The 144,179-nt window shown below is 44.7% G+C and overlaps 1 protein-coding gene across 2 annotated transcripts; it reads right to left on the reverse strand.

Moving 5' to 3' along the window:
* Positions 1-3,924: 3,924 nt before the first annotated feature.
* Positions 3,925-116,081, reverse strand: LOC147883615 (uncharacterized). Of its 2 annotated transcripts, XM_087399787.1 has the most exons (13): positions 116,012-116,073; positions 110,902-111,011; positions 102,288-102,381; positions 101,953-102,178; positions 88,407-88,543; positions 60,288-60,413; positions 60,069-60,097; positions 59,611-59,740; positions 41,520-41,650; positions 29,015-29,108; positions 16,687-16,764; positions 4,295-4,428; positions 3,925-4,163 (listed from the first exon to the last, which is right to left on the reverse strand). In XM_087399787.1, the coding sequence occupies exons 1-13, from the start codon at positions 116,054-116,056 to the stop codon at positions 4,040-4,042; spliced, it is 1,458 nt and encodes a 485-aa protein (XP_087255913.1). In that variant the 5' UTR covers positions 116,057-116,073; the 3' UTR covers positions 3,925-4,039. The 2 variants fall into 2 exon arrangements, with proteins under 2 accessions (XP_087255913.1, XP_087255914.1); XM_087399788.1 differs by lacking the exon at positions 110,902-111,011 and having other exon boundaries at positions 3,926-4,163; positions 116,012-116,081.
* Positions 116,082-144,179: the final 28,098 nt, after the last annotated feature.

Below are 144,179 nucleotides of genomic sequence, written 5' to 3' on the forward strand. Positions count from 1 at the left end.
AAAGAGATGGAGAAAGAGGTAGATTATTTATGTTTTTCCTTTCAATTTGTGGTTTGTTTACTCCTTTTTTCTATACCCCTCCCATTCTCTTTGTATTTTATATAAGTATAAGGTTGTGAAGGCAAATGGAAGCAATGGAAATGGAGAAGGTGGAAGAAAATGAGTTGAAACTATATGGCTATAATGAATTGCAGGAATGAATGAAAATTACAAAGTACAAACAATATAATGAAACCCTAGGATAGGGTGTCCAAGTAGTACCTAGTGTACTAAGTGGCACATGCCATAACTGCCCTAACTATCCTAATTGCCTATATCTAGGCCTACAAGAAGGCACATACCAGGGAATAGAAGGCACCAATGGATAGCCCATGGGATGGCATGCAAATCCCCCTCTATGGTATGGGCTGAAGTATCCTAGGCACATCTTAGAATACCTGAAGGACTAATGTCATGGTTGCACATGTTCATCTTGTATGGGTATAGCAACTTATGATTGTACAGAGCATAATAGATAAAGTTACAAAAGGTACTAAGTTCAAAGATTGCCAAAAAGCTTCATACTTAGGTCGAGGAAGAGCTTTCATAAAGAGATCTGCCAAGTTGTCTTCACAGTGGGAATATAAGACAATTGAATATCACCTGCTGACAATATCTCTCTAACATAGTTATAATGAACCTCAATTTGCTTTGTGCGGGCATGGAAAACTAGATTCCATGTAATAGCCAAAGCACTCTGACTATCAGTGAAGATGATGGTTGGAGATCTGCAAGTAACTTGCAGAGCCAAACACACTCCACTATAGCTATAAAAGCTTCTTTGTACTCAGTGTCAAAGCTGGAAGTAGCACAACTATAATCTGCTTCTTGCTAAACCAAGAGATGCATGAAGTATCAAGCGTAAAATAGCTACCACTATGTGACACACATGTGTCAAAATAGGAAGACCAATCACTATCAGTGAATCCATGCATGACAAGTGAAGAATTAGCCTTATAGAGAAGGCAAAATGCCTTGGAAGTGGGGGCAAAAGTTTCTTCAAAGTCAATGCCTTGTTGTTGTGCATAACCTTTTGCAACAAGACGAGCTTTGTAGTCCACTAAACCATCATCTTTTCATTTGACCTTATATACCCACTTAGTTCCAATGGCATTCTTGCCAGGAGGCAAATCACACAATTTCCAAGTGCCATTCTGATGTATTAAATCCAATTCAACTTTGCATGGCCAACAACCAATAATCATTTTCAAAGGTATCCATATGGCATAGTGGCTCTTCATTGCATGCTGTAGCAACCAATACAGAAGCAACCAAATTACCATGTTCTTTTTCAACAGTTGCTATAGTATAGGCTAGAAGAGGAGCCTCTTGTTTGCTATCTTTAAGAGTGTCAAATAGCCAACGGGGAAATCTTTTGGGCTCCTGAATTTCAGCTCTCTCTTGGTCAATTACCATGTGCATAATATCCTAATTAATCAGAGGTATATCAGGCTATAATGTTGTTGATTTTCAAACTATACAAGTGGTTGTAAATGACCATTTAAAGGAGGAGGAGGAACCTCATATGTAGCATCAACATGGGGGTTTGGCTGAAACAAAGGCATCAAGCTATCAAAAATATCTAATGCATCAACTGTGGGATTTTTGACAATCCAACAAAGACATGGTTGATGACACATAAGAAGCATCTCTACTAACAAAAAATTTTCCTGTGCAAGGTTGGTAGAGCTTGTAGCCCTTGCTTTCTGAGTTGTACCCAATAAAAATGCATTTGACAAATTTGTCATCGTCCATGTCTGGGAAGGCACATGTGCATATGCCAAAGCAACCAAAAGTCCTCACATGAGAAATCATGGGCTTATGTCCTATCCAAGCCTCATAAGGTGTGATTGTTTTCAATGCCTTGCTTGGGCATGTATTCACAATATAAATTGCACACATGACTACATCTAACCACAATTTATTAGGCAAGTGCTTCCCTTTGAGCATACACCTGGCCATCTCCATGACTGATCTATTTTTCCTTTTAGCCATAGGATTCTGCTAAGGAGTGTAAGGCACGGTGCATTGATGATGTATGCCACATGAGTTAAATAATTGGCAAATTCTTTTGACACGTATTCACCCACCCTGTCTGTATGGATGTTGGCAATTTTCAGCCCACTTTCTTTTCCTCCCAAAGCAATAAAATGCCTAAAGCATGTGAAGACCTAGGATTTGGACTTTAGAGCAAAAATCTAGATGTACCTGGTGAAATCATCAATGAAAGTCACAAAATAGTAATATCCACCTATGGTTGCAACTCTCATAGGGCCACAAATATCATTGTGAACCAAGTACAACTTGTGGGGTGCACCAACTCTCCCATCCTTGTGGGGTACACCAATTCTCTAGTTTAGAAGGATGGATAAGAGGAATGACCAGCATGTGTATGAGTGGGCTTACTAGCTAAAACTTTCCCCTTGCCCTTGTTTCTATGTTGAGTGGCAAATGCTTCATCACTAACCATAGAATCACTTCTATTCACATGGCTTTGTTCTTCCTATAACAAAAGTTCAACCAAATGGTCAAAAGTGTAGTGGCTGGCATTACCCATGGCAACCAACCGCAAAGTAGTGACAAAGCCCTAGTATGAATCAAGCAATCCATCAAGTGTCATGGATACAAGCTGAGAATCTAGGACTACCTCATCAATATTTGCCAATTGCTCTTTCAAATCTTTAACACTAGTAAGATATGCATCCATGTTGCCACCCTCTTCAAGCTTTAAGTCCTTCAATTGCTTACAGAGATAGGCCAGTCTAGTCTCATTCCGCACATGATATAACGAGGCAAGTTGATCACATACTTGTTTAGTTGTCTTACTTGAACTGATAATAACCCTTTCTACAAAAATCAAGGCATGTGTCTTTGCATCACGTCCATCCCACTAAATTTGTTCCTGAGTAGGAAACAAAGCAGCTGTAGTGAAGAAGGAGCTATAGTGGAAGAAGCATTAGACCCATCATCAGATGAACCAATGTGATAGTGCTAGATGTACCAGAGGTATTAGGTCTAGTGGGTTTGGCCTCGGTACCTGCAACAATGTTCCAAATATTCTTGGCAACCAATACATGACCCATCATATATGCCCACATGCGGTAATTTGTGCCATCAAGTTTGTCCTCAGATCCAAGCATCCCAAACAAGTCATTCTTTTAGCCAGCCATAGTGCCAAAATGCAAGGCCACTATCGCATGCCTCCTATTGAGATGTCATCCATGGGCACTCCACATCATTCCATCATAGATAGGAAGAGAGGACGACTAGGACGTACGGAGAGGGCACTTGTTGTAGAGGGGCCATTGAGGTTCTTGAGACTTACATGTCAATCACCACAATACACAACCAAAGACTTTCAAGTCCTTGAGCCTTGCATGTCGGTAACCACAATACATAGCCAGCTAGTAGGATGGCCATGCCACGAGTGAGACATTCACGCACCCCCACCCCATTGCCTAGGTTGGGATCGTCTCTCTATGTGGCCCTATGATTGTCATGCATCGTGACCTCAGGAGGAGCGTCATGCACTACAACCGTAGGAGCAATCCTAAAGCCATTAATCACACTGACTCTAGTTCCAAGGATACCATTTTGTACACCTTCACATGGGGGTCCAATGTATTCCATGACTAAAATGAGATAGATCATAGAGGATCTCCTATCACTTCATGGATGCAACAAATCATAAGCATTGTATTTGACTAGGATATATTAAAAGATTGGAGAAAGAAGCCATTTGATAAGAAGGACTATGTCATAGATGTGCTCCATGGAAAGCTCCTTATGCCTAAGCGATTAGATTTTGATAGGAAGTGGGCGCTAGACCACAAACAAGTAGTGAAGACCCAACACAAATGAAAGACTTGAGACGCGTTGAAAAATAGACTAGCGTGCCCACTGTATGTATGTCACAAGAGTCAATACTAGGAAAAGTATGAGCATAGGAGTTCAGGAATGCCACATCTTTCTCCCAAGAGTTAAAAGACTAGATCTACAATCACCGAGGAAGTAATGTATTCAAATTTGCAATCGAGTATATCCACACAGCCATAGCAGCAGCACACTCTTGCAATTGTTCAGGGGACAATTTGTCAATGGTATCTGCTTCTGTGTGATGATACCTGCAGAATGTTAAGAATGTGCAGTTTTCATATGAGATCTCCTGTTGAAGACATTAATTTCTAAAGAAGCTAGACCCTGAAAATGTGTAATTGTACTAGAAATCTCTTGCTTCAACCATATATTGACTCACCAAAAATAAGCGCTCATTCCAACGTCTGGCTGTGGTAATGGTGGATGGCTGAACCCCAAGCAAGGGTTATTACTGTACTCACCTACTCTTGGATCCAGTGTCTTCAAGCTTGCGCATGGGACCCCTTGCTCGCACTGTCAAAATAAAATCTTATCACATCCACTCTCAATCTCTTTTGAAAAGAATGTACAATACTAATGCAAAATCGCTGTTCTTTTTGTGTTTATTCATTCACCTATAGCACGGAAACTAATTCCAATGAAGCTGCAGTAATAAAGCAACACAAGATAGTAGGGACTTTGCTGACATGTGAGGGCAGTATAAGCTGGGTGCTAGTTCACCATGTAATCATCATTGGAACTCTCATCTGACGAAGTCCTCAAGGAAAAGCCAAAATCCAACTGCAGCTGCTCCCTGTCACTCCCCCTCCCTCCCAGTGGCCCCTGCTTTGTTCCTCTCCCTGCCCCTCCCTCTGCCCCCCTGCTGCCTCTCCCTCTCCCCCCTTACCCACTGCCTCTCCCCCGCCCTCTCCTTCCTTCTCCTCCGCTACCTGCGCCTCCCCGTCTGTCTCTCCATCCACCACTGCCTGCCCCTCCACCACTCTCTCCTTCCCTCGCTGCCCCTCTCTCTTCCACTGCCCCTCAGCCCCTCTTCCTCCCTCTCAGCCTGTCTTGCCATCTCTTTAGACCATCCCCTCATCCATCTCCCTCTCAGACCCTCCCTTCCCTCCTCTCTCTCCTTTCAGCCCCTCCCTTCATGTTTCTGTCCCCTCTTTTCTTTCTCTTAAGCAACAGACGGATTCTCAGTTTGAGTTGGCCATCCACCCCCGATTGATGAATGGCTACCCATACAACCAATCCTCAACCACTTCCGGCCGCCAGCCACGAGAACTTGCACATTCTAAAGAGAGGAGTTGTCGCAGCTTCAAAAAGATGTGGAGTTTGAGAGCTAACCCACCCTCTTTGCACACATCCACGGTGATGGGATAAAATTGGTATCTTGTTTTTTTTAGCAAACCATGTAGGTGGGTAGGCACAAAAGATACATCTACATGTACATAGGTGGGGGGGTCTCATCTTAGTAGTTGTGTTTTTTTCCTTTGATGGCTACATGACCATGGGTGGATCCAAATTTTCAACCTTGAATATATGTTTCTTATGCAGGGACTCTGAAGGAAGCGATCGACAATATGGGTGCACTAGGTTCTCAGAGCAAAGGGGTATCCATTGTGACGTGATTGACATGGTTGAAGTCACTTGTGTATTGTTGTCTTTTTTTATGTGTAGAGCTTAGGGGTGTGAAAGTAAATGCGCCATGGTGTTATTTTATGTGTGCATGAAGAGTGGTAAAATGCAAGGTAACTACGTGGCTGGAATGTGGAAAATTCAAGCATATGTGGAGATTGCATGCTAGGTGGCAACATAACCTTAAGAATGGCATGCTTCTAGACTACGTGCATGGAGATAGTTCTGGGGAGCTCCCATCAGGTGGCTGGACACGTCATGAAGTCTCTGGGTGTGGGAGAGCGTATGAAAAAACTCTGGAGCTGGGCTGCGATTCGAGGAGATAGTTGCAGAAGTCGATTCCCGGAAGTTGGATGCACGCAGGGAAGAGAGTCTTTAGAGACAGAGAATAAGCTGTTTTTCATGAAGGCATGCGTCATTTGGGAACTGGATGCTCCCTAATCAGAGAGCGATCGATTGTAATTGACTTCAGAAGACTGCACGTTGCCGTTCTTTCTGATAGACACAGATAGAGTGCCTAAATCGCATGCTAGTGGGTGCTGGCCTATGAGAGGGGAGAAGGTCGTCCTGAATGTCGTCACGCATGCTAATTTCCTTGGGAGAAAGCAGATGTGGTTTTGATCGTGGCCTATTCCTGGATAGACATGGAAGGCTTCCGCTTACATTGATAGTTGTGGGATTTGAAAGCCTTGTCTAGCCAGATGTTTTCTCTGAAGCTGTTGTGGGAGTATTCCGATCTGAAGAAGTTTTCCTCCATGGATGTTGTGAATCGTGATTACTGTGTGTCTGTGTGTTTGCTTCCTGTCAGCTGTTGTGGGAACTAGACAGGGGTGTCGTGGTGGATACTCTGCTCTAGGCTGGTGTACAAAGCTCTTTTCTTGGGCACCCACAGAGTCGTTTTCTAATCCTTCAGGAGTTCCATCTACGGGTAGTTACCAAGAATGGTTACACAGGGTTCTCCCTGCTGAAGAGGATCTTATTTGAATAGAGGATTGTGTTTTCTTGGTGTATATAACTGGTTCTTGAGTATTCCATCTTACTGTCCTCTTTTTTTTTCCCCCATCAATGGGTCCCACCCTGCCAAGTCACATGTTAGGGACTAGATGCTTGCTATCTTACCTTCAAACATTACCCCTTTCCTTTCTGATGCTCGATTATTGGGATGAAGTTTCTTTGGTTCTCCTGGAGCCACGAGCATAGTGCTCAAGGGTAGCACCTTGGTGCTTGGTTCCCGAAAGACCTTTTTCAAACCCTTCTCTTTAGGTTTCGACCCTGTAGAGGAGGACAGACATGTCACTTCAAATTTCATATGGACAGATTTCTTGATCTGCCTTAGGTTTATCAATGGCTGCCATGTTTGAAGCTCCCTCCCTCCCGCTTTTACCCTCTTCCACAATAGAGGCGATCAAGTCTGATGGGGTTCCCAAAGTTAGGATCATCGCGTCAAGTTTATCAATGGATGCCACATTTGGAGCTCCCTCCCTCCCTCTTTTTCCCTCTTCCACAATAGAGGTGATCAGGTCTGATGGGGTTCCCAAAGTCATCGTGTAACATTTTTTATGACCGAATTATACTCCAGCGTTCAAATGGCTCTCGATTTCGGCAAAGAGTTGGGGTCGTAGGCAAGCAGGATTAGTATTGGCTTTGCAAGTCCTTTAGGCATCTCGCTAGAGATAGCCAAAGAAGAACAAAAGTCCCAAGAAGTCTTAGTGTGGTCCCTCCTTTCAAAGCATTCCATTGGCATCTCCTACAAGTCCCACACTTACTGTGTGTCCCGCACTTGCTATGCATATTGGGTTGTACTTAAGGTTAGTGTTCCTCCCCCATCTCTGGATCAAGAATCCCGTTCTCTTGTCTGTGACCCAGCTCTTGTCACACGGGTGGTGATTGATGTTCCTTTCAATCCATCACCAAATCCTGGCCTTCCTTCTCTTCCGAGCATCCCCCTTGGAGAATACTATGGAGGATTGGGCTTTCTCAAGAGTTGAGGCGCTTGTGTCCTCATAGGGATGGGATTCAGCCTTGGCACTTATGCATTGGACGCGATAGCTGGCTGTCTATCCTCTCGAATGACCTGGTTGGTGTGAGGCCCGATCGGGTTTTTAATCTCCTCCGATGCAAGCTTTTGAAAATTTGTTTGGAAGAGCAGCCTTTATCTGTAAAGGCTCTTTGTCTTGCTCTAGTCTCCCATTTAGCCAGTTTCCTATGATCATTAAGTTTAAGACAATGTCTAGCTTGGCATAGTGTTGTTTGCTCATGCAGGGACAATGAATGAAGATGGCTTAGTTCAGCGACGTCCTGACAAGTGAATTTGGCCTGAGCAATAGTTTCCCTCAGAGTTTTCATGTAAGACTTGCCATAACCTCTAATCACAACTTGCATTTTGGAAACAAAAGAATACCATGCATCATCAATATGAGTATGGCTGCAAGAAGACAGAGAATGAGATGCTTCACTAACCATGGCCTTGAAAACAACATGTTGCAAATAGCTATTGTTTACAATCAGATGTCGCCTTTGTGGCAATCTATCATCTGGCATATCATGAAAGGATAACCGCAACCATAGAGGTGCATGATCTGAATGCACAAAGGCATAGTCAATCCACATTTTGCATGTAACATCACCATTTTGTTGCGGAGCTACACTATACCATCGATCCAAACGTGCCAAATAAGAAGAAAGGGCATTATGTTGGAAGGTGTATCCAAGTGACAAAGGCTGCCATTCCTTCCAAAGGTCAACCAAATCAAGATGCATTAGTAATTGAGACCATGCATGCCTTTCAGGGGTGAACATATGAGTATGTCTGGAGGTATTGTCACCCTGTTGTGGAGCATTATTGAAATCCCCACATATAAAGGCATGATATCTCCATGGATATTTTTGCATGGCATCCCAAATTGCAGTTCTTTCTCTAGAGGATTGAGGTGCATAAACAGAAGAAAATTCAAACACCTCTCCTCGAATGATGCATTGAAGACCAAGCCATTTGCCTTTGTTGTCATTTAAAGCAATAACTGGTTGAAGCTCATGTTTGATCAGAAAGACTACCCCTAAGAAAGAGTTCTCCCCAACATAGAAAATATCATAGCCACAGTAGTGTCCTGTCTTTCCTACATAGACATGTTGGTTGTGTTCTTGTAATGCCACCATGTCAGGCTGAAATCTATTGATATACAGCCACACAGATTTCCATTTCCTACTGTCACACATCCCCTGGACATTGAGTGTAAAACATTTGATATGAACAGTCATATTTACAGATATTTATAGTAAAATAAACACTATGTACAACAGCAAACTTCATGATGTCAGCCCTGCATTTCTATCTCACGGTCAAGGCCTCTCCCCTAAGAAGAAATATCCACCTGAGGAGTAGACAGCAAAGCAGCAACCTCTTCTTCAGGAAAGAGTGTTCTGCTAGCTGTCACTGCAGCCCATGTGATCCCAATGCATGTTCAGCTTCGAATTGTCCAATCCATTGTTTTAGCTTATGTCCAGTTTTACCTACCTTTACTACATTGGTCATCTCGAGATCTCTCTTCTTTTATGTCTCAAGCCATGGAGATTTTTTGGAAAACTAAGCTTCATAAAAAAGCTTTGAGGTTGCTCAAAATGGACCTGCTTTGCTCTCCAAGAATGCATGGAGGTTTGAATATTCTAAACATCAAATTCCATGTGTTGGCAAGGTCACTGTGCTCAAGGTTTTTTTTCAGCAAGAGCAGCCATGGTCTATTATGTTGGCATTTTTGTGTGACCAGATGCGCACAAATGCTTATGGGCATTGGCTCGTTGATCCATGGGAAGCAGTACTTGGCAAGTTTCAAGGTAAAATACATGGTTGTCCATTTTCTACTGCCTTGATTCAGGATTGGAAGCAGGTGCTCTCTCGCACCAAATGGTCTTCCCATCCTGCTTCTATAGCTTCATCTCTTCGACTAGAAAGCCTTCATTGGAGTGCTGTTTTTTACTCTCCTCTTGCTGTACAACAACCAATTAGAGCTTACAATCTCATGAAGTTGGGCATCCGGTTCATTGATGATGTGGTAGATTCTCAGGGGCCCATTCTCTCTTTTCTGGTAGCTTGTCAACAATACAATCTTGGGATGCATCATAGACCCATATGGAAAGTTATTGCAGATCTCTTACTCCCTTTTGTTCCGATTCCATCATTGGAAGTAAGAGACAAGTTTCAAGATTGGCATCTTCAGTCTTCAAGTCTAGGCTTATGCTCTCAGCCTTTGCATTTATTGACTTCCATGCAGGCTTATCAATTGAATTTACCTCCCCCATGGATTGCTCATCATGCAAATTCTCTTTAGCATCTGAATAAGTCTTTATCTTGGTGGAAAGGAAAATTGAAATTGATATGGAAGTTGAAAATGCCATTAAAACAGAGACTCTTTTTCTGGAGATGTATTGTTGGTATTTCTCCAGTAGGTGAAATTGGCTCAAAGAATGATTGCCTCTCCTCTTTATCCAAGATGTCATCATACTCCTGAGAGTATTCAGCACTTATTGTGGTTTTGTTCATATTGAAGAGACCTTCTGGACAAGATCTCCTATTTTATATCTCTCGGATTTCCAGCACATAGGTTCTCGAGGTCTTTCTGAATGTTTGGCAGATTATCAACTTCTTTGTCCCAGTATTGTCTTTTCTTTCATTAGATCAGATAATGGGCCTTATGAACCCTCTGGCTTCAGCAAAATCATGCATTTCTGAATTCATCTCTTCAGCACCCTTATGAGTTCTTCTGGGCCTCCTTGCAGCAGTCCTTACATGATGCCTTGCATGAGGAGGATTTGGATGTTTCTTGCATTCAACTTTTCTTTTACTGTTTCTAATAGATAGGGCATTGGCTCTTTTCTCAAGCACTGCCCTGTTGTAAAATGGATGTTTCATAATATAATGTTCTTAGTTTCACACACAAAAAAAAGTGCGTGCGTGTGTGTGTGTGTGTGTGGTATGTATGTATTTGGTGGTAGTGGTGCGTGAGAGAGAGAGAGAGAGAGAGAGAGAGGACCTGCAGCCCTTGCTCCAGCCCTCCCTTCAGCTCCCTAGCTTCTTCAGACCAGCCCGTCTGCCTCAGCTATCTGCTGCGCCATACCAGTGTCCAAAAAACGGTGTTTTGGGGCATTAATTACCTGCTGTACAGCCCACCATAGCTCCGTACAGTTCCGTACGAGTGTACAGACCTGTATGGCCTTGTCCGCCTTCTTCAGGCTGCTGCTGCCGGCTCCTTTCTTGCTCCTGGGTCGCTGTTTGTACCGGGTTTACTTACGGGCTGCCTCTAACCGCTGGCTCTGAGGGTTTTCTCTTCCTCCTTTCTCCCCTTTTTGGTTCCTGGGTATTGTGTACTCTTTCCATCGCTAGAACCTCTCCTATTTCTCTGATTTCTAGTTCATCTTGGTTCCTTTTCTGGTTTTTTCTCTTTTCCTTCTCCAAAACTTGTATTCTCTTCTCTCTAAATCCTTAAATATCTCTCTCCTCTTCTTCTCCTTGCAAATACACTATTTTCCTCTTCTTTGTGGGTTGTTCTTTCAGCACGGGTGATGATGCTCGTTTCAGTAGCTCCACCCTTACTGTGATTTGTATTAGGTTTTCTTTCAGTCTCATAGACCCATCGGTCTTCCAAAGACTCTAATAAAATTTCTTTCTTTCTTTTCTTTCTCCTATCGCTTTATAGGTACCCCTTTTTTGGGTTTCCATCCTCTTCAAAAGACATGGCTGAATACTCTTATGAAAAAACTTTTCAAAAGGGTCAATCAACTCAATGCAAAAAGCAAAAGCAGGCTGAGGGTCACCATGACCCAGTACATGATTCTGTTGAAGCACAACTGGTTTATAATGTCATGCACAAAGGATTTGCAGACACAAGGAAAGAGTGGAAAGACTCTGTTCCTTTGATTGGTCTCATGGTTGAAGTGGATGAAATTGTGGATCTAGTTAGAGAATATGCCAAAAATGCAGTTATTTTATTTTTCCAGGTCGGATGCCACCTGCTGTAGAGGTAGGCCACTAGTTGACCCGCACACTAGCTCGCTCGTTTGTTCATAAGGTACACTATGCAGCCAGAGGCTTTTTTGAGGTCATTATGGTAGATGAGATTCACAGGCAAATGATTTTGGATCGTTTGCCACTCTTTTTTGGGCAGCAAATGGTGCACGTTTTGCCATGGTCCCCCACAAGGGATTATCAAGCTCTGATTCGACATCGATGTCCGGTCTGGGTTGAAGATGTAGACTTCCCGCAATGCATGGCTTCACTCTTGCCTAAAATTGCAGCAACTTTAGGCAGAGTGTTTGCCCACCGCGGCCTAACAGCAACTCTAATCGATTTTGCATTCTCTGGGATACTGATAATCCCACACCGGAGTCTTATTCAGTCACGGTGAACAATGTGGACATGGGAAGTGCATTTTATAAATTGAAATGGGGATTATTTGCAAGGGCTTGTTTTGAATGTAAAAAATTTGGGCACATGGCTTTGCAGTGCCCAATGAGTCAGCATAAAATGCCTCCTGCTACTTTGCCAGCTCAGATGCCCAATAAGGATGCTCCTGCCACTATTGGAAATAAAAATAAAGGTAATAGACAGTTTTTGGGGAATCAGGATATAGGCAAAGCCCCAGTTGGCTCAAATGGGAGTGCTTCTTTCCCCTTTCTTCCTGCTATTCAACCCTCAGCAAAATGCCCAAAAACTCCAATTGATGGATGGCAAAGCCCAAGAAAAGTTATTTCTGCTCGACGACCTCCACCCCCTCGCACTTGGAATGGTGCATCCTCTAGTGGAAATTCTCCAGAGGTCAACTCAGGAATTGGAATCACATAGGCTGCAGTGACAGCCAACAGAACTCTCTTCCCTGAAGAAGAGGTTGCTGCATTGCTGTCCAATCCTCAGGCAGATGTTTCTTCTCAGGGAAGATGCCCTAACCCTGAGGTAGAAATGCATGGTTGACATCCTGAAGTTTGCTACTGTACATACATGTTTTTTTCCTATAAATATCTGTAAATATGCTTGCTCGTAGCAAATGCCTTACCTTAAATGTTCAGGGGATGTGTGACAGTAAGAAATGGAAATCTGTGTGGTTGTATATCAATCGATTTCAGCCTGATATAGTGGCATTACAAGAACACAATCAGCATGTCTATGCAAGAAAGACAAGTCATTACTACAGCTATGATATCTTTTATATTGGGGAGCACTCTTTCTCAGGTGTATTCATTCTGATTAAGCGTGAGCTTAAGCCAGTCATTGCTTTAAATGACAATCAAGGCAGATGGATTATTATTCAATGCATCATTCAAGGTGAGGTGTTTGAATTTGCTTCTGTATATGCACCTCAATCTTCAAGGAATAGAAGTGTAATTTGGGATGCCATGCAACGATATCCATGGAGATATCATGCCTTTATATGTGGGGATTTCAATAATGCTCCACAACAGGGTGACAATACATCAGGAAATACTCATATGTTAATCTCTGAAAGGCATGCATGGTCTCAATTACTGATTCATCTTCATTTGGTTGATCTTTGGAAGGAATTGCAACCTTTGTCACCTAGATACACTTTTCAACATAATGCCCTTTCTTCTTACCAGGCTTGTCTAGATCGCTGGTATAGTGTAGCTCCGCAACAAAATGATGATTTTACATGCAAAATGTGGGTTGACTATGCCTTTGTGCATTCAGATCATGCACCGTTATGGTTGAGGCTATCTTTTCATAATATGTCAGATGACAGACTGCCTCAAAGGCGACACCTGATTGTGAACAATAGTTATTTGTAGCATGTTGCTTTCAAGGAACTGGTTACTGAAGCCTATCAATCTCTGTCTTCTCAGAGCCACTTTGATATTGATAATGCATGGGATTCTTTTGTTTCCAAAATGCAAGTTGTAATTAGAGGTTATGGCAAGTCTTACATGAAGACTCTGAGAGAAACAGTTGCTTAGGGGTTGACTATGCCCTTTGTGCATTCAAATCATGCACCGTTATGGTTGAGGCTATCTTTTCATGATATGTCAGATAACAGACTGCCTCTAACGCAAAACCTGATTGTGAACAATAGTTATTTGTAGCATGTTGCTTTCAAGGCACTGGTTACTGAAGCCTATCAATCTCTGTCTTCTCAGAGCCACTTTGGTATTGATAATGCATGGGATTCTTTTGTTTCCAAAATGCAAGTTGTAATTAGAGGTTATGGCAATTCTTACATGAAGACTCTGAGAGAAACTGTTGCTCAGGCTAAATTGACTTGCAAGACCTCACTGAACTCAGTCATCTTCGTCCTTTGTTCTTGCATGAGCAAACAACACTATGCCAAGCTAAACATTGTCTCCAAATCAATGATCACAGGAAACTTGCTAAATGGGAGACCAGAGCAAGACAAAGAGCTTTCACAGATAAAGGTTGTTCTTCCAAACAATTTTTCAAAAGCTTGCATCAAAAGAGATTACAAACAAACATTTGCAGGGTGCTTAGGCCTGATGGTTCACGGACTACATCATGGTCACAGCTTGCCTCTGTCTGTGTACATCATTTTTCTCAGCAGTTTGGTCATGCAGCTCCTCCCTCGCAGCAGGTTTTATGTGCAAGAAATTTACTTTTACAGCATGTTTCTCCTATTATCTCCACTACTCAAGCTTTGGAATTGGAGGAACCTTTTAGTGAAAGAGAATCGTCAGATGTAATCAAATCCTATGATAGATGGAAATCTCCATAGATGGGATGGTCTTACAGTTGAGTTTTTTTTAGATTATTGGCCGATTTGCACAAAAATGCAGTAAATTATCAATTGGCTATATCAAGATAGTAAAGTTGCTTGCATACTTTCAGGGGATATTTCTACAACATGGACTCTTGGTTGTTCTGTTCGGCAAGGCTGTCCCCTCAGTGCTTTACTGTTTGCCATATCCACTCATCCAATGCTTCAATATATGGACCACCTTTTGGACACTGGCATGTTGCATGGATTGGAAATTCCTGGCAGCCATAGCATGATCGCTCAAGCATATGCAGATGATTCTTTCTTTACCTCGAAAAATACTCGGAGTGATCTCTCTGTGATTATGCAGGCTCTTTCCACATATGGCTTAGTTGCTGGTTTTCATGTGAATTTTCAGAAATCCAAGTTATTGCCGCTGCATGCTAAAGACTGGCATAGTCTTTTGTGGCCCGAGGAAATTGTTTCACCTTCTCAATTGATTCGACATCTTGGCTATCCTCTAGGTTGGGGACTCACTCGTTCTCAACAAACTGATTGGGTGCTCACAAAGCTGAGGAAAAAACTTGAATATTGGAAGCTTGCAACTTGGCCATTACATGTTCGCTTGCGAATAACACAATCCATTTTGATAGCATACATACTCTCATCATATTTACTAAGGCAGATTTGGTTTCCTTTATGTCTACTATCATGGAGATTTTTTGGTATTCGAAAAATGGCAAGAAAAGTCTCAAATTACTCTCTATGCATTGTCTATGTTCTCCAAAGATGCACAGGGGTTTGACCATACTCAATATTCAAATGCATATAATTGCTCACAGGGGGAAAATGATGTTGCAGTTTATGCAAGGGGATCAGCCTTGGGCTTTCATGATCCGCTCTCTTTTGTTGCATATCGATACTTCTGCTTTTGGGCATTGGCAGCCCACACAGTGGGATTTTCTATTTGGCTCTATTCAAGGCAAGATCAGAGGCTGCCCTTTTGTGTCTCGTTTGCTTCTTGATTGGAAGCATATTTTATCCCACTTGGAATGGAATGGCAGGGATTCTTTGTTGGGAAATTCCTTGAGGCCTAAGAATATTTATTGGTCCAAAGTATTCCACCCTCCTTTGGCTATACAAGAACGCAGGCATTCTTATTTTATATCTTTCAAAGGTATTGCTACTGTGGCGGATGTACTTCAGGATGATGGCACTCTTTTATCCATTTCTGTGGTTGCTAGCAACTATGGTTTGGGAGCTCATTATCATCCTTTATGGCACAAAATTTCAGAAATGCTTCAACCTTTCTTGCCGGTACCTTGTTTGGAACTTCAGGATAGGCTTGAGGATTGGACTCTCCATTCTTCCTCTTCTTCAGCCCGTCCTTTGAAGCTATCACATATCACAGTGTCTTCTATGTATAAAGTGTTGTTACCTCCGCCTTGGGTTTCTAACAGAGCCAATTCTGTTTGGCATATGGATCGTCCATCAAAGTGGTGGAGAAAGCGGCTGCATCTCGTTTAGCACTATAAAGTCCCTCTTCAACAACAACTTTTCCTCTGGCAAGTTCTACTTGGCATTTTCCCATCTGGGCAGTTACTTGCGCATAGACATATTGCCCTAGCTGTTTGCCATAGATGCCTACATTCTGTTGAATCTGTGCTTCACATTTTCTGACACTGTCCACATACTTGTGATTTCCTCGCTCTCATTCGTCAGGAGCTTCGAGCGAGATTTCCTACTGTTACTTTTGGCAAGTTCTTCTGGTTATTTGGTTTTCATCCCGCTAGACAGGGTTTTGATCTATTTTTTCTTTGGGTGCGCTACTGGGCACTTTGGACCCTATGGATGGACAAAAATCATAGAGTTTTTGGTGATCCTACCTTTCCATCTTTCATTTTTTTCAAACGGTCTCTACGGCAATCGTTTTATGATTGCTTTCAGACTCATCTAATTGATCATGATGTATATATGGCTTATACTGAGATTTTTGGTTAAGTAGTAGTTACTCCACTTTTGGAGTACCTATAAATGTAATTATTTCACTGCAATAAAATATTTCTTTTCACAAAAAAAAAAATGTGTGTGTGTGTGTGTGTGTGTGTGTGTGTGTGTGTGAGAGAGAGAGAAGGTGTGTATGTGTAGTATGTGTAAGGAGCTGAGAGATGGAGACCTCATCTGCGGTCCTCCTGTCCTCCTAGTCCCCGACTTGGCCCTATAAGTTGCCGTTTTCTTTCAGGCCTATCCCCACCTGACCCTAGGCTACTTTGTTGAGGGTTTTGGAGCCGCTTTTACTCAATCTGCCTCATCTCTCAGCCTCGACTTCTTCTTGCCTTCATTTTTTGGGGGTGTAAGAACACACACAGACACACACATGTATATACATATTTATACAATTGAAATGCCCTAAGAAAAAGCATGTAGAATTTGTTACCACGTAAGCTATATCTTCTCCATAATCATCACCAGAAACATTTCCTGCTCCAAGGCTTCCTAGCAATTCTTGTCCAAGCTGTACATACAATAAAATCGATGCAGAATAAGTAATGAGAAAAGGCATATTGATCCTTACTAGAATTTAGTAATATTCTTCTTCTTAGACATCTATTAAGTATGAAAGAACTGGCCAAGAGCAAGACACTAAGGTACTTCTATTAGACTTCTATTAGGGCTGAAACATACGTGACCCTAATTTTACTCAAAAACATTTAGAAAGATAGACATTGTACACATTACATTGAAGTATGAAAGAACTCGCCAAGAGCAAGACACTAAGGTACAAGTACATCATCATGCAAAGCATAAGAAACAAGTGGTAAAGTACCACTAAAAACATGTAAGGATAAGAAAATCCTAAAAGAGACAAAGATAATCAATGAAAGTGCCACATCAGTCCTTTCCACTCTCGAAGGAAAGGGTCTTCTTGGCTGGCCTTGAAGGCCCCTGCATCCTAATCAAATGTTCATCAAGGTGTGTTTGATATTTGTCTAGATGTAGCCATGTATGAGCTCGGTGAGCTTGGGTGCCGTCCATAGCCTCTATAGATTTGGACCTCCAAATGTGCCAAGCAGTGATGCTAGCAACAACAATCTCCCAACTCATGACCACTGATCCAAATAGAGGTATGTATTGAGAGGCAAGTGAAGTGTCAAGTACATAGAGCTCTACAAGATGCTACCAAACCATAAAAGCCCAAGAAGAGACCTAGCCCTCATAAAATACGTAAGGTCCTATCAAAGAGAGCCAAGGCACTAAGCCTCAATTGATGAATAAGGCGGAGGAACAAGACCTTCCCATAAGTCCTATAATCCCAGCCCAAATGAGCTTGGCCTATTTGCATTCCCAATGGCAATGCTAAATAGCCTTGTCCACAATCAAGCACCAGAGGCAAGAAGGGCCCGGTCCAAAAGTACTCCACTAATTTATCGCAATCCCTCCATAAATGAAGAGCCATATGAGACAAGTGACTTTCCTATTCTTAAGGAAATTTCAAGGCCCTCCAAAATGCTCAAAAGTTTGGAGTGATCTACAAGCTCTCCCAATGATGCGGACGGTCCCCATCCTTTGGCTCTAAATCTGAAATTTCATGGCAATACAAACTGTAAGGGCAAAGACTCTAGAAGGCTCTAGGAAGAATTGAGTGCATTTACCCACTCCCATTCACCTAAGCCCCACACTGAAGAAACTTTATGGCCATAACTATTTGAAAATATTGTAATATTTAAGTAGATAGAAGGGTTAGGGCCACTTTTTGCTTCTAAGGTATTTTCCCCTAACCACAGTTAATGGTTGAGTTCAGGTGTCTGTGGGTGTTCACCATAGTCTAGGTTGACTTAGAATTCTGTTATTTTGGCAACCCATTGTACTTTTTTGTTTCTCATTCTTGGAATTTCATATCTCGTTTTTCTTCACAACTACTCAATCCTCCCCCCATTTCTCATATTTGGTATCGGAGCATACCTAGGCTTTGCACCCTCTACTCCAACATCTACATCAACCAACATGCCTCAACTACAATCAATTGCGCATAAGCGCCTCAACAGCCGACCGTATAGCTATCACATTCAGCTGTCATACAGTTCCGGTTTTGAATGAGGCCATACAGCTGTACTATAGCAGTACAACTTTTGTCGTACATTCAGCCACTGTACAGATCAACATGACAAATCCAATTCTGTCATACATGCCATTTCACCATTTGTTCCTGTTAGCTAGCAAATAGATTTGCATTGCAACGTCAATCAACCATTCTAAGTAGCAGCCATACAGACGCTCTATTCAAATCTAAATCTGCTTCGTTATAAAATCTATGTCTCGCTCTTTGGTACAAGTCTGCGTCCGGCTCTATATACATGTCTGAGTCTGCTTTTTCAATTACCATATAGATACTGACCTACATACAATGCAGTATAGTGTACTTTTTGTTTCACACATAATGCTTGGACCTACATTCCTTACAACTATACCGAATAGTTATATACTTTGTGTTGTTTGGTACTTCCTTGGACGTTGTCAGTCTTGCTAGTACAAGTGTCAAATCTGTTCAGATTTGATTTTCTCACTCAGCTTGGAGTGAAAATTTTGGTCTTTTGACTCAAATTTGTTACATTGCAAGATTTAACAGATTAGGTCTCATTTCTTTTTTTTCAATGAAAAGACTTCTACTAAGTATGAAACAAACCCGCCAAGCATAAGCTTGAAAGCGGAAGTACATCATGCAAGCATGAGAGAAAAAACCTCCTCAAAAGGAGCTAGAAAAAAGCCAGGGTGGAGGCTGAAAGTGCCACCTCAGCCCTACAATCATCTCTAAGAAGAAGAGGGAATCCCTCCATTCTCTATCCAGGCAGTGGCAGCCCGGGAAGAACCCTGAATGGTAGCCCAAATGGCCATCAAAGTGTGAGACGTGTCCGTCCAAATCCAGGCCAATGTGTGAGCAGGGTGAACCTGAGATCCCTCCAGAACCTCAGTGCATCTGGCTCTCCAAATGTGCCATGCTGAAATACTAGCCAATATCTCCCAAGAGAATCTATGGAGGCATGCACCAATCTGAAAGGTAAGGCAGGAACAACATCTAGAGAGCATGACTCAACAATGTGCTGTCGGATCAAGAAAGCCTATGAAGAGTAGACACTTGAGGTCCCGAAAGAGAAGCCAAGCAACTGAGCCCCAAGTCATCAGAATGGAAAGGGTACGAAGGTGCTGAGAATCCTAGCAACCCCTTTCCAAACTATCGTCGCTTGCCTGCAATCCCATAAACAATGCTGGATGGGTTCCTCTGGTGCCATGCAATGAGGACACGTAGCATTTGCCCCAAACCATGATCTCCACAGGTTCACTCCAATCCCTCCATGGATAGAAAGCCAAAAGAAAAGAGTAATCTTTCTATTCTGGAGGGATTTCCCTGCCTCTTTTATAAAACTCTCTGCAAATCCTGAGAAATCTGAAAATTCTCCCATTGAGTAGCTCTAGAAGGTCTCCAGCCTTTGCAACTTAGCTGGAATCTCCTAGCATTACTGACCATGTAACAAAATAAGGGGAGGCTCCTCTCTCGGTGCTCTTCGTCTATCCACTCCCACTCCCCAGGGTCCCATTGCAAAAACAAAATAAGGGGAGGTTCCTCTCTTGGTGCTCTTCGTCAATCCACTCCCACTCTCCAACGTCCCATTGCTCTTCATCTATCCACTCCCACTCCCCAGGGTCCCATTGCAAATACTTTATAGGGGCACCTCTAGATAGCCACAATCTCCAAGAACCCACAGCAATAAGAAGCGGGTTAGGATCAAGGTACCACTGTGCATCAGAACCATGCTCCACAAAACCTACGATCCTCACAGGCTGAAATGGAATGGCCATCAAAATACTATCTACGGATCTAGACAGCTTGGCTCCCGTGTGAACATCAAATACAATGGCATCCTCACCTACACGTCGGAAGGCAATAACCTGTAGAGGGATGCCCACTCTAGAAAAAGCCCCCATCCAAGTGGAACAAGTAACAGGCATATCGTCTGTGTCTAACCACTCCACTGGTATGGCTGCATCAATCTGCTAGATCCTTCCTGCACTCCCTTTGAGGTGACTCACCAAGTCGTCTCTGCTGGCAAGTGGCAGCTTCCTAAAAGCCTCCAAGAACCCACTGAGGAGGCAGGTCCTCTCTCCCATCTGGACCACTACATATAATGAGAGGTGCCAAGTGGTCTGCCATGCTCATCTAATATACTATCATTCCACGACAGGCTGCCTATCAATCTCTTCTCGAGAGAATAATGGAACTCTCCGAACAGTACTCCTGAAGCTAATCCGAGCGTTCAGGATAGCAGCCATAAGAGGGGAAGAGGGGGACCTGAGATGGCTGAAGTGAAAATCCATCTAGTGCTATCCAGCCAATCTCCTCCCTCCTGATGAGGGTGTACGAGATTGAATGCATCGTATGAAGTCCTTCCACAGCTCTTGCCCCGGCAAGAGTCCCCTCACCACCATCTTGCAGAGTAATGTCCTGCTCTGCAAATCTTGATCCATAATGTTTAGGCCCCCTTCCCCAATGGTGAGAATGAATGTGTCCCAAGCCACTATGGTAACAAAATCTGATGTGCCATCAAGTCCACTCCAAAGAAAGTTCCTTATGGGTCTCTTGAGCTGAGCTGTAGTCTTTCCCCTCTTTCAAAGAGTCTGTGTGTTCCTGTGTGTGTGTTCTAGTTAGATTCTCTCACCAATGGCTGTAAAGCTGCTTGCATACTATCTGGGGATATTTCTGAAGCATGGACCCTTCGTTGTTCAGTTTCTCAAGGCTGGATGCCCCTAGGACATGAGGTGCCTCGTCTTTACAAGTAAAGAAGTATGTTCATAAATAAGCTCATGCTGCACTTCTGTTGGTTACCTAAGTAGAAGAGATACCTAAGAAGGGTCCTCCAAAGTACCTAAAACAAAAAATTTTCTAGCCCTAGCTACACATTTTCCATAAGAGTTACCCCATCAATTACCATCATGACGACTAGTGGAAAGTGCAATCAATCTTTCACGAGGCAATAATCCACTACTCAAGCCTCTTTATCGGGATTCCTTCACTCAACATGAGAAAATCCATCGTAGAAGCCTCCTTAAGGGGATTCCTTTACTCAATATGAGAAAATCCAACGACAAGTCACAGACATACTCGACAAAGGTCACATCCGGCCTCGTCATAGTCCCTTTGGTTCTCCAATTCTATTTGTTGGGGAAAAGAAAACAAGTCTATGTGCCTCTGCATTGATTACCAAGCCCTTAATAACCTCACATTAGGAATAAGTACCCATTGCCTTGCATAGATGACCCCTTTAATCAACTCTTGCATGCAACACATTTCTCGAAGATTGATCTATGTTCAGGTTATAGCCAAATCTGAATATGAGAAGGCGATAAGTGAAAAACAGCTTTTCGAATTAAGTATGGACATTATGAATGTTTAGTCATTCCTTTTCGGGTTAAACGAATGCCCCGGCCACATTCATGACACTTATGAAAGTATCTTCTGGACCTACCTTGACAAATTTATCATCATCTACTTGGATGACATCTTAGTTTTTAGCAGATCCTTGATGAACAACACAAGCAACACCTACGACCTTCACAAAAAGCATACCCTTAGGAAGAGTACACTTTTTTTTAACACTGTAATTTACCCTTAGGAAGAGTACACTTCTTTTTTACACTGTAATGTACCCTCTCATTAAGGGTCACACCCTTAACAAGGCATACACACCTCTTCATGCACATATCCTTTGGTGTAGACAACTTATCATGTGTCGCTCTTCACTCTCTATATAAGAGAGGCCTACTTGTATGGATGACACATTTTAGACATTTCAACCAATACAACTATCCTTATTCTCTGCTATCTTATAGTCTCCTGTCTACTCCTTAGCACATAAATAATTTAGAATCATAGGATTTCTTACAGATTTTGTAGAATCTGGCGGCTCCATTTCAGATGGCTCGTAGTGATGCCTTTTGAGCTCAGTCTAATTGTGGAGACCCCGTAGAGTTAGTGCCTTCCACCTTTATCGGCTCTGCTCCTATAGTTCACATTGTTAAGAGAATCAGCCTCAACGAGTATGGGGACCCTTTCTCGATACCATTTTTTGTCCTCCCTCCAGTATTCTAGGAGACCCTCTTTGCAAGCCACTAGTTTGGAGAAGCAGCTTCAACATACTTCCTCCTATAAATGAGATTGTTGGCTAAAACATATAGGGCCTTGGCGGCGTTCCTCATCTCTGCCAAAGCCAACTGATTCGTATTCATATTCATCTTAAGTGTTATTGGGGGTTGCCTGACATTCTCTTTATCCAAGAACACAAGTTGGATGTGTATTTCAGTTTCAAATTCTATTCTCCTCTGGACGGCATCATCACTCTCTAGCACAATGGATTCTACTTTGATTGGTGGATGTAAGGTTGGTCTGTAAGTGTGACTATGTATGTTGCAAGTGTGTGATTGCTTCGGCAAAAGGTTTTCTTTTGGCGAGTTCTTTTGGGAGTGTTTCCATCTGGACAACTATTAGCTCATCAACACATTGCTCCTGCACTTTGCCACAAATGTTCTGCTTCTTTGGAGACTGTGCCTCACTTGTTTTGGCATTGTCCATGCTCTCATGAGTTTTCTGATCTGCTTTGACAGCGCTTGCGAGCGAGATTCTCATCTATTCTGTTTGGAAAGTTCTTCTGGCTATTTGAGTTTCATCCATCCAGACCGGAGTTTCATCTCTTCTTCGTTTGGGTTCACTACTGGGCACTATGGACTTTATGGACATATAGGAATTGTAAAGTCTTTGGTGATCCTACTTTCTCTCTGTTTGGCTTTTTTAGGCGTTCTCTGCAGCAATCGCTCTTTGATTGCTTGTAGACCCACTGCATAGATCATGAGGTCTTTTTGGCATATACTGAAATTTTCAGTTGATGTAATTGTAGCACCTTATTTTGAGGCTGCTACTCATAATCTATAATCAATCAAAGATTTCACCCAAAAAAAAGTGATTGTGTGTGACTGTGAGAGTGTGAGTGTGAGATTGAGCATGAGGAAATCTGTGAAAGGGTGTGTGAGTGAGTGAGGTCTTTTGGTGTGTGTGGTGGTGTGAGAGTGTGTGTGTGGTGTGAGAGAGAGATTCCGTGCTAGCCCTCGTCCTCCCACGCTACAGCTGCTTGTTTCTCCCTCAATTTGACACCCTCGAGGTTCGTTTTGACGTTCGTTTTCTGTCCCGTAAGCTCTATTAGAAAATCCGGGAAAAAAAAAATCGTACTGTCAAAAATCTATACGATTTCGTACGTACGGTCAGAAAAATCCATACAGCCCATACAGTTTTGTCTCTACAGTCAGGGAAGTCCGTACAGTTTGCTTGCCAGAAAAGGAAAAAAAAAAAAATTCAAAAATCCGTACGGTCAAAAAATCCGTACGATTTTGTCTGTACAGTCAGAAAATTCCGTACAATTTGTCCGTACAGCCGGGGAAGTCCGTACAGTTTGCATGTCAGGAAAAAAAAAAACCGTACTGTCAAAAATTTGTACGATTTCATCCGTACAGCCAGGAAAACACCGTACAATTTTGTACCTGCTGTGCCTTCCTCCTTGTAAAGTGTTGCTGCTTTCAAGTTTTTTCCTTAACTCGAATGGCGGATTATTCCTACAAAGACAAGTCGGTTTCCAACAAGAAACAAAAACAGGTGATGGATTCAGATGATTCCCTTCATGACTGTGCTAAGGCTCAGCTTGTTTATGAGGTTATGCATGAAGGGTTTGAAGACACCCGTAAAGGTTGGAAAGATCCACTTCCCACCACTTGCATTATGGTGGAAGTGGATGATATATTTGATCCAGTTAAGGAGTATGCAAAGCATGCCATTATAATTTTCTTCCCAAGACAGATGCCTACTGTTGCAGATGTTGGGAATTGGTTGACTCGAGTTCTTATGTCAAAAGAGTTCATTATGCAGCGAGGGCTTTTTTGAGATCATCATGACTGATGAGGAGCACCGTCAGGTTTTGTTGGAGCACTCTCCTCTTTTCTATGGCCAACAGATGGTCCATGTTCCGCCTTGGTCTCCCACCCGAGATTACCAGGCATTGAATCGGCATCGTTGCCCTGTTTGGGTAGAAGTTGTGGATTTTCCTCAATGCTTGTCTTCTCTTCTACCTAAAATTGCAGCTTCGCTCGGTAAGGTGTCATGTCCACCACGACCCAATGGAAATTCGAATCGTTTCTGCATTTTGTGGGATACAATTCATCCCACTCCAGCTTCGTATTCGGTCACTAAGAATAATGTTTCCATGGGGAGTGCCTTTTACAAGCTCAAGTGGGGGCTGTTTGCAGGTGCTTGCTTTGAATGCAAGCAATTTGGACACATGGCTTCAAAATGCCCTTCCCGTGCTCCACGGATGCCAGTGCAAGCTGAAATGGTTCAGCCTTTGAATAAGAATGCAAATGCCTCTTCTGTGGTAAAAAACAAAGGGGTCAAACAGTTTTTCTCTATTCAAGACAAAAGTAAAGCCCCGGCTGTCTCTCATGGTAATGCTTCTTTTCATGTGCCTTCATCCTCTCCACCTCAAGGGAAGGGGGGAAAAAAATTGACTGATGGATGGCGAACTCTTCGCAAAGTGATCTCCCCCAGGTGACCTTTGCCTTCTCGGACTTGGAGTAGTGCATCCTCTCATGGGAAAACATTTGCTGAAAACTCTGGTGTTGGCTTGACCTGGGCTGCTGTGACTGCAAATCGGACCTTGTTTCCTAAAGAAGAAGTTGCTGCACTTTTGTCCTCTCCTCAGGCTGATGCTTCATCCCAGGGCAAAGGCCCGGACATTGAGGTGGAAATGCAGATGTAGACAGCCCGTTAGTTGCTGTACATACCTATCCCATAACTGTAAATACGCTTGATCATCTGAAGTGTGCTACTCTCAATTTACAAGGAATGTGTGATGGTCGCAAATGGATACTGGTCTGGATGTATATCAGGCAATTGCAGCCTGATATAATTGCTTTGCAAGAGCATAATCAGCATATGTATGCTGGTCAAATAGGCCATATTGATGGTTATGATATCTTCTATGCTGGAGAGCACTCCTTTTCTGGTGTGGCTTTTTTGGTAAAGCACGACCTTCAACCTGTTGTGGCAATGATCGCCATGGGGAAATTTTTGAATTTGCATCGGTTTATGCCCCCCAGTCTTCTCGTGATAGAGCTTTGATCTGGGCTGCCATGCATACTTATCCATGGCAACAACATGCCTTCATCTGTGGTGACTTTAATAATGCCCCTCAATTGGGTGACAACACCTCAGGCCACACTCATATGTTGGCTTCTGAAACACAGGCATGGTCTGATTTTTTGCTTCAGTTGCGCCTGGTTGATCTCTGGAAGGAATTACAGCCCATGCTTCCGGGTTATACCTTTCAGCATAATGCTCAATCTTCTTATCGGGCACGCTTGGACAGATGGTATCAGATTGATCCACAGCATTGTGATGCCTTTACTTGTCAAATTTGGGTTGATCATGCTTTCACACATTCGGATCATGCTCCTCTTTGGTTGAGGCTTTCCTTACATGAATTTCACACTAACAATTGCCTTGCCGAAGGCTTTTGCTTATTAATAATAGTTATCTGGAGCATGCTGACTTTAAAGCCTTGGTCTCTAATGCTATTCAGCCTCTCTCTCGTCAGATACACATTGGTTTGAATTATGCCTAGCAGGATTTTGTTACTCGGATGCAAGCAGTTATTCGAGATTATGGCAAATCCTATATGCAAGCCACAAGGGAGACTATAGCACATGCCAAATTTACATGTCAGAGTTTGACTGAGCTTGCTCATCTTCGCCCTTTGTCTTCAGAGGAAAGCATGCTCTTCTGTCAGGCTCAATTCTCTCTTCAATCTAATGATCGTAGAAAGCTTGCTAAATGGGAAACTCGATCCAGACAACCGGCATTTTTGGATAAAGGCTGCTCTTCCAAGCAAGTTTTTAAGAGTTTACACTACAAAAGACAGGCTGCCAATATCTGTCGGATCCGAATGCCTGACGGTTCTTGGTCAACATCTCGTTTAGAGCTTGCTGATTTATGTGTGCAGCACTTCTCCACTCATTTTGGGCATTTGGATACTCTTTCTCCTCGGGTCGTGTCTGCACGTCAGCTTCTTTTGCAGCATGCTCATCCAATTCTGTCTGATGCTCAGGCTTTGGAACTTGAACATCCCTTCACTGAAAGGGAATTGTCTGATGCACTGAGATCCTGTGGCAGGTGGAAATCTCCAGGATGGGATGGTCTCACTGTTGAATTTTTTCTTGCATTCTGGGATCTTCTTAAATTCACCTTGCTGCAAATGGTAAATACAGCATGGCAAAATCATCAGATGCCTTTGTCATGGAAAAAGGGTCTTCTCAAGCTGATTCCAAAAAAGCAGCTACGTGATTCACTGGGTGATTGGAGGCCAATCACACTCATGCCAGTCATTTACAAGATCATTGCCAAAATGGTGGTTGATCGGATTAAAGGTTATTTGCATGATGGATTGCATCCCTCCCAATATGGCTTTGTTCCATGTCGCCATCCTGAAGAATACGCCCCATGATCTTGGTGCATTGATGCAGGCCCTCTCTATTTATGGTTTGGCAGTTGGTCTTCATGTTAATTTTTAGAATTCTAAGCTGCTCCCTTTGCATTCCAAAGACTGGCATAGTCTATTATGGCCCAGGGATATCATTCCACCCACTCAATTTGTTCGTCATCTTGGTTACCCTTTGGGGTGGGAACTCACTCGCCCATAACAAACTGATTGGGTTTTGGCTAAGCTTCGGAAAAAGCTTGAGTATTGGAAAGTGGCAACCTGGCCTTTGCACGTTCGTCTTCAAATAGTGCAGTCCATCCTTGTGGCATATATTCAATTTTACTTGCCATTGATCATGTTCACTAAGGCAAATCTTACATCTTTCATGTCTATCTTTATGGAACTCTTTTGGTGATCCAAACATGGCAGAAAAAGTCTCAGGCTGCTTTCGATGCATCACATTTGTTCTCCCAAGATGCATGGTGGATTGAACATCACGGATATTCATGTGCATATTCTTGCCCACAGGGGGAAAATGTTGCTGCAATTTCTGCAAGGTGATCAGCCTTGGGCTCTTATGATTAGGACTCTGGTCACTCATATCAGTATTTCTGCGTTTGGTCATTGGCAACTCGATCATTGGGATTTCTTTTTTGGTTGCACTGATGGCACTTTGCCTGGATGCCCTTTTGTCTCCCGCTTGCTTCTTGACTGGAAGCATGTTCTTTCTCATCTGGAATGGAATGGATGGCAATCTTTGCTTGGGAATTCTTAGAGAGCTGAAAGCATTCACTGGTCGAAAGTCTTTCAACATCCCTTGGCTTTACAGGAACCTCGACGTTCCTACTTTGTCTCGTTTAAAGGCATCACCTCGGTTGCTGATGTTATAGATGATGTTGGTACTGTGCTTCCCTTTTCTCTAGCAGCCACTACATATGGATTGGGCTCTCATTATCGTCCTTTGTGGCGACAAATTACTTCTATGCTTTCGCCCTTTGTTCCGATTCCTCCTTTGGAACTCTAGGACCGACTGGAAGATTGGACTTTGACTTCACTAGGGTCCTCTTCTCGTCCTTTGAGGCTATCTCATATTACTATACCTGCATTGTATAAAATCCTTTTGCCTCAACCTTGGGTTTCAAAGAGAGGCAATTCTGTTTGGTGAATGCATCGCCCAGCCAAGTGGTGGAGGAAAAGATTACAGCAACTTTGGGCCTATAAAGTACCGCTTTGGCAACAAGTTTTTTTTTGCAGAGTTCTTTTGGGAGTGTTTCCATCTGGACAGCTATTAGCTCATCGACACATTGCTCCTGCACTTTGCCATAGATGTTCTGCTTCTTCGGAGACTGTGCCTCACTTGTTTTGGCATTGTCCGTCCTCTCATGAGTTTTTTGATATGCTTCAACAGCACCTACAAGCGAGATTCCCATCTGTTCCATTTGGGAAGTTCTTCTGGCTATTTGGGTTTCATCCATCCAAACCGGAGTTTCATCTTTTCTTCGTTTGGATTCGCTACTGGGCACTATGGACTTTATGGACATATAGGAATTGTAAAGTCTTTGGTGATCCTACTTTCTCTGTGTTTGGCTTTTTTAGGTGTTCTCTGCAGCAATCTTTCTTTGATTGCTTGCAGACCCATTGCATAGATCATGAGGTCTTTTTGGCATATACTGAAATTTTCAGTTGATGTAATTGTAGAACCTTTCTTTGAGGTTACTACTCATATAATATAATCAATCAATGATTTCACCAAAAAAAAAAAAAAGTGTGTGTGTGAGTGAGTGAGAGCGGAAGAAGGCTGAGATGAAGTGAAGTGTGAGTGTGAATAGGTGCGAAAGTATGTTTGGGTGAGAGTGAGAACGGTTATGAGAAAGGAAGCAGAGAGAGTAGAGAAGCAGCAGGGCAGAAACAAAAGGGTAGAGGCGACAGCAGGAGGACTAACAGAGGCAAACAGAAACAGCCAGGGCAGACGACGGACTGGAAAAGAAGACAGAGCAGAGAAGTAGCAGGTAGAAGCAGAAAAGAGCAGAGGCCAACAGAAGCAGGAGGAGGCTAGGAGAGATCAGATAGCAGATGGGTACAAACAGGGAAGGAGAGCTGCATGGCGTGTGACAGGGAGGAGCAGCAGCTCTCAGTTGTTTCTGAGAGGGCAGATTCATGTATTGTAAGTTTCATTTTCGAAGGGACGTAATGTACATTTTCCAATATCGACCGTGCTTCTTCTGATCCTCGAAATGAGATACCATATGGAGAAAAGTTCCCTTCATCTGTCTCGATTGCAAAGCTTGTTCTGCATGAAAACAAAGCAAGACTCAGAAATTTATAAAGCATATTTTGACAAGCCACAGCAAACTGCACAATTCAGTGATCAATGCCAACTCTTATCAGCATTTCTCTCAAGTATCTTAATGCTATCAAATAATACGAAATGAAAATCAAAATAACTACATCTAAATGTAAAAATCTTGCACAAACAGTGACTATTTGAAAACCAATTAGTGCAATGCAAAGCTTAGGAAAGTGTTGCACAGGGAGCTTGTAATGTCCATGTAAAGGAGCTACCTTCAAGGAATTGCTTCAAATATAATAGTCCTCTAAGAGAATTTTCTATTACAAGTCCTAGCATCGCCACAGCAAAGGAGAAGTTACTTTTTGAGCACATCCCAAGGAAAGATCTTAGTGTATGTTGACGGAAAATCAATAGGTTCAAATAATCTGTTGTTCTATCTAAGGACAATCCAACATACTTATTTACCAAGGCTTTACCAAAGGAGAACCTTTTCCTATGCAAGCATCTCCTCAGTACAAATGAGAACTTGTCTCTTCAAAGGGGGATTGATGATGCATGATAAAATCTTTAAGACAGAAGTCAGACTCCTACAACCACTTTATAATTTCAGGGGGATTTTTGGTTTATACTTTCATGAATTGGATGATGCCCCCTTGGGTTGTACTATTGAATTGACACTAGGTTACACCCTGCGTATTATTTGTAGACTTTAGGTCTAGAATCTGATTCCAGCTCAACGAAGGAGCCTAGGGTCCTTCATATGTTGGTGTAGTAATAGTTTTTTGCACTATACATGTGGTGTTATGTCATCTCTCACCCTAGGAGCTTAAACCCAAAGCTTCTTTGTACTTCTATGTTACAAAAGAGAGAGTGAGAGCTTGAGAGCTGAACGTAGTTTGCAATAGAAGAAGTGACTGTTACAAGAAGTGGGATGGGTTTTGTCTAAGTGACAAAACCTTATCCTTCACTAACCGTAGTTAGTGAACTAACTGTGGTTAGGGGGAAAAACCTCTAAATGAGGGAAAAGTGCCCCTAACCTACTTATTACATTACATTGGTCACTGCTGAATTATAATAATAATTCTAACACCCCCCTGCAGTGCCAATGTCATGTACAAGGAAATGATCAATCACCAAAAGGAGATAAGTTCAGGGCACTACGAAATGCCTCAAACTTTTCACGTGGAAGTGCTTTGGTAAAGATGTCTGCAACATTGTCATGTGTTGACACATAGATCATACTGATCTCTCCTGCATGCAACTTCTCTCTCACATAGTGATAGTGAACCTCAATGTGCTTCGTGTGAGCATGAAACACAGGATTCTTTGCCACTGCTATAGCACTCTGACTATCAGTGAGAATCGGAGAAGGACCCTCCAATGAAAGATGAAGATCAGCAAATAAACAACGCAGCCAAACACATTCAACTGTCGCTATGAAAGCTGCCTTGTACTCAGCTTCACATGAGGAGGTAGCCACTGTAGACTGTTTCTTGCTCAACCAAGAAATGCAAGCATGTCCTAGAAAGAAACAATTCCCACTGGTGGACTGCCTAGTATCATAGTCCATAGCCCAATCTAAGTCACTGTAAGGATGCATCTGCAAGTCACCCCCCTTGAGAAACATCAAGCCAAAAGACTTTGTACCTTGCAAGTAACCGAAGATGCGTTTTACAGCCTACCAATGCATAATCTTTGGGGATGGCAATAGTAACCTATTGAGGACCGCTCTTGCGAGCTCCCTCCCCTTCGTGCCCCGTCTACCCCCCCCTCGCATGCTGTGTGGCCCTCCCTCTCCCTCCGTCAGCTGCTGCCACGCAGCCAATCGCCCCCTCTCCGCCACGCTCCTCCTCTCCGCCACGCTCCCCCTCCCCCTCTCCTTATCCTCCGCTCCTCCGCTCGTCGCCCCTTCCCTCTCCTCGCCACGCTCCTTCACCCCGCCCCGCCCCGCCCCGCCTCGCTCCTCTCCACTCTGCTCCGCTCACCTACCCCACCCTGCCTCAACCCGCTCCGCTCCACGCCACTCGCTCGCTCTGCTCACCTCACCCCCGCTCCGCTCACCTACCCCACCCCGCCTCGACCCGCTCCGCTCCACGCCACCCGCCCGCTCCGCTCACCTCACCCCATCTCCTCTCACCTCACCCCGCCTCCACTCCACTCACCTCACCCCGCCTCGCTCCTCTCCGCTCACCTCACCTCACTCAGCCTCGCACCGCTCCGCTCCGCCCACCTCACCTCACCCCCCCGCCTCGCTCCGCTCCGCTCACCTCACCTCCCCCTCTCTTTCCCCTCCTTTTCCCCCGCTTCCCCATTCCTCTCCCCTTTCCTTTCCTTTCCCTTCCCCACCTCGGGAGTTCGCAGTTAGTCAAGCGATATGGCGGCTACGTGCCCGGAACCGGTGGCCCAGACGGACCCCCCCCCCTCCATCAGCCTATCGCGTCACATTGACAGAGGATCAGGTCTCCTTGGTGAAGCAGGCCGCCACGGACTTCTCCCAGACATCAGTTTATGGGAGGGTCATTGGCTACTCCCCTTCACGAGCAGACATCAGGGACTCGCTGCAGTCCACCCTCTACCTCGAGGACAGTCACATTGAGGAGGTTGCACTCATGGGACGTGGCATTTTCTGGCTTAAGCTCTCTTCAGCACAGGCTGCGAGCGACATAGTCAGGCGATCCCCTACTTCTGTGGGTGGGAAGATCATCCTCATGGTTCCTTGGTACAGGGGATTTAGTGTAGCGGACTTCGATGCCCGCTTTCGCATTCCTCGCCACCCAGTTACCCTTATTTTCCCAGGTCTCGCAACCGAGCTTCGCCCGATCATCAAGGACCTGGGGGCGCACTTTGGTTGGCCTATGCAGGACACCTACGTTGATGCGGCGGTAGCCCAAGGGGTGCCACGTGTCAAAGTGGCAGTCCTTGATCCACAGAGCATCCCCTCAGAGTTCAAGATAGAGACAGACACAGGTGTGGTGATGCAGCGCATTCTGGTCACTGGTCGCCCAAACCAGTGTCTGAGATGCCATGGCTTCGGGCACCAGGCTCGTTCATGTCCTCGCTTCACGGGTACAGAACCTCAGAAGACCCCCGTTCAGGCAACTCAGGATACTCCGCACCAGTCAGCAACATCCCCTCTCGAAGGGGAAGGCTAGACGGAAGTTAAACGAAAACGGAAGGGCAACAAAGCAGGTCCCAAAAAACCTACCCATCTACAGCAAGAGCCCCCTCCAATGGTCTCTACTCATGAGCAGCCCGGTAAAAGGAAGGAGAAGGAAAAGGAGAAGGTCAGCCAGCCTCCCCCTCATCCCTCACCCCGCCCTCCCCCCCCTCCCCCCTCCTCGATCCTCCGACCACCACCCCCTCCAGGACCCCCCCCCCCGCACCAGTGGTTTCCGATCCACCCTCTTCCTCGAGCATGATCCAGAAGGAATCCCCCCCCACCTACGCCACCTGCAGCCCCAAAGCCAGCACAGAACTCACCCTCGTCTTTCCCTCCGGGCCCGACGGCGGAGATAGAGCGTCCTGTGAGGACCTTCCCACAAATACTGGTCTGTGAAGCTAAAAGCTTGTATTCCTGTAGTAGGAGCACATCTACCTTTCCCACCAAGGCTGGCTGGAGCTCCTATTTGAGCACCATCTCCCTGGGGCCACGGGTGCCTGATGAGTGGAACCCGTCAACATTCCAAGAGATAATGCGTAAACTCATGAGGAGGGAAGGTGGGCCACAAACAGCTGTCTGCTTGCGGTCGAAGTCGAAGTGGTCAGAGGATGTCCTGTGCGGAGACGAAGGCGCTTCTGTGAGGTTTCGAAGGAGAGGCCGGATCATCGGACCCATCCTCTAAAACCTTCAACAGAGGGGAAAGGTCCTTCGTCCCGTGGTGGTAAGCTCTCTCTAACCAGCTCGACGCCTCTGCCAAGGAAATGCTATAGAAGCCCGCAACCTCTGAAGTCCTCCAGGGGCGAAGCCCTTCCGCGTAGGCCCACTCTAGCGGTGGTCTAATAATGACAAGGAGTCGGAAACTTTTGGCGCTGTGGCACCAACGCAGACAAACATCACCCTCCTGCCATTGCTGCTGAAGAAGCTCCGCTGCCCTGCTACCAATCCAGTCCTGCACCTGCTCCTGGGTCTGGTCTCATATCGTCTCCCAAACATTTTCATTCGTCCATTGCTCATTCCCTTCACTGGAGATAGTGAAGGAATAGCTGGGACCATCGTGCGGAGCAAGAATGGACACCTTACCCTCCGCCCCCTTGCGGAGGAAGAAGATGTTGATGTCTAGGCATGCGGGAAAGGATCCAATACCCGTTGCATCCAAGTAGTCCCAAGGACCTGCTCAGTAAAACTCCGAATCCCATACCTACTGGGAACCTTCGATTGGCGAGCAGGGGAGAAGCGGGGGTGTCTGTACCTCCATCGACGCTTCTCTAGTTCAGCATGTGTGTGGTCCTGGCACTTTGATCCCAGGACGTGCGCTTTGGTTGGGCTTGCATATTGAGAGATCCCGCATTGGCACCCTCAATATTTACGCCCCGACTGATCTCAGAGGTAGATCCGTTTTTTGGAGATCCTTGACAGACCTGTTGCCAGAGATGGACTCTTGGATTGTAGGAGGGGACTTCAACAACCTTGAGACCTTAGAGGATCAGCAGGGAAGGGGCCCAGAGTTCCTCGGTATAGCACAAGCAGAGCAAGCAGATTGGGACTCCTTCCTCTTTGCAGTGGGAGGTCGGGACAGTTGGAGGGAGCCTTCCTTTCACAGATGGCCTGGGAGTTTGGACTTCTCTTGGGGTTACAGGAGGGAGGGAGGCAGACTTTTGGAGCGGCTGGACCGTTTCTATGTCACTGATTGGGCGCTTGGCAGAGGAGGAGAGTCAAGAGTGGTTCCAGGACGACACTTTCAAACCATGCCCCAGTCATCCTAGTCCTGGACGCAGCCTCTCAGTCCTCACCTCCACGTTCATGCCGGATCCCAGACTCCATCTACACCAGAGCAGCGGTTCACAGCAGGATAGTGGACCTATGGGAGCAGGAGTGGGACCCTACCAGGGATATGGCAGTACAGGTAGCTCAGGCACTTGCTGAGTCTAGCGGCATTTGCCAGCAGGAGGCGATTCAGGTCAGACAACGGTGTTGGGCGCGAGAGAGGGGTCTCAGACGTGATCTCGCCTCGATTCAGAGGATGCAGCAGTCTTCTCCAGGCTCTGAGGAGCTCAGACAGCAGGAGGTTCAGGCTCGAGCCATGCTAGAGGAGATCACCCAGCGTCGCTCAGAGTTTTCATTTCATGCTTCCGAGTCCTTCTGGGCTAGGAAAGGCAACAGGATGTGCAGAGAGTTCTTCAGGACTCATGGACAGCGGTCAGCAGGGGAACAGCTCCGTTCTCTTAGGGCACAGGATGGTAGTGTCAGGACAGATCCAGATGAGGTCCAGGACTTGGCGACAGACTTCTACAGATCATTATTCCAGCAGGAGCCCCCAGACCCTCGTGGCCGCATTTGCAGGGAGGAGGTGTGGAGATCTACACCGCGACTCGTGCAGCCCAGCATGAGCGACACCCTTCTCGCCCCTTTCACTGTTGCGGAGATGCAGGATGCGGTGAGCGCTATTGATGGGCAGAAATGCCCAGGTGAGGATGGCCTCTCTAGAGCTTTCTTCACCACCTTTTGGGAGCAGATCCACCGGCCCTTGCTCGCAACCTTCCAGCACATCTTCTCCAACGGGCAGATGCCAGAGAGCCTTGCGACAGGCCTGATTTGCCTCATCCCCAAAGGGGGGGACCGCCAGGAGATTAGACAGTGGCGCCCAATCACCCTCCTCCCGACCACCTACAAAATCCTCGCCAAGATGATCAGCAGTCGCATCCGCCCCCTGCTACATGACTTGATTCATGACACCCAGACTGGTTTTGTCCAAGATCGCAGCATCTTGGACAACATCTTCACTTTCTTAGAGGCGACGGAATGGGCCTAGCACAGTGGCCAGCACCTTGCCATACTCCTTCTCGACTTTGAGAAGGCGTACGACAGGGTAGACTGGTCCTTCTTGGAAGGTACACTCGCCCGGTTCAGTTTCCCGAACGAGTGGATCAGAGGTATTGCTAGCCTTTACAGATCCAGTCGGGTTATCATTAGCAACAGGATGGGGGAGAGATTCACACTTGAGCGCTCGGTGCGTCAGGGCTGCCCATTAGCACCTTACCTATTCCTATTTTTTGCGGAGGCCATGACACACTTCCTTCGAGCCCGTACCATTGGTCTTCGCGGGATGTGTCTCCCTATTCGAGAGGATGCTGAGCTGCTGGACTCTAAGTATGCAGACGACACAGCCCTATATGTGCAGGATGATGTCGAGTCACTCGAGCGAGTGAGACTGTCCCTAGAGATTTTTTGCCTTGCGGCTGGAGCGAAAATCAACTGACATAAGTCAATTGGTTTTCTTACGGATCCGGGAGGGAAGCTTGCTTTCTGGAGCACGGCTCGGCTTTCCTTGGCAGGCAGGGCCCTTGTGGTCAACCAGGTCCTTCTTGCCACTGCTTGGTATGTGGCCTCTTGCTGGTGTTTCTTGAGGTCTTGTGTAGCCTAGCTGAGGAGATTGGTACAAAACTTCCTATGGTCTGGTTCAGACGGTTCCGGCACCACCAGAGCTAGGGTCGCCTGGCAGACGGTCATTTTACCCCAGGCAGAGGGCGGCCTCGGCATCATAGATCCAGAGCTGCAGTGTCAGGCACTTCTTGGCAAGCTAGTCATCCGCGGTCTGACCCCAGGAGGACAGACGTGGAAGCTCTTGCTACAGCATGGTCTCAGTGCATGTACTCCCCAGAGAGGGGGTGTTTGGCAGCCTTCTATCCGATGGATCTTCACTTCAGCTCCTTTGACTCAGCCCCGTTCCCCCTTCCTCCGTAGCCTCATTTCGGTCTGGAGGAAGTTGCGACACAGCCTTTCCCAGATTCCCCCTAGCTGCCGAGAGGAGACAGATAGACAGCCCCTGATCTGGAGCAGCCAGGTGACAGATGATACAAGTCGTCAGCTTGGAGAGAGATCCCATATCCCTTGGGCGCTCTGGGCGCGTGGGCCCGCGCGCTCATTCCGGGTTTGGAGGGACGTCTACAGTCAGCTTCTACATAAAGAATGATGACCAGAATATCCCCCCCATCCTTCTTGATGTAGAGGGTGCTCTCAGTTGGACTATTGTGCAGCCCCTTGCTGGTCAGAAAGGCATCAATTTTGGCATACCATGCACGTGGGGCTTGTTTCAGCCCATACAAAGCTTTATTCAGCTTGCATACCTGAAGTGCATTTCCTGAAATATCAAAGCCCGGAGGTTGTTTGACATAAACCTCTTTCAACAAGTCTCCATTAAGGAAAGCTGTTAATGTCCAACTGATGAACATTCCATTTAAAATTTGCAGCCATGGCTATAACTGACCTGATGGTTGTCATCCTGGATGTAGGAGCAAAAGTCTCCTCATAATCTATGCCCTTTTTCTGGGCATATCCTTTTGCAACCAACCTTGCCTTGTACCAATCAATGGACCCATCTGGTTTTCTTTTGACTTTGAAAACCCACCGTGTACCTATGGCATTCTTACCTGGTGGCAAATCCACAACATTCCAAGTCTGATTTTTATGAATGGACTGCAACTCATCGTGAATGGCATTCATCCAATGCACACTATCTTTTGTCTCAGGCTCCTCCTCATCAAGAAGAGTACCTGCATAAGCTGATTCAACTGAATGAGCTCCCTCCATGTGCCTTACTGCACTACGAGTTCTGCCAGGCAATGGAGCTTCAAGCCTACTCTCCCTGAGAGTCTGAAGCAACCCATGCGGGCCTGGCTTCTTGCAGTAATGACAGATGCCCTTCTTTTTCTGCTTGTTTGTATCACCCTGTGCCTTATAAGAAGGCTGTCTAGAATCAGCTTTATGCTGATGTGTGGGCTGATGGGCATGTGGCTTATGCTGCCCTTTACCCTTGGGCTTGTACTTAGAGAGCATAGCATGCTCGCCAGCCCGGGTTGCCATATTTTTGCGTGTTTGTTCCTCCTACAACAAAAGTCCTACCAACTCATGAAAGGAGAGAGGATTGCTGCCCCCCCTCAATGACAAATTCAGCGAGGTGTGGAAACCGAGATAGGACTCAGGAAGAGAGTTCAGAGTGGTGGAGATCGTCTCTGAATCCGGAATGACTTCATCAATGTTTAGCAATTGTTCCCTGAGATCCTGAAGCTTCGTGAGGTGAGAATTCATGGAATCTCCCTCCTCCATATGTGTATGGGAAAGTTTTCACTTCAGAAAGGAAACTCTGGCATCGTTTCTTGCTGCAAACATACTCTCCAGTATTACCCAAGCTGCCATAGATGTCTTGCATGACCGAATATGAGGTACAATGAACCTCTTGACAAAAAGAGAAATTACTCAAAGAGCTTGTGCATCTCTAGAGTCCCATCTTTTCTGCTCTGCTGTGGGAGCTCCTAGAGCGGCTGCTCCAATTACCTGTGCTATATTTGTACCTCTACCCCTGCCTCCAGCTGTAGGAGTACAGGTATAGGCATTGTATCTGGTCTTTCTTCATCTCCATTGACATAATCCCAAATATTTCTGCTAACTAAGATATTGCGAACCATGAAACTCCACAAGGAGTAGTTATCTCCTAGCATTACTAACCGTGTAACGAAAGAAGGGGATGCTCTTCTCTCGATGCCCTGCGTCAATCCATTCCCACTCTCCGGGGTCCCACTGCAAATACCTAATGGGAACTCCCCCATAGAGCCAAAGCCTCCAAGACCCGGTGGAGAGTAGCCGGGGGTCTGGGTCTAGGAACCACTCTGAATCTGATCCTTGCATCAAAAGACCTACAACCCTGATAGGCTGAAAAGCAGACTCAAGCAAGATGTCCTCTGTGGACCTGAGCAATCTGCCACCATCCTGGACACTAAAAACCAAAGTATCGTCCTGTGCATCTCGAAAGGCCAAAACCTGAAGCGGAACCCCGCCTTTCGAAAAAGTACCTGCCCAAGTGGAGGAAGTGAGTGGCATATCATCTGTGTCTACCCAAACCTCTGGAAGGGCTGCCTCAATCTGCAAGATCCTCCCTGCACTCCCTCTGAGATGTCCTGTCAGCCTTGATTTGGTCTCCTCTGGAAGCCTGCGGAAAGCTTTCCAAGACCCCATAGAAGATGTAGGTCCCCTCTCCCACCTGGACCACTGCATGTAGAGTGAGGCACCCAGTGGTCTGCCATGATCATCTAAAATACTGTCATTCCACATGATGGGTTGCCTATCAATCTCTTCCCGGGAGGAAGGAGGAATCCTCCGAAGAGTGCTTCTGAAACAGGCCCAAGCTTTCAGAATGGCAACCATAAGAGGGGACGAAGGTGATCTGAGGTGTGCTGTGGTGAAGATCCATCTAACACTGCTCATCCAGTCTCCTCCTGAAGAAGGTGTGCACCATTGTATGCTGCTGATAAGAAAGTCCTTCCACGGTTCCTGCCCTGGCATAAGTCCCCGCATCACCATCTTGCAAAGTAAAGCTCTGCACTGTAAATCTGGATCAATAATATTGAGACCCCCTTCCTGTGTAGAGAGGATGAGGGTCTCCCAAGCCAGCCTGGCTAAGGCATCTGCTGTGCCATCAAGCCCACTTTAGAGAAAATTTCTGATCGGTCTTCAGAGCTGAATGATGCAGTCCCTAGAACGGCACCAACATGAACAAACAAACCAAGCTGTGGCCAAGAGGACCTGGTTGACCATCACAACTCTAGAGGCAAGATCCAACTTGGCTGAGCTCCAAAAAAGAAGCTTCCTTCTGATGCTCTCCAAAACGGGAGCAAACTGCTGCGTGGTAGAAATATCCAAGCCGACCTGGCAGCCCAAGTACCTGATAGGCTCACCCCTCTGAACCCAAGTGAATCCTATGTCAAGCCCCCAAACTGGAGTGTCCTCATCACTGATCCAAAAGCCATTGGATTTATGCCAATTTATCTGCGCCCCTGCCGCCAAGCAAAATAAATCCAATGCTGTCCTAAAAGAAGTGAGCGTCTGTGGAGTGGCACCCAAGTAAACTGCTGTGTCATCTGCCAACTCACTGTCAAGTAGCTCCTCTTCCCTTCTGATGGAAAGTCTCAGCCCAAAGATGTCAGCTTGAGATCTAACATAGATACTCATAGCTTCGGCCACGAACAAAAAAAGGAAAGGAGCAAGGGGGCATCCCTGACGGACTGATCTCGAAATCTGAAATCTCTCACCCCTTACCCCACCAATAACTACCTGGCTGTGGGCTGATCTGTACAAAGAGGAAACACCTCTGATCCAAGCATCAGTAAAGCCAAAGCGTAGAAGGGTGCCCTCCAAAAAACCCCAATCTACTCTGTCATAAGCTTTTTCAAAATCCAAAAGTAGAATGGCAAGATTCTGGCCACTCTGCATGGCCCACTCTGAAGCTTCCCAGAAAGAAAAAATGTTATCAAAAATGCTTCTGCCATGCACAAATCCCGTCTGAGTGTCATGAATGAGATCAGGGAGAAGTGGCTGCAATCGGAGGCTGATAGCCTTGGCCAGAATCTTGTAACAAGTCCCCAGAAGTGTGATAGGCCTCCACTGGGACACTAAATTTCTGCTATCTCCTTTTGGGATAAGGTGGATGAGACCCTGAAAAAAGACGGTGTGAGGCCATCGGAACCTGGGCACTTGCCTTGTGAAGGGCGAACACCTCATTTGAGTTGTTCTGTGCCATTTTTGCCAGATAAACTCAGAAATACAGCAAACTGAACAAGTAAAATCCCTTCCTGGGATATGAAATGCACAAGTAAAATCTACAAATAAAAATATGCCCACAGTGACAAATACTGTCACAGCCTGTCAAAGGCTCAGAATGCAGTTCAATTGTCCTGCAAATGCTCTCCAAAACTTCCAAAAAACACTACAGAATTTGCCAATGTCTGCAATGTCACTCAAAATGAGTCCAAAATTGCCTACAATAGTCCCAAAATGCTTTTACACTGCCAAATCGTATCCGAATGCCAAAAGCCCCAATTTCTTCAGGGAAATTGCATCCAAAAGAGGGCAAATTGCCTGAAAGCCCCAAAAATGCAAGAAATTGCTGTGTAAAGCAAAAAGCCCCAAAATTTTGCAAGAAGAAGGGGCAAATTGACTGAAAGCCCCAATTTGCAATTTATCTGCAAAAGGAGTAAATTCTACTACAAATTCTACTAGCCCCAAATTGCACAAAAAGGTCTGCCAAACAACCAATTGCAAATGTCTGCCCACGAATACAAAATGCTCCAACACAAGGTACAACGCCAACGAAAGATACAAGGGCCCAACTGTACGGATGAATGATACCCAACTGTACGATTTGCAGCAACAGTATGGATTGTACGGCAGCTGTTTGTATGGACTGCTACTGTACGGATGTACAGCTCAAGCTTCTTGCGTAGTACGGGCACGTACGGAAGGTAGTACGTCGAACAGCTTTGAAGCTGTGTACTACCTAGCAGCCAGCAGGCTGTCCATACAACCAGGCACAGATCTATTGTATGGAAGTAGGTACGGACAGCGCATGTACGGACTGGCACAGTACGGACGATGTGACGCGATGTAGTGGAAGACTGTACGGTAGAGGAGCGTAGGTTGTATGGCAGAGTGTACGACACCTAGAGGCTGGTGCGCAGGTTGAGCTATGTGAGCTTGGGAGCTGAAGTAGAAGATGTGAGGGCTAGTCCAGAAGGCAAGAGCTCAGGATCTAAGAGCACTCTCACACATGGACAATGGCAGGAGCCCGGGGAGAGAAGCAAATGCTTTGATACCAAATGTTACAAAAGAGAGAGTGAGAGCTTGAGAGCTGAACGTAGTTTGCAATAGAAGAAGTGACTGTTACAAGAAGTGGGATGGGTTTTGTCTAAGTGACAAAAACTTATCCTTCACTAACCGTAGTTAGTGAACTAACTGTGGTTAGGGGGAAAGACCTCAAAATGAGGGAAAAGTGCCCCTAACCTACTTATTACATTACATTGGTCATTGCTGAATTATAATAATAATTCTAACATTCAAGTGTGTGCAACTTATTTCAGCTTTCCCAAGTTTTATTAGACATTTTGTGTTCTTTCCGCTCTAACAAACTTCACACAGCCATGTGAAATTTCCCCATGAGAATTTTACTATCAGATGTATCATAAATAGGCTCCATAATTGCAAATGCATCTTCCTTTTTCATATGAATACTGGAACGTGTTTTTGATTGCTCTCCCATGTATACTTTTCCTTATTTTTTATTTATGAGGTTCGGGTTGTATTTACATAGACTTTCAACGAGATGTATCCTAGTTTTTTTATGAGAATTCGACTTGATCTTGATCTATTTTCATACTTCATTTCAAATGTAAAATACTCGGTCTTTCCAAGTAATTGGGACTTACAAGTTCAACTCATCAGCATGGTCTTGAGCATACTGCTGACCTCCCATAGCTCCATTCTCCTCATTCACAAAAAGAATAGCACGAATTGTTCTCTTTGGAGTAAGGCCCAATGAATGGATCAAGCGTATTGCCTAGAAAATGAAGATGGATAATGAATTTTAGCATACCTCACATCATGGTGTAGACAAATAATACAACAACATTAAACAAATTATTTAAGTTTAAAGGAAAGTATCACATGATTCCCATAGACACTTTATTCTTATGACATTAGCCTCCAAATCAATGAGGTTAAGCTCTACAAAAGTACACAAAATATTTTAAAAAGTGAGCGAAACATAAATAGAGTAAAGCACATATAACCATCATTGAAAGGCAAGTATTTCTCCCCCAAAGAAAAGCATAAAAGCTTTCTCTCACTAAAAGTAGATCCAACAAAATCAACGACATCCCAATTTTCATGATGTAATCTCAATAACTAATAAGCAAGTAAGACTATGGATTTAAGATTGCTAATATGATGCAATCTCACCTATGCAACAAAACAATTTCAAAATGGGTGAGTGTAAATAAAAGGTCATTGTTGGATGGGATTGCAATGAAATGAACCTAGAATACAAGGGAGCAGCCAAGCAATGGAGTGTGATTGCAAATGGATGATGAGAAAATACAATGACCAATATATGGCCCAACTGATTTAAGACTAAACGTCCTAAATGACTTGGGACTAATGTCCTAAGTGTACTAGCTAGGACTAATTGGTCCTAACTAGCCTACAAAGCCATAACTAGCCTACAAGGCCATACCAGGGGTAACTAACTAGATGTCCTAAGAGTAATAACTAGGTCTAACTAGTCCTAAGGCTATACCAGAGCTAAAGTGGCAACAAAACCCACTCCATTGTATGATTGATATCAAAACCCACTCCATTGTATGATTGATATATAACCTTGTGCTTGGTAAAGGCTATACCAGAGCTAAAGTGGCAACAAAACCCACTCCATTGTATGATTGATATATAACCTTGTGCTTGGTAAATGCATGAAAGATAGGATGACACGCAAAGGCCAAAGCACTCTGACTATCAGTGTAAATGGTAGAAGATGAGATCTTACAGACATCAAGATCTACAAGTAGCTTCGAAATCTAGACACACTCCAAAGTAGCTGTAAAGGCTGCCCCGTACTCAACCTCACAACTAGAGTTAGCAACTTTAGTCTCTTCTTGTTGAACCAAGAAATGCATGAAGAGCCAAGCATCAAACATTTGCTATCATGAGACAATTGCATGTCGTTTAACAACCAGCCTAGTCAGTATCCATAAAAGCATGCATTGTGTTAATCGATTAGTTAACAATATGCCACCGCTAATTAGTGATGTGATTTGATGGACGGTGGCAAGTCCATAGAGCCAGGATTGTGTCTTGGAGCTAATGGGCCCAAGAGGATGGTAAAAGAATGAGAAGAGAGAGTGGTATAAAGAGATTAAGGTTGGCCCTCCCTTCAAAAGGTGACATGTACAAAAGGCCAAGTGGTTGACTTTGGTCTTCATTGTTGGATGCACAAGTTTGGCATACAAGCTCCCTCTTCTCTTCCAAGAGTGTTTTTGGGTTTCTTTTATTTCCTTTGTAGTGCCTTTGTGTTTACCACTCTATCCCCATTCATTCTCCTCTTCTCCTCCCCTTCTCCCTCTCTTCTCCCCTCTCCCCTTTCCCTCTTCCTCTCATGAAAACACATTGCAACAATCCAAGAGCCGCTTGAGTGACACTTGCGGACGGCTTGTGCTTTGCATTGCTCTCACAAGGAGTAGCTTGGAGTGGACGCTCCATCAGCATTCCTTTAAGATCCCCACAACATGTGAGTCACTGTTGAGACTACACATCTTTGGCACCGTTCCCGGGGAGTTCAAGGTATGCTTTTGCATTGTACTTGCCTTCTCTCGTCATCTACCCATTGCACATTGTTTCAAGCTTAACTTGGAGATTTGTTAGTAGAGTTGTAGGAGTGGAATGAGTGAAGAAATGTGAGTTTTAAAAGAAAAAAGAAGAAGCTGGAATGAGTGAAGAAATGTGAGTTTTGGAAGAAAAAAGAAGCTGTCATTTTCTGTTGGAAAGCTTTTTGGATCATTTGAGGCTTGCTTTTTATGTTTTTTAGGGTTTTGAGTTGGTAGGAAGATAGTTTGGAAGATTGCTAAGAAGTGTATGATGTCAAAACTCACAAAAAACAACCAAAAATGATGAATCATGCTGAAAATGGAAGTGGTTTTGAGTGTTGACAGTCACATCTTCAAGAAATCTCTCATTTTGCATTCAAATGTTGTTTTTCTTTCTTGTTTTTTGCGTTGAGTAGGTAGATTAGGTAGTTTGGCATCCCCCATTACAAAAAAACCTCCAAAATTATCAAGAATCATCAAAAACTAGTCGGCGACACTGCGCGTTCCTATCCCCACGGGTCGTCGCCTTAGCTCCTATCCCCGCAACCCATCGCCTCAGCTCTATCCCACCAGTCAAACATGCCTTGACCCGTCGGCTTAGCCCTATCCCTATGACTTGACACATGTCAGTACCTAGCCTGCTGCCCTAATTAACTACCGTCAGTCAACTATCCCGTCGATCAAACAAGCATTGACCCGGCGCCTTAGCTCTATCCCGCCGACCTACTATTCCCACCGATCGTTGCCATAGCTCTATCCCCACAGGTCGTTGTCTTCGCTCTATCCCCATGGGTCGTTGCCATAGCTCTATCCCCACAGGTCGTTGCTTTAGCTCTATCCCCACGAGTCGTTGCCCTAGCTCTATCCCCATGGGTCGTTGCCATAGCCACAAGGGACTTCTGTCCCTTGACCCCGCATTGAGGCGGACTCAATTTAGAATTGGGGCCTCAATTGTGCCAATGATCACATGATCTTGAGATCAAGAAGGGTCCTACAAGCTCACCCTAAGCCTAAACACAGTGCCTCAAATACCATTTCGTCAACCTCCATACATAGCTTGGCATCCTCAAGGTTAGCAAGCTCAAAAGTTGGTTCTCACTCATTACAAGAACCACCACCAGGTGAATTATCCAGCTCGAAAGAGTCCCTGAGTCAAGATGCAGATATGGGTGAACCCTTCAATGTTAGAGCCTCAATAGCTATCAACTCTATCCCCGATGATCTCCACTCTCCTACCCCATCTACAGCAGTAGCTAGATTAAGGGAAACCTTTTCCAACATCATGGGAAGGTTTGGATTGACAGACCTAGCTGACCTACTGAACCCATTTGCTTGGCAGACTAGAGCACCAAAAGAGCCTCAAGTACTAGCCCAGCCACCAATGTCAGAAGCAATACTCAGGGAACCAAGTCCCACGATATCCAATGGGAATCAATCCCCATCATACCAATTCTTTGATGATAGTCAATCCTATGGGGATGGTTTCGGACCCACATTCTCACAAGGGTCCCAAATGCTAGAACAAAGGGAGCAGAGGATAACCTTGAAGGCCCACAATTAAGACCCTCCACCTCAGAAGCCCCTATGATGCCTCCATGGCAACAAGACATGGGAGATATTCCCTACCCAAAAAGTGCCCCTTATAGGCCTATGCCTGCAGGGAACATACCACTCCCTAGAGGACCTCTAGTCCAACCAGTTAGGCCCAACCCGACCCAAGTCACAATGCAAATGCCTAGTGGGCCTGGATCCTCCCATCTCAACCTCGTGCCATCAAATCCATGAAACCCTTCATCAGGACCACCAATGTACAGTACAGGGCCCACCATTCCACAACCTGCTCCTATATCGCAAACGGTCCTTACAGACAAAGCTATGAGAATCCTAGTGCAAGCGCTAGAAAGGGGGGCCGCCGCTCCATCACCAATGTTTCCAAGAAGGGATACCAACCCCTCAAGGAGCAAGACTATCATAATCTCCAAGCTTATCACCAAGTTTGTAAAAGAAGGAGACCCAGTCTCCCATGTTGAGAGATTTGAATAAATCTGTGAGACCTTTGGTGATATCGGGGATCTAGACAAGGTCAATGCTTTTAGCTTGAGTCTTGATGGCAAGGTTGGACACTGGTTGAGGGCCTTAAACCCTGAGGACACATTGCATAAATCTTTCATTCTGGGGTTTGCCCCTAGTGGTCCCAAGTGGAGCCCAATTAACCAGCTTTATGAGGTGAAGTAGAAGGACACAGCGTCCTAAAGAGACTATATCGCCAGGATTAAACATATGAACCCGCGATGTGAACCCCACGAGAGGATGAGTGATGTGCAGTTTCTGCCACGCTTCCTCATAGGGCTATGAGATGCTAAGCTGCATGATCATTTGTTTGCTATAAATCCCACATCGTTTAAGCTATGCAGCAAGACGGCGATACGCTTATGGGATAACATGAGAGAAAAGCCCCAAAAGGATAAATCCTTAGGATCCTCTGATATGTCCCAAACGATAAAGGCTTCAACCTTAGAAGTAGCTAGGGATGCAAGCATGACACCCAAGGTGCTCAACATGAAGCAGTTGGCCACAGATCTATTAAATAAGTTGAGCCAATCATGGAAGATAGAAGCACCATAAGATGCTCCTAGCGACCCCCATCTACTTCCACAAAGAGATAACATATGGTGTGCACTGGAAATCATCCAACTAAGGAATGCCCTCGTCTTAGAGCCACGCCAGCACTCTACTGTGCCCAGTGTGTTCATTGGGAAAATCATGACACATCCCAATGTCATTATCGTAGGGTGATTCCTCAACCCATGTATCAACAAAGGCCGCATCTACCATTGCCTGCACCACCCAATTCATCCAATCAAGCATAATTGGCAATACCAGGAGCCACACCAGCCAATCAAGGGTAATTTTGGGCTCAAAATATTCCATTACCCCCGCCAATACTGGGACCTCAACCACCACCACCACTAATTACTCCCGTGAATCAAGTATTGGTGGAAGAGCTACCTAAGTGATTGGGGAGACCCTAAACCTACCTTGAGTGGAAACAACTATTCCCAAAATGGTGACAATGTAAATCGGTCTAGCATTACAAGTCACTACATTATACAAGATTACCAATACATTCCGGTCTACCAGACCGTGCCAATTCCTCAAAAACTGGGATATATGAGTAACCTGGACAAGATACCACCCATTCAATGCCATACGTGTCAAGGACCACACCCAACCAATGAGTGTCCATATAAAGGGGAATCTAATCAACCAATCACATGTGCACCAACGTCTAATACACCACCGCCATCGTGCATTGGGTGTGGTGTGGACCATATTTTTAAGGATTGCTTGATGAGAAGGCCATCTAAGTCCACAAGCCTTAACTTGTTAAGCGTTGAGAGAGGCCAAGTGTCATCAGTATCCTTGAATGTAATCACGAGGTTGCAAGCTAAACCCCTTAATAAAGAGCTTCGCAGACAAGCCAAAAGGAATAAAGCTAGCACGTCACAGCCTAGAGAGGCAACTGAATTAGCACGAGTAAGCACCCAGGGTGCAACAAAGATTGGAAAGGGACACATAAGGTCATCATCCAAGATGGGTTGGATGAAGACACGGCCTCCCTAGCAACATCATCTTCCTCTGGTCAAACGGTACCAACAACAAGCACATGCATGAGGTAAATGAAGGAACAATAAGGGCTTCAGCCCATGGCCAAGCCACAACACCTAAGGGTCACGGTAAATATCCCAACCCATGGGTGGGGAAACAATGTCTCACCTAGGCGCATATATTGGTATGCAAGTGCCAAGAGGAATTTGAGCAGAGGCCCAAGGAATTTGAGCAGAGGCCCAAGGCAAGCAAGAGTGCTAATACAATTCATCCAAGATATGAGATAACCACTCAAGCCTCAAAAGCCTTGCAAATACTTGAAAAGGATAGATGAAGAAGGTGTGTCATACCCTTCAATAGAGGGATCCACCCTAATGCAGCGGATGTTTGAAGAAGACCCCACCTTGCAACAACTAAAGGAGGATGACAACATGTCCTTATATGGCTTAGAAGAGTCGAAACGATAGGCAGGGCACCTATCACTCGTCCTCGAGACATCACAGGATTAGCCTCATTTTTATCCATAGAGGCGGAGATGCCTATTGTGACATTGCTCCGAGGCAACCCAACCCTTTGGAGAGACCTTTGTGATTGGATGAATAGGCAAATAGTGACACCCTAATTCATTAATCCTCAAAATGTTGAATCTCCCAATCAAGCTTAAGACCTTCCAAGGCTACCAGTCAACAAACTAGGCCAATACATTGATCTTGAAGACTCTTGGTGTGCTCCTATACCTAAGTTAGAAGACTCACTAAATTGGATGCATACACTGGCCACAATAGATATGCCAAGTACGAAGGGAACTCAATGTATGCACCTTGGCAATGATAAACCTACTGCCGTTACACCTTTTTACTCCATCTCAACTTTGGGTAGAGTTGACATCATCGGGTGTAACATGCCAAATACAAGCCATGGCAGATTGACGAGCAAGAAATCCTGGGAGACATTAAAGCATCTTGGCTAGGTACACTTTGAAGTATGTGAATCTGAAATTCAATCCATAGAGGGTACTTCTATTAAGGTTATTAGTTCTTTAATGATTAATATTTCCTTGGACAATTACATTGTGCCTTGCAAGTTTTTTGTAGCTCCTACAAATACCTTAACGGACGCTGCAATTCTTGGTAAAAGCTGGATGCAAGACACTTACAAAGGGTTATTCAGTGATGAATCATCCCATTAAGATGCACCAATCACTAGCCAAGGATCAACATCAGCAACTACTTCCACCTCCCCACCTCGACAAGGAAGCCACCAAGTAAGAAGACAAAGACAAAAGGCAACCAAGTAAATATGGGTCCGAAAGGATCTATTGAAGGCTCAAGGATACTTTGAGGGTGAATCATATTTTTGGATTCCAAAGAAACCTCAACATATAAAGCCACCCCCTTCTCTAAACATTGAGCCTCATCATCTCCAACCACCCCCTCATGTAAACAACAAACCTCAACATCAAAGAAGAAGACGACGCCATCCAACAAGGAAGGTACATTACCAATGGATTCCCACAAGACTACTCGAGGCCTAGGGATATTACCTTGGCAACTCTTACATATGGGTACCCAAGCTTCGTCAGAACAATCAACAGTCCATCCATGCTTGCCTTAATCCTAAATGTACACCATCGCAAAAGCAAGAACGGAGCCCCAACTCTATCAATACAACAGCATCAACGAGTGCAACTCTACAAAGATGCCCAAAAAAGCGAGAACTTGCTTGCAAGAATAAGGGAAAAGCACCAATGCAGAAGGATCATATGCAAAGGAATTCATCTACCTCCTCTCGAGTAGTTACACAAGAACCTATCTTGAAAAAAGAGATAGTTACACAAGAACCTTCCAAGACAAAAGCTGAATCCACGTTGGGAGCCACACAAGAACCTTCCTTACTGAGAAAGCTGAGACAAAGTCCCATTTTGGACCATGTGACTTACATTTTTCACCCTGTGCATGTGGAATACCTCTTTGGGAGAATTGTGATACCCGCATAAATCCTCTCCCCGTATCTTGGTTAACAATCTCACAGGATGGATCAAGCTTTGGGGTAGTGCCTATTTCGGTTATTTCGGCAATGAGATTCTCTTCAGCAACTCCTTGTTCAACCCCAGGAACATTTTTAGGTCTATGAATACTCGCATGGACATGACTGATGCATCCACAATTTGCCTAGTCACAACTTGTCTTGAACATTGTGGACGAGCATTTCTAGTTTCAGGCATTTTTCATTGTGCATGATAATTCGTTGTTCACATTGGAAGGTTCTTGCGGGACTTCCTTTGTGATGGCCACTACTTGTGTGGCTGATTCTTGCATAGCTATCCTGATGATAGATGTCAAAGATCAACAAAACCAAAAGATCTCTGAGACATTGCGATCCTACTCACATTTAATACATAGAACATATATCACTTTATTACGATGAGTATCATAGAAGTGATACATGTGAGAGATCGCAACATTCAATGGTGCAACAATTGAGTTCACACATGGAACGACAAGTGGTTCTCCACTAGCAGCACTTGAGGATGCATTCAACTCCATGGTGAAGGTGATTATACCAATATGGGTTTGGATGAGTTTCTTGTGACCCTCAAAGCTTTTTTCCTAACATCACCATTAACTATCTTACTTCTACTCATCCTCTTTTCTTTATTTTTCTTTTCTTTTAGTTCTAGCTTAGAAGCCTTTCCTAGAATCCCCCTTCTATAAACCTCTTAAGCCATAGTCCTCATTTTAGGGGTTTGTATGGTGTATTATCAGACTCCTCTCAATTTGATAACTCAAACATATAAAGCTTCAAATGGTGTCCCAATCTTATTGGGCTCAAATACTTCCAAGCAAAGCCCTCGATGAAATATAATCCATAAAAATGGATTTTAAAGGAACTTCAATGCAAAGAAGCAAGACAAAATGTCATGCACAACTCCATACGTTCCAACATGGCATGTCAAAGACATAGTCTGATGAGAATCCATTAGAAGTCCCACTCAAATCAAATATGGGACTTAAGAGGAGCATGAGAATGCACTTTACTTACTCTGCTAACACTAACACCACTAGGATCTTACATCAATCCCTACTAGCACCTTCTTCCTAATAGCTTACCCCTTAGATTTTTCTTTTTCTTTTTCTTATTCCTTCTTTAAATGGTCATAAGTACTCAACTCGGCTCACTCAAACCCTGAGGTGCTAGTTCCAAAAGCATCACTCATCCATACTTCCAGCAATCATTCCACAACAAGGAGCCACTACATCCCTCTACTGCAATGGACCAAAAGAAGAATCAGCCCAGTGCACGAGAAAGACTACTTTGCATGATCTTCATTGACAACACTCCAACAACCATGAACATTACACGATCCAGAGGACTGGATCGAGATCAGGAAGGAGGGCATGTTAACCGATTGCTTAACAATATGCCACCGCTGGTTAGTGATGTGATTTAATGGACAATGGCAAGTCCATAAAGCCAGGATTGTGTCTTGGAGCTAGATGGGCCCAAGAGGATGGTAAAAGGATGAGAAGAGAGAGTGGTAAAAGGAGATTAGGGTCGGCCCTCCCTTCAAAAGGTGACATGTATAAAAGGCCAAGTGGTTGACTTTGGTCTTCATTGTTGGATGCACAAGTTTGGAATACAAGCTCCCTCCTCTCTTCCAAGAGTGTTTTTGGGTGTTCTCTTGTTTCCTTTGTAGTGCCTTTCTACTTGCCACTCCATTCCCATTCATTCTTCTCTTATCCTCCCCTTCTCCCTCTCTTCTCGCCTTTCCCTCCCTCTCTCTCTCTCGTGGAAACATGTTGCAACATTACGGAAGCCGCTTGAGTGACACTTGCATACGGCTCGAGCTTTGAATTGCTCTCACAAGGAGTAGCTTGGAGTGGAGGCTCCATCGGCATTCCTTCAAGATCCCCACGACACAGTGTGATGGGAAAACCAAGCTATATCAAATGTGCATAAATCTTGGCATACCATGCCTAGGGTGCCTGCTTCACTCCATAAAGGGCCTTGTACAGCCGGCACACCTTACTTTTAGACCCCTCAACCTGAAAACCAAGAGGTTGGCTGACATAGACCTCCTCAAGCAAATCACCGTGAATCTTGTGTGATGCAATAGCTATGACACACTGTAAGGTAGTGATGTGTAATGTGGGAGCAAAGGTTTCCTCAAAGTCAATGCTGTGTTGTTGAGCATAGCCCTTGGCAACAAGATGGCTTTGTAGCGGTCTACGATGCCATCATCTATCCGCTTCAACTTGTATACCTATTTAGTGCCGATGGCATGCTTGCCAAGAGGCAAGTCACACAACTCCCATGTGCCATTCTGGTGAATGGAATCCAATTCAACTTTCATAGCATCCATCTACTCTCTACTATCAAAAGCATCCTTATGGCATAAAGGTTCTTCATTGCAGGCTGTGGATGCGTCAAAAAAAGGGTTAAATAATACAAATCACAAATTTCCTGCTAGATGCAAAACACACAAATTTTGTGTGATTTTGGCACTTCCAAAGTCAGCTATATTAATTGATCTGCAAATGCAAGTTTCACACTGCAAAATGTGAGCTGCTAGTTGCAAAGGGAAGGGGGAAGCTAGAAATAACTGAAATCTTCAACTTAGAACACAAATGTTGAACCAGCTACAATACTGACTGTAAAACTCACTTGGAACAGTAATTGTGCTAGTCCATACTATCGTACAGACTATACAGCCAACCATACAATTTAATGGACAAGAATGTAGAGCTGAATAATGCATGTACAGATGGGTTCCCTGCAAAATCGCGACTTATATGGGCAGTTTTCCAACAGATCGACTATATTTTGCAACAAATGGCAATGGTGACTGACGCTGAACAGTCCCAAGTCTGCAGAGAGGCTCCAAAAAGTGGCTTGAGAAGTGCAGCCAATCTGGACAGAAATGGAGAATGAAAGAAAGAAAGTTTAATATAGTCCACGGAAGACTGATGGGTCTATGAGACTGGTAGAAAACCTGATACAACAAGCAAAAAGGGTAGAGCTACCAAACGAACATCATCACCCATGCTGAATGCTAAGTCCCAAGTAGTACATCGCCATGTCATCAGTAAATGACATCATCATCATCACAATCCTGATCATCATGTTGATCAATCCACGTCACCAGGCCATGCCGGCCTTGGCCAGTACAATGTGGCCCACAATTTGTAGATGTCAAGGGGAGCTTGAGAGGTGCTACTGATGCATAGCTAGTGATACAGCGTTGGCAACTATCTGTGGGCACTATCTGTCTCAATCTCTTGGTAGTGGCTCTGCTCCTAACCAAGCCTACTGTAACACCTGTGGGTTGTGTCCCATGTCCGAACAAGGATGGGAGGTCACCCAATGTAATTGGTGTGTCCGTCCACTGTCGCGTATGGCATGCCTCGGGCTCCGGGTCCCTACTGCAGCTGCAATCAGTGACTATATGGTCCATACGATCTGACTGGAAGAACTCCGTGATCCTACTCTGAGAAGAGTCGGGCAGTGTGTCTGAGGCCTGCCTCTGTGTCCTGAGTAAGTGCTCTCTATGTCTAACTGCCTCATGAATGAAAGCAACGAGGCACCCCTGGTCTAGATAGAAAAGGAGTCTGGAGAGGGGCCCAAAGCCCTCTCTAAAGAGACAATGATAGCGACCATGGATATCGTAGTACACGGGCATCGAAGTGCGAAGTGCTCCTCTAACTCAACCTCCTGCCGGTCGCATAGCCTACATAGGCGATACTCCATGGGTATCCCCTCAGCTCATCCACTCTCGATACGGAGTCAGTGTGACGATACTCGAAACGGCCCGATGGAGATCCTCAATGAGTGCGGTAAGTGAATCCAAGTGAACTATGGTGGGACAATGAAGCCCTCCTCGGAGATGCAAAGGCAACTACAAGCTCTCTCGGCTCCAACCAAGTCCTGAATGTGTGTAGCTTAAGAGGTCCTCCCAAATGACCTGGTTGACCTCGTGGTACCCAAGGTGGGATAGATGGGGCGTGGGCTATACTAGAAGGGGAGTAATCTATCCATGTGGAGCCCAATCTCTCGAACACCCTACGTGTAAGTGCATACCAACCTCTCTTGTCCCCTCCATCTACAAGACTCTTGGACGAAGCCAAAGCCAGCCATAGCAACCTATGTCTCCTTGATGTCCAGTCTCCATACTGGATGATACAGTGCAGATAAGTGATGGTCTAGAATGCTGCATCTAGCTACAGTAGAGAAGAGCCAAACTCAGCCTGATTGATATGATGTGGCACCCATGGGGCCACCAGACATGCCATCTGGTCAAACCAAGGAGTCAAAGAGAAGAGCCTTGGTCCAAGGGTCCTAAAAGTGAGAGTAGAAGCATTGTCTCTCTAGTCAGGCATGTCAAGCATATCCCCTGCTCAACCGGGTCTACATCGCCGGTCTCATCGTGAAAATTGGGCCAGAAAAGACAACACCCAAGTAGATGACGAGACGATCTCAACCGGGAATCTGTCCAAGGTGAACTACTCCCTGTGCATGGCTGCGAGAGAGAGAGAGAGAGAGAGAGAGAGAGAGAGAGAGAGAGAGAAACAAAGAAAGAAACAAAGAAAGTTTATTAAAGTCTTCGGAAGACCCGTGGGTCTATGAAACTGTGAAAAAACTGATACAATGAGCTGTGGTAGTGGAGCTACTAAACAAGCATCCACACCAATGCAGAATGCAAAAAATGCAAAATGGCAATACTAAGCCCTAAGTACAACATAGTACAGCATAGTCATGTCGATAGTCGACTATATATCAAACTCAGAATCATCATCATCATCATCAACATCATCATAATCATCATCATCATCATCATCATCACCAGCAGCAGCAATAGGACATCAGGATGGATAAGGCAATGGAGGCATGAGGTCAGCAATAGAGCGTTGTCGGCCCCTCAAGGCTGCAGTACTAGTACATCTCCTGGTCGTAGCTCTGTGTCTAACCAAGGCCACAAGTTCCGCCGACCCTAGACAAGGAGGGGATGTCTCCCAGTATGATCTGTGTGTCAACCCTCTGTCTGAGCTATCGGGTGACAGGCTCCAGATCATGGTCATGTCGAGGTCTCGTCTCGTGGGGTCCTATGTGATCTGGCTGAAAGATCTCCGTGATAAAGCTCTAAGAGGTATTAGTCGAGGAAAAATTTTGCTCCTATCTCCGTGCTTGGAGTATCCTCTCGCAATGTCCAAGTACCTCATGAATGAAACCAGCCAAACACCACTGGTCTGGGTAGGAGAGGAAACGGGCCAAAACTCCATAACTATCTCTGAAGTGGCGGTAGAAATGCCCTCGGATCTCAAAGTAAACAGGACACCTGAAGATGAAATGCTCCTCTATATCAACCTCCTGCATGTCACACAGTGTGCATATGCGCCTCTCCCTGGATAACCGCTTTGCTCTGCCGCTCTCAATACGAGGTCTGTGTGAAGAGACCCGAAACTGCCCAAGAGAGATCCTCAACGAGTGGGGTAGGTGAATCTACGTGTATCCTGGTGGATCAATGAACCCTCCGCTGTGATATGTAAGCAGTGATTTCTGTAGAAGTCCAGCTTCACTGGAAGATCTCTCGGGTCCAACCAAGTCCGGAATGTGTGTAGCTGTAGTAGATCCTCATGGATAACCTGGTTGATCTTGTCTGATAGGAGGGGAGAGAACAGAGCATCCATGCTCTACTGGAATGGAGGTAGTCTGTCCATGTGGAGCCCTAGTCCCTCAAGCCATCTCTATGTGCGTGCATACCAGCACCTCTGGTCTTCCCCTGCTGCAATTGCCATAGAAGAAGACAGTGCTAGCCATGGTATCCTGCTATGCCCAGAGGTGTAATCCCCATACTCCTTGACTCGGAATAGATACATGATGACCTGAAATACAAGATCTAGCTGTAATGGGGGTGACCCAAACTCCGCCCGAATAATCTGGTGAGGAACAGATGGCTTACCACGGATCATCCGTGATAACATGAGAACCTGTAGCCGCTCCACCTTGACCCACTCTGTATGCGACAAGTCTGGCCCCTAGCATGGACTGCCATACATCCCTGTTGGGCGAACCAAGGAGTCAAAAAGCAATCCTTTGGTCCGTGGATCCTGAAAGTGAGAGCAGAAGCACTGCCTCTCTAGTCTAGCCAATGAAGCATATCCTTTGCTCAGACGTGCATGCATTGTGGGTCTCATAGTGAAGATGGGTCCAGAAAAGACGACCCCAAGATAAGTGTATGATGAAACTACCTCAATAGGGGATCCATCAAATGTGAACTACTCATGGCGCATAACGGCTTGAGACGTATTGAAGATCATAACCTTGGTTTTACCCAAGTTGACTTTCAAATCACGAGACTCACAAAAGGACTGTAGTGCGTCAAGGTGTCTCTGGAGCTCCTCTGCTGAGGAAGACAAGAGAGCCACATCATCTGCGTAAAGAAATATACAGATCAGCATGCCCACGAGAGAGCAACCTACCTCCCGTGTCTACATCACTGTCTCGAGCTTGCCGATGTAGAGGCTAAACAAGGTAGGTGATAATGGACACCCTTGTTTGACACCGATAGTGCTCATGATATCGTCTATCCATCCAGATCATGTTCGGATTCGGCTTGAAACTCGCTCATAAAGTGTCATGACAGCCCAAATGATCTCCTGGTTGTAACCCAAATCTTGTAGGCGTCATATGAGGTGGGCTCTCGGAATGGTGTCAAATGCCTTGCGGAAATGCTTCCGTTCCCTCGCCTCCTCGATGATACATCTAAGCGGGAGAATATGGTCCATGGTCCCATGATCCCGTCTCTAGCAAAGCGGGAGGTCTCGGGGGGAAGTAGCAAACTGCGATAAACAGATCCCGGCTGTCATGTGTCGAATCTGGATCCAGAGAAACCTGGAATGTGTATCTCTCTGCTCCACTGAGATGGGCCCCAAAAGTGTGGATCTGTAAAGGACTGCGACTCCTCTTGACCCTCAAACCCCTCCTGTATCCCTCGTCTCATCTCTATAAGCAGACTCCCATGTATACCCGCTAACTACTTATAGTGGGCGCTCTGGACTCTGATGTGTCTCTCTATAAAAGACTATGTCGTGACTTGTATAGGATTCTGAGAAGTTTCTTGGTTCTGACCATAAGATACCATTACAGTTCCAGATGGTACAGGATAGGGTCTCGGATGTCTGAGTCTCATAGACCCTATCTCCCTATACGGGAGGAGAGGTGGGTGCCCAACAGGGGCCTGTAAGGAGTCGTCCATCTCGTACTACTACCTACTTCTCCTCCTCGTGGGCCTGATCCCGCTGCTGCAACAGAAAGCACCTCTCCTCAACCTGTAGTGGAGTGAGATCCTCATCCATGGAGATCGTTGGCTGGTCTCGTAAGGCTGACCTACGGCGTAAAGATGAAAGTCGTGCCTGGGCATCATGAAACCGTATGATAAGGGACTGCTCTCGGTTGGGGTCCCTCCCTACTTGCCATGCTCTCTCAATCCTGTGCTAAGTTGCCCCTAGCATAGTGGCCACAAAAGCCATCGCATCTGCCATCGATGTAGCCTCAATGCGTGGGATCCCACAACTCTGATGTTGAAAGCCTTGCTAGCTCTTTACTGCCGCTCAAGGAGGGTAGCCGAAACAGTAACCCTTGCAAGTTCCCGTTTGGCTGCATCAACCCATCTAGACATCTCCTCGATGGCAAATTGCATGCTCGCAATCTGTGCCTCCACAACTAGGGTGCTCCCTGGGACTGTATGTATAATAGTGACCTGTCGAAGCTGCGAGATCTCATGTTTGAGCCCCTAAATAAGATCAACCTGGTCTCGAATAGCTTGAGACTGCTCCTATATGAGATGCGCCTGCTCTTGTGAAGCATGTCTGCTTCTGTGCGAAGCGTGACAGCTCCCTCTTGCACTCTTGGATGCTATGAACCTCCATCAACGAGTTCTCCCAAGCCTCTGATGGGTCAACTCGTCCGTGCTCTAGCGGAAACTGAAAGGACTGTGGCATGAAAGTGTGAGGATGAGACTGGAGGCTGGGTGATGATTGGGTGAGGTATGGAGATGATAGTGGCCTAGAGGAGGCGATCCCAGTAGGGTATGGGAACATGGGTTGACTGAGAGCCAGAGGGGAGAAAAAGGTCGAGTAGTACAGAACAGTGTATGACCCCTCCAAAGTAGGTGTCATAATCAAAGAGAGAACTGTAGCGGGAGAAGAAGGGAGAGATGGAAGAGATGGCGTTAGTGACACCCCCCTCTATCCTAGGGGAGGGTGGAGCAATCGATGTCATAGGTAGGGGTATATCGGAGCCAGTAGCTGTAACTGTAGAGGCTATGGACAGAAGTGGAGCTGTAAGCGGAGCTGAAAGTGGAGCTGAAACTGGAACTGGAGCTGACACTGAGGCTAGCTCTGAAGCTGAGGGTGAGGATGTAGCTGAGACCGAAGCTGAAACTGAAGCTGAAACTGAAGCTGAAGCTAAGGCTGAGGTGGACCCTGCCTTTGCTTTGCTGTCAACTCTGAGTCCACTGCGGTTGTAGCATGTGTTTACATCCTCAAGTTTCAGTTGTGTTTGTTTCTTGGTTTCGTTGTCGTCTTTCTTGGCGGCTTTATCCGTATCTTTCCCACCTTTCCCCATTTCTTTTGGCTGATCCCATGTTCGGTGCAGGTCTTAGTGCATGAGCGGGAGAGGGAGCGGGAGTATGAGCCCCCCCCAATGGCGAGAGACACACCCAGTCCTGTGGGCTGAAAATGGGGGCTGAAAATGAAGTGGAAGTGAGAGGCTATGGGAGAGGGGGAATTAGGGAATTAGAGCTCGATGGAGGGGGCTGAAGGATGTGACAGGTGTGTAGAGCGCAAGTTGGCGAGCAATTTTGGTTTTTGGAGCATCTCCAAATTCCACTTGTATCAAAAGATACAAGATACAGCTCGCGGAAGAATATGACCTCAAGGGTGCTGAAAAATGCACTTGGCCTATGGGTGCATATGGTGAAGCACAGTGTGCCTGTGAAGGAATTACTGTGCCTGGGTGGCACTTATGCCACGTGGCACAACTTTGACCAGATTGTAACTCAGCCAGCTTGTAAGTGAACCAAACCTGTAACTGAACCAACCTCCAAAGTAACCTAACCTAACCAACCTCCTTTGAACCCAAGGTTATTCAAACCTAACCACTGTGATAACGCGGGTTAACACCTACCCTGGTTATAGTTTATCTGCCACGTGTAATTCAGGGAGAGGCGAAGAGGCTACGTGAGGCGAGGCTACGAGGGGCTGGCAGATAGGTTACGTGAGGGATGGCGGTGGTGTAGCAGGAGCAGCTCCCAACGAGGGGAGCGTCGATGACGCAGTCTCACAGGTGACGCGAGGCTAAGGCCTAAGGGCGACGGATGGAGAGGGGGGGGTGCTGAGGGTGACGGACAGAGAGGAGAGGGGTGACGGACGGAGAGCCCTGTTAGCCTCCACAGGTGGCCTTGGTGGAGAACCCACAGCGTGAGCCTCGAAAACAGGTGAGGCTAGGCGAGGAGCAGGTCGTGGAAATGGACGAGGGGGGAGCTGGCCCTGAGGCTGGACAGCGGACGTGATGGGAGAGAGGAGCAGACGGAACGGGAGGAGCAGACACATGACAAAGACTAGGAGCTAAGTGACGAACGGGAACGGGAGTTGAGCGACGAATGGGGGAGGCTGAGCGACGAACGAGAATGAGAGAGAGAGAGAGAGAGAGATCATCCACGATGAACCCATGGTACCAAGGGATGAGATATACCACACGTGGGACTAAATACACACAACTTTGCTCAACTAGCCTATTGTTTATCTCCAATGAGGTAAGCTAGAGAAGGAAAAACCCCTTTCCATACGTGATGACCTCCTGAATGTGGTCACGCGCTCAAGATTTCCCTAGAAGACAGACCCCCACAAAGAAACACAGGGGGTGCACTAGACTCAAGGAGAAGGTGCTGGTAGAGCGAGAGGCAGCTTCCCAACTTCGTGGATAGCATTCAGGGATCATCCCCAGACACCAGAGGATGAGACCACCTTCTATCTTCGGCAGATCCCCTGGCTGCAGAGGTTCAGAGCACCCAGGCATCCGCCCAGTACCCAATACTGCTGCCTTGCAATTCTTTTATGGTGTTCTCAACCCGTTTCTTGTCCTCGAATGATGGTGGGGATCAAGGATGCTGCCTTGTGAGACCCTTTGGCCCTGTGAGATCCTAGATGGGCTGTTTCTTGCCCTTCGAGTCATCCGTCCTCCCCCATTCCTTTCTTCCCTACAGACTTCTTTCTTTTTGCTACCCCTCTACCAGCTCAGGTAGAAGGTGACACGGTCATAATCTGGCCTCCTCCTTGGCCTTTTGCCGCTTCTGTACGTCTCTTTCATCCCCCTCCTTTCCCATTCATTCCCTTCGAACCCTTCTTTTCTTTTCCTTGACTGTTCAAGCAAGGTGGGCTCAAATTTACTAGTCTCTTATAACACACCCTGTCACATGTTCTATTTCATGTGTTTGGGCTTTAATGGGAAAAGGGACTTCATTTAATTACACTACAATAGCATTAGAAAATACCTCCCAAGAGACAAAGGCTCCACCTCCATCATCCATAGCACCATCAGCAATATCCCAGCTATCCATATGCCCACCAAAGATAACGAACTCTTCTGGTTTTGTGTCCCCTCGAATCTCCACAATCAAATTGCTGATTCCACAATACAATTGTGCTTTCATCTCAAAACAGGAAAATACGTAAATAGCTAATAATGCCTTTAGTCATCAAGATGAGTTATCATTTATAAGTCTGCAATGAAAAGGAATTTAGAAAACTGTGCTGTATGGAAACAGAAATACAAAATCACTAGGAAAATCGCACTCTCATCGGCACATGTTAAAATGTTCCCAAAAATGTGTCATGGTGAGGTTTGATCAGGTAATGTGTGTGCCCGAAGAGTATATACAAACAGATCAGAAATCCCTAGGGAATTGCACTCTCATAAGCACACATTAAAATATCTCGAGAAATGTTTCACCGTGAGGTTTGATCAGGTAATGTCTGTGCCTGCAGAAAAAGAAGGATAAAGCATAATTAAAATTACTCCTCAATTGAAAGAAACAAGGCTAGCTATTCAGGAAGCCCAGATCATGATAATGTTTAAATTCAAAAAGCAAAAGTTCTTGTTGGTTGGAAATAATATCATATATTCTCTACACACGTTAAATAGACAACGAAGAGAAATATATGATCTCACCTCCATGTAAAGTTCAAGCACCACCTCCTGTCCACGAGCCTGCATCCTAGCAAACATTTGAGCATCCTCCAAGGTAATTGCTGCAGTTGGTATAGAAGCTGTAATCGAACTCCCAGTATGAACTGTCTGTTGTCAAACATATTTGAAACTTATGTCGCGGTAGAAATTTGCAAAGAAAAAAAACCAAAAAAGAATCCCACATTTGCATGAAGCCTTCCCTTGCTATATACAGAATAAGGTTCTAGCCTCAGCCAGGTGAAGATATTATAAATCATGAATGAGCATTTCTAAGAGATTTCTTCCAATGGATCTTAATGTTTGAGCTACTTAGTGTCGCTATATTAGGTATGAACAAATCCATAGAGTCAGGATAGAATCCTATGAAAGGCTCATACAAAATCATGCAAAAAGTAGACTTCTATTAAGTATGAACAAATACATAGAGTCAGGATAGAATCCTATGAAAGGCTCATACAAAATCATGCAGAAAACTTTGGGCAGTGGATTTTTAGAGGACCCAAGATGCTATACCCTTGCTACATGCTTCCTTTTTTGCTAGTCCTTTGCAGACAGCCTTCTAAGTTTTTCCTTTTCCCCTCCTTCTAGCAGTGCAACGTTTGTGTTTATTCTTCTGAAGGCCAAACTGGTGGCAGCCATTGGTCTGGCCAGAGGGGCTCACATGGCAGCCCCCTCAACTCCCCAAGCAGTTACCAGAAGACAAACACCAAATGAAGAAAGCAGTCCAGTCACCTCAGGACAGAGCAGTGGTAGGCAGGATAGTTGGCCTCATGTCAACAAGGAGCCAGGTGCGTGATTAGATCGAGGCGATCTTAGCATTGGATGGTGACCATATTCAAGAGGTTACTAGCTACAGGGGAGGGGTGTTCCTTCTTTACTTGAGCTCCCCAACACCACCGACATCTTGTTTATCTCATCCCCTGTACCATGGGTTCACAGTTGACGGCATGGATGCGACAAACCATGTGCCTTGATTCCTAGTGACACTTCATTTTCCGGGGCCCTCGAAGGAGTATCATCCAATCCTTCACTCCCTAGGAGGAGCTTTTGGCACAGTGGTGGAGTCGCCGCCTCGAACGGCAGCAGAAAATGGTAGCAAATGACGGAGTCCGTCACCTCAGGTTCATAGTTGAGTGACTAGAGTCCCACCCAAAGAGACCCTGGATGGCGGTGAGTTCAAACCGTGCATTGAGATCCTAGGGCTACCAGGTCAGTGCTTCCGATGCATGCAGATGGGTCACTTGGCTCATGACTGCAGGAGAAATCTGGGCAGAGATCCCCATAGCCTCACCAAGAGCAGCAGGCTGCTCACCCAGACAGGGCGCAGCGCGATCCAAGACAGCGGATGGTGTCCCAAACACCTTGGGTAGAGCCCTCAAGAGTGGCCTGGGCTAGGGTGAAGCACAAAGCCCGACAAGCAAACCTTGAGGAACTGCAAACAACAGCAGAAGGCACCCCCTTAGTCCCAGGGGAAGTAGGCAGAGGGGGCCTCAGAGGACTGCCCTAGTACCTCGGAGGGTGAAACTTTCTTTGATGTTCACGCAAATCTTCCGGTGCAAGCGGGAAGGGGGGGGGGGGGGGTGCACCCAGGAGCTAACACAACAAAACTGGACCGGCATCAGGCACAACATCAGGACCCGGAGGATCCCTTAGCCCACTAGTCCAACCGCCCCCACTCCACCCCGTGCCAGTCCTTCCCACACCCCCTTAGGCTAGCCCTCCTCCCCCTCACCCCCTTCTTCTTCCCCCCCTCCTCCGTCTGCCTCCCCAACTGCAGTCACTCTCACCACAGCCCCCACTAGCTCCCCACCCCTTTCTTCTTATCCTCTTGTTGCTGAAGCATCAGTAACTTTTTTCGTCTCTTCTCTCCCCTCGCCATGACCCCAGGCCGCCGAGCAAGGGGATGGCGGAGTCCCCCCCTCTCTTTTAGATGGCAGCCTCCTCGTCACAGCCGCAATCCTCCTCTTCTCATCTTCAGGATTCTGCTTCCTCACAAAAGGCATGCTCAGGTGGTGTGTTCTCCCAACTCTGAGGCTTGAACCCTCACCTTGGGTAGCCCTTGCCGACGGATTTTTGGAGGATCGAACCATGGAACGACCTAGAGATACTAGATGAGTATCCCCTTGCCCTGGAGATGACAAGTATGATTCTGCAGCAATGTGACAAGAAACGTTTCTAGATTTTGCGAGGCTTTTTGTCTAAAAACAGGTTTAAAAAATGTATTTTTTATGAATTATGTATAAAACATAAATAATTATCTTCAGATTCTCTCTCTCTCTCTGAAAAGAGCTCTCAAATACACATATAAACATTGAAGCACTCTCAAAAGAGTCAAGACACAGGTGACAACCTGTACTAAGGTGTTTCACCCAATGCACTAGTGTTTTGCCTGTTTCGACGAAACTTTTCGTCTAGAAACGTTTCTAAGTGTTTCACCTACTAGAAACACGTTTTTTTGTTACACTATTCTACAGGCCTGTAAGGGGGGCTCAATTGGAGAGATTGGGTATCATGTGATGGAGGAGTGGATGGGCCCGCAGGGGATTGACATTTGGCTCAACCATGGTGATTCTGCCAATTTCCATCTTGCTTCTCTACGGAGAGGTCGAGTATTGGCTTCGGAATGTGTGTAATCCGCTTGAGACCAGAGGTACATTATACTCAGGTTACGCATTGGTCACTCCACCAGTGCACAACCAAGCTGAAGGTAGAGGTCTCTGTCATGATGCAGTGGGCCCTCAACATACGTGTGGAATCTATCATGATGTTGATATAGCATCGTGCAGATGTGTATTACTCCCCTTCCAAGCCCCCTACTATGAAATCACAGAAGTCCGATGTGGTGGTGCAGGCTCCCACTCATAAGTGAGCCTTGTTCTTCCAAGGCTCTTCCCCATGAGCCAGACCGTGGTGAGTTGGAACATGCACGGGCTCCATGACCGCTCGAGCGCCAGCAGCCTAAGTATCTAATCCTCCACCAGAAGCGGCAAAGGGTGGTGGTAGGACAGAGAGTAGACTTTCTTTTGATCCACGAGCATATGTTAGGCGCCAGCACCATCTCCTACCAGGAAGGGGTTTGAAGGTGTGCTCCCCCACAGTAGGAAAAAGCGGAGGGATATGCATTTCGTTTCACAGGCAATAGCAGAAAGAAAGAAAGAAAGAAAGTTTATTAAAGTCTTCGGAAGACCGATGGGTCTATGAGACTGTGAAAATCCTGATACAACGAGCTGTGGTAGTGGAGCTACTAAACGAGCGTCCATACCAATGCAAAATGCAAAATGCAAAAAATGCAAAAATGCAGAATGGCAGTACTAAGTCCTAAGTACAACATAGTCATGTCGATGGTCAACTATATATCAATCTCAGCATCATCATCAATATCATCATCATCCCCAGCAACAGCAAGATATTAGGATGGATGAGGCAGTGGAGGCATGAAGTCGGCAATAGAGTGCTGTCGGCCACTCAGAGGTGCGGTCCTGGCACGTCTCCTGGTCGTAGCTCTGCGTCTAACCAGGGCTACTGTGACCCCCATCGGTCGGGCTCCGACTCTAAACAAGGAGGGGATGTCTCCAAGTGTGATCTGTGTGTCTGTCTAAGCTGTCGGGTCATGGGCTCCGGGTCACGATCATGTCGAGGCCTCGTCTTGTTGGGGTCCATGTGATCTAGCTGAAAGAACTCCGTGATAGAGCTCTGAGAGGGATCAAACGAGGAAGAAGTCTGCTCCTGTCTCCGTGCTCGGAGTATCCTCTCGCGGTGTCTAAGTGCCTCATGAATGAAACCTGCCAAACACCGCTGGTCTGGGTAGGAGAGGAAATGGGCTAAAATCCCATAACTATCTCTAAAGAGGCAGTGGAAACGTCCTCGGATCTCATAGTACACAAGACACCTGAAGATAAAATGCTCCTCTGTCTCAACCTCCTGTATGTCACATAGTATGCATATGCGCCACTCCCTGGGTAGTCACTCGGCTCTACCGCTCTCGATGCGAAGTCTGTGTGAAGAGACCCGGAACTGCCCAAGAGAGATCCTCATCGAGTGGGGTAGGTGCATCTATGTGTATCCTGGTGGGTCAATGAAACCCTCCGCTGTGATATGTAAGAAGTGATCTCTGTAGAAGCTAAGCTTCAATGGGAGTTCACTCGGTTCCAACCAGGTCTGAAAAGTGTGTAGCTATAGTAGATCCTCACGGATAACCTGGTTGACCTCGTGTGATAAGAGGGGAGAGAACGGAGCATCCATGCTATACTGGAAGGGAGGTAGTCTATCCATGTGGAGCCCCAGTTGCTAAAACCATCTCTCTGTATGTGCATACCAACACCTCAGATCTCCTCCTGCTGCAAGTGCCATAGAAGAGGATAGAGCTATCCATGGTAGCCTGCTACGCCCCGAGGTATAATCCCCATATTCCCTAACTTGATACAGATATGTGATGACCTGAAATGCAGCATCTAGGTATAAAGGGGGTGACCCAAACTCAACCTGAATGATCAAGTGAGGAATGGATGACTTACCACGAATCATCTGTGATAGCATGAGAACCTATAGCCGCTCCACACGGGCCCACTCTGTATCCGACAAGTCTGGCCCCCAACAAGGGCTGCCGTACATCCCCGTTGGGCGAGCCAAGGAGTCAAAAAGCAACCCCTTGGTGCGTGGATCCTGAAAGTGTGAGCGGAAGCACTACCTCTCTAGCCTGGCCAATGAGGCATACCCTCTACTCAAGCGTGCTTGCATCGCGGGTCTCATAGTGAAGCTCAGTCCGAAGAAGATAACCCCAAGATAAGTGTATGATGAAACTATCTCAACAGATGACCCCGGATGGGCACGCCACTTTGCATGTAAGTCAATAATACCTAGGTTGAGATGTGTGCAAAGTAGTGTGATGGCTCGAGATGTATTGAACATCATGACCTTGGTTTTACCTAGGTTGACCTTCAAATCATGAGACTCACAAAAGGACTGTAATGCGTCTAGGTGTCTCTAAAGCCCCTCTGCTGAGGAAGACAAGAGAGCCACGTCATCTGCATAGAGCAAAATCTGGATCAGTGTGCCCGCAAGAGAGCAATCTACACCCCCTTGTGCCTGCATCACTGTCTCAAGCTCGTCAATGTAGAGGCCAAATAAGGTAGGCGACAAAGGACACCCTTATTTGACCCCGATGGTACTCATGATCTCTCTGTCCACCCGGATCCTGTCTGCCAGAAACTCTCTTGTAAAGTGCCATGACAGCCCAAATGATCTCCTGGTCATAACCCAAGTCCTGTAGGCACCGTATGAGGCGGGCTCTCGGCGCCGTGTCAAATGCCTTGCGAAAATCCACAAAGCAACAATAAACCCTCTGCTTCCGTGACCTCGCCTCCTCGATGATACATTTGAGCGTCAGAATGTGGTCCATGGTTCCATGATCACGCTGGAATCCGGCATGTCCTGCTGCTCTGAGTCCTCGACACTCTGCAAGTCTCCTAACCTTGGAGTCAAGTACTGATGCATAAATCTTGGACATGACATGTCCAATCATAATGATCCTGTAGTTCTCCGGGCTCATGGGATCCCCTGCCTTGTGGATGGGTGAGATAGTGTTAATGGTCCAAGTGTGTGGAAATCCCAAACAAACCAAGATCGGGGCTAGAAGGTTAATCCCATATGCAATGAACTCAGTGCATAGTCCCTCATGATCCTTCGCTCGGCCATTATGAAGTTTCATTACAGCATCCTTTACCCCTCCTCTAGTAAAGAGGGTGCAGGATGTGGTACGAGCCATGTGTGAGAGGCTAGGGACTGGCTGATTTGGGATGTCATAAAGTGTGCGTGCATAATCAAACCAGATATGGGTGTCAGTGAGTGGCGTAGGGGACCGTCCTTCTAGAAATCTCCGCCATAAGTCCTTAGAGTTGTTACTAAACAAAATGTTCAGTAGCTCCTCCTCATTTCGATGAACGAAGTCTTGTTTCTTCCTCCGTACCAGTCTACGGTATTCACGTAGCGTATCTGGTGCGCTCGGAAGACTGTTTTTGGTTTCCAATCTGAGTTGATGGCGTAAGGCCTTACACTCATCATCGTACCAACTATTACAGGGTACGGTTCCAGGGGGTGGTGGGCGGGTGGAGCGGGTGGTGTGGGGAAAAGCATGAATGGTAGCCTCGTGTAGTGAGCGGGTGACAAGGGCAGCACGATCCTCTAAAAGGAGTATGAAGTCAATATAAGCGAGAAGTATGTACAGACGGCCAGAGTAAGAAGGTGAGTGATCCCGATCAAAGCGTATATCGTGGTAGGTGGAGTAAGCACTGAGTGGGGTGGAAGGTGCTGTGCGAAGGGAGGTGGAGATGCGAAAGAAAAGGTATGTATGATCAGCCCCTGGGGGGAGAGGTGCTACAGTGAAGTTAGTAATGCGAGATGTGAAGACAGGGGATCCCATGATGTAATCAACAACACTGGAGCCCCCCCCATGTGGAAAGCATGTGAAACCACCTGAAGCGGGCCATCTGTGAAGACCATTATATGTAATGAGATCATGTATCCTGCCTAGGTCTAATAGGGCCTGCCCATAGGATGAGAATGGACCTCGCCTGTCAGCCGAAACGCGTAGCATACTTGCCTCCTCAAGGTCAACATCTGCCAGTAGAGTGGAATCATCTATGAAATCAAGAAGTGGTACCTGATGGGCCCTTGTCCTTGCGTTGAAGTCCCCCACTAGAAGGACTTCTCCACGGCTAGAAAAGTCAACGATGGATTAATAAAGGGCAACAAATGGGGATGTCTCATCATCACCTTCAATATCTCTGGCAAAGTGGGAGGTCTCCGGGGGGAAGTAGCAAACTGCGACAAACTGATCCTGGCTGTTCATGTGTCATATCCGGATCCAAAGAAATCTGGAATGTGTATCTCTCTGCTCTACTGAAATGATCCCCTTAAGTGTGGATCTGAAAAGGACTGCAACTCCACCTGAACCTCGACCTCCTCCTGTACCCCTCGTCTCATCTCTGTAGGCAGACTCCCATGTATATCCACTGACTATTGGAAGAGGACGCTCTGGACTCTGATGTGTCTCTGTATAGAAGACTATGTCGTGACCTGTATAGGATTCCGAGAAGTTCCCTGGTTCTGACCATAAGGTACCATTACAGTTCCAAATGGTGCAGGATAGGGTCTCGGATATCTGAGTCTCATAGACCCCGCTTCCCTATGTAGGGGAGGGTGCAGGTGTCCTACGAGGGCCTGTAAGAAGGTGTCCCTCTCGTACCACTGCCCACTTCCCCTCCTTCTGAGCCTGATCCCGCTGCTGCAGCAAAGAGCGCCTCTCCTCTCAACATGTAGAGGTGTGAGGTCCTCATCCATAGAGATCGCTGGCTGATCTCGAAGAACTGACCTGCGTCGTAGAGCTGAAAGTCGTGCCTGAGTGTCATGAAATCGTGCCTGAGTGTCAGGGGTTGCTCTCGGTTGGGATCTCTCCCCACCCACCATGCCCTCTCTATCCTGTGCTTAGCCACACCCAGGGTAGCGGTCACGAACGCAGTCGCATCTACCATCGGTGTAGCCTCAGTGCGTTGGATCCTGCGTACTCTGATGTTGAGAGCCTTACTGGCTCTCTGCTGCTGCTCCATGAGGGTAGCCAAAACGGTGACCCTTGCGGGTTCCCGTTTGGCCACGTCAACCCATCTGGAAGTCTCCTCATTAGCTTATTGCATGCTCGCAATCTGTGCCTCGACCACCGGGGTACTCCCTGGGGCAGTGTGTATGGCTGTGACCTCCTGTCGGAGCTGCATGATATCCTATCTGAGTCCCTGAATAAGACCCGCCTGCTCCCGGATGGCCCTAGCCTGCTCCTTATGATGCGGCTCTGCTCCTGATTAAAGCCGACCTGCTCTTGTGCGAAGCGAGCCGGCTCCATCTCATGCTCACGAAAACTATGTATCTCTGTGAGTAGGGTCTCACGGGCCTCTGGTGTATCAGTCCACCCATGTCCATGCTGAAACTGTGGTGACTGTGGCATGACAGAGTGGGACTGAGTTCGAAAACTGGACGGTGGCTAAGTGAGGAACGGAGATGACAATGGAATGGATGAGGCAGTCCCAACGGGGTGTGGGAGGGTGGGCTGACTGAGAGGGGGAGGGGAGAGTGAAGCATAATGCGGCAGAGTGTATGACACCTCCGAAGTAGGGGTCATAAGCTGTGCGAGAGCTGTAACAGGAGAAGAGGGAAAGGGAACAACAACCGGCGCCATGGGCATGAGTATGTCACTGATCGTAGATGTAGATGGAGCTGAGACTCGAACTAGAGCTGGACCTGAAGCGGGGACTGAAGTCGAAGTAGAGACAGAGATAGAGGGAGCTAAGGTTGGAGCTGAAAATGAAACTGACACTGTAGCGGGAGTTGAGGTTGAGGTAGAGGTAGAGATAGAGGCTGAAGAAGCTGAGGCGGGTCCTACCTTTGCCTTATTGTCTACCCCAAGTCCACTTCGGTTGTAATGTGTGTTCACATCCTCCAAATTCAGTTGTGTCGTTTGCTTTTTTTTGTTGTTGTTGTTATTTTCATCTTTCTCTGAGCGTGAGCAGCGGGGGGGCTGAGTGAGGGAGCAGAGAGAGCTGCATTCAAGAGGATTTTTATGATCAAGAGGAGCTAATCACAAGCAGAGCGGTCTAAAGGGCATCCACTCGGGTGACTCCAGGATAGGCATCCTGAATGTTTACACTCCCGCTTGTAGGCAACACTGGCCTGCTTTATGGAGGCATTTGACGGAGAGCCTCCTGGTGTAGACTCTTGGTTTGTTGGAGGAGACTTCAACAACTTAGAGTTTGGTAAAGACAAGTAGGACAGAGCGTCCTTCTCGGAGATGTCGGAAGAAAAGAGGAGTACATGGAGCAGTTTATTTTCATGATCCGTGGTAAAGACCCTTGGTGAGAGACAAAGTTCTCCAAACTTCCAGGCAGCCTCCATTTCTCCTTTGGTCAGCGCGCCGGCATGATGGACTCTTAGAGAGACTAGACAGGTTTTACGTTGGGCATTGCGCGATGCACAGAGGAAGAGCGACTGGCATTATGGCATGCACCATGATGCCCAAACATTCCTCAGCCATTTTGCAACTTGGGCAGCCAAGCCGTGGGCTTCTCTAGAGGGCATTTGCATCCCTGATTCCCTATTTACAGGAGGCCGTTAAACTCTTGGTGGAAGGGACTGAGCACTACCTGAACCCTGCATCTTTGGTCTGGTCATTTTTTGAGGATTAGGGTGGTACAATTCCTTCAGAAGGGCCTCTTTCGTCGCCGATTCTATCAGGTGGGGACGGGAGGCCTCATGATGGTCAAGACAAAGAGAGACCACTAGGAGACGAGGAGGCATTGGATGGGTTGTCTTGGATGAGGATAGTGGAGTAAGGCTTGGACTATTGACCCAGACTAGGTTCTTTTATATCAGGAAGGCACACATTGGAGACTCTGGTTATGGGAGGATCAACCTCTCCTCGACATTCAATGGGATCCGGGAGAGTGGTTTTGGCCCGCTTGAGTAGGGCATTCAGACAAAGTGGAGAAGGTGCCTTTCTTTTCCTATACGCCATGGCTTGCATATGGAGGCAATAGCCCGGAACCCCTAGTGGGAGAGCCACTAGGTTGAGCAGGAGGTCCACCACGAGGTCCTCTCATTTTTGGTCGCGTCTTTGGACCCCAGCCTGAGACCACAGGAGATCTCGTACTTCTTCTGGATGGTAGCCCATGGAGGCCTACTCATAGGCCTTTGGTCAGAGCAAATGCAAGTGGATGGCAGCTCTACCACTATTGTTCGGGCAGAGTATTATAGACAATACCTCACTATCTCTCGGGATGCCTAGCAAGGCAGAAGACGTCAGTAATTTTAAGAATAGATGCTTGCAAGTTGCACCCAGCCGATGCAACAAGATTTCACTTGGGGATGGCTTCATGGGTCAGGGAGGGGGGGCGTGCTTTCTCGATAGATCCAACCACTATAGCCTTCCGGATCTAGGGTGAGCATGTGGCCAAGATTGAGGCATACCAAGCGGTGCCCCCTAGCATTACTCGCCCTGTACCTTCAATAGAGGATAGAGTTTGGAAGCAAATTCCCAACATCACTGCCTGGAACGTCTCACCTGTTGCAGCTTGATGATGGGAGGTCAGCAGATTCCTCCAACGGCCTCTGTCATCGCCATCTAGTAGGATATCATCTAGACTCCATGCGCCATTTGGGAGCTCGGGACTCAAGGTTCCAGAGCGACCACCGAAAGGTGGGAGTGTTTCTACAAGGCTTGTCCTGCAAGCATCTTCTACATCCTCACAGTGAGAGGTATATATAGTCCACCACCTTGTTTGTGAGCTCCTATTCGGGAGACTCTTTAGGTTGTATGCTGGTGGTTTTCTCGAAACAGGTTGGTTTCTCTTATGAGAAAACCATGCTTTCTTCAGCTTTTTCCCATAATCAGTAGCTGTTGGTCTTGCTAATTTGTATGGTTGTTTTTCAAGCATCAATAGAACTGATTTCATCAAAAAAACCAAACAAAGCTATTCCTGCATGGCTATACCAAACTGTGGTGGACCAGCATCCTTCTTATATGCATCCTCTGGAATAGGACCAAGAGATGAGGGAGGATGCTAGGAAATGGAGTCAATTTGAGTGACTTTTAGTGTGTTCTAGAGTAGTACTATACTACTTTATATCCTAAAGTGCCATGTGTCACTATGGGACTTATCCCATATACATTTGACACTTAGAGTGTGTGTGCCTATCCTATAAAGGCATTGTACTTTCATTGTCATTTTTATCAAGCCTCATGCCTTTCTTGATCATGCAAGTACTTTGCTTAGTTGTATATTTCTTTCTCGCATTATTTCATTTCCATTATGCTTTCCTAGTCTTGCTTTTCCATTCCATTCCATGCTAGACTATCTTCCAAGAGGTTGAGGTAAGAGATTGAGGACATTGAAGCCTCTCTCCCTCATTCCCCTTGGAGGAATGGCTTCTCCAATTCCATCTAGAGCTCTCTTCTCCACACCATGATCTGCCACCTCTCTTCTCCTTCCTTCAGCTACATATTTCTGTGACCTGCGGACGATGTGACACTTCTATCCAGATCTAGAAGTAGAATCACGGCTTTGTGTCTCCAGCAAAGTTGTAGAGGACCTTGAGTACTACAAATTTCGTTTTTACATCATTGCAATCTAAGTTTTCTATGAAAAGTTTCAGCCCTTGCAAGAAGTGATGAAATTTGTTTCTGTGTGGGAATTTTGTTCTAGAGCTTGATGATTTGACAGCCCAAGCATGATGCAGCCAGCTCAATGTGGTGCTGTCCATCCTCTTCATCGTTGACCTGTGCTCCAGCCCGCCATTTGCTCCTTCTGCCTTACATTCACTTGGAGCTGCTGCCCGTACCTTGGTTCCCGTATTCTTCCCGCCACTTCTTCCTCTCCTACATCTCCATTGTGCCCGCCATCCATTTCTCCCTCAGCCCTCCATTTCTCCCTCAACTCGCTTATGCCCTTCATTCTATCCATCACTCTTCTCTCTCCTAGCTGCCAGCTTTATGGGTTCGCTTTCCACCAACTCTCTCCTTGTGGACAAATTCAAGGGGGACGGATTTCCCACATGGCAAACAAAAGTGCAACTCTCTCATGAAGGAGAATGTTTGGGATGCCATCGAAGATGATGAAGCACTTGAGGCATCAACGGAGCTTCAAACATGAAAGATTTGGAAGCAACATGGGCCATCGCAATCATCGGGCTTTGCCTAGAAGATTCATTGATTCATCACATCAACTTCAAGTCCAAGGCAAAGGAGATTTGGGCACGCCTCGAGAATATATTTGGTAACAAGATCACCAACTCCAAGGTATTTCTGAAAATGCAATTTTATAAGCTGAAAATGGAAGAGTCTGATACTTTGAGTGCGCATATAGCAAAAATTCAATCTTTAGTTCAACAACTCTCCAATTTGAAGTGTTGCCTTGATGACGAGGACAAAATGGCTGTCCTGATGACAAGTATGGAAGGGATTTCTCGCTTTGAGAATGCCCTTGAAGTACTTCGCATTGCATCAACTACATTCAAAGATATGGTGTCTCTTTTGCTTGAAAAGGATCGCCGCAACAAAGAATCTCCATCCTATTCAGCGGATACTACACAGGCACTTGCCTCCACCAGCAAATGGAGACCTAGGCCATCGACTCCACCAGCACGAGGAAAGCCATTCAAGTGCACTTACCGCAACAAGCTCGGTCATACAGAGGACAGGTGTTACCAGAAGCTTGCTCAACAACAATCGAAGGATCATGCCAGTTGGGTTTCATCTGCCACTAGTGATGATGCAGACGAAGATAACCCGCCGACACAGAATCATGCTCTTACAGTCTGTCTCCCGCATCTAGAGGATGATGGAGATCATGATTTTGCTTTCTAAAGCATAATATATTTGGGTACTCTCTGCCCTGGGGGTGTTTCCCAAAAATGAATGCAATAAATCATGTGTGTTGAGTCAATAAAGGTCCTCTGCCTTGGATAGTCCTCCTAAAATGATGTATTTCTTTTATATTTTTGGTGTGTGGCTCCATGTTCCTCATTAGTCTTTGGAGCCAGGTGGGGATGTATTATGGGAGCCATGTGTTTTTGGCGTTGATAGGTCTATTTGTTGGTGCATTGGTCTCCTAGACTTCTAAGTTGATCATGCATCCATGCATGATGAGCCTCTGAGCCATGCTCAATGAGATTTCTATGTTATGCTCACTAGCATCTGAGCCATGCTCACTTGCCTCTGAGATTGTGTGGGAGCCATGTCTAGTTCTAGACCAGCATGCACAGTTTTGATGACCATCATTGTCATGTTCTATTCTTGGTTCCATTCCAGTAGTCCCTCACCTTTCCTCCATGGGGGGGTGTTAGGAAATGGAGTCAATTTGAGTGACTTTTAGTGTGTTCTAGAGTAGTACTATACTAATTTATATCCTAGAGTGCCATGTGTCACTATGGAACTTATCCCATATACATTTGACACTTAGAGTGTGTGTGCCTATCCTATAAAGGCATTGTACTTTCATTGTCATTTTTATCAAGCATCATGTCTTTCTTGATCATGTAAGTACTTTGCTTAGTTGTATTTCTTTCTCGCATTATTTCATTTCCATTATGCTTTCCTAGTCTTGCTTTTCCTTTCCATTCCATTCCATGTCTTGCATCTTCAAAGGACATGCAGGTAAACATAATGGATCTGCACGAACCAAAGTTTACCAACCCCAAATCCATCCATTGCAACATTCTCCTTATAGGATGATGCATTTTCTGTCCGATTCCTATTAGCCACTATCCTTGTCTTGAAGACCTTCTTGGGGGACTGCCAATCTGATGAGGAGGACTTCTGTCCAGCTGATGTCTTATCTTATGCCTTGGAAGGCGTGACCTGAATTTTAGCCTTGCCCTTGTCGATCACCAAAGAGGGGGGAGGAGGGAAAGGGGGGGAGGGGGGGGCGGGGGGGTTGGCGGAGTGCAGCATTCCCCGCACCTCTAGCATGTGGTGTCTCTACTAGCTTTGGCAAAGAAATCATATTTTGGAGGTTGCAATAGAACCTATGGGCATTCAAATTGCATATACCCAAACTTACCACATTCAAAACAAAATCCCGCAAACTTTCCCCACTTTAGCTTAAAGAAAACCTGCTAGGATGGCATACCTACCATATCAACTTGTAAGGCACATTTGGAGGACTGGCCCTGTCAGTATCCAACAAAACATAGAATCGATTCACATTGCCAAGAGTACGTAAAGGACAAACCACTTTTCCCAAGGCTTCATCCAAAATAAGGCAAAGACGGCCTGCAATTTAATGTGAAGTCAAACACCTCAACCCATACCGGGCATCTATGTCGAATGAGACTTTGATAATCCTTGGTGGTCATCCAAGGATAAACATGCACCAATTGATTGCCAAAAAAGAGTGGAGATTTAAGCAAAAGTTGTTTCTTGTATTGGGAATCCGTCAAACTTCATAGAAACCTCTATTAGCTTTGTAGCAACCTCAACAAAGTAACCCTTGGGCAGGGATTCCAATCATTGAACCACATTCCCTGCATCAAGCATGCGTCCAGGAAAAAACAAAACAACCGCTCTTTGAGCCAAACTCATAATTGGTGCATAGAGAACCTGTCCAAAAATAGAGACCCAAAACTCTAGAACATGGTAATCACCCCAGGCTTGAATGGATTTCTGAAAATCCTTTCTACAATGTATCCACAAAAGGTTACAGCTCCAGATTCATGCATAAATCTGGATTTTCAGTGACCACATGACAGCGCTTGGGATCATTCCTCGAGACTTCATGTAGGGTAGGATGATAAGAGCACAAAAAACTGAAAGAAGGGGAGGAAAACTGGGCTGAACAGGATAGGATGATAGATGCACAGAAGGAGAAGATGTGGACAGCAGGAAGAAGGACATAGGGGAGAATTAGGCGAGGATTATAGGAAGATTAGAGAGGGATAATAAAGGCAAAAAAAAAAACTTGAGAAGAAGAAGCACTTGGACGCTGCGAAAAGAGGGATATGGACAGACCAAAACAAAGCCTATGAACAGGAAGAAAAGGAGGTGCAGAAATTAGGAAAATTATGACACAAACCTGGACAGATAAAACCCCCGGAAAACACCCACATGCATACACACACTCAACACACCCTGTGGGAAAAGCAACAGCTGGAAATAAGGCAGCAGAAGTGAGAGAAGAGAGCAGGAACTGAGCGCGAATTAGAGCAGCATGCCCAGAAGGTCTGCTCGCAGCACCAATATGTCCTAAAGGGGTTGTACAACAGACGCAAGCAGGGATACAGAGTGTAGCAGCAGTTACGACCAGTTAGGGAACCAGAAAGGGGGGCGTGGAAGGGCTGGGAACCCCCCAGGGAGGGGCTGACTGTCCAACCTGCACACAGGAAAGTAGGGGGGGAAGCTCCACTGACCTCTCTCTCAGCATCCACCAAACAACCAACACATGCACGCGTGCGTACACATTTTTTTGGGAGTGAAATTTATGTATTTTAATATTACAAGAGGCTGTCGCTAAAGTGGAGATCAGAAATTTTCATTGTTAGACAAGTAGACACCGTAATCTATTTGATGGATAGACAAGCAATCATAAAAGGATTGCCTGAGTGACATCTAGAAATAGTAGAACATGGAAGACGGAAGAAGTAAGCTCTCAAAAGACTTGGTGGTTCCCGTCTTTCCACAGAGTCCAAAGTGCCCAATTTCGAACCCATTTGAAAAAAAGATCAAACTCGCTCTCCGTGGGTGAATGCCAAGGATCCGAAAAAGCTTGCCAAAGCAAGCAATGGGAAAGTGAGCTTGGAGGCACTGCTGAAGAAATAGCAGGAAGTCACGGGTGACAGGGCAATTCCAAAAGAGATGGAGCAAGGATTCCCTGAGAGCCAAACATCTGTGACATAAAAGCAACAGCAATATGCCTACATGCCAAGAGTTGGTCAAAAGGAATAGTGCCAGGCATCACTCGCCATAGAAAAACCTGTTGACGAAGAGGAAGTTTGCAGGACTAGAGCTGCTGCAATCTTTTACGCCACCATTTGGCATTACGATTCAAAGACCAAAGTTCATTCACATGATGTGCGCACGTGCATCACACACACACACATTTTTTTTTTTGGTGAAATCCACCAGGCTTTATATTACAATGAGCAATCCCCAAACAAAGGGGTGACAATTACAAGCTCAAAAAATCTCATTATAAGATAGGAAAAGAGTATGATCTATCTAATGAGCACACATGCAATCAAAGAAAGATTGCCTCAATGCCACCCAAAAGAAGGAAAATTTGAAGAAAGTGGGATCTTGAAAGACTCTATGATTATGGACTTTCCAGAGACTCCAGAGTTCCCAATAACGAACCCACGTGAAAAAGAGATCAAATCCTTGCCGTTTTGGGTGGATTCCAAACAACCAAAAAAACTTTCCAAAGACAGCTGTAGGAAAGCGATCCCTTAGGGTTGCTGCAGAAAATAAATAAAGTCATGAGTGTCAGGGCATTGCCAAAAGGATGAGCCAAAGATTCCGGGGAGCCTGACATCTGTGACAAATAGGAGGAGCAATATGTCTGCGAGCCAATAGTTGACCCAATGGAATGATACCAAGCATCACTTGCCACAAGAAAACTTGTTGTCGAAGAGGAAATTTGGAAGTCCAAAGTCATCTTAATCTTTGCCGCCACCATTTGGCATCACGATGCATGCACCAAATCTGATTTGCTCTATCTGAAATCCAAGGTGAAGCCATCAAAACCTTATAAAGCTTAGCAACCATGATGTGAGCCAACGTTAAAGGACAAGTGAGTGAGCCCTGACAATGTAAAGCCAAATCTTCAAGACGATATTGAAGTTCAAGTCTTGGAATTGGTATAAAAGATTGAAGCATCTGCATAAGGTATTGCCATAAAGATCGATAAAGCAGACCCAAACCATATTTTTTGACTTCAAAAGGAAAGATAGCAAGGTACCATTAGGTTGAAGAACATCATCAACAGACCGAATCCCTTTAAAACAGATAAAATAAGGGCGCATTCACAGAAACAGGACCTTGCCATTTAAGATGAGAGATAATCTACTTCAAGTTAGAAAACATGCTGGAAACAAAGGGACAGCCCTTAACTTTGCCATCAATGCATCCAAACAGAAAATCCCACTAAGAAGGTTGCCAGTTTGCCAAATGCATGAGTGGATAAGTATTTGAGCAAGTGACGCACCATAGCAGCCCAAGGCTGATTTCCATGCATAAATTCCAGCATCATTTTTCCTTTATGTGCTAAAATGTGTATATGAATATTCAGAATATTCAGACCACCATGCATTTTTGGTGAACAAAGGCTCTACATCAAGAGCAATATGATGCTCTTACGACCATGTTTTGACTGCCAAAAGGTTTCCATAAGAGTAGACATAAAACATGCAATATCCTTCTTGCCAAACATCATCACTGGAAAAAAGAATTCTATTTAGGTAATCAAAATGGATTGAGTAATACGAAGTCGAACATTGAGCAGCCAAATAGATAATTTCCAATATTCCAAAATCTTTTTAAGTTTTTCAAGTACCCAATCCATTTGCTGGCGGCAAGTGACTGTAAGAAATCCTAGATTTACTATATTTAGAAATGTGCTAAGGAACAGAAAGGAGACTGAAATAGCAGAGAACAAGGAATAATTGTATTGCTTGAGTGTCTGTAGTGTAGCTGTAGTCATCCATACAATTGGGCCTCTCTTATATAGAGAGTGAAGAGTCACACATGAAAAGGTGTGTACTCCAAAGTGTATGTGCATGAAGAGGTGTGTACCCCTTGTGAAGGGTGTGACCCTTGATGAGAGGGTACATTACAATAGAAGTGTCTCTTCAATAGAATGTCTCTTGTAAAGAGTTGTGCCTTATAGGAAGTGTCTGGTCGAAAGGGCATACCCTTCCACAAGTGTCCATTCATCAAACCATCCATAAGTCTAAGGTATAGAGAAAGGAATATGTCACAAATCGTGACATCCCCTCCCACTCAAAATAAGACCCTGGTGGAGATAATGAACTGATGTAGAAAATATCACGGTAAATTCTGAAAATACTGCTGTAAAATGTCAGGGTACTGCTGTAAGTCTTCATCAGATTGCCAAGTAGCGTCGGAGTCGTCCAGATCTCGCCAAAGAACAAGGAATTCTGTGATAAGTCAATGTCGAGTCTCTCGCTGTGATGGTCCAAAATACGCTCAGGAATAAGGAGAACATAATCGTCTTCGATTTCTGGGACATAATCACCTGCAAGAGGAACTACTTCATCGCCTGGAATGTACATCTTTAGCCAAGAAATATGAAATGTCGGATGGATTTTACTCCATGATGGTGGTAATTTCAATTTGTAACTTAAAGGTGAATTTTTCTTGACGATCCGGAAAGGTCCATAGTATCTTGGTCGCAACTTAGGAAACACAGACTTAACTGTCTTATAGCGATGTGGGGCTACAAATAATAGCACCATGTCACCAGTGTCAAATTCCAGGTGACGTCTATGTTTGTTGGCAGACCGTTGATACTGCTCTTGCGCTTTTCGCATATGATCCCTAACTTAGAGTAGAATGTCTTGCTGGAGTTGTTCTTCTTGTCAGTGGCCGCACCTTTTTGTTGGGGATGACGGTGATGACTTTGTGAAGAAGAAGAGGCACGATGCTTGGAGAAGTGCTTCTGTTGGAATCCAGCATATGATTTCTGAGACTTGTGGGGATCTTGAGACTGTCGCTGACCTTGATTACCCGAGTTTTTTCTAAACCTGGGGTTACCTTGAGGGTGAGCACCTTTGGCCATAGTAGAGTTCTGTGTTCTATTAGCACTCTGCTCCTGTGTTTTGGAAATCTATAATGCGCTCTGCGTAAGCAATAGCGCCAGCTGTGGTGGTGATGTTTGCTTTAAGGACATCAATGCGTAACGAGCGATTTAGGCATGAGATGAAAGCATGAAGGCGATCATCCTCAGTTAAACCATCAATCTCCAGCACCAATGTGGTGAACTGAGAGATGTAGGAAGACAAGGAACCTGTTTGCTCCAACTATCGGAGTTTTGAACGTGCTTGGAAGTCCGCATTGGCAGGTATGAACTGCTTACGGAGCGCGTGTTCAAAACGTTCCCAAGTTAACACACTTTTGTTGTCCTTTAAGAGTCGTTGCCACCATAGGAAAGCTGTATCCTTAAGGAGGGAGGCTGCCAAGGCAATCTTTTTGTTGTCCTTTAAGAGTCGTTGCCACCATAGGAAAGTTGTATCCTTAAGGAGGGAGGCTGCCAAGGCAATCTTTTTGCCTTCATTGAGGTCAACAGTATCAAAGTACATGCGCAATTTTGCGAGCCATTGGTCAACTGTTCGGTGATTTCGTTGACCAGTGTAGGCTTCCGAAAGTTTAATGTCAAGTCTTTTAGTTGTGGAAGCCTAGAGTACACAATAGAGGGCACGGAGTTCAATGTTTTCTATCTCTGGTGGAAAGGAGTCCACATAATCGTCTGGTTGCATCACGTCATCCTCTATATGTGTGGTACTGCGAGAATCTTGCAGTTGTTGGACTTTCTGGACCAAGTCGGAGATGCTGTCCTGAAGCTGGGAAATTTGAAATTGAAGTAGTGCTTCGCCTTGTAAGTTGACTTCAGGGGTCTTTTTTGGACTTGAATCGCTTATCTCCGGAGAGGCTGCACATGAGCATTGCGACATATCTGAGGTCCCCGTGAGAAAAGCACGAACCTGCGCTCTAGTTTGTACCATTCCTGGAAGAAGATTCGGGCTGCTCCCTGAGGTTGCTCATGTTGGAGGGGGCAGGAGAAGCAAGATGGAACCAGCCGTGGATTTCTGGTAAAGGAGGTCCTGTCTGAGGTAACACTGGTGATGCCGAAATGGGTGTTATTGCTCGTGAGAGTACAGGGGTAGGTTGCAAAGTCCACTGATTTGAGAAGGGATAAGGAGCTGATATCCAGGAGAAGGAGTGCCTTCAGAGTGTAAATAGAGTGCCTTCAGAGTGTAAATACTGTCTTGGGGAAGGTACAACCTGTATAGGAGGATATTTGGGAGCTGAAGGAGGTGGAGAGTACCCTGGAGATGCTGAAGCTGAGGGGTAAAAGTCTCTCCAAAGATGGACAGCAAACTCATGAGGAATATCGGGTTCTGGGCATCTTCGTGTCTCGTGGAACACAACTTGGACTGTGCTGAGGAAGTAATGTAACTGAGGTGCCTCACGCAAAAGGTATAGGATGTGGTCCAAATCACTAGGAGGGCACGTGACACAGAAGACCCACGATGCAACCCCTGCTTTAAGGAAGCGTCTTTCATTTGCTGTAATTTGATAATAAGCGTCAAATGACAATATGAAAGAGAATCCTTAGGAGTAGAATGGAAAGAATCCACCTGGCATTGATTTAATCTGCCAATTTATTGCGTAGAAAAGGCATGCAGATCGCTGTCCGGAGGTCCATACTGCAATGGGTTGCGAGGAGCAGATCTGGGCCTGGCTAGTCCGGATTGGAAGGCAGCAACAGCGCGCGTTTCACAGGCAGTCTGAATCGCATTAGAGGGGCTGAACTGCTGCTGAGCAAAGAGGCAGATATGGTGGCGAAAAAGGGGGGCAGGCTGCGTATGGCGAAACAGGCTGCGGCTACCAATACGATAGAGGGCTGGCGAAACAGGCTGCAGGCTTCCAAGGGCTGATTCGCGGCAGCATGGGCATGGAAACTGGCGCTGATCTAGCGCTGGCAGGCTGGCAGGAACTGGCAGGAACCCAGGGCAGCAAACCGGCGAGGGAGGGGCTGCATATGGCGTGGAGACATGGCGGATCCTTTGTGACCAGAATTCATACGGTCAAGGGAGGCGAGCCTGCATGACAGAATTCCGTACGGGCGTCAAAATGGATCGTCCCTTTTTCATTTGTGGCTGCCTAGGTTGGGTGGTTGCCAAAAATTAATGTGTGGGTTTAATTAACCCATGGGTAGTCTAGGGTAAAACCTAAGGTATGGGGCTGGGTTTTGCCTTTTTAGCCCCTCTAGGTACCCTTTTATAAGGTGCTTGGTGCCCAAAAGGTGTGCCTATTCGAAGGGGTGTGACCCTTGGAATAGGTGTGCCTTTTCATGAAGGGGTGTGACCCTGTTTTCAAAAGGGGTGTCCCCACACGAAGAGGTGTGTCCTTTTTTCCACGATGGGGTGTGTCCCTTGGGTGAGGAGTCAAAACTCTTCATCAAAAGGTGTGTCCGATGGTGGAAAAGGTGCGTCCCTTGGTTTTGGGACAGCCCAAGCACATGAAAATGTTAGAATTATAGATATAATTCAGCAGTGACCAATGTAATATAATAAGCTAGTTAGGGGCACTTTTCCCTCTTAAATGTTAGAATTATAGATATAATTCAGCAGTGACCAATGTAATATAATAAGCTAGTTAGGGGCACTTTTCCCTCTTTAAGAGGTTTTTCCCCCTAACCGCAGTTCGTTCACTAACTATGGTTAGTGACTACTAAGGTTTTGTCACTAGGACAAAACCTTATCTTTCCTTCAGTGTGTTGTACTCTTACACTCTTCTATTGCAACTAAGCTTTCAGCTTCCAAGCTTCCAGCTCTCACACTCTCTCTTGCTCTCTCTCACTCACTCTCTACTCACATTTGGTATCAGCGCAGGTTCAAGAGCTTCGGGCTCCCTGCTCCCTTCAAGTTCCAAGCCCTTTGCTTCAAGCTTCAGCCTGCTCCAACTCGTCCGTACAGTCCGTACGACTGTACGGAATCCCGACGTACTGCATCCGTACAAGTCGCGTGCAATCGCCGTACAGCTTCCGTACCATCTCCGTACAACTCACGTACAGTCGCCGTACAGCTCGTACAGATTCGCAGTACAGCTTTCGTACAGCTTACGTACAGCGCCGTACCTATGCTACAACTTCCGTACAGATTCGCCCCATACTTGCGCTGTCATTTCCGTACCTACCGTACAGTCCGTACGTACTGTACTGTACAATCCGTATGTACCGCACCGTACAGTCTGTACTTACCGTACCAACTGTACTTTCCATAGATCTGTGTGCAATCCTTCAGTACCACATGTGTGGCAACAATCTGTTCATTCGTACAATCTGTACTTGCAGATTTACTCGGGTTTCCTTCAGCCACAGGTGTTCTTTGACAGGCACATCTTGCAGAAAACCATAGTTTGGTTCAGTTGTTTGGGAGTACATTTGGGGCATTTTGTATATTGCAGACATTGCAATCATTGTGCAGTTTCGGAACTACATTTGGAGAAAAATTGCAGATCTAGTCTGAAATTTGGGGCTTTTGTTCAAAAATTGCAGATTTGGGGCTTTTAGTAATTTTGCCCCTTTCTGGTTGCAATTTCAAGCCACAAATTGGGGCTTTTGTGTTGGGAGAGCATTTTTTGGAGTATTCAGTTCATACTGCCTTTTTGGGAGTGTTTGAAGCACTTTTGGCAGATTTTGGAGAGTTTTAGATGCTTGGACAGATTTCTGACAGTGCAAGTACAGAAATCTAAGTTGCATTTACAGCCCGTGCTTGGCTGTGTTTTTGGGAGTTGTGCATTTCATTCCCAGTAAGGGAATTCAGCTTTGTATCTGCTCCAATCTTTTTCTCAAATCAGAATGAGTTCCACTTTGGTGGTCTTTCACAAGAAGACAAGTTGGATGGTACCAACTACTCCCTCTGGAGTTTCATGGTACGTAATATTCTGATTTCTCGAAATTTATGGGATTATGTCAATGGGGATGAGATCCGACCAGCAGATATTGCACCTGCTACTCCTCCTCAGCAAGGAGGTGGAAGAGGTCGTGCACAGGGTGCAGCTGCAGGACAAGTTGTTGGTGCAGCTACAATCAATATCATTCCGCATATCCGGTCATGTAAGACCTCCAGGGCAGCGTGGGATATCTTGGAAAGCATGTATGTAGCTCGGAATGATGCAAGGGTATCTTTCTTGAAAAGAGAGTTGAGCAATACACATATGGAGGAGGGTGACTCCATGTCAGTCCACCTCACAAAGCTACAGGATCTCAGAGAGCAATTGCTAAACATAGATGAAATTATTCCTGATTCAGAGATGATTACAACCACTCTGAATTCTCTTCCTGAGTCTTATCTCAGCTTTCACACTTCGCTGAACTTATCATTGAGGGGGTTGGACAGGATTATGCCTTTTTATCTTGCATTTCAGATTCTAGGTTGGCTGTTCCAGATGCTCGGGATAGTACAGCCTCTTGCAGTGATGATACATATGCATTTTTGACTTGCAGCTTTGACTCTTCTACAGATGCATCTGCTTTCAGTGTTAATGAAACACTGAACACATGGTATTTTGACAGCGGTGCATCCAAGCACATCACTTCTAGGAAGTGTCTTTTTACTTCCTTGCATCCACCTCCCGTTGGTAAGAAAGTCACTTGTGCCAACAACTCATCATATTCAATACGTGGCACAGGAGAGGTTGAGCTCACTGCCATTGATGGCTCAATTTTCAGACTTTCAGATGTCTTATATGTGCCTGGCATAACCAAAAATCTCCTTTCAGTGTCCACTCTTAACAGAGGGGGATTTCAGGTCATCTTTGAGGATGACAAATGTGCTGTCCGAGACAGGAAAGCTGACTATGCCTTAAGGTTATCTGGTACTCTGCTGCGTGGGCTTTTTCAGCTTGATATTTTTGAGAAAAGAGCAGCCCATGCTCTGCTGGCAGTTTCTACCCCTACAGCTGCCATGCAAAATGCAGAATTATGGCATGCCAGATATGGCCACATGCATTACAACAGCTTGATGACACTTCAGAAGTTTTCAATGGTTGATGCATTGCCACCTCTTGAGATACCTCCTCCACATGCCTGTGAAGGGTGCATTTTAGGTAAGATGCATAGATTCCCCTTCAAGAAGGATGGTTCAGTTAAAGCTGTCCGCAAATTGCAGCTTATACACAGTGATGTCTGTGGTCCCATGAGGACTCCGTCGTTGGGTGGTCATCTCTACTTCGTTACATTTATTGATGACTACTCCAATTTTACTTGGGTTTATGGGCTGAAAAAGAAATCTGAAGTGTTCACGGATTTTAAACACTTTTCAGCCATGGTTGAAAATGAAACCGGACTCAAGATACAGACATTGCGCACGGATAGAGGTGGGGAATACCTATCTACGGAATTTGATGCTTTTCTCAAGGGCAAGGGTATTGTGCATCAGCTCACAGTCAGGCTGACCCCTCAGCAAAATGGCAAAGCTGAGAGGAAAAATAGAACCCTCATGGAGATGGACAGATGTATGCTGAAAAGCAAACACATGCCTCATAAATTCTGGCTAGAGGGTTTGATGTGTGCCAATTACATTTTGAACAGGGCTCCCACTAAGGCTTTAAAAACAAAACTCCTTTTGAGGTCTGGAATGACAGGAAGCCTTCAGTGGATCACTTCCGAGTCTTTGGATGCCTTGCCTATGCACATGTGCCAGTTGAATTGAGGCACAAATTGTCAGATAAAGCCATCAAATGCATATTTGTTGGATACAGTGCAGAAAGCAAGGGGTACCATCTCTACAATCCTGCTACACGCAAAATCATAGTAAGTAGAGATGTGATATTTTTTGAAAATTCAGCTCACACTCAGGCTGAATTTCAAATGCCTTCGTCTTCAGAGGATGTCTTTGAGGGGTTGCTACCCATTGCTTTGGGTTCCCCTGCTGATTTTTCTGATCCAAATCAGAATTTACAGCAACCTCCAGATGCTTCAGTTCCGCCACAGGATGTCTTGCCCCCTCCACAGGCAGTGGAACAGGTGGTGCAGCAAGAAATTGCAGACATACATGCAGCAAAAACAGTCCCAAACTGGCTATTACAGACTCTCAAGGAGAGTAAACTTGATGCTCCGTTACCTGGCAGGACTCGCAGTGCAGCAAGGCACATGGAAGGTGCTAATTCAGTGGAATCAGCATATGTAGGTACTCTCCTTGATGAGGAGGAGCCTGCCACATTTGAAGAGGCAAAGGATAATGTGCATTGGATGAATGCCATGCACGATGAGTTGCAGTCCATTGCAAAAAATCAAACTTGGGCTGTTGTGGACTTGCCACAGGGTAAACATGCCATTGGCACACGATGGGTATTCAAAGTCAAACGGAAGCCAGATGGCTCCATTGACAGATGTAAGGCCAGGCTGGTTGCTAAGGGCTATGCTCAGAAAAAGGGCATTGATTATGAGGAGACATTCGCTCCTACATCCCGGATGACCACCAGCCGATCAGTAATTGCAATGGCTGCACATTTTGAGTGGAATGTTCATCAGTTGGACATAAAAACAGCCTTCTTAAATGGGGACTTGCTGGAAGAGGTGTATGTCAAACCACCTCCGGGCTTTGAAATTACAGCAAATGCACTTCAAGTATGCAAGCTCAACAAAGCTTTATATGGGCTGAAACAGGCCCCTCGTGCATCGTATGCCAAGATACATGCTTTTTTGACCAGCAAGGGGCTGCACAATAGTCCTACTGAGAGCACCCTCTACATCAAGATGGATGGGGGGGAAATATTAGTCATCCTTCTTTATGTCGATGACTTACTGCTCACAGGGTCCAATGAAGAAAAAATTGCAGATTTCAAAGCTGATTTGCAGACCAACTTTGACATGTCAGATTTGGGGCATATCCATCCTCTCGAGGTTGTGCAAACAAATTGAGAGCGATCCAATCATCAGGTTGAGATCAGATGGCCACAAATGATTTACTATATTTAGAAATGTGCTAAAGGAACAGAAAGGAGACTGATATAGCAGAGAACAAGGAATAATTGTATTGCTTGAATGTCTGTAGGGTAGATGTAGTGTGTCATCCATACAATTGGGCCTCTCTTATATAGAGAGTGAAGAGTCACACATGAAAAGGTGTGTACTCCAAAGGGTATGTGCATGAAGAGGTGTGTACCCCTTGTGAAGGGTGTGACCCTTGATGAGAGGGTATATTAGAATAGAAGTGTCTCTTCAATAGAATGTCTCTTGTGAAGGTTGTGCCTTATAGGAAGTGTCTGGTCGAAAGGGCATACCCTTCCACAAGTGTCCATTCATCAAACCATCCATAAGTCTAAGGTATAGAGAAAGGAATACGTCACAGATCGTGATAGTGACCATCCATCCCAAGGGATATCCAAGATGACGAACAATCTGAGTAGGCAAAACAATCTCCCCTAGCCACAAAGGATGATAGCATACAATGGTAGCAACTTAGAATTTTGGAAATTGACCTGTAGAACAGCTGTAGAACAGTAGCTAGACCATATAGAGACAAAGCACTCATGAGTTGCCAAAGATCCTTCTGAGTATTTTTAGAAATGATGAAGGAATCATCAGCATAAGCTTGCACAATCATGGGTTTAGTTGCCTAAATCTCTAAACCATGCAAAGCATCTATATCCACAAGATGATCAATATAGCAAAGCATCGAATGCATAGCAATTGCATACAAGAGTGCACTAAGAGGACATCCTTGGCATCCTTAACAATGGAGAGTCCATTGATCAGAAATGTCCCCAAATAGTATGCAAGCAGCATTACTATCACAGTAAAGCCCAAACAACGCCATGGTCTACGAGATAAAGTCCCATTGAATAGTATCAAAAGCTTTAGCAATATCTATTTGTAACAAAAGTACATGTTGTTGTGTGTATTTGGAATATTATATCCAAACGTGAGCATTAGCAATATTATCCGTGATATATCTACAAGGGATGAAACCATATTGAGCAAGATGTAGCCCATCATGCAGATAACCTTTGATCTGATCAACCACCATTTTTGGCAATCACACAGGCAAAAGAGTAATAGGCCTCCAAACAGTAAATGACTCACACAAGTGTTTCTTTGGAAGTAGTTTGACCAATCCTGTCTTCCAAGCATCTGGCATTTGCTGATTTTGCCAAGCAGCATTAATCATGTAGAGCAAAACATGCTTGAGGGCATCCCAGTATGCAAGAAAGAACTCCACAATTAGACCATCCCAACATAGGGACTTCCATTTGCCACAAGATCTAATTGCATCAAAGTGCTCTCTTTCCTTAAAGGGTGCCTCTACTTCTAAAGCCTGTGCTAAGAAAATAATAGGACAAACATGACGTAGAAGCTCTTGTCTTGCAGCCAATACTTCTTGAGAAGGAGAGGGTGAAAGCCCAACTATCTAGAGAAGTGAGCTATACAAGCTTGAGCAAGCTATGATCTTGAAGAAGTCCAACATCCATCGGAAGTCAAAACTCCACAAATGTTGGTAGATTGCCTCTTGTCGTGTAAGCTTTTAAGAAATGCTTTAGACGAGCAGCCTTTATCAACAAAAGCCCTTTGTTTGGCCTTAGTTTCTCATTTGGCAATTTTCTTGTAGTCATTGCATTGCAAACTATACCTGGCTTGGCATAAAGATATGCTCTCATTCGGAGTTAAATCCCGCATCTGACTGATTTCAGTCAGACACACACACACTGGATGTGCTCAAATACATCAAGAGAAGATCTCAATGGACAAATATACATCTTGATCTATAGACCCTCTTTGCAGGAAATCATAAAAAGAGTGCCTGAAGAGAGAGTCAGGTGAGAAAATCGGATCACCAAAAACTCTATGATTTCTGTCTTTCCACAGAGTCCAAAGTGCCCAATATCTAAGAAAAAACAAATCAAAATCCTGTCTAGGTGGGTGAATCCCAAACAACCAGAAGCATTTTCCAAAAATAAAACTTGGAAATCTGGTTCTCAAATGCTGGCGCAGCAATTCAAGAAAATCATGTGTATGAGAGCAGTGCCAAAGAAGGTGAGGCATTGTCTCCCGCGGAGCTAAGCATCTACAACAAATAGCCGGAACCACATGTTTGAGTGCCATAACCTACCCAAATGGAAAACTCCCGATAAAACACACACACACACTTCTTTTTTGTGAAAAGATTTTTCTTTAATACTACAGAGTCACAATCCCAAAGCAGGATGTGCTCAAGTACATCAAGAGTTTTTTTTTGTGAAAAGATTTTTCTTTTATACTATAGAGTCACAATCCCAAAGCAGGATGTGCTCAAGTACATCAACAGAAGATGTCAAGATATGACAAATATACATCATGATCAAAAGTACATGTTTGCAAGCAATCAAAAAAAGATTGCTACAAAGAGTGCTTGAAGAAAGAGTATAGGGGGAAAATGGGATCACCAAAGACTCTATGATTTCTATCTTGCCAAAGAGTCCATAGTGCCCAATATCAAACCCATACAAAGAACAAATCAAAACCCTGTCTATGTGGGTGAATCCCAAATAACCAGAAAGATTTTCCAAACGCAGCATTGGAAAATCTGGTGTGTAAACGCTGGCGCAGGAATCCCAAAAAGTCACGTGTGTGAGAGCAATGCCAAAGAAGATGAGGCACTGACTCTCGTGGAGCCAAGCATCTATGACAAACAGATAGAGCAACATGTTTGCGTGACAAAACACACACTTTCTCTTTTTTTTTTTGTGAAAATATTGTTGCTTTTGGGATGCTCATCTTGTAACAAAAACACACGCACACCCAACCCTACGCTTCAAATCTTTCACAAAGGGGAGAACTAATTCACCTGGAGACCGTAAGGAGAAACAGAGCGCACTAGAGCAGCTACAGCTCCATACTTCTCAGCACGTTGGGCTCCAGTAGTTCGGTATGTTATAGTTGTTCCGTAGCCTTCAAATTCCTCGTTGTAGACTACTATTCGACCTGAGGAAAAAACAGCACAATACATGTTTAATCATAAGACTTTTGCACTTTTCAATTTGAAAGCCGTTCTTGATAATAAAATTTCATTGGTTTTTTTATATTAAGTGACTTTGTGTTCGAAGGCCAGTACTTTTCAAAGAGAAACGTTAAAATATGTCCACAACTCATTCAAGCCTTCTATCGCTTCTGCAACATAAATTGCGTAATGAGAAACTTCCATGATATTGCAAGACTTAGTTTCGAATATCTGATAGCACCTCAAGCAAGTTTACCTTGATTGTCAAATAGCTCTGTTTGTTTTAAAATGGAATTTCCATACGAATTTTTAAAAAGTATTTTTTCCCAATGAGAAAGGTTTCTATTAAGCATGAAAAAGACAACAAGAGACAAACATTGGAATGTAGTTTGATTATGCATATGCAAGAAAACAATATGAAAGTACTCGGGACAGTCAACCAAAAGACAATTAAATGTTTGGGAAATGAAGACGGCAAATGGAAAACAAGAAAGACCAAGACAGCGACATCAAGATTTATGCAAACATGCAAGAACACAAGTGAGAATGTGAATGGTTTTCAATCTATGCAGATCTACATGTCAGGGTGATATTACATACTTTAGGGAGACCACAGTTCCAAATAAAGCTAAAGAGTTCAAATGTCACAGCTAATTTATGCCTCATTCTGAAAATGAAATGTTTAAAGAAGATGAAAGCAAATTTGACAACGTGACAGTTACAGAAGAAGAAAGTTCATTAGTAGAAACAAGCCAAGCAACATATTTAGAGAGTTCTAGATACACTTTTGGAGAAAACTCAATTTTATTATTCGTATGTCAATCTATCCAAATCAACAAGAATCATGCACAAGCACAACAAATCGGATTCGAAATGCTGTCAAATATTTCATAGCCTATTTTCTATTTGATGCAATCCACTGTCACGATCTTGGATGCAGGATGCTCATGTGTGAGAATGATGCAGAACTTCAGAGAGATTGGCCCTTCAAATGGGGTGGAAGGAGTGCCCACGTGAGTGTATTTTTGCTATTGACAACTAGAATTCTCATACCATTTCACATACCACATATGAATGCATAATGCCTCATGCACACACTCCATGCATACGAGAGGTTACAACCTCTCATGCCACTTGCGATCCATCCCTTGGGCATACCCCATTATTCTACCCGTAGCCTATGACACTTTATGCCTACTATTTATTAATGCATACCCATGAATTTCTACCCATTCCCATCCTAGATCCTACTAATGCAATTTCTTTCTTCTACCTTCCTCATTCTTTCCTAGTAACTCTAGAGAGAGTTTCCAAAACCTGGCTGTATATTTAGCAATTCTCTCCCTGTCATATGTCCTATTGTTTGAACCTTTACCAACAGTGGTGGCATGAACTCATTTCCAAAAAGACAACTCTCTATCATGAGATTCTTGTGGAAAGAGGAGGTAACTCTATTTGTAGATTATCTAATCAAGGTGTGTCCAAGGTGAGTCTAAATCTCACCTAATGCATCCTCTTCTTGCAGAGGTGATGGTGTTCTTTCCATCTCTCCTTGAGGTAATGGAGGAAATGGGATAAATTCATTATAATGCATCCCTTCCCCTTCCCCTTCCATTCCTCTTTTTAACTAATAACCTGAAACTTGCTTGCTATAATTTTGAAACAGAGATTTCGTTTACTGCAAAATTCAAATATTGTAGAGTTAATGGTACTTATCCATCTTTCGCTTCAATTATGTCGGCAAAAACCCTGAAATAAGCCCTCTTCTCTTGTCTTTTTGCTGTGATATGGTGTACTAAGTTTAGGCTCTGCTTCTTTTGATGAATCAGATGTCTCTATGTTATTATAGGGGGTATATGATGGGTGGATCACCCCCTTAAAATCTTGTCCCAATCCGACTTCCCATTATAGGGAGAATGAGGGGGTCCCTTTTTTTTACGGTTTAAGGGTTTTATGGGTACATTCACATGGCGGGGAGTTACCCCATTTGGACACCCTGCTCCTCATCGAAAGAGCATATTTTGTGGAAAAGCCCTTGCCTTAGGGCCCCGGAATTTTAAGGTTTTTGTCTGCAGATACTATGCTGAATTTCAATGTTGTGCGCACCTTTGTGGGCAGAGATTCTGAATTTCAGTGTTGTGTGTGCAGAAATTCAGAGGTAGGGTTCTGTGAATGGGATCTCAGAACTGCATAGAAAATTCCCTGTTTTGATCGTGGGTTGCAGGCGTGCCTCTTCCTGTTTGTGTGGCACCTCTCTTGCAGTTTCTTGCTGCGCCTCCTGCTATCCGTACGGCTCCCTGCAGCGTAGCCTTTCGTGCACACAGGCACCTCTTTCCATGGGCTCTTTACACTGTCCTCGTGTGCAAACCATGCCTTGCTTGTTCGCCTCCCGCTCTCCTCTGTCGCCCGACAGATTGTTCTCTTTCCCTTCGTGTCCCTGCACTGGATTGTACCTATCTGATACCAAATTTAATGAACCATATCTTCTAGTTCTCCTCGATTTCTTCGTTGCTGCTCACTTTGTTTTGGAAACCTAGGAATCTATGGCTGTCTGCCAGGCCCTCCTACAGCCTTTCATGCTGTAGTAAGTGCCCCCGTGACCTCTATGCCGGGTATTTCTTTCCCTATCCTATTACTCTTCCACTCTAGGCTGCACTTTCTATGTGCCTACGTGCCTAGGACGTATCCTACATGCTCTCTCGATGGAAGAGATGGAAGATGGGGTGTGACCACACGAGTGGTCACACCCATTAGATGTGCCTTTCTAATTCTCCCTAAGACCTAGGTTAACCTCTAGACCTTATGTACTAGAATTTTTAAGGTTCCTTGACCCCTCTCCTTCTAACTTCCCATCACACTCATTATGACTCCTATTTTAGTGCCATCTAAACCAACATTTTTCTCTTGACTAATCCCATTGATTAGCATACTGATTTGGATACCACTAGGTACTTATGTCATGATAGTCAAGATAGGATTGACATGTTGAAGTAGTTCCTGCCATGCTAGCATCACAACTTGCAAAGGATTAAAAGCCAACCTGGCCTCTTCTTCACCTCGCACCTCAGCCCGCCGGGTGAGGGTTCGAATCAACCTTCCTGCCCTCCCCCCATGTACTACATTCACGTGCGGGTTGGAGGCTGACCTCCATCCGCCTCTACAGTGCCCCATGCTTGAAGAGCCAGCCCTTGAGCTACCGGTATAGCTGGAGGCTGTGCACAGGCCTCAACTCCCCCCTTGCTCAGCTGGGTCGGTTTTCGAAGGTCTTTCAACAGCCTTCAAGGGGTGCCTAGCAAGCCGGGTGCATGTACCAACAAACCTTGCCTCTCCCCCTTTCAGCTCCAAGGCTGCTGGCAAAGTTTTCCTGGCCCTCGTTGGTGTGAGATGACTCATCAGCGATTTTTGGGACTCACCCTCAAGAAGCCCCTTCTGTTTTGGGGCTCGTGGAGTAGAGATTGCTGGCCCACTCTCCGGTGGTGCACTTTTTTGGCAGCCTACGGGCTCTTCTTTCTCCATTCCTCCTTTTCTCTTTTCTTTCCATTTAGGCACCAAAGCCCCGAGTTTGTCTTTTTGGGATTCGAGTCTTGGTAGTGACCCTTGGTCCTAGCAAGAGGAGCTCAAATGGAAATATCGTGGACTCACTCAATTGTTCAGGTTCGCTTATCCCTACAAGGCAAACGACAGGTGAAGAAAGCATTGAAATCTTTACAGGACAGAGCAATAGTGGGTAAATAGTCAGGCTCATACCCACAAAGAGGCAGGTACATGATTGGATTTAGGCGAGCTTGGTGCTAGAGGGTGACCACATTCAGAAGGTCACCATCTATGGCAAGGGGGTCTTCCTCCTCTAGTTGAGCTCCCACGACACTTCTCGAGCCCTCGTGGAGCAAAGCCCCCTGCTCTTGGCCTGCACCTGGTTTACTTCATTCCTTGGTACCACAGGTTCATTGTGGAGGACATGGAGTCGACGCACCACGTGCCCCGCTTTTGGGTGACACTGCACTTCCCGGGGCTCGTGAAGGAGTATCGGATCATTCTTCACTCTATAGGCAGAGCTTTTGGCATGGCTTTGGAGACACCGCTCCCAATGGCAGCTTAAGTGTGGTAGTAGACAATGGGGTTCCCTAACTCAGTTTAACAGTGGCACATCCAAAGACCCTCCCAGAGGAGATATTCCTCGAGACATTTGATGGCGGAGAGTTAAGTCAACGGATTGAGATCTTTGGGCTACCAGGTCAATGTTTACGGTGCAAATAGATGGGTCATTTACCCTGCGAGTGTCGACGAGGTGAGATCAGGGCGCCAACTCACAAGAGAGTGCAATACGAATTTGGTTAGTGGATGGAGTCCTAGACCCCTTAGGTGGAGCCCTCGAGGGTGGGGGGCTTGGACCAAGGTGGAGCGTAAGAGATCCGGCAATAAATTATAGGGCCAGGAAGAATCGTAGGCGGAATGCAAGACGCCGCGAGACCCGGATTGTGGAGGATGAGACTGAGCCCTCGCCCCAGGGGAAGCAGCTGGAGAGAGGTTCTTTAGACCGTCCACAAACTCCAGAGGAGTAGGCTTTCTTTGATGCTGTCCCCCTAGTGGCGGGAGCTCCGAGCGCCATGAGACCGGCACCTCAATATGCCCATGGTGTTCCTCTAGCCACTCCGAAGGTGCCCTTGTCCCCCCTCTTCCCCTCCCCTCCCCCGATTGGTCCCGCCACTAAACCTCTGTCCCCCCCACCTCCCTCGTCTCCCCTTCCCCCCCCTCCGCCCACCCCACTGTTGCAGTTACCCTTACCAACCGCCCCCTCCCCCCATTCTTCTTTCCCTACTTCTCCCTCTGCAGTAGAGCCTGCCTCGTCTTCTTCTTCCTCCCATTCCCCCCTGGACACACCCCGCCCCGAAACTCCCGAGCAAGGGCAGGGTTGATCTTTCAACCCCCTTTCTAGCCGAGGACTCCTCATTTGAGGCTCATGCCTCTCTCGCTCTTTTGTAGGACTTAGCCTCCTCGTAGACTCGTGAGTTAGGTGGCTTGTTTTCGCAATGTCCATGTCCGAAGCCCCGCCTTGGTTAACTCTTGCCTAGAGAGTTCTGGAGGCTTGGACCATGGAACTACCTCAAGATCCCCAATTAGTTACCCCTTGTGCTTTTGCTACTCCTAAGAATCGCATCTGCAAACCTAAGATGACCATTCCGCCTTGTTGCATGCTGAATCTCCTCCTCTTGCAGTAGCGCATCTGGAATGTGAACCCCTTTTTGGGGTAGACTCTGCCGGAGTTGTGGAACACTATAGAGGAGTGATCGGACATTGGCGTCCTTGCTAGGATGCGTGTGGAGCCCCGCTAAGCATAGCCCAATCCCCATCATAGAATCTGTCAACGCGCTCTAACAACCCATCATGTCTCCTCTATCCAAAGAAGTGTAGGCTGCACGAGGAAATGGTGAACTTTGCCTCTCACCATGGATCTTTGCCACTAATCGCGAAAATGAAAGTGCTCCTCTCCGTTGCTAGCATCTTAGTGAAAGAGGCTCTGCCCTGCTTGTCCTCCCCAAATTCCAAGTTGTTGAAGTCCCCTCCCACAATCCAAGAATCGACGTCTAGGAGGCAATCTGTCAATCTCCTCCAAAATGGTGGGTGGTGCTGCCTGCACGCAAGTGCCTACATGTTCAAGATCCCAATCATGGACTCTCCCGCACGCACACCCAACCAAACTACCCTTCCTGGAATAAGCTCTCCCTTGTCAAAGACCTCAGGGGCCATTGCATGAGAAGCCAAATGCGAACCCCCCACTCCGGCATACCGTAGGGAACCACACCTCCGTGCCTCTCCCAAGGAGAAGCTGGTGGCGATGACCAATGCCTGTTGCTGAGAACATATGCTCTTGTACTAGAAGAAAGTCCATTTTCCATTCTACCACTGCCCTCTTGAGCTCCTTCCAAAGAATCCTATGGTTGACTACATGTATGATCATGGAGCCAATGCACCTTCCAACTCATGGGGAGGAGGCATGGTCCAACTTACTATGGTCCAACTCATGGGGAGGAGGCATGAGCGAACATGGCTCGCTTATGATGCAAAGCTTTGCATCTCTGAGTTCTTGTTGTAGGAAGTAAATCTTCTCAAGTGGGTCTCCTTTGCTCTAAAATCTGTGGTATGCTAAGGTATAGGGGGACGGTGTAGAGGCCATATCAGCGTAGGAAGGCTTCCTGTTGGCTGGAGTCGAGGGAAACACCTTTGTCTTGGGGAACTCCATAATGACATGTGCAATTATTCTACCCTTCGATTAGCACTAACCCCCCAAGACTAGGCCAAGGGCTCACCCTAGCCTGGGATCTGGTTTGACTCTAGGTTTTCCTACTAGCAGGTGACGGCGAAGCTACAGGGTGTAGAGACTGGCGGCGGCGCTTCTAGCTGGTGGCGCTGACGGCGCTTTTGGCACTGGCTACTAGTGACACTGCTGGTGCTGCAAGCTGCTAGGCGGCGAACAAAGCACACTGTGGGCGATGAACTGAGCGAGCGATGGCCTGAGCAGGTTGAAACGGGCTGAACGCGACGAACGAACAAGCGGGATGAGCGACAAACGGAGAGAGAGAGAGAGAGAGAGAGAGAGAGAGAGAGAGAGAGAGATGATATGATTGTATTAACGTCCTCGTGAGACCCTTCAGGATCTATGGGACACTGATCACTATCAACAAGTAGTGATTGTTTACATCCATTGAAAGAGAGAGAGAGATTGGGGGTGAGAGAGAGAAAGAAACAAAGAAAGCTTATTAAAGTCTTCGGAAGACCGATGGGTCTATGAGACTGTGAAAAACCTGATACAATGAGCTGTGATAGTGGAGCTACTAAACGAGCATCCACACCAATGTAGAATGCAAAAAATGCAAAATGGCAGTACTAAGCCCTAAGTACAACATTATCATGTCAATAGTCGACTATATATATATCAATCTCAGCATCATAATCGACATCATCATAATCATAATCATCATCATCAACAGCAGCAAGACATCAGGATGGATGAGGCAGTAGAAGTGGAGGCATGAGGTCAGTAATAGAGCGTTGTCGCTCCCCCAAGGGTGCAGTCCTAGTACGTCTCCTAGTCGCAGCTCTGTGTCTAACCAAGGCCATTGTGACCCCCGTCGGTCGGGCTCCGACCCTAAACAAGGAGGGGATGTCCCCAAGTATGCTCTGTGAGTCAATCCTCTGTCTGAGCTGTGGGGTCACAGGCTCCGGGTCACGGTCATGTCGACGTCTCGTCTCGTGGGGGTCTATGTGATTTGGCTGAAAGAACTCTGTGATAGAGCTCTGAGAGATATCAGTCAAGGAAGAAGGCTGCTCATGTCTCCGTGCAAGGAGTATCCTCTCGCGGTGTCTGAGTACCTCATGAATGAAACCAGCCAAACATCGCTGGTCTAGGTAGAAGAGGAAACGGGCCAAAACCCCATAACTATCTCTAAAGAGGCAGTAGAAACGCCCTCGGATCTCATAGTAAATAGGACGCTTGAAGATGAAATGCTCCTCTTTCTCAACCTCCTGCATGTCACACAGTGTGCATATGCGCCTCTACCTGGGTAACTGCTCTACTCTGCCGCGCCGCTCTCGATATGAAGTCTGTGTGAAGAGACCCAAAACTGCCAAAGAGAGATCCTCAACGAGTGGGGTAGGTGAATCTGTGTGTATCCTGGTGGATCAATGAAATCCTCCACTGTGATATGTAAGAAGTGATCTCTGTAGAAGCCCAGCTTCACTGGAAGATCTCTCGGGCCCAACCAAGTCCGGAATGTGTGTAGCTGTAGTAAATCCTCACGCATAACCTGGTTGACCTCCTGTGATAGGAGGGGAGAGAAAGGAACATCCATGCTATACTAGAATGGAGGTAGTCTGTCCATGTGGAGCCATAGTCCCTCAAACCATCTCTCTATGCGTGCATACTAGCACCTCTGGTCTCCCCCTGCTGCAAGTGCCATAGAAGAGGACAGTGCTTGCCATGGTATCCTACTCCTTGACTCGGAGCAGATACGTAATGACCTGAAATGCATCATCTAGTTGTAATGGGGGTGACCCAAACTCCGCCCAAATGATCTGGTGAGGGACGGATGACTTACCACGGATCATCCGTGATAACATGAGAACATGTAGCCGCTCCACCCTGGCCCACTCTGTATCCGACAAGTCTGGCCCCAACACGGACTGCCATACATCCCTGCTGGGCGGACCAAGGAGTCAAAAAGCAACCCTTTGATCCGTGGATCCTGAAAGTGAGAGCAGAAGCACTGTCTCTCTAGTCTGGCCAATGAAGCATATCCTCTACTCAAGCGTGCATGCATCGCAGGTCTCATCGTGAAGATGGGTCCGAAAAAGGCGACCCCAAGATAAGTGTATGATGAATTACCTCAACACGGGACCCATCAAATGCAAACTGCTCCTCACCATGACGGCTCGAGATATATTGAAGATCATAACCTTGGTTTTATCCAAGTTGACCTTCAAATCATGAGACTCAAAAAAGGACTGTAGTGCATCAAGGTGTCTCTAGAGCCCCTCTACTAAGGAAGACAAGAGAGCCACGTCATCTACGTAAAGCAATATCCGGATTAGCATGCCTGCGAGAGAGCAACCTACCCCCCCTGTGTCTACATCACTGTCTCGAGCTCGTCAATGTAGAGGCGAAACAAGGTAGGTGATAATGGACACCCTTGTTTGACCCTGATGGTGCTCATGATCTCATCTGTCCATCCTGTCAGGACTCTGCCTGAAACTCGCTCATAAAGTGCCATGACAACCCAAATGATCTCCTGGTCGTAACCTAAATCATGCAGGCGTCGTATGAGGCGGGCTATCGGAACGATGTCAAATGCCTTGACGAAATTCACAAAGCAACAGTAAACCCTCTGCTTTCGTGCCCTCGCCTCCTCGATGATACATCTGAGTGGGAGAATATGGTCCATGGTCCCATGATCCCGTCTAAAACCGGCCTGTCCCACTGCTCTAAGTCCTTGACACTCCGCAAATTTACTGACCTCAGAATCAAGTACTAATGCATAAAGCTTGGACATGACATGTCTAATCATAATGGTCATGTAGTTCTCTGGGCTCATGTGATCCCCTGCCTTGTGGATGAGTGAGATAGTGTTAATGGTCCATGTGCGTGGAAACCCCAAGCAAACAGCTTCATTAAATAGTTTGGCTAAGATCGGGGCTAGGAGGTTAATCCCATATGCAATGAACTCAGTGCATGGTCCCTCATGATCCTTCGCTCAGCCATTATGAAGTTTCATTACGGCATCCTTTATCCCCCCCCTAGTGAAGATGGTGGAGGATGTGGGATGTGGCATATGTGATAGGTTAGGGTATCATAGAGCATGCGTGCATAATCAGACCACACTTGAGTGTCAGTGAGTGGTGAGGGGGACCGTCCCTCTAGAAATCTATGCTAGAAGTCTTTAGAGTTGTTAATGAACAGAATGTTTAGTAGCTCCTCCTCATTCCGGTGCACAAATTCAAGTTTCTTCCTGCATACCAGTCGACGGTACTCGCGTAGCGTCTCTGGTTTGCTCGGAAGGCTGTTTTTTGTTTTGAATCTGAGTTGACAGTGTAAAGCCTTACACTCATAATCGTATCAACTATTACAGGGTGCGGTCCCAAGTGGTGGTGGGCAGGTAGAGTGGGTGGTGTGGGGGAAGGCGTGAAGAGCAGCCTCATGTAGTGAGCAAGTGACTAGGGTACAGACGGCCAGAGTAAGTAGGTGAGTGATTGCGATCAAAGCGTATATCATGGTAGGTGGAGTAAGAACTCAACGGGGTAGAAAGTGCTATGTGGCGGGGGGTAGAAATGCTAAAGAAAAGATAGGTATGATCAGCCCTTGGAGGGAGAGGTGCTACGGTAAAGTCAATGATGCGGGATGTGAAGGCAGGGGATCCCATGATGTAGTCCACAACACTAAAGCCTCCCCCATGTGGAAAGCACGTGAAGCCACTTGATGTGGGCCATCTTTCAAGACCATTATTGATAATGAGATCATGCATCTTTCCGAGGTCTAATAGGGCCTGCCCATAAGATGTGAATGGTCCTCGTCTGTCAGCCGAAACTTGTAGCATACCTACCTCCTCAAGGTCAATATCTGGCAGTAGAGTGGAATCATCCCTGAAGTCGAGGCGTGGTGCTTGACGAGCGCCTGTCCTCGCGTTGAAGTCCCCAACTAGGAGGACTTCTCCGCAGCTAGAGAAGTCAACAATGGACTGATAAAGAGCAGTGAATTGGGATGTCTCATCCTCCCCTCGAATATCTCTGGCAAAGCGAGAGTTCTCGGGGAGGAAGTAGCAATATCTCTGGCAAAGCGGGAGGCCTCGTCTCATCTTTGTAGGCAAACTCCCATGTATACCCGCTGACTACTGGTAGTGGGCGCTCTGGACTCTTATGTGTCTCCATATAAAAGACTATGTCGTGATCTGTATAGGATTCCGAGAAGTTCCCTGGTTCTCACCATAAGGTACCATTACAGTTCCAAATGGTACAGGATAGGATCTCGGACGTCTGAGTCTCATAGACCCCGCCTCCCTATGCGGGAGAGGTGGGTGCCCGACGGGGGCCTGTAAGGAGTCGTCCATCTCGTACGACTGCCCACTTCCCCTCCTTGCAGGCATGATCCCGCTGCTGCAACAAAAAACGCCTCTCCTCAACCTGTAGTGGAGTGAGGTCCTCATCCATGGAGATCACTGGCTCGTCTCGTAAGGCTGACCTACGACGTAGAGCCGAAAGTCGTGCCTGGGCGTCACAGAACCGTATGATAAGGAGCTGCTCTCGGTTGGGATCCCTCCCTACCCGCCATGCTCTCTCAATCATGTGCTCAGTCGCCCCTAGGGTAGTGGTCACGAAGGCCATCGCATCTGCCATCGGTGTAGCCTCAGTGTGGGGAATCCCACGTACTTTGATGTTGAGAGCCTTGTTGGCTCTCTGCTACTGCTCCAGGAGGGTAGCCGAAACGGTTACCCTTGCAGGTTCCTGTTGGCTACGTCAACCCATCTGGACGTCTCCTCGATGGCAGATTGCATGCTCGCAATCTGTGCCTCCACAACTGGGGTGCTCTCTGGGACTGTACATATAGCAGTGACCTCCTGTTGGAGCTGCAAGATCTCCTATCTGAGCCCCTGAATAAGATCAGCCTAGTCTCGGATAGCCTGAGACTGCTCCTGTATAAGACGTGCCTGCTCCTGGGTGAAGCGTGTCTACTCCTGTGCAAAGCGTGACAAGTCCCTCTCGCGCTCTCTGATGCTCTGGACCTTCATCACATTGTGTTGATTTCAACACATAAAAGTAACTCCTTTCACTTCTTTTGGAATTACCCTCTCTATGATGACTAAAGGCTAAGCGTCCCTTAGAATGTTCTAGTTGTAGAGTATGTAATTTCCATAGGACAAAGTCCTCCTACTGCTATCATGAATACAACTTTGTACTATTTATAAAATCCAATGGAAAAGCAAGTTTCAACTATCTAGTCAATCAAGACCAAGGAGTATTTTCTATCTTGAGGACAAAAATGCATAGAGGCCAAGAGAAGATACAAAAACAAAGTGGAATCCACACTGTAACAACCCGTGGTAGTACGAAAATACAGGCCTAAAAATTGGCTTGGATGATTATGTCAGGATGTCCTGACTATGGCTCACTCTCTTAACGTCATAATATCATCAAACTATCTAAGGCTTGGTCATAAAGGTTTATCAGAGTTTCTGAGCCAATCCTAGATCCCACTTTAAGACATTATATCTTTGACATGCAGAAACCTCGAATTGGGACTTCCAAATCCTTAGCCATAGGATCAGAACTCCTCTGTGGTCTTCTGATTTTTACGTACCTAATTATGGCATCTCCGCCTTGGTTCTAAAGTGCTCTTCTCCTTCACTATATGATTCCTCTTCTATTTGAAGATAGCTGTCTGAAAATAGTACCACATAGTACTGTTTCTTCAATTGGCTCTATATCCAGCCCATCTCTATTACATCACCCATGAATGTTGCACTAGCTTGGAAATTTTGGGTAGTTAGTTCAATCACGAATTTGATGATTACATTGGGATTCTCACCAAAATGAGAGGAGGTCATAGAGTAGGCATGAGGTCAAGAGTGCACTATTCTCATCTACAATTAGACAATGCACTCTGAAATTTTTCATAAGAGAGTAAATGTTCTATCACAAAGTGAGTGCACATTCTTTTTGGCCCCATCCTTTGTGTCTATCACAAAAATTGTGCCATGTACACTTCTCTCTTCCATGATTTTCCCTCTTCATTACCTCCTTAACCCTCTACCATAAGCGCTTTTACTTCAACATGATGGTGCTGGTAAAACTCTTGGGACAACTTCTCATCATGGTCATACGAAAGCCCCAAGCTCAAGTGTAGCCTCCTTAATGCCTGCAAAGCGAAGGATGTGGAATGCAAACATGCCTACATGGTGATGTTTCTTATCACCTTCGAAGACAGTGCAGATAGATGGAACAAGTTTGTAAATTGGGACAAAGAAAAAGATGCCTTTATTGAAATTTTCTGCAAAAAATTTCTACAAGTTTACCAAGTGGGAGTTGGTCCATTTTGAAGATGCAGCCAAATGACATTGTCTGGGCTTGTTCCCATGGTGAAGGTGCTAGTGGTGCGCCTCCCAAAGACCCCTTTCCAATGCCTTTATGAAAAGTTGAGTGATGTGAGCTACTCCATTGAGCACCCAACACAAGATTCAAATGGCTTCCCACAATCCGCAACATCAACTAGCTCAAGGAGATTTCATTAATCTGTGTTCTCTTTTGAGAGTGGCCAACCCACTGAGATTCTTGAGGAAGAAAGAAAAAGCGAAGAGTGCTCAAGATGAGGTCTCAGCCGCACAGAAGGAGCTAGAAAACTTGAAGAAAGACCACTGGAAGGACGGATGAGACGGGATGTGATGGCCATGGGCACTCCATAAGGGACTGCTAGCCATCCAGTCATACCAGCATCAACAGTCACCATTCCTTGCTAGCTGGAGGAGGATATCAGTAATGCATTGAGTCCGTCCCAATACAATGTTTGAGCTCTTTGCACATATGTGACAGTATGAAAACATGCATCCATCTGAAATGGTGCCAAGTTCAATATTCTGTTGGACTGTAGGCTTAACGCAGACAAGAGGGGATATCAACTGCACCAGCTTCCACAATCTATGCAGGGAGATCTGGTGCCCAGTTGCTGGCATTCATAATAATTTTGATTACGGAAGGCATTCAAATCTTAATCATATATGCACCTTTTTCTCTCAGTATTGGACCTCTATAAAGCTATTATCCAACCACTGGAATATTTCTCTCCAATTGCAGGATTTTCAAATCAGCTAGATTTAATATCACAGATATTAATTGACATATACATTTTCACCTTCTATTTCATTCTTCTGTGCCTCCAGCTCATCAAAGGATGAAACAACTAATGCTTTTGCAACCAAAGGCTTCCCATTCGGTGTCCCAATACTGCCCCCAAGGCCAGCTATTCGTACATTTTTAACTCTTGGAGAGAGAAGCCTTGCATATTCATGACCACGAACCCAGCATGGGATGTTCACAGGCTCCTCTTGCACATTCAGCCCATCCTTGACCATTTCCTCCTGTACAGGCAGATTCTTTATATATCCATATCAAAAAAATAATTGCACATATTCATAGTCCGTTTTTCTGGTTAGAAATTGACTTATTTCACAGCTCGGCTAAAAATACCTTTGTCCAGTTCAATGCACGCTCCAGGGCAGTAGACCCACTCAGTCGTGGTCCAAACGTATCTGTCATGTATGCAAGTCTTTCATAAACAGAACTGCCAGTTCCAGAAACAGTTTGAGAACATGATGAGATCAATAGCAGAACCTTGGAAAGGGAACTCTACACAAAAGCCTAATTTTTTCCATAAAAGATGATTAAGTCTGACAAATGTGAATCCCTAGCATGCCCGTGATAGCCCGAGATCCCCACAATTTCATAAGCCACTGCACAGTAGCAATTCAATCACATACAACGTTTATGAACTTAGACAATTAGGGGTATGTTTCATTTGTGCAGGTTCTAATAGGGTAGACAAAGTCATATTTGCACTTGACATTGACATTAAAACGTGTGGTTAAATTTGGTGTCACTTGTTAACTGTTAGAGGGTTTAGAGTTTACCTTAGAGGAGATTTGAATAATATACATTTGAAATTCGATTCTTTAAGACTTGTAATAGGCTATGAATATGCTTAAGACCCACAACCTTATAGAAGCAATCGTAAGGATTCTATAAAGGCTCTCTAACGAGTCTCAAGTTAAATATGGACTAATAAAATTTCAAAAAGAAAAAGCCTCTAATCCCTGTTAAATTTACATTCTTTAGAGTTTTAAATTATAGATGTAACTACTAGAAGGCCTCTGAAAATTGCTATAATCTGGCCCTGAAAATCCTGGAAACATCATTGTTCCCACCCGTCGATTGTATCCCTGGTCTATTGAACACAAAGGGAAGATCCCCAAACCACATCTCTGCATCGACACACAAGTCTTTCGTGTCTCTCCCTCTAGGCCCCGTCTATGACATCTCTCTGGAGACTGTTGTGGTATTGGACTGAAAAAACTCGGCGATCATGCTTTGGGTGGAGTCTAGCCGAGTCTGCCAAAATGATCGGCAGACTGTGAAGATCCTGATACTGTTGGGTTCAGTTTTGCAATTCATCAAAGAGGTAGCCCTAAAACAGCCCTTCCACTGAATACAACATTTATTGGTCCATAATTGGTTGAGTCCAAATCATCCTTTAATCTCAAGAGGCTCCAAGATGCGACACAAACTGCACAAGGAGCCACCCTCAATTCCTCAAACAGCTAGAGGAGATACGAGAGAAGATCCCTTCTCAGCTCAAGTGGACCAAGTTTAACCGCTTAACCCTAGATCCCACTCCGCATTCCCCTCATATACTTGCACACAGGAGCACCTCTCCACAGGCCACACCTCAAACCATGTAAAACAATCCCTTGACTCATCATGCCACCTGTCTTGCATGGCCCACCGTGAGTCGCATGCCACCTAGCAGCCAAGAGCTACAGTCCCAGGCCCTTAGACAGAGGCATGCTCTTCAAGAGCGGGAGAGAGCACTGTGTCATGACCTAGCATCCATAGAGAGACTCAAGAAGCACCGATATGAGAGTGTGCGGCTTGACCTGCAAGCCACGGAGGTTCTTCGGGCCGAGTTTTCATACCACTCATGCCGGGCAAGATGGGTGCAGCAAGGGAACAAGATGACCAGGCAGTTCTTCTAGACAATTGGGCCACGATCGGCAAGGACTCAACTTCAGCGCGGGCAGTTGCGGGATGCACAGAGGCAGATGCACAAGAGATCCTTGAGTTGACCAGAACTTCTATCGGCAATTGTCTCTAAGGAGTCATCGCCCGCAACTCTGGTAGCTTGAGAGGCAATTCGGGAGCACGTTCCATCAGTAGTTCCACAGAGCTTGAGCATATGACTAGAGGCTCCGTTCACAGACGAGTAGCTCTGGAAGGCCCTCAAGGCCCTCCCTCCTCAGAAGTGCCTTGGGGAGAGTGGCCTGACTCTGATTTTTTCCAGGTGTTTTTGGGAGCATATTCTCACTCCGCTTAGGTTGGCTTGCTAGGAAAATTTTCGCAGTCTTGAGCCAAGGCTAGATTTACCTAATCTCGAAAGGGGGGGAATAGATCAAACATTTATCAATGGAGAACGATCACTATATTGGATACCGGTTATAAGATATTTGCCGAGGTCTTCAGCTTGCGGCTGAGAATCCACCTGCCTGATATCATTCATGACACACGGACCGGTTCTGATCAGGAATGCAGTATCCTCGACAACACCTTCACCCTTTGGGAGGCAGTGGATTGGGCCAAGGAGAAGTCATAGCCTCTTACCATCCTTCTCTTGGGTTTCGAGGAGGCGTATGATAGAGTGGAGTGGTCCTTCTTGGAGGCCACCATGTAAAGATTGGGCTTCTTGAAGAGGTGGGTCACACGGGTCTCAACTCTTTATGCAACAAGGTCTAGTTGGGTAATCATGGGGGGGCACACGGGCGAGGCCTTTTCTCTTTCTCGCTCAATTCGGCAAAGTTTCCAATCGCCCCCTCTTCGTAGCAAAGGCGTTGGAATATTTCCTACGCTTTAGGCAATAGGCCTAACAAGGATGAGACTCCGGATTTGATAGGAGGAGGAGCTTCTGGACTCAGAGTTTGCAGATGATGCAGCCTTGTATGCAGAGGGATCGGAAGCGAGCCTTGAGACAGTCAGGGGGGCCTTGGCTATCTATTGTGAGGCTTCGGGCTCGGATCAACTAGACCAAATCTATTGGCTTCTTCATAGGCACACAGGAGATCCATGAAGTCTGGCACTAGGGGGCTGCTTTTGGCTTTCAATGGATTCCGCAAGGGCAGACTATGAGATATCTTCCTTGGCTGCCAAGTGGGTATTGATATTTCAGCAGAGCAACATATTGCCCTGGTTCTAGAGCGCGTTCGGTGCAAGCTTCTGTACTAGAGCTCGACCAAACTCTCCCTGGCAGGTAGAGCGCTGGTAGTCAACCAGGTCCTTCTTGCCACAGCCTGGTACATAGCCTCTTGTTGGTGCTTCCATCGGGAGTGTATGGGGTAGTTGAGACGTTTGGTGCATAACTTCCTTTGGGCAAGGTCAGACGACACGCGTAATACTAGAACCAAAGTTGCATGGTAGACAGTGATCATGCCACAGGCACAAGGAGTACTTATCATTGATCCAGAGGTGCAGAGCCGTGGTCATCCTAGGGAAGTAGTGGTGCGACGTCTCACCCCAGACACAGACCCCAAACTCCTCCTCCAGCAGGGGCTTCTTGGGAACACTCCTCGCACAAGGGGACAGTGGCAGTAGTCCCACAAGTGAATCTTTTCAAAGGCTCCCCTAATAGGGAAGGGCCCCCACTTATGAGTAGCCTTTTAAGAGTTTAGCAGCATTTGGCGGGGGGGACTCATTTGGGCCAGCCCTTCTTTCAGGGAGGAGTTCGAGAGACAGCCACTCATGTGGCACCCAGAGTCCGGGACTCGGAGGGGCGCATGCTAGGACAACGGACGCACATTGGTTGGGTGCACTCTGAAAATGACCCACCCAGATCCTTCAGGGTTTAGAGGCATCTCCTTGGGGATGCAGACACTAGGGTGCATGCTCTCTCATCTGAGGGGGGCAAGCACCAAATTGCGGAGATTGACGCAACGATTCCCGATTTCTAGTGGGAGGGATTATGCAGTCCTTGGACCCCTCACTGCTAGTTTGGGCGGTTCTCGCATGGACAAGGGTGCCTCTTAGGATCCGATTTTTCCGAGAGTCCCTTGCGTCCTTTCGTGGCAACTTCTACAAGGTGGGGCCAAGAGGCCCCTTGCAGATTAAGACTGAGAGAAGCGGCTAGGATGAGGCAACCCTAGATGGTTTGGAGTGTCAGCAGATCAGATTATTGGGCTGCTTGGTCAAGGTTTGGCACATTGATCTAAACACAGCCTTATCTATCCGGGAGGGAGTATTGTGGTGCCTTTGGCTCTGCAAGGGCCGGCCTCTCCGTGATATTCAGTGGGACTCAGGGGAATGGTTCTAGCCAGCTCGAGTTGGACACTCGGATAGGGTAGAGGAGGTGCCCTTTTCCTCATATATGACTGCATCGGACGGTGACTTCAGCTGAAAGCAACAGCTTGGACCACGTCGAGGGAGCACCATTGGGGTGAGCATAATGTCCCTCAGGAGGTCATTTTGCATTTCTAGCCCGGTCTCTAGACTAGCCTAAGACCACATAAGATTTCTTATTTCTTATGGCTGCTAGCTCATGGAGGATTGCCCATCGGCCCTTCGTTGGAGCAGATGCGGGTGGATGGCAGATGCTTTAGATGCACAAAGGGAGTTCTAGAGATGACCCCCACTGCCTCTTGGGCTGTCTTGCTGCACAGAGGTTTGGTTAGCAGCCTTTAGGATTGTGGCGTGCATACAGTGGAGGCAGCGGGACTTCACTTGTGGGTGGGTAGCATGGCTCATGGAGGGGGGGGCATGCCTTCTCGATTGATCCAATTTCACCATCTTACAGAGTTCATGGCTGGCACATCTCTCAGATAGAGATATATGACACACTATCACCTTCCCGTGCCCACGCCCGACATTTTGACCAGAGGACGGTGTCCAACATCACTACTTGAAACTGGGTTGCTCGGTGCAGTCAGATGGTGCAGTCAGATGATGGCCGGGCAGCAAGTCCCTCTGATAGCTACCCTAGTCGCCATCTAGCAAGACATCATCTTCACTCTGCATGCCACCTAGGAGCGTGGCACTTTAGGATCAAGAGTGACCACCGAAAGGTGGAAGCGTCTCTGCAAGGCCTGGCTTGCAGGAGTCTTTTACACCCTTTTCGTGAGAGGTATTCATTGGATGTATAGACCACCACCCTGGTTGTTAGCCCCTGCTCCAGAGATTCCCTAGGCAATGAGCTGGGTCTCCACCAACAGGCTAACAACCAATTTTTATCATTGTAATTACCACCCTTAGCTCCTTTTGGAAGCTGGTTTGTTTGGTGTTTTTCAAGCATTAACTAAAAAACAGGGACTAAAAAGGGAATTTATTTATTATTACTTTGATTTTATTTTGATTAGAAGCATGATGAACCTTTGGGACCATGATCCCTTGGGGTGGATGGGTGGCAGATTGGGTTTTTTCCTGAAAGAGTTTAGATGGTCTACTCTCGAAAAAGGATCTCCCTATCACTGATGATGAGAAGTAGAAGTAGAAGTAGAAATTATTATCGTCCACGGGGGGCCGAAAATGACCCATGGGACCCGAACGGTGTACAAGAAAAGTCTCCTCCGGTGTGGAGGGGTCAAGAATTTTCAAGTTCTTGACGGTACAAAAAGAGGCGGGTAACAAAAGATCCTGATGCTGCCTGCGAGGCAGTGGAAAGGACTGATGTTAACTATGTGGAGTCTCCCACTAACTTCCGGTAGTCCTCCCTAAGGTGTGCATAACTGGGACACTGCAGAGCTATATGTGCCTCTGTCTCCACTGTTTGAGAGTCACAAAATGTGCATATTCTGGCATGTCACGGAAGATTCAACCACGCTCCCTTCTCAATTGCAAGCATGTGAGATCTAGTCCGGAATCTAGCAATATTTCTGCGATAGAGCAAGGGGATGGAAGTGCTGATGTATGCCTGAGCAGGGGCCTCTTTTGTCATATATGTGGACCAACATGTGGGGTTGATGTGATCTTGGTAATACTCCAGCTTCACCCTCTTCTTTGTTGTTAGCCATTGAGTCTGTAGAGTGCTCAGTAGGGACATCTGAAACTCTTGGATATCAATTCTTGCGGATGGCATAGTCAGGTATGAGTCTACATTCCATCTGCTGAACCACTTCCTTATATCTGTCCCCCATCCTGTTCAAATGATCTTGCTCTTATGGTTCTTTTGAAGTTTCATGCTGGCCATCCATGCCCTGTGAGGTAATCTATCTGTTTGCATTTGTTGTACCTCCACTAAGTATTGCAGTACTCTAATTAAAGCATGGAACTCGATAGGTCTCCTGCCTATTTCTAATAGTAGCACCGAGTATGGAGTAGTTGCCTTTACACCTAAGTGGCGGTGTAAGAAAGCCTTCTACATTTTTTCGATCTCATTCAATGTCGATGGGGGAATGCTGCCTCCCCATACTTCCACTCTATAGAGTACTGTTTGAACCACATATGCATCAAACAAAATGTTCCGAATCTTCCAATTGCGTCATCTGCATATAGCAGTAACAATATTACCCACACTCCTATTTTGGGGCCTTGTATGTCTTCTGTTGACATAGCTTCTTTTACAAGTTCTTCTAGCCTGTCAATGAATATCCCAAATAAAGTGGGTGAGAGTGGGCAGCCTTGCTTGACTCCCATGTTGCTTTGAAATGCAGTCGATAGTCCCTGAGATTGCTTCAATCGGCATAGAACTTTTTCATATATCCGGGAGATGCCCACTCTGAGTGTCAGAGGGACCTCCAGGATGTGCATTCTATCCCATAAACCTCCTCGTGGTATTGTATCAAATGCTTTTCTGAAATCAACAAAGCAACAGAGTAGAGTGTTTCTGTGTAATCTGCTTTCATCCATGAGGACCCTCAGTGTAATGAGGTGGTCTGCAGTTCTGTGTTCTTTGCGGAAGCCTGCTTGCCCAATAGCCCTTTTCTTGGCTTCTTCTGCCCAGCTGCTGATTTTTGCTTCAAGTATTGTACTAAAAAGTTTGGCTGGGGTGGAGCTGACCATTATAGTTCGATAATTGATAACTGAATTTCTGTCGCCTCCCTTGAAAAGGGGCTGAACCCAATTTTCCTGCCAATCAAGCGGGAAACCATGTTGTAAAGCGTGTGTTAACACCTGTGATAGCCACTCTCTTGCTTTGTCTCCTATCCATTTTAGAAATTCAGCGCACATAGACATGTGGTCAGATGCTTTTCCATTGGCCATCTTTTTCAGCCCTGTTTGTATGTCTTCAAATGCAAAAGGATTGGGAGAAGCAAGTGGTATCTCTTCAGTCCCCATTTCTGTCGCATTGACATGGTTGTAGAGTTTAATGACGTATTCCATCATATCTTCATCTGATATATTCCCCATGATCTTTTTCTTCGGACTCTTGACATGCCTCCAACCTTTCTTGGGATTTTTGATGAATGTAAGTAAATCAGATTTTTCCTTTTCTAGAATGTAATGCCTCTTCTTTTTCCGTGTGAGAGCATTATATTGTTTCTCCTTCTGTCTGTACAAGTCTGTGTTTGGAATGTGTTTCAATGCTTTGCGCATTTGCTTGCACTCTTCATCGTACCATTTCTTACATGGTAGACCTTTGACCAATTTCTGTCTTGCTTGGGGGGCTACTCCAAACACCTTTGTGGCGGTGTCCAAGATAGCCTCTTTGAGGGCTCCCCATGTGGGTGTAACTACCATTGCATTCAGCTTTGCATCCAGTGTGATGGCATATTCTTTCTGTTTCTCTTGATCCACCCGGAAGCCTCCTGGATGTGCTGTAATTTTCTGTGTGTGGATTTCAGCCTGCACACTAAGGGTGAGCCACAGGGAGAGATGGTCTGACTCTGGCTGTTTTGCTCCTATTTTGAGGCTCTGAATGTTAGGTAATGCATCTACATGTGCCAAAGCATAATCTAATACACTGTGCCCTCCACTAGCCGAAAAACATGTAGTCCCGTTGGTCCCGGGAAATAGTTGCATTCCATTTAGTATTGGCATATGTAGACCATTCATCATGCTTCTGAGTGCTCTGCCTTGTGCATTAATGGTGTTATCGTCTGAGATCCTGTACCATCTGTCATCCACTTCGATTGCATCCTCTTTATCCATTTCATCATGCATGATCGGCTGAAATTGCATTTGTCCAGTTCTTGCATTGAGACCACCCAGTATTATGACTTTACCTACTTCCTTCAACTCAGCAATGTCTAGGCATAAGGCTGCAAATGCATCACTGGTGTCTATTCCATTCCTGCCATAAAAGGGAGAGTCATGACAGCAGTGACTTGTTCTTTGTTCTAAGCAGGGGTGGTTAAAAGAGACTCTTATGCCTCTTGGAAAGATTTGCTTTAACAGGGTTTGGGATGCTAAGATTCCTGAGAAAATCTATTCTTGTTATGGTTGAGTTTGCATAAATAATATAGACAAGAGAAAGGGCAGCTGAAACCATGGGTCTACATGACGAGTTCTGCATGAGATGCTCTAGAGTCAGGAGGATATTGGTCATTTATTTTTTAACAGAAAGTCTTGGTTTCAGCTAGCAGATGCATTTTGGACCTTCCCTTCTACTTGGTGACCCTACTTAACAGATGCATGGAACACTGTTGGGAGCTTCATGATCTGGCATATATGGTTGCAGGCGAATTCCAGATTATTTAATGATGGAAACTTGGATGTCTGGGAAGAGAATAATTATCCCCTAGTCTCCCTAAAGCATGCGCTTGTCGCAATTGGTGCGTCGTGATGCGGTCTGTCAACACGATGCTACTATCATATAACCTTGTTATGGGAAGAGGATGTAAAACTCCCTTATCCATGTGTCTACAAGTCTAGTGCAACAGAGTGTCTGTCTCTGCCTTCTTTTGCGGTCTTTACGGTGTCCACTTTGCAAGGGCTCTCTCTAAAAGAAACCTAATCCTCTACTGTTGATGTTCCTATCCAGCCACGTAACAATTTTAGAACCACACCGCTGACTTATCATATGCACTAAAATGATCGATAGCACCTGAGTCCAAGTTTTGTCTGAGATAGAAAATTCTGAACATTTGAAACAATAATCAAAGATAGGTACTTGGAAGATAAAGCTCCCTCTATGATTAGGTTCGCATCCTTTCCAGCATTTACATCCTTCTCTGTCTCCCATGTTGAGGATGGAAGCTGTATTAATGCAGTGCCACTTATCTGTATATCATAAGGGGTTGACAAGAACAAGATTGGTTAGAAGGCTCTACAGTACAAAGAATATGCAAAGAAGATGCAAGCAAGCTCATACATCTTAAGACGCATGACGAAAAACCTCTACATTTTATGTACAAACAATAAGAAACAGAAACGAAATCGAGCACACAAATCAAGTGTTGACAGACATGGCACCCTCTGCTACCGTGGGGGGAAACGAACCCCGACCAACCAGCTGCCCCCTGAAGAGGAACTCCTTTTCTTCATAGGACGGCATAGGACGAAAGCCTCTCTTCAGTCCTACACGATCACTACCGAATACAATAGAACGACGCACACTAAGAAACAATGATGGATGTTGGCTACAAATTGTGCCCAACACTATGCATGTAGGTTGCCATACTCTAGGGTTCCACAAAGGAAGCATATATATAACCAGATGGCCTCATGGAAGTGATCATCATAGGATGGATTTGCCGTGTCCAGAACCACCTTGAAGATTGCACGTTTCTCAAAAAAGACAGAACAATGACAAATGCGAATGCATAAATAGGTGAACAGTGCATGCATTGCCAATAGGCTTAGACTGGATTCAGAGAAGAAAACTACTTCTTTCATTGCTTAATCACCTGCGAGATGCAGTACAAATGGCGCTGCTGCACTCGATGCACCTGTTCCATTGTCTTCTCCGCACACACCCATCTGTCTTATGTTAACACTTGCTCAGACAAACACACTGCAACCCATATGACTGCTACTGCAACACATCACACTCTTCTCCTACTCATGCACACTCACTACGCAACAACTACTACTGGCACTACACAACTACAACGTACAAAATGATTGTAGAGTCTTTAAGTATTATCCCACCACTGGAATTGGCGCATTCTCCACACCAGGAGTCTCTTTGTTGATGTCATTGAAACCGCTCGTAGGAGATCCCAATGAGACTTCCATGCGAATTATTACCTGAGATTATTGCTGGAATCCCTTGGTGACATTCGACTGCCTCCTCTATGGCTGCTCGGTGCACCTGTGTCACCGGTTCTTACAATCTAGTGGCCTACTGCAATGTGGTCCATTCGACTCAAACTTTTGGCCTGTTTCATGCTTCGCCTTGACCTTTGCTTCACTATTGACACATTTTCTTTGGAGGTTCAACATTCTCCCCAAATCTACTTGAAGCCATGTCCTCACAGTGCCAACGGTTCCCGTTTGTTACATTCGCCTCTCTCAAGTTTTGTCAATCTATCTTAGAATGGAGAGCATAGCACAGTTTTCCAGCAACTAGAACACTTTGTTTGCCTCTAGCTCTGTGACCTTGTACATCTTGTAATATTGGTCTTTACACAAAGTCCTGAAAGTGATCATCTCCTTGTCAAACATGGGATTCATCATATCCATCATGATATCCAAAAGGAACATGCAGTTATTGGCCTGTATTGCCCTTATCTTTTTTGCCTCCTGGATATTATGATTTATTACTCTCGTCCAGCTCTAATACATGTTCATGGGGGATTTTGAGAAAGAGAGAAAAAAAGAAATATATATTTACATCTTCAGGAGGCCTGGTGAGCCTATGAGACAAAGTATAATCAAAGCGTGACTCAGACAAGCCACTGAAGGCTGGGCTTGCTAGGGCCCTTGCTGAGGGCTATACTATTAAGCTCAAAACTCAAAACTCAAAACTAGTACTAGTACTCAAAATACATAACCAGGTGCCATGGTAGCTCTCCAGCAGGAGGCGAAGACATCTCATATCCGTATCTATCAAGTAATCGCTTGTTGTGGCGGGGGGCGAGGTCTCCATGATCTCTATATCCGGTGAGCCATATCAAGAGTAACACATCAGCTCAGACGGTCCCCTCCAAGGAGAGCTGAGATAGACTGAACCTCCCATCGTGTGGTCATCCTTGCATTGTGTGTAGCAAAGAGAAAGCCTGACTTGCTCTCTCTCTCTACTCACTAAGAACTGAACTAGAAGAATAATGCACTCAAACATCTATGGAGTGAGAGTGAGAATCTGAGGGAGGAATATAGAGGGCCTCCAAAGAGGAAATAATACTGCCCAATACGATTGAATAAAACTGAAAGAATAAGAATTATAAGGAGGGAATAAGCCCTCACTGCAACAGGAAGGAGAAGAATATTGTACAGAGGGGAATCCCTCATTGTAGAGCTAAAACGACATGCTGTTGGATGCAGTCCCTTGCTACTGTTGTACCCGCACTGAATGGGTCTACTGGAACCCTGTAAAATGGCATGGAGAGGCTGCTGGTTTGCTGCGGCCTGTTCTTCCCTGATCCTACCTAAAGACCTACTATTGGCTGAGCAATATGAAGCCTGGAAGGTGGATGAAAAATGAGGCCAAGGAGGCTGCCTTATATAGGCCTTTAGGGCAGACTCGCTGACCCTGGTCAGATGGCCAAAGCCAGCCGTTGACCTTGGTCGGTTGATTGACTTCGACAGTTGACTAGGTCGGTCAAAAGTCAATCCGTTTACTTTTTGGTTGGAAAGTCAACTCGGGTTCTTTGACCTGCGTTCTTATGAGGCTGGCTGGCACAGTATTTGCTGGCCCTGCAGCCTGTAGGCAGCATGCCATGGGTTGTGGATGCCTGTGACATCCCATTCTGCTGAAATTAGAGTAAAATATGCTGAACTGACTTTGGTATACTTGGTTCATGAATCCTGATCTGATGGAACTGAATCTCAAGCTCCCCTTCCATCTTCTAGTTAAGACGGTAAGGATGCTTGCTGGGGGGTGGTGATACAAGCAGCAGCTCAATGCGATGATTCTCCAATCGTACTAGTCGTCGGGATGGAGGGAATCTCGTCTCGTGAGGAAAATATCATGGTCCTGATAGTTCTTGCTAGGGTGTCCTAACTCAAGCCCTCTGAATTGTTGAAATAAAAGGTCGAGGTGGAGTATCTCTAATCCAAGAAATGGACTTGGACCCATAGCCTCGGATTTTGATATCCAAGTCCCGGTTCTAGTAATCAAGTCAATTGCAAATTAGTTCCACCATCGTGCTTCAAAAATTATATCCACTGTCTGAGTTGATGCAATCTTGAGTGGCGGGCTGTAAACCCACCCTGAGATCTTTAGGTGACCTCCATGTTGCTCTTTGACTGCTGCCCTAGAAATGTGCCGTTCAAGGCAATGGTATTCGTCAGAGTAAGAGTCAACTAGGCCTGCTTGGAGGCTTTGGAGGAAATGGTATCCTCGGATCCCTAAATTTGCAAGGATGAGAACCTTTTGACCACCAATACGGCCGTAAAACTAAAACATTGTAGGAAACTTGTGAAGCTCCCCCTTCTACTGATCTTCAATCTCCTTGATGACCACTGATGTTGTCCCTGTGGGAGTTGAAGCTTTGGATGAACCACTTGACATGGCTCCTTCTGCCTAGAGCTGCTTGTAGTGCAGGCAATCCTGCTTCTTGTGACCCTGCACATCCCTGGCTAGCCTCGCTTTCTCTAGGCTCCTTGGCTTCTTAAGCCTCGCACTGTCTAAGCTCCTTGGCTTCCTAAGCCTGGCGAGCTCTGAGTTCCTTGGCTTCTTGAGCCTCACGATCTCTGAGTTCCTTGGCTTCCTAAGCCTTGCAATCGTGCTCTTCCTTTGCCTCCTGAGCTGCTATCTCGCACTCTCTGGTGGTCTGATCACGATCATCTCGCACCTCTTTAAGCTAAAGCATGCAAGTAAAGAGACTCTCTGACTGCCGCTGTTGCTGCATCTACATCATGGTTTGCAACATGGCTACCATGGCGGATGTAAATGGGTCCCAACCCATGAACCGATCAGAACAATCCGCAGAAACAATCATAGTGTCTTAGTGCCTTTTTGTTGGAAGTGAGAGTCAGGTTTTAGACACATGACTACGACTGTTGCGTCTCATGAAATAGGCCTACCCCACAGGCCCCAACAACTCGGCAATCTTGAGGGCCTACGGAGATAGCAAGCTGTGGAGTTCAGACTGTGTGCAGGTTTGAACCTCCAGGCTTGCACGCCTGCCCAGAAAAACCCCATTGGCTGTGCAGGACAGGCGGCTTTATGGACTAGCACCATATGCAGGAATTGGCTGGCCCCAACCAAATTAGTCATGGATATGCTAAAGCCCTCTAGAACCCCCGCCAGATCTAGCTAGCCTCACCACAGCATGGAAAGGCAGCAAACCCGATCTAATAAGCAACCTTGAAAGGATTATGCAAAGTTTTAAAAAATACCACGTTATACTGTGATCACAAGGTTTTACAGCTGTCACTCAACAGTGACTCACATAAGCTATCTCCTTTTACCATCTGAGAGATCAAACCTGGGCATCTGGCAGAAACGAGCGGGCAGAGACTCCAAGGCTCAATTCACCACGCTCTGCATCGGGATTCCATTGTTCGTGAGTCGTGACCTGTGTTTGCGTCGGAGTGAAGAACAGGAGAAAAGCATCCCGATTTTTTAAAAGCACAATCTCATAAAGGAAGCCAAAGTCTGCATCTTGATTGTGAAGACGAGGTCATGACAAGCATAGGAGGCCACAAATAACGAGAGTGATGTTGCTTAGCAAATATCGATGATCAATGCAAATTGAGATCTCAGTATATTAGAATCAATGTCTTCGAGGACTGTTTTTCTCGTGTTATAGATAAGTTTTCGCCATTGGGTATCGACTCTCGTCCACAGTTTGCTTAACCCAAAAACTTATAAAGCGCAAGCTATCGTTAGAAAAAGGTCTGATTCGACCGTTATGTTCTAGGCTGCTAGTGAGGCTTTTCGAGCTCACTAAAATTTAGCGGTCATCAATGTGCATGGGAGTACAGGAGGCAGGAACATTGCATGCGCTAAGGGCGTTCTGGGCAGGAGAAGCCAGAAAGGATGGCATTGAGAAACAATGCAAAGTGCTGGACAAGAGCCTATTGAGTCGCAAATGTGGTGTATTGGGATGGGATGAGGCAGCAGCGAGAGCAAGATTTGAAAGGAGAGACACAAGGGAGAGTTGAGAAAGGACCTGAAAAGGGAGAAGAAAGGCAATGGCGAGAAACAAACTGGTCATGGCTGGCGAGCGAGATGAAATTCACGGTTGAGAATGGCAATGTCACTTCACATCACAGTATTATTATATATATATATATAAGGTGCTGAATCTTCGGAACATGAGCATGATGCACGTGTCTAAACACCCGGGATTCACGATTTAGTCCCTAGCTTGACATTTGTCATTGTCCAGCATGATACACGTGTCTAAACACCCGGGATTCACGATTGAGTCCCTAGCTTCACATTTGTCATTGTCCAGCCTTTTATCTTCGGAACATGAGCATGATGCACGTGTCTAAACACCCGGGATTCACGATTTAGTCCCTAGCTTCACATTTGTCATTGTCCAGCCTTTTTTCTTCCCTCTGCCCCTCATGAAGGCCACTTTGAATCGTCTTCTTATTTGTTGTGACTCTTCGCTTCTCTTCTCTTCTCTCTATTCTTTAAGGAGAGGTCAAATCTTCTCTCTATTCTTTAAGGAGAGGTTTTGACGGCAATTCTGGAGGTTCGAGAAGAGAAGAGGGAGCTTCGCGGGAGGTCCGAGGGTTCATCGGAAGTTCGGGAGCTGGTCGTGGAGGGAGAGGGAAATTGCGACACGGCAATGCCCCCGGGGCCAATTGATTGCGCAGCTCTGATGCATGCACGAGAGTCTAACGCGCGCGCAATGACACATGCCCGGATCTGACGTGTCTATAGACTCCAAAGCCAGCTAGACTGACTAGCTACAGATTAGAGTGAATAGTGGCGCACTGCTCGACATGTGGCCACCACGAAGTGACTACTCAGACATGGGAGGCACACAACTAGGCCAAACCATGTGGCGAGGTGCCCTTGCATGGCAATTAGTGCGAACTGAGGCAACGATGAGGGTGGCAAGCTGCGTGAATGCATGAGGCAACACGTGGCGCGACACACTGGCTAGACTCTACCACTTAGCAGAATTTGAGCACGGCCCAAAGTAGATCATTTGCCAATGTGTCAAATATTTGCAGACTATGCAAAAGAGCAAACAAATGATGTGGCGATGATGACACACACGAGAGAGAGAGAGAGAGAGAGAGAGAGAGAGAGAGAGAGAGAGAGAGAGAGAGAGATTGAGAGTGATGTTTAATATTAAATAGTAAATATTTTTATTTCTTTTAATATACATTAAATATTTATATTTCCTTTATTTAGATTATATATATATATTTATTTATTTATATTGCTTTTTAAAATATACGGCTCAAAGTAGAATGTGGCAAATATTTGCAAGAGAGAGAGAGAGAGAGAGATTTTATATTAATTAGTAAATATTTTTATTTCTTTATATATATACATTAAATATTTTATATTTCCTTTATTTGGAATATATATTTTTTTATATTTATATACATTAAATACACACACACACAAGATGCTTTTTAAAACATAAAATACATTTTATTTGGGCAATAGTGTCAAAAAATGTGTGACAAGGTGACAGTTCTTGAGGCTAAAAATATTTGAGATTCTTGATTTGCAGGGCAACCTCAGGGCCACATGGAGATGCCAGATGACACTCACAGTAATAAAATTGTCATTCCTTGGATGAGGCTTTGGGAAGGATAGCAATTCGTTGCGTAGATTGAAAACCATTCAGTAGTTTTAGAGCATGTCTTTAGTTTTCTTCTGTCTTATATATTTTCTTATTTTGAACATACCAGGTGTCAGGGAAAGGGGAGTTCCATGTCCCAAGCAAAGGAGAGTCTCCGCATGGCAAAAGGAGGATTTTTTAGGTGCAAAAATAGTTTTTTTAAAGATTTTTTTGAGCAATATAGAAATTTGGAATTCTTAGAAGATATAATTAGGTATTGACATATGGCTACCATGGAGTTTATACATATATTTATGTCTCCCACTCTTTGGGAGAGAGAGCACATGTGGGTGTGTAATGGAGGGGTCAGAGACATTTTCAAATCCCACCTTGAGACCTGACGGAGCAGGTCTGTAACCCGTCGTAGACGGGTCATGCTACCCATGTAGATTAATGAGTGGTCTCACCAATATATCAAGTTTTTCCCATTTGTATTATTTTGTTTTGGTTTCAGTTTCGTTTGTCCCAATGTGGTCAATCGTGGAGCCATGGATTGTTGTTAGTGTGTTGCTGAGTTGTTTCATTTTCCATGTCAACATAAACTATTTCATTTGCCTTGTGTTATATGTGTTGCTGTTGTTGTAAAGTCTCCCGATGCGTATGTCGGAGTGTCATTGGGGATTTGTCTAAGTATTGTTTCCAACGTTTCTATGCGGTCTTTCACATTTGTTGTTGTAAGCATTGAGAATAGCGAGCATTTCGCCCTTTGTTGTTTTGAATATTGTTAGAATGTATTGATATCCATGAGTGCATGATGTGGTTTACTGAAGTAATGAGATGTTTTCCTTGAAGAATGTTGCTAAGCCAACCCCATTTGATGTTGATATGCATTTGAACCTTGGTAGAGTAGGGCTTTTTTTTTGTTAGAATGTGTTTCTTGGAGGCATAAGATACTTGCATTGAGGATGCTGTCAGATGCTTCAATGTCTTGCTTGTGTGCTTCAAAAGACCATGTGTTTAGGCTTTGTGTTGTGATTACCAATGTTTTGCATTCACTGAAGTTTACTTGATCAAATCTCCATTGCACCTCTAATTTCAACCGCTCTATTTCTTCAAGCACGATCTTGTTGACCTTTGTGTGTTTCTGTTCTATTGTGAATATTCTTGATGGGTCTCGTACAAGGGAGAGAGCTGTGTATACTAGTGCATGTGTCTTTATTTTCGTCGGGTCAAATGCGAGGGAGTCCATTGTTAGTCCTTGTGAACAATGTATTGTTCTTGCTGATGCTGGTTGGATTGGAAACTGTTTGCATGTCACGAAGTTAAGGTGGTTCTTTCTAGTTTGGAACTCTCATACGATTTGCAAGATTGAAGTCCAACATGAGGGTGTTGTTGCATTGTAGAGAAACTTATTCTTGGCACGTGTTCTTGATCTTGTGTTCTTGTTATTGAATTCGATCTATACGACATTGTACAATTTTGTTGTCATCAGATGTAGTTCAGTGTGGAGGCCACCTTTGCCTTTTGGGTCATTTGATATGTGTATTGTCTTACTGCACGTTCTATGTCTCACGTCGTGTGCTCTTAGTATATGTTGTTCACCCTCCAACAAATTGTAGACATAGTTGTTGTGTGCGTCTTTAGCAGCAGTAGTGTAGAATAGATGTGTTTTGTGTTTCAATATTGGTTGTGTACTGTAAAGAGTGTTCAAGGTGTATAAGTCCTCATGTGTCTGAGAGCCTACTCGTATCTTATTCAGGATTTTGAGGAAGTAGCCTTGTTGTTGCCTCCTTGGTTTGGTCAATTCATAGTTTTTGACATGTGTTTTCCACACAGATGCAAGTAACGATGTTGATGAGGACTCCTTATTGAAGATCCATGAGTCTTTAGTTGGGCTTGCTTGGCCTCCCCACATAGAATTATATCCACACCACCAAATGGTTGTTGGTGGTTGTGTTTGATTTCACGCAAACACATGTCAGCTGTGACGAACGTGCTATGGCCGATGAGTGAGACTTCATCCAACATGACAAGCTGAATGTCCTTGTACAGACATGATAGTGTTTACTGGGTGTTCGTCGAAAGGCTTGTGTAATTGGCTACCATGAGTGGCAAGTGTAATGCAGAATGTATAGTTGTGCCACCTATTATGTAGGTTGCCTTTCCTGTGCATGCTAGCAGTAGAACTTTTGGTAACTCCATGTCTCTTGTTTTCTTGTGCTACAGGCGTAGAAGTGCTTGTACTAGGAGCATTAGCGTGAAGGTTTTTCCCATTCCTACATTCCCGGACAGGTGGAGGGGTTTGTCTAGTGCAACCCTTTTTAAAGCATAATGTCTTCAGGTATTAGTCATTGCTTTGAGCTCAAGGCCCTCATTCTTTTGTGGTATGCATTGTTTGGAATGAGGTTGCATTTTGCAGGCCTTGTATTTGTTGTCGGAATATTCCTCATTTGCATGTTCATTTCTTGGGAGTGTTGAGCACAACGAAGGAGTCAGTGGAAGTGTGTGACATCCACCTCAAATAATTCATGATTATGGTCCTAGAGTTACATGAGTTAAGCAACAGTTTACCTATGTCTTCCTTTGTCAACGGTTTGACTTCATTGCTCATGGAGGATTGAAGGAGCATCTGCCAAGCTATTCTCTCAGCAGGCTTTGTATGTGAAATACTTTATAGAAGGATATCAACCAAGTAATCATATGTGTGTGATGGGTAGAACTTGTTCAAGCATATGAGGATGTTTGTGTTTGTCAGATTACAATCCACGAAGTTGTTATTCCATTGAATTTGGTACGTGTGGAAGTCCAATTCCATGTCCATGCTTTTAATTTTGTATTCGTGTTCATTCAAAATTGTGGATATCAAAGTGACCACATGAACTCATTTACTCATCATTTTCCATGTCTTGTGGTGTATTGCAATTTTGTACACGAAGCATCGATTGATATTATGTTTGCATAAGGGAGTCGTTTTTTCATGTGGAATTAAGGACTAGGCTTTGCAAAGTTTGTGTGGAAGGACACATGAGAAGATGGTGTAGTATGGCAAACTGAATTCATCATGCTTCTTTTTCAAGTCATTATGGCAAACTATGTGAGCTTGCAATTGCTTTGAGATGCATGAGGGATATGACAATGTGTAGAGAACGCATGAGTCCATATTCGTAGGGAATTAAGCTGCACACAAGGGATATGCAAGTGCATGAAGATCGATTGAAGTTGCTTATTCACATGTAAATAAGATGCGTAGACCTTTACAAAGTATCTTGAAACTTACACAAGAAGATAGTGTAGTGTGGCAAATCAAAATGATGATGCTTCTATTGAAACTAAGAATGGCATACTAGAAAACCAAAAGACTTTTGTCTCAAAACTTTGCCACAAGTGGAAATGGCAAATATGGTCTAATGAAGTCCAAAAAACTATGCTGCAACTAGAAATGGCAACTATGGGCTAATGAAATCCAAAAAGAAAGCTATGTGGGCCATCAGAAGTACTCATCATAAGCACTCTATGCAGCCTCCTTGAAACCAGTGATGAAGCCCCGACAAGCGGTGCTCCATCAACAATTGCCTATGTCAACAATGCTACATGAATGGAAAGCCATGAACCTACAGTGAAGGTGTATAAGATCGTGGCAACCTATGATCTATCACAGACCAGGACGCATCACTTGAGAGAAGGAACACAAATGATTTGCTCCTTTGCATTGCAAGTGCAGTAGTACAGTTGAATCGGGTCATGAGTAGCTCTGTAGCCTCCACACAATGCACTCAAACTCAACCAACGGAGCATTGAGATTTATGACTTACAACACTCTTGTGACCTACAAGTACCACCACGAAATGGACGTAAGTAGAAGAAACTACACAAACTTAAGAAAGAAATAAGTGGTATGAGTACCTTCTGTCCATAGCCAAGGTCGGAGACTTGGCGTGCAAATGCCTCTTTCAAGGACTCTCAAAGACTACTCTCAAGAACTGTGCTAAGGATGGTGAAGTCAAACGTGCCCCAAGAATACTTGGCACTCATGAATGATATGTCCTTAGCAACACACATGACAATTCTATCCTCCATAAATTCTTGAATCAGACGAGTTAATGTGTTTCTATGCTCACCAACATATTAAGAAAACTGCAAGCACGAAAGTGCTCTTAGTGTGGGTATAATTAGTTTGTATTACACATTAAATTCTAAATGGTGGAATTTGAGAGCTTATTGTAGCGCATCTTCGAAGTTGGGTCCATCTGTGACAATAATTTCATCACATTTGGGGCTATCAAGGTCAATTTTCACAATAAAAAAAGCAATTGTATCCATCACTGCTGTAAAATTTACTCTCCTTGATTGCATTTGACTCGCAGCCCAATTAAACATCAGTGCGAATTGGTTGGCAAGAATCATTTCGTCGATATTATAGCTAAAAAGTCATAACGTCCATATTTTTGTCAACATTAGCATCGGTATTAGTGTTATTTAGCGTCAATATTTTGGTTGAAAAAGCCTCTAGAAAAAACGCAGCATCAAAAAAAGCGTCAATAGTCATCCTTGCTAAATCGTCCAAAATTCAAATCAAATTGAAATGTTTTAACATTGCAACATATATTAGATCAATGTTGTTCTCCATTTCTTAATCGATTGGAGCATCACTTAAATCTTCATTGTGAGATTGATGCTCATCCTCTTGATCATTTGTGGCCAAGTCTCACACATCTTTAGCATGTAGATCGAGGTCTCCCAAATCGGTATCTAAGAAACCCTCTGAGGAGCTCAAACTATGTTCGCTTTCCAAAACTCTGGTAGAAGGGGTACTAGAAGTGCTAGCTTCCAACCCATCTGCCTTCCATTTCATTCTCTATTTCCACATCTTGAAATACGTGTTGGTTTCTAGGTGCAACTTGAATCACAAACCACCACTGGTTGTCCACTCAATAGGGTTGACAAACCACCTAAAACAAAAATTCATGATATGTTCATAAGATATTTGATGAAGTTGAACAACAAATGATATCCACACAAGAAATACTTACTTGCTCGTAGTGTGTGGGTAGCATAAATGTGTCACTAAGGTCATCCCAGATTTTTTTTGTGTCAATGGCAAAAAATTCTTCCTGATTGTAGCCTAAGCACCTCTGAAAATGACATTGAACAATTTCACATCAACTATAAATACTTGGAATTTCCTAAAGTTCACTTGCAAAATATCTTGTATGGTTCCAACCTTATCCATTTCGTCTACAATGAGATTTTTAGAAATAGGCTTGAAACATATGATGTTCCTTTCTTTCAAAACGAATGTGTTTAATAAGTTAAATTTGCAAGGCCTATAGGTTCGAAGCATATGCATATGCTTATGCTTAAAGCTTAAAGCATAGCATATGTTAAGCCTATGCTTTAAAGCTTTAACCATATGCATAAGCATATCATTCAAAGCTTTAAGCTTTATGCATATGAATAGAGTATATGCTTCAAAGCTTTAAGCTTTATGCATATGCATAAAGATTTAAAGCTTTAAGCATATGCATAAACATATGCTTCAAGCCTATATGATTCTCGAGGCTTGAAGCATATGCTTTAAAGCTTTAAGCTTTATGCATATGCTTTCCTTCCCTCCCTTTCTACTTTATGAATGTATGTTCTTCAAAAATAAGCTTGAAGCATGTTTTTTATGAATGTATGTTTCTTAGAATGTGTGTTTAGTAAAATCTTGAAAGCTTTATGCCTGGTTTGAAGCATATGCTTTAAAGCTTTATGTTTTCGCATATGCTTCAAAGCTTTATGCATATGCATAAAACTTTAAAGACATAATTAGTTTAATTAGTATGCAATTATTCAGGAGTGAGTATTCTCGGGAACATAGTGCTGAAATGGATGGAGAATTCACCATTGTGCTCCCGAGAATCCTCACTCTCTTTGGAAAAACATGTGTTTAATTAGAATGCATTCTAAAGTTTAAAAAAGATATTTTTAAAAGTTTAAATAAACCCTCCCATTTCATTTCATGAAGGATGCCGACGAGGGAGGATCAAGTGGTAGGGGTAAGAAGCGACCCTCCTCCGATAGTACTACCTCGGGTAGTAGTATGGAGAAGGCTCACAAATTACTCATGAAGCTAGATCCCAATACTAAGGAAAGAGTCCTACGCGAGTGGGACAAGGAGAGATAGTGAGTGTCGGGTCTGCAAGCCTCCATAGGGATCTCCCAAGGCCCACCGAAGGTGGACCTAGGGGGGGAGAGAGAGAGAGCCATTGTCAACGTAGATGATTGGGCTCTGGTACAGGTAGTGCCGTAGGGGGAGTCAAGCCTACTCCCAAACTTCCAACACCCTCCCCTATGAGATTAATAGGGAGTATAAAATAATAATGGATTCCAGAGGTACCTGGGCTATAAATTGAATGCACGGGCTTGTATCCTCTGAATTCAACAGGGTGGTGATGGATTTCTACAAGCAGCCACAAAAGAAAAAGGATTATATCCTTCATCCATTAAAGGCAAAATTCCCCGTGGCATCTCAGGACCTTGAGTTTCACAACCGTTGGATGCTGAATAAAATCGCCTAGGGGGTATTGAAGTCATGAAAAGATCAGATCCACAAGAAGGCTAAGGACGAGGAATACAAGCTTGCTTGGGTCCATGCAGATTGGAAATTTGTTAAAAAGGAGTTAAAGGACTCACAAAAAAATGCTCAACAAAAGAAGGCGGTGGTGGTGGCGAGGAAGAGTAAAGTGGGCCAGTCCCACTTGGGCTCTAGCAGCAAGTTCGGCTTCAAAAATTTTTTTGCTGGGAATGTACGGATGAGGAGTATAGGTATGCATACAATAACAACACGGAAGCTCTAATGAACCTACTTGTAGAGAGAGGAGAATTTGTACCATTCCTTAATGTAAGCCCTTATATATATATATATATATATATAAATGCTCTCAAAGATATATATAATAACCATGCAAATCGTGTGCCGACTAGTTGAATAGGAGGAAGGAGACGAATACTTGAGAGAAGCTTGCCACCACCAGGAGGATGTTGTAGCACATGAAGAGAGCGCCAGTGGAGCTGATGATAGTGGAGAGGGTGCCAGTGGGAGTGGAAAGGATGAGAACGAGGATGGGAGTAGCGAGGAGTATTACTACATTCTACCCATTTGCTTGTTGATGATGGACATATGGAGACAGTGCAGACCTGCATATAGTATCAATATTTTGCCTCATACGGTGTTTTGTAATGAGTAATTCTAAACAATATAATACAATGGCCATTATAGTATAATATATACCTTTATAAAAGGCAGATTAGGCCAGACCCAAATCTACCTTAAAAATGTTTTTTCACAAAAAAATTGTCAATAAAGCTTCGGGATTTTTTACCAGCTTTGATAGTAGTGTCGGTACTATCGTAAAAAACTATGTCCCAGAGTCAATATTACTATAAAAAAAATCATTGCAAGTGACTTGCAAAAAACTGAGGAAACCTTCGATGTGCGTGTCGATATTATCATTGCTATTAGCATCAAAAATCTATATGTTGATTGAAATTCAATTTAAATACCGACGTTAATATCGACACTAATATAGATGTTTTTTTCGACGGATATTAGAGTATGAAATAAAATTTCATGTATTTTTCGTCAAAAAAAGCATTAAAAATGAGCTAAAATGTTGTAGTGATTGTCGTTTGGGTAATATGGGGAGAGCGTTCAAATTACATGCATTGTATTTGGTTGGCACTAAGTCTCTACAATGGTCTATAGCATTCATGGTGTTGTCATTTGTGGATGGTACAAAATGTGGTTCTATGCTAGTGGCTTTATTTCTTATACGACTCGTGATTGCTGGAATGGACAACAATTAACATGTACATAAGAATATGTTGTGGAATCTATTTTATAGAATTACTTCTACTCCTATGTTCTTATCAGACAATCAAACCATGTTACATGTTTTCAAAATTCTATTTCTGAGATAATAATCCTTTTGCAATGAATTCTTTCAATTTGGGATGGTGACAAATGGACATATCAATTGTTAAAACATGTGCTCCATTAAGGAAGTCTCTTTTCAAGAAGGGAGAAAAGCGATTGCTTTGCATGCAATGCATGAAGTGTTTGGAGAAGTGTTAAATGTAGCAAATGGATGCTTGAGCCATTTGGAAGTTTTAGGGGAATACGGCCAAACAGAACCAAATTTAAATGATTCAAGACATCAATTTGGTTAGGTCCAAAACACAAGATAAGTTCATTAAGTTGTCAAAAGAAGGAATCCAATGTAACATTAGCCACATGGGGGTCCTTACAAAAGACCAAGAGCAATTGTAACCAATCATTAATAGAGGCAATAGTTATTGCCAAAGGGGTTTCTTCTTTGCATCTTCTTGAAAGTTGAGGAGCTTTGCATGAAACCCATTATTTGGAAAGAACGCAATGATAGTTTGAAGTCCTTGTGTTGGTGGGGGGGCATCAATCATTCGTGAAGCCAAGTTTTGCAACAAGGACCTTGTTTAAGCTTTTCTGCATAACCTTAGAATAGGTTAGAGAACACTGAGGCACATAGGTAACTTGGCCAATAGTTAATAGGGTTTGGTTGTGTGTGTTTAAACAAACACGAAGCCTTAATAACACAACACTCTAAGCTCAAAATTGAAAGGAAGATGATTTTTAAAAAACTTTTCCATATTGAATTTACAAGGATTAAGCACAAATTTGGTAAATGAAAATGTTCAGTCCGTGAGGTAGCCTAGGCTAAGAGGCCAGGGTCCACTTACTTGTCACCATCAAAGCCATCCAACTGTTAGAATAATGTGGTAGTGTTTGGGAAACAGGTTATGGATTTATCTATGAAGTTACACTCACATTTCCAATTCTGAAAGGATTCTTTAACTCTTAGGTATTTAAAAAATATAGGCATGGGAAATTAAAATGCTAAGACAATGGAAACTTTTAGAGACTAAACCATATAAATAATTTGAATAAAGAGATAAAGCAATTGACATACACAGAGTGGTACAGTAAAAGTCAGATGGGAAAACATACATAACTATGTCTAAAAGAGCTTCATAAAAATCAAGCAACAATAAGGGTACCAATTAGCCAGGAAAAAATTAACTAAGAAAATTAAGGGTTTTAAAGTCAAGGAATGAGCAGGAGGCTGAAAAGCATAAATTAATTAAAGATGGACAAATTAGAGGAAACTATAAGAAAGAATAATTATAAGGGTAATAGCCTAGAAAGTGAATGTGTGGGTGATTCATTCTAAAAACGTAAGAGGTGAGACACAAGGAGAGAGAGAGAGAGAGAGAGAGAGAGAGAGAGATGTATTAACAGGAGGCCTTGCGGGCCTATGAGACAAAGTACAAAACCAAATGTAGCTCATACAAGCCGCTATGGGCCAAAGCAAAGGGCTCACTAAAGGCCCTTGTTGAAAGCTAAAGCGCTAAATGAGTGAAATAAATAAGAAAGTAGCAAAATAGTATCAGGTGCTTAGAGCTAACGATCTGAGTACACGCACAGGATCCATATATGTAGGCATCCTATTGGCTCTCTGGTGGGATGTAAGCAGCTCTCGTATCAGTGTCTATCAAGTTGTCTCTTGGGGTGGCAAAGGACATGGTCTCCTCGATCTCTATATCCAATGGGCTATGTCAAGGGTGATGCCTCGTCTCTGGTGGTCTCCTTTGAGGAGGGCTACGATAGACCAGACCTTGATCGTGCATGCTCTGGTGACTCTCTATGTAGCATGTGGAGTGTGCGCCTATCATATCTGGCAGCATTGTGGTAGTGGCTCTCACTGCTAATCCATGATGCTCCCATCTCATCAAGCTCCTCTCCCTCAGCTTGCTACCTGGGAGCTGGAGCTGACTCAGATGCATAGAAGTCTGTGAGACGTGTCTGTGCTTGATGGATCTTAGTGACCTGCGGCATCGCCTCCTGCTGCTCTTGGTCTATCGCATTAGTATATCTCTTTGTCATCGCATCTCAATCAGATATAGCCCAATACAAACCTGGTCAAAAAAATGGATTAGCCATGTAAGCGGACCAAAGCCATGCTCCTTCTGAAAGGGGTAGTGATATTATCCCCAGATCTCATAGTAGACTAGGTAAACTCATAGAAAATGCTCTTCTATCTCAACCTCTCCCATCATGCATAGTCTGTAGATCCTCTAATCTCTCGATATGCCTGTAGCTCTCCCTAACTCAATCCTATGCTGATGTGATGAGACTTGCAACTGTTCGATGACAATCCTCAATGCATGTGAGATGACTCTCCTATCCTCAAGATTTTGAGGTTTGATGATGAGACCATACTCCAAGACCCTTAGGAAGGTCGAACCGGATCTTGATGGGAACATCTGGTCTCCCCCCAAGCTTGAGATGTATGAGTTGGAGAATATCAAACCATATGATACGGTTGATCTCATCTCATGGGATCAACTCAGGTAGTGCATCCTTGCTGTACTAAATGGGGGAAAGTCTGTCCATCTGAATGTTTTATCTACCAAGCCATGTGGATACCCGTGTGTACCATGCTGTATCAACACCACTCTCTACCGGTCACCTAGAAGACTCTAGTGCTAGCCTTGGTAATCTCCATTGGGGTAAGGCCCAAACTTTATAGAGGAAAGTCACTGTTTGAAAGATGGCATCAATCTGGAGAGGGCTCATGGAGAACAAGTGGAGAACTCTGCCTGTATAATCAGATGGGGAACCAAGGGCTTACTCCAAATCATCCTAGATCCCATAATCACCTATAGCCTCTCAAATCTCTTCCACTCTCAAATGCCACTCCTCGAGAAAGGTGTTGCATACATGGTAGTTAGTCTCACTAGGGTGAAAAAAAGCCAACCCCCAAATTGTATGACTGCTCTATCTCCACTGACATGAAACTATGTAAATGGGACACTACTCATCATGAGGTGTTGAAGATCATAACCTTGGTTTTTCCAAGGTTAACTATCGAGTCTCTCTCTCTCTCTCTCTCTCTCTCTTTCTCTCTCCGTGTGTGTGTGTGTGTAGAACATCTCTGGAGCCTCTAGATGTTTCTACAATCCCTCCGTTAAGGATGATATGAGGACTATGTCATCTGTGTACAGTAGTATTTGCACCATTAGGTCAGCCATAAGTGAACCCTCTCCACCTAGACGGTCTACAAAGGATGTAATCTCATCGATATAGAGCCTAAAGAGAGCCTCATTGATGATATAGAGCCTGAAGAGAGTCGATGAGAGGGGTCAGCCTTGATTCACTCTGATGGTTCTCTCAACCCAATCTGATAGACATCCCGAGGCATGTGCTCTCCCTCTGACGTACTCATATAGGCTTATCACCCCTCAAATCATGATCTCTGAGAGTTGCAACTCCTATAACCTCCTAATCAAGTAGGAACATGGGATAGTATCAAATGCCTTATGAAAGTCTACAAAGCAAGTGTAGACTTTTTGGTGCCTCAACTTTGACGACTCAATGATAACCCTCAAGGTGAAGATGTGGTCCAAGGTGGAGCACTGTCTCTGAAAACCTGCCAGCCAAAGAGCCCGCTGCCATGACCCTCTGTGTGGCTACTAATCTCTCTCTAGTATCAACCCATATATCTTAGCCAGAGTGTGTCCAATCATAAGCGTATGATAGATCCTAGTGTCCATGGGATCACCAGCCGTGTGTTTGGGATCACCTACCTTGTGTATCAATACTATGGTGGTAGTGCTTCAGGCAGGCGGGAAGCTGTGGCATACAGCATGGTTGAATAACTATGCTAGAATTGGGGCACGACCTCCTACCCATGTACAAAGTGCTCAATGCATAGTGCCTCATGATCTGGTGATCTCCGGTTATGAAGCTGGAGAAGGGTAGCCCACATGCAGACCGTACTTGTAGGTGAAACAAAAGGTTAGCCATAGTGCATTTGCTAACATCAGTGCAGTAAGCAAATTTGTCATTTGACTTCTTGTGTAGTAGATAATTAACACATAGTGGGCCTGGGCATAGAGGACATATCAAGTGGCGTATGAACTAGGACATCGTAGAGGGAGCATGCACATGTATATTAAACAATTGCATCTATGATGGGGATGGGCAGATTCCCCTCCGACAAGAGCCACCAACTTGTATAGGATCCTTCCTGTGAAAGGATCCGATCACCTCATCCATCCTGTGTATGAGGAAAGCCTGCTTCTTACGCTGTGTCACTCGATGTAAGATATGTTGTGCCTCTTGTGAAGTCAAATGTCCCAATGCTTGCTCATCTATGAGGTGGGCTCTCATCTCTCTGCACTCGTCATCAAACCACAGGTTTTGCAGCATCTTCCCATCTGGGACACGTGCAGATTGAGTCATGGGAAAAGATATGGTGGTAGCCTCCTGTATCACTGAGACAAGGGTATCTGAGGCATGGGCGAGGCCCATCCCCATCTCCAAGTAAGGTTGGAAGCTTTGAGGCCAAGTGGCTCATGTATACCGGATGGGTCAAGAGCATGATCAAAATGGATCTGAACATGAATTGCTATAGTTATTTTGATATTATTGTGCCCATAAATGTGTAGTTTTAATGAATTTTAATCGAGTATAGGTCGTATTTCACTAAGGATTATCACTTGAAAGGTATATAACTACCTAGTAGAAGCCTAAAGATCATGTAGGAAATATTGTGTCTCCTATATAATTTTGTATGTCAAGAGCCTATGTCCTACAAGGAGTGATTGTGAACAAATAGCGATTTAAAACACACAAATTTGTAGATCCATAGTAGCCCTTTCAGTAAAAACTTGAAATTTGGTCTTTCCTCACACTGCCAATAGTTAATGAAGTATGACCCTCTCCTTGCCACAATGGTCGACATTAGTTTCACAAACTGCCAATTGGAGAGAAGCGAAAGTCATGCCTACCTACTACTGGTAATGCCCACTCAAGCCTAAGCAAGCTTTTACTATGTTTGATGATGCTTCTAGGAAGGTTCAGAGACATGGATAGGGGGACTAATTGAAACTGAGATGCCTGTCAACTTAGGGTCATATGTTAATAAAGCAGAAGACCGACCCTTGGACATTGATAATATCAACCTCATCTCAACCTCATCTACCTTGAACATAATAACCAAAAGATCAATGTTAGAAAGCATGAGGCTTTCCAGTCTTTTGACGTTGATAAAAGATGCGTCTTATGACTTTTTGTGGATATCTAGCCTATAAGTTTGTGGACATAATACAATCGCTTGTAGGATTATGGCTTCTTTATGCTCTTTTGGGGCAGAGTGGCCACAAAGGTGTGGCAGTTAAAGGTTACTGTGCCTTTACCCCGGTTATGCACAATACTCAAACACATATATAAATGAATGTAAAAGAAGATTAGGGTGTTCTGCACCCACCAAAACTATGTGGCTCTCTGTTTCTCTCTCTCCCTCTTCCGTTCCGGCAACTTAGGATGCTAGAGAGTGCGGCTCCTTCAAGTTGACGTGGCAATACATTATGTTGTGGAGTCTGTTGTTGGAACAAAGGCTCGAGAACAGTATCAATACCTTATGGAGCCAAGTTATGGATTGGGTCTTCTCTGTGGGAGGAAGGAGAAGCTTTGTGGGTGATTTTACTTGCATCTGAGTGCGCAGAGACCTTGAAGGAAACTTTGGAAAAGTCACTTTGGTTTTTTGAAGTGGTTTTGAGAGCCTGTTAAGTGTTTTCAAAGAAAAAGTCATTTTTTAAGCTTTTCCCTGTTCCATTCAACGACAGAGACTCCGTATTGACTTGTAGAGGAAAATATTGCTTGCTTTTAGTGTCCATTTCACTTCAGGAGCTTGGAAACACCTTCATTCTTGAATTTGGGATCATTTCATTGGATGCCTGACTCAATGTGTCAGTTTCTACGTTTTTCTGCCCGGGTGTTGGAACTCAAGTTTGGAGCAACCATTTGTAGATCTGTCAGTTCCGGTGGACTCAGGAGGTCCTAAAACTTCTATGTTGCTCATCATTCACACTCCAGTGGAGTTTACAAATAGTTCTGTTTCCAAAAACGTTTTTCAGTCCATGTGTTGGACCCAGTGATTGAGACCACGGTTTCCAAAACTGTCTGTCCCATTGCGTTTTGGACGCCTAAAGACCTCTACCTATCAGTTCTTGTGCGATTCGATGGAGTATTTTCATAGTTATAGATCTCTGTGTATTGGATTTTGTCTCTCTGTTATGCATTTTTCATTCTAAGGTTTTGAAACCTTAGATTTATGCCACATGGAAGTGGATAAGTGTTGACTCCCATTTCTCACTCATTGGTTGGGATTTTGGAGTTCTAGCAAAAGAGAGATATTTGCAAATTTTCTTACTGAGTCCGATTATGCAATGGCGCCCATGTTTTGAGGCATCTCAAGTTGTATTTTCGGTAGCGGTCATTGCCGTGGGACCATGAATTCTTGAGCATACCTTATGCAGATCACTCTAGTTACAGTTTGAGCCATGTGCGCTCATTTGTGGTGTGCATTGGGTTGTAGTGGATGATTTATAGGCCATTTGGAAGCATTGCGATCCTTATTGGATGCGCTGATAGGCCCAAATTGCCTTGTGGGATGCTATTTTTATGGACTCCATTTACTACTGTGAAGGAAGGGGTTGTTTGAGCTGCAGATGAAGGAAGGGGTCTCCATTGCTTCTCACTTAAATAAATTTAATATTATTTTCAGCCAGCTTCAGGCTCAGAAGATGAATTTTGATGCGGAGACTAAGGCAGTATTTCTCTTATGTTCATTGCCATCCTCATGGGATACCTTCTGTACAGCTGTCGGCAACTCTACACCTGGTGGAGTACTGAAATTTGATGATGTTGTGGGTAGCTTGTTGGTCGAGGAGATTAGACGGAAGTCTATGGACAGCAATAAGCAGGATGCAGCCTTAAATGTGCAAAGGGGCAGATCACAGTTCAAGGGGAAGTCCCAAGAAATAGGGAAGTCTCGTAGCAAATCCAGGGCATGGAACATTGAGTGTTACCACTGTGGCAAGAAGGGCCATATGAAAAAGGATTGCTACAAGCTGAAAAGAGAGCAAAAGGATAAGGAAAAGAATGCAAATTGGGGTGCAAATAAGAAGGAAGAGAGGACAAAGGAAAAGTGAAGATCGAGGAGATCAATGCAGTCACACATGATAGTGACAATGACATTCTCTTCATGTCTAGTTTATCTGCAGAGTTTCTTACCACTTTAGATGATGCATATTCCCAGGATTGGATTTTGGATTCTGGTGCTTCATTCCATGTTACTTCCCATAGGGAATGGTTCTCCACTTATGACAGTGGAAAGACAGGTTGTGTGCATCTTGGAAATGACTATGCATGTGACATAGTGGGAGCAGGTGACATAAAGTTTTCTTTCGCAAATGGGTCTGCATTTGTTTTGAAACATGTGAGACATGTGCCTAAGTTGACCAAGAGTCTTATTTCAGTGGGTCAGCTAGATGATGTTGATTTTCACACCACTTTTGGCTTTCAGAGTTGGAAAATTCAAAAGGGCTCTATGCTTTTGGCCAGGGGTGCCAAGTGTGGGACTTTGTATCCCTTACATGTATCAGGGGTGTTTGATCATGTTGTTGCAATAACCAAGCAGCCAAGCACTTTTTTATGGCATTGCCGGTTGGGCCATATGAGCCAAAATGGGATGAAACTCTTATGCTATTTGGGTTATGTACCGCATTTGAGTTTCTCTGATTTTAAATTTTGTGAGCACTGTCTCTATGGGAAGTAGACTAAATCAGCCCATAAAAGAAGGGGAAAGAAAAGCTTGATTTGGTGCATTCAGACGTATGTGGTCCCATGCCTACACAGTCATTAGGCAGGGCTGAATACTATGTGACATTCATTGATGATGCAGCCAGGAAAGTGTGGGCTTATGCTATATCTCAAAAGAGTGATGTGTTCCAAGTATTTCAGAAATGGCTGGCCTTGGTTGAGAATCAGTCAGGTAGAACGCTTAAATGCCTATGGACTAACAATGGTGGAGAGTATCTCTCTCATGACTTTCAGCATTTCTGTGATACACATGGGATTAAGAGGGAGCTCACATCCCCTCGTACATCAGAGCAAAATCCAGTTGCAGAAAAGATGAACCGTACCATTCAAGAAAGGTTGCAATGCATGCTTTCCAATGCAAGTCTTTCTGGTGGTTTTTGGGCTGAGGCAATGAAGACTGCAGTGCATGTGATCAATAGATCACCTAGTAAGAGTTTTGATGGTGGTAATCCTAAAGAGGCATGGAGTGGCAAGAAGCCCTCTTACTCTCATTTGTGTATATTTGGGTGTGAGGCATATGCACATGTGCCAAAAGAACTTCGAAAGAAGCTAGATCCTAAGTCTAGGAAATGCATCTTTCTGGGTTATGGTGGAGAGATGGGCTATCGTCTCTAGGATCCAGAAGCAAAGAAGATCATACGCAGCCATGATGTAGTATTCAATGAGAAGAAGATGCATAAGGCACCCATGAGGGATGTGGAAATGAGGAGAATCACTTTCCAGTATGTGAATCCACCTGCATATGTTGATAGACAGCAAGCTGTCCATGCACCAAATGTGCAAGAAATGGTACCACCAAATACTCCCACAGGTATACAATCAAGGGTAGATGATGGATCATCTATTGGTGGAAATGATGAGCCAAATGTGGCTGATATGCAGGTGGGACAGCAAGCTGAAATGCCCTTGAGAAGATCATCTAGAGTGTCTAGACCGCCTAATAGGTTTGTTCGAGGGGTAGACTATGTGATGCTTATTGATTGCGGGGAGCCTTCTTGCTACAGAGAGGCTATGATGCGCGAGGATCAACGAAAGTGGGAGTATGCTATGCAATCAGAGATGAGTTCACTTATGAAGAATAAGACTTGGGACTTGGTTTCTTTGCCACATGGGAAGAAAGCATTGCCATGTAAATGGGTCTACAAGATGAAGGTCATAGGTGATGATGTGCCTAGGTACAAGGCCCGTTTAGTTGCTAAAGGGTTCAAGCAAGAGAAGGGTGTGGAATTTGATGAGATATTCTCTCCAGTTGTGAAGATGACCACACTTAGATGCATGCTTAGACTAGTGGCAACAGAAGATATGAAGCTTATGCAGATGGATGTCAAGACAGCTTTCTTGCATGGGGATCTGCATGAGGAAATTTACATGGTGCAGCTGGAAGGCTTTGAGGAAAAGGGCAAAGAGCATTTAGTTTGCAAGCTGAAGAAGAGTCTCTATCGTCTTAAGCAAGCGCCTAGAGAATGGTATCAGAAGTTTGATGCTTTCATTCGGTCCCAGGGTTTTAGAAGGAGTGAAATTGATCACTGCCTCTACACTAAAAGGGCTAAGGATAATAGCCTGATAATCCTGGCACTATATGTGGATGATATGCTATTGGCTAGCAAGAATACTTATGAGCTAGATGCATTAAAGGCCAAGTTGCATGAGGCCTTTGATATGAAGGATTTGGGACTTGCAGGTCATATTCTTGGTATGCACATCATGCGTGATCGGAGTAGGAAACTCCTTTGGCTTTTACAGAAGGAGTAATTTACAAAAGTATTGCAGTGTTTCAATATGGAGGGGGGGAAGGCAGTGAGTACTCCATTGCCTCCATATGTGAAATTGAGTCATACAGATAGTCCCAAATCAGATGAGGAGAGGGTCATGATGGCCAAGGTTCCTTATGCATCAGCGGTTGGGAGTCTTATGTATGCTATGATAGCTACTAGACCAGACATTGCAATTGCAGTGGGAGTTGTTAGTCGGTATATGGCTAATCTAGGAAAGAGGAATTGGGAGGCAGTTAAGTGCATCATGAGATACATGAAGGGTACCAAGGAGATGTGCATCTGCTTTGGTAGAGGAGACATGCGTGTACTTGGGTACATAGATTCAGACTATGCAGGGCATGTGGATAGTAGGAGATCCATTTCTGATTATGTGTTCACCTTTACAAGTGGTGCAGTGTCGTGGATGTCCCATGCACAAAAGTGCGTTGCTTTGTCTACCACAGAGGCTGAGTATGTTGCAGTCACAGAGGGTTGCAAGGAGGCTATATGGCTTGATCGGCTAGTGGGAGATTTGGGGATTCATACAGGTGTACCGACATTGCATAGTGATTCCATGAGTGCTATTCAGCTAGCACAGAATCCGGTCTTTCATGCAAGGACTAAACACATTGAGGTCAGGTACCATTTCATCAGGGAGGTATTGAGGACAAGCGCATAGAGCTTGTCAATGTTCATACAGATGACAACCCTGCAGATATGCTGATGAAGAGTCTACCTAGTCAGCGGTTTGAGTATTATCGTGTATTGATGGGCATTGGATAGTATGCTCACTGGTTGTTTTCCCTTAAAGGCACATTGTCCTTTAAGTGGGAGGTTGTGGGGGTTAAAGGTCACTGTGCCTTTACCCCGGTTATGTACAATACTCAAACACATATATAAATGAATGTAAAAGAAGATTAGGGTGTTCTGCACCCACCAAAACTTGTGTGGCTCTCTGTTTCTCTCTCTCCCTCTTCCGTTCCGCTTCTGTTGAGAGCACTCTCAAAAGGATGAGTTCGTGAGATGGTTATGGCAACATGTCAAGGTAATTGCTTTGTCGATTGATTATCATTTCATTGGTAGAGGTTACTTTCCAGCTTGGCTTTAGTCACTTGGAGAATGAGACTATCTTATTTCTAGAATAGTTGGATATTGGGGTAACTTGGTTTACATTGTCCAGTGGAGAAGTTCTGCAGCAGCATGAATGCCATGTATGGGTGCATTTTCCCATATGAATGAATTACTTGTTTAGGAGTTGGAAAAAACCGCAATGCTAGAGTTTCGTATATTCTGCCATTCCATTTGAACAAATCATCGTCTAAAGTTTGCATTCCATGGGATAGGAGGAAGGAGTTGCTCTCAAAGGCAATTTAAAACACATGAAAATGATGTTGTTTGGGAATTTCAAAGTAGTTTGAAGTGATAAAACTATCACATTTTGGAAACACTCCCCCAATGTGCTTGTAAATGTGTTGTTTTTGGTTGTTTCTTTGCTTTCCTAGATCAAATAGGTAGTGTAGTGTCCCCACACTAAGAAAACTCTCTACCAATATCATAAAACTTGAGAAAATCACCAAAAACTCGTCGACAGAATGTGCAAACAAGACCCTATGGGGTTAGCTTCTAATTCAATGCCACACTATATGAGCTAACTTAATGCATTGAATTAGCCTCTAATACACCTATTCTTGACAGGTTGACCTAACTGCCAGCTAGCATATGAAATGTGACAAGTCATCATTTGCAAAAGTCAATGCTAAATTACGTCCTTCTAATTCAGCACACCAAGGGGTTAGCTTACATTTCTGTGCCTGCTTGTTAGGATAGCACCTAACCCAATGCCCGCTAAGTTAGCTCTCAATTTAGTACCACAGGGTTACTGGTGGCTGATTCAATGCCACACTAAATTAGCACTTATTCTAGCACACTAAGTTATGGATCAAGAGGATCAGGGTGAATCTTAAATTGCAAGTTAGATAATTGACTATCACTTGACCACATTTGATCAACATATAACCTTAAAATTGGGCTCAACAAATATTAAAAAAAGAGGGCAAAAATTCCATTATGGGATAGAGATATATCTTGCACCTAAGTGCTGCTAATAATTGCTATGATTAGTGTGATTACTTAGTTAAGCATTATAAACTAAAAAAATCTATTTGTGACCTAAAAATCTAACAAGTGGAGATCATGTTGAATTACGGTCTAGTTTAGTGCCACGCTGAAATAGGACCAAATTAGCACATTGAATTGCTAATTTAATACATGGGGTTAGCTGCTTATTTAGTACCATGATGAATTAGCTAGCTAATTATAGTTGGGCATATTTTTACTTGTAGTTCTTGTTTGGGGTGTTCACTTACCTTCTTTCACCTACATGCACCTGAGGTCTGGTAGAGTGCTTGTAGCAAAGCTTGAACCTAAGGATAGTGCTTTGAACAATATTTTGTTTAGCTACCTACCCAGCTTCACATCAATACAATATGGGAGCTTATTCTTAAGCTTACACTCACTACATGGACCATCCTAAGCTGCTATATCTAGTTCCAAAGACTCCAAGAGTTTCGATGAAGAGATGGGTGAGAACTCGAATTGTTGGAAACTCAATGGCTCTTAACTCCAGCTCAGTTTGGTCCCACTCCTTCCACCCCAACATCTTTAATACGAGAGAGTTTTTTCAATATGATGGGAAGGTTTGGGCTAACTAAACTAATGGTAAACCCATTTGCAAGGCAAAATAGAATGCAAGTGGAGCCATAGGCATGAGCTCAACTTACCCATGTTAGAAGACATGCAAAGTGCACCAATTCACACTGTACTAGTGAGAAATCTGCCACCTTGTTTAAGCTTCTTTCATGGAGAGGCCTCACACAGTACCTTTGATCATAGAGTGCTAGAGAACAAGGCATATGGGAGATTTGAATGAGTCAAGGGACTTGATACGCTACCCAGATTCCCAATGTCTCAAGCCACACCATATCCAACTTGGGAGGAGGCCTAGAGGGTACTCCGTATCCATCATTGGATCCATATAGGACCATGCCCAGTGTAAGTATGCGAATCCCTAGGGTACCACCAATGCAACTTGTAAGGCCTGGCTAGCTAGTGGCCCGATTCTAGTGCCTAGTGGGCGAACGCCTCACTTTTGGAACCTCCACCTGGACAACCCATTATGGGCTAGGGACACCCCTACCTCCAAAATCCTGATGAGGCCATGTGGATCCGTGCAAGCACTAGGAAGGGGGCCCATGCCACCAAACTTTGCAGTAAGAGAGACTAATCCTTAGAGGACTAAGCTGATCATGATCTCCAAACTAATCACTAAATTCTTAGGTGAAGGAGATCCAATATCCCATATAGAAATATTTGAACAAATTCATAAAATATTTGGGGATATATTGCAGATAAAGCCAATGGCTTTGGGTTGAGTCTCGATGGTAAGGCCATATAGTGGTCTAGGGATCTAAACCCAGAAGATAAAATCAATTGGGATACACTGTGTAAATCATTTATAGTGGGATTTGCCCCCAATGGACCCAATTGGAGCCCAATCAATTAGGTGTATGAGGTTAGAAAGAAGGAAACTAAGTACCTTCCTAACTATATTGCCAGGATAAATCACTTAAACTCATGATGTGAACCTCATGAGAGAATGAGTGATGCACAACTATTGCCACGCTTCCTCATAGGTTTATGGGACTTCAAACTTCATGATTGTTTATTTGCGATGAATCCCACATTGTTTGAGCTATGCAGTAACATTGCAATACGTCTAAGTGATATGAAGGAAAAGGCTCAAGGGGAGAAGTCTTCATTGACCTCATCCGAGGTGTCACAAATCTTGAAGGCCACCAATTCATGTGAAGTTTAAGAGACAGCCATGATCACTAAAGGCATGAGCATGGAGGAGTTGGCTAAAGGGGGAACAATGAAGGAAGTCCCTAGGGACTCCCATCTATTTTTGAGGCATCATAATGTGTGGCATGGGATCTATATGGGAAATAATTCCCAATGAGATAATACTATGAATCAGTCCAACTATATAAGTCATTATGTTATGCAGGATGATCAATACATACCAGTCTACCAAATGGCTTCTATTTCTTAAAGCAGCTAGGGATATGATTACCTTGATGAGAAAACACACTATTCAATATTATATGTGTTACAGTCCCCACAGGGCTACTGATTGCTCATATAAGGGAATGGCCAACTAGCAAGTTACTTGTTATAAAGACCAAGGACCTCACTTTCTGAAAGATTTCCCTTACAAGGATGACCAAACTGTGCCAGCCACGATTACATCCAATGTAGCTACACCATTATGCTCTAGCTATTGCATGATGTAAAAGTTAGCTAGAATTTCCTAATAATGTATAGACAATTGTAGAGAAACTACCCTACTACTTGGACCTCAAGGTGGTGGCCCAGTTCATTGACAATTACAATGTCAACAAAAATATCACCTTCATTGATAATGAGGGGACAAACAATCCACATACACTTCAACGTCAACATCAACATCGTATGACAAGCCTTTGGTATCCAGTTCTTTGTGAGTCCTTCCACAAATACTAAATCCTAGAATCCAAGATAAGATGTGTCATAGACTTCTAGACGACTAGGAAACATAAGCGTGGAATTCCATGGACATCAAGGATCCTGCCCTAGTCATCAAACCTTCCAAGGTACTCTGATTCCTCACAAGGGTTGATATTGTGGATCCCCATAACATCATCCTTCCAAATCTCCTACTAGAGCTCCACAACCCTAGCAATATGTCTTGAATTGGGTCGAGATTACTTCTCCGATGAACTACAAGAAACATGGAGCCATCATAGCCAAAAGATTGGCAATCCAATGCTTGTTCATGCCAATAATCTGGTAGCAATCATGCCCTCCATCCAACAAACAAAAAATCAATGGCCTCCATCCAACAAACAAAGGCAATTGACGAGCCTAGCCAATTCCACAACCCATGGTCTAGTAGCCTGAACCATTTAGCCAAGAGGGCCCGAGTGAAGAACACCAGCCCACCATGGACAATGTGCTCGAAGTTCATGATCCACCTACCTCAAATTCCCTAAGGCCTCCAAGCATGAATACTTAGAAAGTGGCAACATTGTTAACAACGGTAAATGGAAAGAACATTTTTGAGCCAAAAATAAAACCAAACGATCCAAATTGGATCGAGCAAGCCGAAGCCATGGCCCATTTCCCCACCTCAAGCTATTGCTATGCACAAGAGTACCAAGAACTCTACTCCAAGAGTGCCAAAAAGGCAAAGCAAATGGAGGAAAAATTTATGGAGACCCTGGTTAGTATGCAACAAATGGCTTTGAACATCTTCAAATGGAAACATGAGACTCAAGTGGTCACATCAAGTGACCTTCTCCTCAACAAATATGAAAAAAGACAGTTAGCACAAGAACTGGCCAATGAATGGACATGGACCATCTCATTAGAAGCTTTGGGAGACCGACTTGTGCAATAAGCACAAGCTAACATGCATTCCACACACAAACTTTAGGTTTGTCACTCTTAACTAGACATGGGATTGGCTTTCGAATAAAATCATGTGGCAAGTCTGGACCAATGATGTGCCGACATAGAAGCAACCTTCACAGCCTACTAACATACCACCAAGCAGGGCCAGAAATGCCAATAGGCTCAAGTTGAAGCCTTGTATACACAGGTGCAAGTAGGCCATGAATGTTCCTTGACCACACTCCCAAAACACCTGCAACATGCACAAAAAATGCCTTGCTTGAACCCACACTGGACAACCAGATGAAAAGAAGAGTTGGATAGGCTCTTAGTGGTTCCTCATGACTAGTCATCCACTCACTACACCCATGCATAGGAGGATTACCAAAAAGCGAGCGATAAAAAACAATAAAAGATTTATAAATCCCCCATTTTAGTAGCAAAAAATAATAACTTATTCAAAAGTGCATATGTTCCCTCAATGCCAGAAGGTTATAACTTTAAAGCCATTAATACTAATTTCACATCATCCATGAGATAGTTTGTATGTTTAACTTCCAAGTCATTGTTTGTATCAAAGACAAACCCTACTGCAATCAAGTTCTCTCTTTCCACTAGAGTAATTAAGATCATCTTTCCAAGGACTCCTTGCATGGATTAGTCTAGATTCCATGCATATGTAAATGCTTAGGGTTTTTAACTCTGTTCACTCTTGGACAAAACCCATGTTTCTTTGTTACTGCAAAAATATCCTTCCCTAATGATTTATTCTTACCTCCCACTAATCTTACCAATGCAGCAAATTGGCCACAAATTCATTTTTTGGTGCATTAAATTTTACTAGATGGTGCACATTGAAGACATGATAATCGTCTAAAGTATGCCTTGCCATTTGATTTGATATGTAACATGACCTCGTTTGGACTTGTAAATCAAAAGATACAGGGATGTGAAAATGTCCTCTTTTGGGCCAAAACAGGGAGCGCGTTAACGCGCTCCCTGTTTTGGCCCAAAAGAGGACATTTTCACATCCTATATTTTGGCAAGGTGTCAACATTTGATTGTTTTGGCCCAAAAGATGAGTTTTTTACATCCCTGCATCTTTTGATTATCAAATATAAATGGCATAATGTTACATATCAAATCAAATGACAAGGCATGATTTAGATGAATATCATGCCTTTTTGCACCATCTAAAAAACTTGTGTGCATCAGAATATAAATTTTGTAACACAACCACCTTTTTGAATACTTTGTACTTCAAGCAATTATTTAATAAAAAACTTAGATTCTTTCTTTGCTTGCTTGATTTTCCAACCACTTCAACTAATTGTCGCTTGCTTTTTTGGGCTCGCTCGCTTTTTATCGCTCGCTCTATTGACTGACTCCATAGGAGTAGAAGACACAATCCACTACTATTTCTACACACTCACATCTGCCTCCATCCAATAGCACATTGACCGCACTAAACCACTTTCCCTCGATACTATCCTCATGATTCTTTGATGACATTCCAAATATACCCACCTATAATAGCCATGGGATTCTTTAGCAGGTGATATTTTTCTCTAGTGGTATTTGAACATTGCCCTCCTCCCTCTACATCTAATCATTTTGAATTTGAGAGTGAGTATTTTCAGGAACATAGTGTTGAAATGGATGGAGACTTCACCATTGTGCTCTTGGGAATCTTCTCTCTCTCTCTAAAAAAATGAGTGTTTTATTAGAATGCATTCTAAGCTTAAATAAAATCTTTTCAAAAGTTTAAATAAACCATCCCATTTCATTTCGTGAAGGATACCAAGAGGATCAAGTGGTAGGGATAAGAAGCGACACTCCTTCGATAGTACTACCTTGGGTAGTAGTACGGAGAAGGCTTACAAATTACTTGCGAAGCTAGATACCAATACTAGGAAAGACTCCTGCATAGTGGGACGAGGAGAGACAGTGAGCGTTGGGTCTACCAGCCTCCGTAGAGATCTCCTAAGGCACAACCAACTAGGGAGAGAGAGAGAGCCATCATCGACGTAGAAGATTGGGCTCTGGTATAAGTAGTGCCATTGGGGGGAGTCAAGCCTACTTCTAAACTTTTAACACCCTTCCCTATGAGGTTAATAGGGAGTATGAAATAATAAAATATTCCAAAGGTACTCGGGTTACAAACCGAATGCACCGGCTTGTATCCTCTGAATTCAAGAGGGTGGTGATGGATTTCTGCAAGCAGCCACAAAAGAAAAGGACTATATCCTTAAAAAATTAAAGGCAAATTTCCCTGTGCCATTTGAGGACCTTGAGTTTGACAACCATTGGATACTGAATAAGATGGCTCAGGTGGGCTGAAATCGTGAAAAGATCAAATCCGTAAGAAGGCTAAGGTGGAGGAATCCAAGATTGCTTGGGTCCATGCATAAGATTGGAAAATTGTTAAAAAGGAGTTAAAGGACTTACAAAAATACGCTCAACAAAAGAAGGCGACAGCAGTGGCGAGGAAAAGTAAAGTGGGCTACTAGTCCCACTTGGACTCTAGTGATAGGTCCATCTTTAAAAACATCTTTGGAAGTACCTCTTCTTTCACTCTTTTAGTGTATAATTTTGGGTAGCATGTCAATCACTAAAACTAATGTGTATTCTTATGATGTTAGTTTATGAAAATGGGCCGAAAATGTATGGATGAGGAGTATAGGTATGCATACAATAACAACACGGAAGATCTAATGAACCCACTCACGGAGAGAGGAGAATTTGTACCGTTTCTTAATGTAAGCCCTTATTACATTTATTTTTTAAGAAATGCTCTCAAAGATATATATACTAACCATGCAAATTATGTGGTGGTTGATTGAACAGGAGGACAGAGATGAATACTTGAGAGAAGCTTGCCCAGGAGGATGTCGGAGCAATGGAGAGGGTGCCTATGGGCTAATGATAGTGGAGAGGGTGCCAATGGGAGTGGAGGATGAGAATGAGGATGGGAGCAGCAAGGACAAGCACTACATTCTACCCATCTGCTTGTTGATGATGGACATATGGAGACAGTGCAGACCTATATACAGTATCAATATTTTACCTCATATGATGTAATAGGACAATTTTGTAATGAATAATTATTCTAAACAATACAATACAATGGCCATTAGAGTATAATACATACCTTTATAAAAGTGCAGATTAGGGCTTGGCTAGGCCCAAATCTGCCCTAATTTTTTTTTTCACAAAAAAAGCGTCGATAAAGCTTCAAGATATTTTTACCAACGTCCATACTAGTGGTTGTATTGTCGTCAAAAACTGTGTCCCAGAGTTGATATTATCGTTAAAAAAAGCGTTATAAGCAACTTGCAAAAAGTTGAGGAAGTTGAGGATGTGCATGTCGATATTACCATTGCTATTAGCGTCAAAAATTTATATATCAACTAAAATCTCATTTTAAATATAGATGTTAATATCAACGCTACTATAGACATTTTGTTTTATGGATATTAGAGTATCAAATAAAATGTAATGTATTTTTCATCAAAAAAAGCATACAAAATGAGCTAAATTTTTTTAGTGATTGTCATATGGGCAATATGGGGAGAGTGTTTGAATTGCATGCATT

This window comes from Dipteris shenzhenensis, chromosome 28 (genome assembly GCF_047967505.1).
Source record: "Dipteris shenzhenensis isolate YYH24624 ecotype China chromosome 28, Dip_SZ_1.0, whole genome shotgun sequence".
Classification (NCBI taxonomy): domain Eukaryota; kingdom Viridiplantae; phylum Streptophyta; class Polypodiopsida; order Gleicheniales; family Dipteridaceae; genus Dipteris; species Dipteris shenzhenensis.

Bases quoted from the DNA above. Each gene is read 5' to 3' on its own strand.
- LOC147883615 (XM_087399787.1), bottom strand. From the start codon at position 116,056: ATGACCAGTTTGTTTCTCGCCATTGCCTTTCTTCTCCCTTTTCAG. The intron at 102,179-102,287 runs GTATTTTTAGCC...CTGCCTGTACAG, and splicing joins GTGCATTGAACTGGACAAAG to GAGGAAATGGTCAAGGATGG. The intron at 29,109-41,519 runs GTAAGTCCCAAT...GTTTTCATGCAG, and splicing joins CATGCTGATGAGTTGAACTT to AACAAGCTTTGCAATCGAGA.